Source organism: Lactuca virosa, chromosome 9 (genome assembly GCF_052849685.1).
Source record: "Lactuca virosa cultivar CGN04683 chromosome 9, Lactuca_virosa_CGN04683_v6, whole genome shotgun sequence".
Taxonomy (NCBI): domain Eukaryota; kingdom Viridiplantae; phylum Streptophyta; class Magnoliopsida; order Asterales; family Asteraceae; genus Lactuca; species Lactuca virosa.
The window spans coordinates 192,905,582-193,027,477 of record NC_136434.1 but is presented as its reverse complement, the minus strand read 5'-3'; the positions used below and the strand labels follow the sequence as shown (position 1 = coordinate 193,027,477).

Below are 121,896 nucleotides of genomic sequence, written 5' to 3'. Positions count from 1 at the left end.
AATTTAACTTTGTCATTTCTAAGTCTATTTCTTGCACACTCTTGGGTTTTGATAATTTATATCTTACTTTTGAAGTAGTTAATTCCACATAAGTAAATCAAAATCACTATGACAGTAGTATATATACTATTCGATTTTAAATATAACAACATAAACATAACAAATATCACAACATTGATAAGAAAATCAACATTTTAGAAGCATGTAAAAGCTAGAATTTCGATTGAATTTGATAGACGACGTTGATGTCAACTTGAAAGGCCTTCGCAAGAATATCTCCAGCGATATTGGGATTTGACCCAAAAACAGCGTTTGCAATGGTAATAACACCTGGATTTTGACTACTCAAAGCTGCAATAGCAACAGCATAGCCATTTCCCACGTTTTTCTGGAAGTGAATCAGGCCTTCTGGGAACACGAAAACATCGCCTTTCTGAAGTTCTTTTGTGATGAGTCGGTTTTGAGGGTTGGACGTGACAAATCCGACTAGAATACGGCCTTCCATAACAGTCAAAATTTCAGTGGCCCGAGGGTGTGTATGTGGGGGGTTAATACCCTGTGGTGCGAAGTCAATACGTGCCATTGAGATACCAAGAGTGTTAAGTCCTGGCAACTCTTCTACGGTCACCGGAGTCACAGCAGACCCAACCGCATTCGAGGTATTTCCCATTAGCTGCAGTCCTCTATAAAAGAAATCATCAGGTTGTACAAGCCTCGCCTCTTTACAAACCAAGCCATTCACGAATACTACCAAGAAAAATAAATAAATAAATAAACTATTAATCACAATTAAATATAATATATTTTCAAATCATGCATGAATGCAGGAGAGTTTCTCGACTTTCAGCAATAAATTCTTACCTCTGCTATTTTGGTCTGCCACACAGAAGTCCTGAAGAGGACTAGGGTCCGAAGCAAACGCAAGGGAGCAACCCGCCACCAAGAGACCAAATAAAAGCAAATGAGACGTCATTGTTGAGAAGCTGAAAACTTGTTTTTGATGACTTAATTATGGTAGCTGGGAAATCTATGAAATAAAGAGTGGAACTCGCCATGCTTTTATAGTGAAAATATAGGAACATTAAGACTAATACCATCATAGCGTCATCATTATCATCTTGAGATGCATTCAAATTTTGCTGTTCAATTTCTAGAAGCAAGATACATTCAACTTACGTTGTCTGGTTCTTAATTTCATAAAGGTTGCAACTACTAACCTTATATGTCTATGATCCTTCCATTTCGTATATTTACTTATGTACTTTTTCATAACTTCCATACTTAGGATTAATTTTAATAGAACCTTGAATGTTTATTATGCATAGGAATTTTCTACTTATATCAATTTTTTAAGAAAATGAAAAAGTCTTGAAGAACAATATTGACCGTTTCCAAATGAGATCAATATTATAGTTAAAGAATGCTTTATGTATATTTTATTTTTCAATTGATGCATTCCAGGCTTTTCTTGAAACAAAATATTACCTACGTGCACTACAAAAATGTGCACAATTATCAAAAACCATTTATGTGTATAGTCCGTTTGATAATGGGTTTTACTGGTTTGTTAGACACATATCAAAATTGGTTAGAAGAAGGTGTACGTGGGCAATATCTTGTACACATACATAACAAACATTACAAACTTACTACTTTCACTGACAAATGCACAATACGTACTACAGATTATCATCATAAACTTTATAGCGATGTATTGCACACAAATTTAAGATCCATTTACCAACACAGCGTCTTTACTAGCTGTCTGTAAATTACTTGTATTAATTTGACGTCTAAAATTACAAAAAAAAAGAAAAAAAAAAATCTTAATTTTCCTGAATAAATAAAAGAAAGATAAATTATAACAAAAAATATATTTGGATTTTATAGTATGAATGGAAACAGTAAATATAAGTCCAAAATTTTGCAAAAAAAAGAACCCATAAAACTAAACTACTAGGAAAAAGCAAGGTAGGTTGCTAAATAGCAATGCCTAATTAACGCCGTGTGATCAACCAATGGCTGAGATTTAAAACCATGTTTCATGTGCCTAATCTCTATGTGTGCTTTCTAGTGAAGAATTTGGAAGGAACATCCTACAATAATCTACATCTAATCATATGTCTCTTCCACTAACCTTTTTCTAAAACACACCCCAACCACCAATTTTGATTTATGTGTGGATGTTGGATCAACGATCTCCCTAGATTTCAGCGATGATAGAACACCGAGCAAAGAGGCGAAGATTGAGGAATGGTTAAATTATTAAACAACTCTAAAAAAATCTGGAAAAAATAAATTATTTCATAGTGATTCTCATCTTCCTTGCTTGATCAGGCGATATGTGCACCCCCTTGTTCGACTCCATTCCCTACGAGTTTTAATGATAGGGGAACTTGTGTCATCTTAATCCATTTGCCATTAGTAACACAAGGTTTTGTTCTTTAATCCATGAAACCTAGATTCGTAATTTTGTATGTTATTGGCTGTTGATATGGATGTAGCTACATGTGTTTAATTTAATTAAGTAGTAGGCAACGTCCACACTTCCACTTTTTGTTTCTAGTGACATTGTATTTCTGGCTTATTTGTTCATATGTTTTAGGTTCACACTTGCTAGTTACTAATAAATTTCAAGAGAATCCTTGTATGTGTTTTGCTCTCATTTGCCAGTTACCATAGGGCTTCATAATTTCTATTTATTTGCCATGGGTATGGGGAGGTTGTTGCTTTATTTATTCATGTTCAGTTTGAAGACAAATAACGGAAATAAGGGTGGATTAAACCCTAAAAACCTTCTGCATTGAAATGGTGATTGAGGATGGTAATGGTAGGGACGGTGGCGGTTGACGGAGACCGATGAAGGTAGACGAATGGAATGGGGGTAGGTATGGTGACATAAAGTAGGTTGGGGGGGGGGGGGGGGGCGTAGGGTTTGGGTTTATTAGTTATCTTTCTTAACTATAAAAAGTAAAACAAAAAGACAAAAAAAAAACATATTTAAAAATATACGAAAGTCAGTTTACATAGTTATGTATCGGTCACACAAGTAAGTGAAACCATAACAACCATACTCGTCAAGATAAAAACAATAAGCACTGAACTTCTCACTTTTTTAAAGCACATTGTATGATTTAATCTAATACAAATAGGCACATAAGACAAGTAAATGAAGACATGGTTTTTGAAAAAATCGAGTTCTCTTTTGCAAAATTTGGGTTTAACGAAGGGAAAGGTCATATGACCTTTTATTGTCCTGCTGCCTTCAACTTGATTACCCTCTTCCTCATATTTCTCTACTTTCTCGTTACACTCTTATCTTGAAACACAACAAACCGATTTCGGGGACATTTAGGTTACGATATGGTCTGATAAGGATTCAAAAGGTCGAGTTTTACATGGGATGAAAGAGAGATAAGTCTTACCATCGGCCTCGATGAAGGATCTCCTCCCCCATGTGATTTCATGCAAGTAAAAAGAATTTGTCAACTTTGGTCCCTCCTTCCAAGATCTTAGCATTTTAAGTTTTAATATTATAGATTTTAGTTCTTTGCCAAAAATATACATCTTTTTATGTTAGATAATTAATAATAATTATTTTTTAATATTATTTATATATTTATTATAACTCTTAAGGGAAATTCAATAAAATTAAATAAAGGCACGAATGTTATAATATATTGCATTTTCTTATAAACATGGTTGTCCTCCTAAGGTTACTCAAGAACTCATAAATGAGACAATCAGTAGGAATATATGTAGGTGGAAACTATAATCGTGCATGTTGTCTTGTTTGATTTATCCGTCTTTGTTTTAAAGTGTGGAAGTTGTTTGTCCTTTGGAAACCGTGGATGAGAGATGTACACTCGATGATGAGTTGCATCACTATGAGGAAGATGATGGAAGGTATATGAAAGATAAATCAATGATTTAATTTTATTAAGGTTATTTTATTTTATAATTTTTTCGGTTAAGATTTATCTTTATTAGAAATTTTTATGCCCTATATTCATAAAATATTTAGATTTATGTAATCTCCTAATTTAGATGATTTCAATCATAATTATGAGTCATATTAGGGTTTTAGTTTAATTATAAATAGGTTAGCCGCCTTTGACTTTTAGGATTTGATTTTGATTAATAAAGAATGGTATTTGAAACTCTATTTTCTTTACTTTGTGTTCATGTGGTTGTAATCGGCTATTCAAACCGATCGTCTTATGTCATGAGTAACATATGGTTTTGTTCTTTAATCCATGAAACTTAGATTTTTCATTTTGTATGTTATTGGGTATTGATATGGATGTAGCTACATGTGTTTAATTTGTTTGAAGTAGTAGACAACATCCATACATTTTCTTTTTCTGTCCGTGACATTGTATTTTTGACATATTTGTTTCTATGTTTGATGCTCTCACTTTCTAGTTACCAATGAATGCCAATAGAAGCTCTTCTGTGGCTTTTTCAAACATAGATTTTTATGTTTTGCTATGTATACTTCATTTTCTTTTAGTTAACAAAATCTTGAAAGGTTGGTTGGAGACCAAAGCACTTCGTGATTTCTATTTTTAGGCTTGGATCTTGGGAGGTCTTTTCTTTGATTATAGATGGATATGTTGAAGATAGATGATGCAAATAGGTTTGGGTAAAACCCTAACCACCTTCTGGTTGACAACGGTGGTGGTGGTGGAAGGTGACAGAAGAAGGGAATGGAATGGGAGGTGGGTGGCGTAAAGTGAGGTGGATGGGGTTGGTGATTATTTAGTTTCATTTTTATTATGACAACTAAAATAAAAGAGTTAAAAGGATAAAAAATTAAATTTGTATAGGTCAAGGTGGTTGACTGACCTAGTAACTGATCGAAACACCAAGGACCATATTAATCTTTTTGAAAAATTTGATGGTTGAACTTCTAGTCTTTCTAAAGCAAGTGGGTTATTTACGTAAATTTGTCTTTGTGATTTCTAAGTCTATTTCTTGCACACTCTTAGGTTTGTCTTTGTGATTTCTAAGTCTATTTCTTGCACAAACTTAGGTTTGTCTTTCTGATTTCTAAGTCTATTTCTTGCACACACTTACGTAAATTTAACTTTGTCATTTCTAAGTCTATTTCTTGCACACTCTTGGGTTTTGATAGTTTATATCTTACTTTTGAAGTAGTTAATTCCACATAAGTAAATCAAAATCACTATGACAGTAGTATATATACTATTCGATTTTAAATATAACAACATAAACATAACAAATATCACAACATTGATAAGAAAATCAACATTTTAGAAGCATGTAAAAGCTAGAATTTCGATTGAATTTGATAGACGACGTTGATGTCAACTTGAAAGGCCTTCGCAAGAATATCTCCAGCGATATCGGGATTTGACCCAAAAACAGCGTTTGCAATGGTAATAACACCTGGATTTTGACTACTCAAAGCTGCAATAGCAACAGCATAGCCATTTCCCACGTTTTTCTGGAAGTGAATCAGGCCTTCTGGGAACACGAAAACATCGCCTTTCTGAAGTTCTTTTGTGATGAGTCGGTTTTGAGGGTTGGACGTGACAAATCCGACTAGAATACGGCCTTCCATAACAGTCAAAATTTCAGTGGCCCGAGGGTGTGTATGTGGGGGGTTAATACCCTGTGGTGCGAAGTCAATACGTGCCATTGAGATACCAAGAGTGTTAAGTCCTGGCAACTCTTCTACGGTCACCGGAGTCACAGCAGACCCAACCGCATTCGAGGTATTTCCCATTAGCTGCAGTCCTCTATAAAAGAAATCATCAGGTTGTACAAGCCTCGCCTCTTTACAAACCAAGCCATTCACCAATACTACCAAGAAAAATAAATAAATAAATAAACTATTAATCACAATTAAATATAATATATTTTCAAATCATGCATGAATGCAGGAGAGTTTCTCGACTTTCAGCAATAAATTCTTACCTCTGCTATTTTGGTCTGCCACACAGAAGTCCTGAAGAGGACTAGGGTCCGAAGCAAACGCAAGGGAGCAACCCGCCACCAAGAGACCAAATAAAAGCAAATGAGACGTCATTGTTGAGAAGCCGAAAACTTGTTTTTCATGACTTAATTATGGTAGCTGGGAAATCTATGAAATAAAGAATGGAACTCGCCATGCTTTTATAGTGAAAATATAGGAACATTAAGACTAATACCATCATAGCGTCATCATTATCATCTTGAGATGCATTCAAATTTTGCTGTTCAATTTCTAGAAGCAAGATACATTCAACTTACGTTGTCTGGTTCTTAATTTCATAAAGGTTGCAACTACTAACCTTATATGTCTATGATCCTTCCATTTCGTATATTTACTTATGTACTTTTTCATAACTTCCATACTTAGGATTAATTTTAATAGAACCTTGAATGTTTATTATGCATAGGAATTTTCTACTTATATCAATTTTTTAAGAAAATGAAAAAGTCTTGAAGAACAATATTGACCGTTTCCAAATGAGATCAATATTATAGTTAAAGAATGCTTTATGTATATTTTATTTTTCAATTGATGCATTCCAGGCTTTTCTTGAAACAAAATATTACCTACGTGCACTACAAAAATGTGCACAATTATCAAAAACCATTTATGTGTATAGTCCGTTTGATAATGGGTTTTACTGGTTTGTTAGACACATATCAAAATTGGTTAGAAGAAGGTGTACGTGGGCAATATCTTGTACACATACATAACAAACATTACAAACTTACTACTTTCACTGACAAATGCACAATACGTACTACAGATTATCATCATAAACTTTATAGCGATGTATTGCACACAAATTTAAGATCCATTTACCAACACAGCGTCTTTACTAGCTGTCTGTAAATTACTTGTATTAATTTGACGTCTAAAATTACAAAAAAAAGAAAAAAAAAATCTTAATTTTCCTGAATAAATAAAAGAAAGATAAATTATAACAAAAAATATATTTGGATTTTATAGTATGAATGGAAACAGTAAATATAAGTCCAAAATTTTGCAAAAAAAAGAACCCATAAAACTAAACTACTAGGAAAAAGCAAGGTAGGTTGCTAAATAGCAATGCCTAATTAACGCCGTTTGATCAACCAATGGCTGAGATTTAAAACCATGTTTCATGTGCCTAATCTCTATGTGTGCTTTCTAGTGAAGAATTTGGAAGGAACATCCTACAATAATCTACATCTAATCATATGTCTCTTCCACTAACCTTTTTCTAAAACACACCCCAACCACCAATTTTGATTTATGTGTGGATGTTGGATCAACGATCTCCCTAGATTTCAGCGATGATAGAACACCGAGCAAAGAGGCGAAGATTGAGGAATGGTTAAATTATTAAACAACTCTAAAAAAATCTGGAAAAAATAAATTATTTCATAGTGATTCTCGTCTTCCTTGCTTGATCAGGCGATATGTGCACCCCCTTGTTCGACTCCATTCCCTACGAGTTTTAATGATAGGGGAACTTGTGTCATCTTAATCCATTTGCCGTTAGTAACACAAGGTTTTGTTCTTTAATCCATGAAACCTAGATTCGTAATTTTGTATGTTATTGGCTGTTGATATGGATGTAGCTACATGTGTTTAATTTAATTAAGTAGTAGGCAACGTCCACACTTCCACTTTTTGTTTCTAGTGACATTGTATTTCTGGCTTATTTGTTCATATGTTTTAGGTTCACACTTGCTAGTTACTAATAAATTTCAAGAGAATCCTTGTATGTGTTTTGCTCTCATTTGCCAGTTACCATAGGGCTTCATAATTTCTATTTATTTGCCATGGGTATGGGGAGGTTGTTGCTTTATTTATTCATGTTCAGTTTGAAGACAAATAACGGAAATAAGGGTGGATTAAACCCTAAAAACCTTCTGCATTGAAATGGTGATTGAGGATGGTAATGGTAGGGACGGTGGCGGTTGACGGAGACCGATGAAGGTAGACGAATGGAATGGGGGTAGGTATGGTGACATAAAGTAGGTTGGGGGGGGGGGGGCGTAGGGTTTGGGTTTATTAGTTATCTTTCTTAACTATAAAAAGTAAAACAAAAAGACAAAAAAAAAAACATATTTAAAAATATACGAAAGTCAGTTTACATAGTTATGTATCGGTCACACAAGTAAGTGAAACCATAACAACCATACTCGTCAAGATAAAAACAATAAGCACTGAACTTCTCACTTTTTTAAAGCACATTGTATGATTTAATCTAATACAAATAGGCACATAAGACAAGTAAATGAAGACATGGTTTTTGAAAAAATCGAGTTCTCTTTTGCAAAATTTGGGTTTAACGAAGGGAAAGGTCATATGACCTTTTATTGTCCTTCTGCCTTCAACTTGATTACCCTCTTCCTCATATTTCTCTACTTTCTCGTTACACTCTTATCTTGAAACACAACAAACCGATTTCGGGGACATTTAGGTTACGATATGGTCTGATAAGGATTCAAAAGGTCGAGTTTTACATGGGATGAAAGAGAGATAAGTCTTACCATCAGCCTCGATGAAGGATCTCCTCCCCCATGTGATTTCATGCAAGTAAAAAGAATTTGTCAACTTTGGTCCCTCCTTCCAAGATCTTAGCATTTTAAGTTTTAATATTATAGATTTTAGTTCTTTGCCAAAAATATACATCTTTTTATGTTAGATAATTAATAATAATTATTTTTTAATATTATTTATATATTTATTATAACTCTTAAGGGAAATTCAATAAAATTAAATAAAGGCACGAATGTTATAATATATTGCATTTTCTTATAAACATGGTTGTCCTCTTAAGGTTACTCAAGAACTCATAAATGAGACAATCAGTAGGAATATATGTAGGTGGAAACTATAATCGTGCATGTTGTCTTGTTTGATTTATCCGTCTTTGTTTTAAAGTGTGGAAGTTGTTTGTCCTTTGGAAACCGTGGATGAGAGATGTACACTCGATGATGAGTTGCATCACTATGAGGAAGATGATGGAAGGTATATGAAAGATAAATCAATGATTTAATTTTATTAAGGTTATTTTATTTTATAATTTTTTCGGTTAAGATTTATCTTTATTAGGAATTTTTATGCCCTATATTCATAAAATATTTAGATTTATGTAATCTCCTAATTTAGATGATTTCAATCATAATTATGAGTCATATTAGGGTTTTAGTTTAATTATAAATAGGTTAGCCGCCTTTGACTTTTAGGATTTGATTTTGATTAATAAAGAATGGTATTTGAAACTCTATTTTCTTTACTTTGTGTTCATGTGGTTGTAATCGGCTATTCAAACTGATCGTCTTATGTCATGAGTAACATATGGTTTTGTTCTTTAATCCATGAAACTTAGATTTTTCATTTTGTATGTTATTGGGTATTGATATGGATGTAGCTACATGTGTTTAATTTGTTTGAAGTAGTAGACAACATCCATACATTTTCTTTTTCTGTCCGTGACATTGTATTTTTGACATATTTGTTTCTATGTTTGATGCTCTCACTTTCTAGTTACCAATGAATGCCAATAGAAGCTCTTCTGTGGCTTTTTCAAACATAGATTTTTATGTTTTGCTATGTATACTTCATTTTCTTTTAGTTAACAAAATCTTGAAAGGTTGGTTGGAGACCAAAGCACTTCGTGATTTCTATTTTTAGGCTTGGATCTTGGGAGGTCTTTTCTTTGATTATAGATGGATATGTTGAAGATAGATGATGCAAATAGGTTTGGGTAAAACCCTAACCACATTCTGGTTGACAACGGTGGTGGTGGTGGAAGGTGACAGAAGAAGGGAATGGAATGGGAGGTGGGTGGCGTAAAGTGAGGTGGATGGGGTTGGTGATTATTTAGTTTCATTTTTATTATGACAACTAAAATAAAAGAGTTAAAAGGATAAAAAATTAAATTTGTATAGGTCAAGGTGGTTGACTGACCTAGTAACTGATCGAAACACCAAGGACCATATTAATCTTTTTGAAAAATTTGATGGTTGAACTTCTAGTCTTTCTAAAGCAAGTGGGTTATTTACGTAAATTTGTCTTTGTGATTTCTAAGTCTATTTCTTGCACACTCTTAGGTTTTTCTTTGTGATTTCTAAGTCTATTTCTTGCACAAACTTAGGTTTGTCTTTCTGATTTCTATGTCTATTTCTTGCACACACTTACGTAAATTTAACTTTGTCATTTCTAAGTCTATTTCTTGCACACTCTTTGGTTTTGATAGTTTATATCTTACTTTTGAAGTAGTTAATTCCACATAAGTAAATCAAAATCACTATGACAGTAGTATATATACTATTCGATTTTAAATATAACAACATAAACATAACAAATATCACAACATTGATAAGAAAATCAACATTTTAGAAGCATGTAAAAGCTAGAATTTCGATTGAATTTGATAGACGACGTTGATGTCAACTTGAAAGGCCTTCGCAAGAATATCTCCAGCGATATCGGGATTTGACCCAAAAACAGCGTTTGCAATGGTAATAACACCTGGATTTTGACTACTCAAAGCTGCAATAGCAACAGCATAGCCATTTCCCACGTTTTTCTGGAAGTGAATCAGGCCTTCTGGGAACACGAAAACATCGCCTTTCTGAAGTTCTTTTGTGATGAGTCGGTTTTGAGGGTTGGACGTGACAAATCCGACTAGAATACGGCCTTCCATAACAGTCAAAATTTCAGTGGCCCGAGGGTGTGTATGTGGGGGGTTAATACCCTGTGGTGCGAAGTCAATACGTGCCATTGAGATACCAAGAGTGTTAAGTCCTGGCAACTCTTCTACGGTCACCGGAGTCACAGCAGACCCAACCGCATTCGAGGTATTTCCCATTAGCTGCAGTCCTCTATAAAAGAAATCATCAGGTTGTACAAGCCTCGCCTCTTTACAAACCAAGCCATTCACGAATACTACCAAGAAAAATAAATAAATAAATAAACTATTAATCACAATTAAATATAATATATTTTCAAATCATGCATGAATGCAGGAGAGTTTCTCGACTTTCAGCAATAAATTCTTACCTCTGCTATTTTGGTCTGCCACACAGAAGTCCTGAAGAGGACTAGGGTCCGAAGCAAACGCAAGGGAGCAACCCGCCACCAAGAGACCAAATAAAAGCAAATGAGACGTCATTGTTGAGAAGCTGAAAACTTGTTTTTGATGACTTAATTATGGTAGCTGGGAAATCTATGAAATAAAGAGTGGAACTCGCCATGCTTTTATAGTGAAAATATAGGAACATTAAGACTAATACCATCATAGCGTCATCATTATCATCTTGAGATGCATTCAAATTTTGCTGTTCAATTTCTAGAAGCAAGATACATTCAACTTACGTTGTCTGGTTCTTAATTTCATAAAGGTTGCAACTACTAACCTTATATGTCTATGATCCTTCCATTTCGTATATTTACTTATGTACTTTTTCATAACTTCCATACTTAGGATTCATTTTAATAGAACCTTGAATGTTTATTATGCATAGGAATTTTCTACTTATATCAATTTTTTAAGAAAATGAAAAAGTCTTGAAGAACAATATTGACCGTTTCCAAATGAGATCAATATTATAGTTAAAGAATGCTTTATGTATATTTTATTTTTCAATTGATGCATTCCAGGCTTTTCTTGAAACAAAATATTATCTACGTGCACTACAAAAATGTGCACAATTATCAAAAACCATTTATGTGTATAGTCCGTTTGATAATGGGTTTTACTGGTTTGTTAGACACATATCAAAATTGGTTAGAAGAAGGTGTACGTGGGCAATATCTTGTACACATACATAACAAACATTACAAACTTACTACTTTCACCGACAAATGCACAATACGTACTACAGATTATCATCATAAACTTTATAGCGATGTATTGCACACAAATTTAAGATCCATTTACCAACACAGCGTCTTTACTAGCTGTCTGTAAATTACTTGTATTAATTTGACGTCTAAAATTACAAAAAAAAGAAAAAAAAAATCTTAATTTTCCTGAATAAATAAAAGAAAGATAAATTATAACAAAAAATATATTTGGATTTTATAGTATGAATGGAAACAGTAAATATAAGTCCAAAATTTTGCAAAAAAAAGAACCCATAAAACTAAACTACTAGGAAAAAGCAAGGTAGGTTGCTAAATAGCAATGCCTAATTAACGCCGTTTGATCAACCAATGGCTGAGATTTAAAACCATGTTTCATGTGCCTAATCTCTATGTGTGCTTTCTAGTGAAGAATTTGGAAGGAACATCCTACAATAATCTACATCTAATCATATGTCTCTTCCACTAACCTTTTTCTAAAACACACCCCAACCACCAATTTTGATTTATGTGTGGATGTTGGATCAACGATCTCCCTAGATTTCAGCGATGATAGAACACCGAGCAAAGAGGCGAAGATTGAGGAATGGTTAAATTATTAAACAACTCTAAAAAAATCTGGAAAAAATAAATTATTTCATAGTGATTCTCGTCTTCCTTGCTTGATCAGGCGATATGTGCACCCCCTTGTTCGACTCCATTCCCTACGAGTTTTAATGATAGGGGAACTTGTGTCATCTTAATCCATTTGCCATTAGTAACACAGGGTTTTGTTCTTTAATCCATGAAACCTAGATTCGTAATTTTGTATGTTATTGGCTGTTGATATGGATGTAGCTACATTTGTTTAATTTAATTAAGTAGTACGCAACTTCCACACTTCCACTTTTTGTTTCTAGTGACATTGTATTTCTGGCTTATTTGTTCATATGTTTTAGGTTCACACTTGCTAGTTACTAATAAATTTCAAGAGAATCCTTGTATGTGTTTTGCTCTCATTTGCCAGTTACCATAGGGCTTCATAATTTCTATTTATTTGCCATGGGTATGGGGAGGTTGTTGCTTTATTTATTCATGTTCAGTTTGAAGACAAATAACGGAAATAAGGGTGGATTAAACCCTAAAAACCTTCTGCATTGAAATGGTGATTGAGGATGGTAATGGTAGGGACGGTGGCGGTTGACGGAGACCGATGAAGGTAGATGAATGGAATGGGGGTAGGTATGGTGACATAAAGTAGGTTGGGGGGGGGGGGCGTAGGGTTTGGGTTTATTAGTTATCTTTCTTAACTATAAAAAGTAAAACAAAAAGACAAAAAAAAAACATATTTAAAAATATACGAAAGTCAGTTTACATAGTTATGTATCGGTCACACAAGTAAGTGAAACCATAACAACCATACTCGTCAAGATAAAAACAATAAGCACTGAACTTCTCACTTTTTTAAAGCACATTGTATGATTTAATCTAATACAAATAGGCACATAAGACAAGTAAATGAAGACATGGTTTTTGAAAAAATCGAGTTCTCTTTTGCAAAATTTGGGTTTAACGAAGGGAAATGTCATATGACCTTTTATTGTCCTGCTGCCTTCAACTTGATTACCCTCTTCCTCATATTTCTCTACTTTCTCGTTACACTCTTATCTTGAAACACAACAAACCGATTTCGGGGACATTTAGGTTACGATATGGTCTGATAAGGATTCAAAAGGTCGAGTTTTACATGGGATGAAAGAGAGATAAGTCTTACCATCGGCCTCGATGAAGGATCTCCTCCCCCATGTGATTTCATGCAAGTAAAAAGAATTTGTCAACTTTGGTCCCTCCTTCCAAGATCTTAGCATTTTAAGTTTTAATATTATAGATTTTAGTTCTTTGCCAAAAATATACATCTTTTTATGTTAGATAATTAATAATAATTATTTTTTAATATTATTTATATATTTATTATAACTCATAAGGGAAATTCAATAAAATTAAATAAAGGCACGAATGTTATAATATATTGCATTTTCTTATAAACATGGTTGTCCTCCTAAGGTTACTCAAGAACTCATAAATGAGACAATCAGTAGGAATATATGTAGGTGGAAACTATAATCGTGCATGTTGTCTTGTTTGATTTATCCGTCTTTGTTTTAAAGTGTGGAAGTTGTTTGTCCTTTGGAAACCGTGGATGAGAGATGTACACTCGATGATGAGTTGCATCACTATGAGGAAGATGATGGAAGGTATATGAAAGATAAATCAATGATTTAATTTTATTAAGGTTATTTTATTTTATAATTTTTTCGGTTAAGATTTATCTTTATTAGAAATTTTTATGCCCTATATTCATAAAATATTTAGATTTATGTAATCTCCTAATTTAGATGATTTCAATCATAATTATGAGTCATATTAGGGTTTTAGTTTAATTATAAATAGGTTAGCCGCCTTTGACTTTTAGGATTTGATTTTGATTAATAAAGAATGGTATTTGAAACTCTATTTTCTTTACTTTGTGTTCATGTGGTTGTAATCGGCTATTCAAACCGATCGTCTTATGTCATGAGTAACATATGGTTTTGTTCTTTAATCCATGAAACTTAGATTTTTCATTTTGTATGTTATTGGGTATTGATATGGATGTAGCTACATGTGTTTAATTTGTTTGAAGTAGTAGACAACATCCATACATTTTCTTTTTCTGTCCGTGACATTGTATTTTTGACATATTTGTTTCTATGTTTGATGCTCTCACTTTCTAGTTACCAATGAATGCCAATAGAAGCTCTTCTGTGGCTTTTTCAAACATAGATTTTTATGTTTTGCTATGTATACTTCATTTTCTTTTAGTTAACAAAATCTTGAAAGGTTGGTTGGAGACCAAAGCACTTCGTGATTTCTATTTTTAGGCTTGGATCTTGGGAGGTCTTTTCTTTGATTATAGATGGATATGTTGAAGATAGATGATGCAAATAGGTTTGGGTAAAACCCTAACCACCTTCTGGTTGACAACGGTGGTGGTGGTGGAAGGTGACAGAAGAAGGGAATGGAATGGGAGGTGGGTGGCGTAAAGTGAGGTGGATGGGGTTGGTGATTATTTAGTTTCATTTTTATTATGACAACTAAAATAAAAGAGTTAAAAGGATAAAAAATTAAATTTGTATAGGTCATGGTGGTTGACTGACCTAGTAACTGATCGAAACACCAAGGACCATATTAATCTTTTTGAAAAATTTGATGGTTGAACTTCTAGTCTTTCTAAAGCAAGTGGGTTATTTACGTAAATTTGTCTTTGTGATTTCTAAGTCTATTTCTTGCACACTCTTAGGTTTGTCTTTGTGATTTCTAAGTCTATTTCTTGCACAAACTTAGGTTTGTCTTTCTGATTTCTAAGTCTATTTCTTGCACACACTTACGTAAATTTAACTTTGTCATTTCTAAGTCTATTTCTTGCACACTCTTGGGTTTTGATAATTTATATCTTACTTTTGAAGTAGTTAATTCCACATAAGTAAATCAAAATCACTATGACAGTAGTATATATACTATTCGATTTTAAATATAACAACATAAACATAACAAATATCACAACATTGATAAGAAAATCAACATTTTAGAAGCATGTAAAAGCTAGAATTTCGATTGAATTTGATAGACGACGTTGATGTCAACTTGAAAGGCCTTCGCAAGAATATCTCCAGCGATATCGGGATTTGACCCAAAAACAGCGTTTGCAATGGTAATAACACCTGGATTTTGACTACTCAAAGCTGCAATAGCAACAGCATAGCCATTTCCCACGTTTTTCTGGAAGTGAATCAGGCCTTCTGGGAACACGAAAACATCGCCTTTCTGAAGTTCTTTTGTGATGAGTCGGTTTTGAGGGTTGGACGTGACAAATCCGACTAGAATACGGCCTTCCATAACAGTCAAAATTTCAGTGGCCCGAGGGTGTGTATGTGGGGGGTTAATACCCTGTGGTGCGAAGTCAATACGTGCCATTGAGATACCAAGAGTGTTAAGTCCTGGCAACTCTTCTACGGTCACCGGAGTCACGGCAGACCCAACCGCATTCGAGGTATTTCCCATTAGCTGCAGTCCTCTATAAAAGAAATCATCAGGTTGTACAAGCCTCGCCTCTTTACAAACCAAGCCATTCACGAATACTACCAAGAAAAATAAATAAATAAATAAACTATTAATCACAATTAAATATAATATATTTTCAAATCATGCATGAATGCAGGAGAGTTTCTCGACTTTCAGCAATAAATTCTTACCTCTGCTATTTTGGTCTGCCACACAGAAGTCCTGAAGAGGACTAGGGTCCGAAGCAAACGCAAGGGAGCAACCCGCCACCAAGAGACCAAATAAAAGCAAATGAGACGTCATTGTTGAGAAGCTGAAAACTTGTTTTTGATGACTTAATTATGGTAGCTGGGAAATCTATGAAATAAAGAGTGGAACTCGCCATGCTTTTATAGTGAAAATATAGGAACATTAAGACTAATACCATCATAGCGTCATCATTATCATCTTGAGATGCATTCAAATTTTGCTGTTCAATTTCTAGAAGCAAGATACATTCAACTTACGTTGTCTGGTTCTTAATTTCATAAAGGTTGCAACTACTAACCTTATATGTCTATGATCCTTCCATTTCGTATATTTACTTATGTACTTTTTCATAACTTCCATACTTAGGATTAATTTTAATAGAACCTTGAATGTTTATTATGCATAGGAATTTTCTACTTATATCAATTTTTTTAGAAAATGAAAAAGTCTTGAAGAACAATATTGACCGTTTCCAAATGAGATCAATATTATAGTTAAAGAATGCTTTATGTATATTTTATTTTTCAATTGATGCATTCCAGGCTTTTCTTGAAACAAAATATTACCTACGTGCACTACAAAAATGTGCACAATTATCAAAAACCATTTATGTGTATAGTCCGTTTGATAATGGGTTTTACTGGTTTGTTAGACACATATCAAAATTGGTTAGAAGAAGGTGTACGTGGGCAATATCTTGTACACATACATAACAAACATTACAAACTTACTACTTTCACTGACAAATGCACAATACGTACTACAGATTATCATCATAAACTTTATAGCGATGTATTGCACACAAATTTAAGATCCATTTACCAATACAGCGTCTTTACTAGCTGTCTGTAAATTACTTGTATTAATTTGACGTCTAAAATTACAAAAAAAAGAAAAAAAAAATCTTAATTTTCCTGAATAAATAAAAGAAAGATAAATTATAACAAAAAATATATTTGGATTTTATAGTATGAATGGAAACAGTAAATATAAGTCCAAAATTTTGCAAAAAAAAGAACCCATAAAACTAAACTACTAGGAAAAAGCAAGGTAGGTTGCTAAATAGCAATGCCTAATTAACGCCGTTTGATCAACCAATGGCTGAGATTTAAAACCATGTTTCATGTGCCTAATCTCTATGTGTGCTTTCTAGTGAAGAATTTGGAAGGAACATCCTACAATAATCTACATCTAATCATATGTCTCTTCCACTAACCTTTTTCTAAAACACACCCCAACCACCAATTTTGATTTATGTGTGGATGTTGGATCAACGATCTCCCTAGATTTCAGCGATGATAGAACACTGAGCAAAGAGGCGAAGATTGAGGAATGGTTAAATTATTAAACAACTCTAAAAAAATCTGGAAAAAATAAATTATTTCATAGTGATTCTCGTCTTCCTTGCTTGATCAGGCGATATGTGCACCCCCTTGTTCGACTCCATTCCCTACGAGTTTTAATGATAGGGGAACTTGTGTCATCTTAATCCATTTGCCATTAGTAACACAAGGTTTTGTTCTTTAATCCATGAAACCTAGATTCGTAATTTTGTATGTTATTGGCTGTTGATATGGATGTAGCTACATGTGTTTAATTTAATTAAGTAGTAGGCAACGTCCACACTTCCACTTTTTGTTTCTAGTGACATTGTATTTCTGGCTTATTTGTTCATATGTTTTAGGTTCACACTTGCTATTTACTAATAAATTTCAAGAGAATCCTTGTATGTGTTTTGCTCTCATTTGCCAGTTACCATAGGGCTTCATAATTTCTATTTATTTGCCATGGGTATGGGGAGGTTGTTGCTTTATTTATTCATGTTCAGTTTGAAGACAAATAACGGAAATAAGGGTGGATTAAACCCTAAAAACCTTCTGCATTGAAATGGTGATTGAGGATGGTAATGGTAGGGACGGTGGCGGTTGACGGAGACCGATGAAGGTAGACGAATGGAATGGGGGTAGGTATGGTGACATAAAGTAGGTTGGGGGGGGGGGGGGGGGGCGTAGGCGAAAGTCAGTTTACATAGTTATGTATCGGTCACACAAGTAAGTGAAACCATAACAACCATACTCGTCAAGATAAAAACAATAAGCACTGAACTTCTCACTTTTTTAAAGCACATTGTATGATTTAATCTAATACAAATAGGCACATAAGACAAGTAAATGAAGACATGGTTTTTGAAAAAATCGAGTTCTCTTTTGCAAAATTTGGGTTTAACGAAGGGAAAGGTCATATGACCTTTTATTGTCCTGCTGCCTTCAACTTGATTACCCTCTTCCTCATATTTCTCTACTTTCTCGGTACACTCTTATCTTGAAACACAACAAACCGATTTCGGGGACATTTAGGTTACGATATGGTCTGATAAGGATTCAAAAGGTCGAGTTTTACATGGGATGAAAGCGAGATAAGTCTTACCATCGGCCTCGATGAAGGATCTCCTCCCCCATGTGATTTCATGCAAGTAAAAAGAATTTGTCAACTTTGGTCCCTCCTTCCAAGATCTTAGCATTTTAAGTTTTAATATTATAGATTTTAGTTCTTTGCCAAAAAAAATACATCTTTTTATGTTAGATAATTAATAATAATTATTTTTTAATATTATTTATATATTTATTATAACTCTTAAGGGAAATTCAATAAAATTAAATAAAGGCACGAATGTTATAATATATTGCATTTTCTTATAAGCATGGTTGTCCTCCTAAGGTTACTCAAGAACTCATAAATGAGACAATCAGTAGGAATATATGTAGGTGGAAACTATAATCGTGCATGTTGTCTTGTTTGATTTATCCGTCTTTGTTTTAAAGTGTGGAAGTTGTTTGTCCTTTGGAAACCGTGGATGAGAGATGTACACTCGATGATGAGTTGCATCACTATGAGGAAGATGATGGAAGGTATATGAAAGATAAATCAATGATTTAATTTTATTAAGGTAATTTTATTTTATAATTTTTTCGGTTAAGATTTATCTTTATTAGGAATTTTTATGCCCTATATTCATAAAATATTTAGATTTATGTAATCTCCTAATTTAGATGATTTCAATCATAATTATGAGTCATATTAGGGTTTTAGTTTAATTATAAATAGGTTAGCCGCCTTTGACTTTTAGGAGTTGATTTTGATTAATAAAGAATGGTATTTGAAACTCTATTTTCTTTACTTTGTGTTCATGTGGTTGTAATCGGCTATTCAAACCGATCGTCTTATGTCATGAGTAACATATGGTTTTGTTCTTTAATCCATGAAACTTAGATTTTTCATTTTGTATGTTATTGGGTATTGATATGGATGTAGCTACATGTGTTTAATTTGTTTGAAGTAGTAGACAACATCCATACATTTTCTTTTTCTGTCTGTGACATTGTATTTTTGACATATTTGTTTCTATGTTTGATGCTCTCACTTTCTAGTTACCAATGAATGCCAATAGAAGCTCTTCTGTGGCTTTTTCAAACATAGATTTTTATGTTTTGCTATGTATACTTCATTTTCTTTTAGTTAACAAAATCTTGAATGGTTGGTTGGAGACCAAAGCACTTCGTGATTTCTATTTTTAGGCTTGGATCTTGGGAAGTCTTTTCTTTGATTATAGATGGATATGTTGAAGATAGATGATGCAAATAGGTTTGGGTAAAACCCTAACCACCTTCTGGTTGACAACGGTGGTGGCGGTGGAAGGTGACAGAAGAAGGGAATGGAATGGGAGGTGGGTGGCGTAAAGTGAGGTGGATAGGGTTGGTGATTATTTAGTTTCATTTTTATTATGACAACTAAAATAAATCAGTTAAAAGGATAAAAAATTAAATTTGTATAGGTCAAGGTGGTTGACTGACCTAGTAACTGATCGAAACACCAAGGACCATATTAATCTTTTTGAAAAATTTGATGGTTGAACTTCTAGTCTTTCTAAAGCAAGTGGGTTATTTACGTAAATTTGTCTTTGTGATTTCTAAGTCTATTTCTTGCACACTCTTAGGTTTTTCTTTGTGATTTCTACGTCTATTTCTTGCACAAACTTAGGTTTGTCTTTCTGATTTCTATGTCTATTTCTTGCACACACTTACGTAAATTTAACTTTGTCATTTCTAAGTCTATTTCTTGCACACTCTTGGGTTTTGATAGTTTATATCTTACTTTTGAAGTAGTTAATTCCACATAAGTAAATCAAAATCACTATGACAGTAGTATATATACTATTCGATTTTAAATATAACAACATAAACATAACAAATATCACAACATTGATAAGAAAATCAACATTTTAGAAGCATGTAAAAGCTAGAATTTCGATTGAATTTGATAGACGACGTTGATGTCAACTTGAAAGGCCTTCGCAAGAATATCTCCAGCGATATCGGGATTTGACCCAAAAACAGCGTTTGCAATGGTAATAACACCTGGATTTTGACTACTCAAAGCTGCAATAGCAACAGCATAGCCATTTCCCACGTTTTTCTGGAAGTGAATCAGGCCTTCTGGGAACACGAAAACATCGCCTTTCTGAAGTTCTTTTGTGATGAGTCGGTTTTGAGGGTTGGACGTGACAAATCCGACTAGAATACGGCCTTCCATAACAGTCAAAATTTCAGTGGCCCGAGGGTGTGTATGTGGGGGGTTAATACCCTGTGGTGCGAAGTCAATACGTGCCATTGAGATACCAAGAGTGTTAAGTCCTGGCAACTCTTCTACGGTCACCGGAGTCACAGCAGACCCAACCGCATTCGAGGTATTTCCCATTAGCTGCAGTCCTCTATAAAAGAAATCATCAGGTTGTACAAGCCTCGCCTCTTTACAAACCAAGCCATTCACCAATACTACCAAGAAAAATAAATAAATAAATAAACTATTAATCACAATTAAATATAATATATTTTCAAATCATGCATGAATGCAGGAGAGTTTCTCGACTTTCAGCAATAAATTCTTACCTCTGCTATTTTGGTCTGCCACACAGAAGTCCTGAAGAGGACTAGGGTCCGAAGCAAACGCAAGGGAGCAACCCGCCACCAAGAGACCAAATAAAAGCAAATGAGACGTCATTGTTGAGAAGCCGAAAACTTGTTTTTGATGACTTAATTATGGTAGCTGGGAAATCTATGAAATAAAGAATGGAACTCGCCATGCTTTTATAGTGAAAATATAGGAACATTAAGACTAATACCATCATAGCGTCATCATTATCATCTTGAGATGCATTCAAATTTTGCTGTTCAATTTCTAGAAGCAAGATACATTCAACTTACGTTGTCTGGTTCTTAATTTCATAAAGGTTGCAACTACTAACCTTATATGTCTATGATCCTTCCATTTCGTATATTTACTTATGTACTTTTTCATAACTTCCATACTTAGGATTAATTTTAATAGAACCTTGAATGTTTATTATGCATAGGAATTTTCTACTTATATCAATTTTTTAAGAAAATGAAAAAGTCTTGAAGAACAATATTGACCGTTTCCAAATGAGATCAATATATTACCTACGTGCACTACAAAAATGTGCACAATTATCAAAAACCATTTATGTGTATAGTCCGTTTGATAATGGGTTTTACTGGTTTGTTAGACACATATCAAAATTGGTTAGAAGAAGGTGTACGTGGGCAATATCTTGTACACATACATAACAAACATTACAAACTTACTACTTTCACTGACAAATGCACAATACGTACTACAGATTATCATCATAAACTTTATAGTGATGTATTGCACACAAAGTTAAGATCCATTTACCAACACAGCGTCTTTACTAGCTGTTTGTAAATTACTTGTATTAATTTGACGTCTTAAATTACAAAAAAAAGAAAAAAAAATCTTATTTTCTTGAATAAATAAAAGAAAGATAAATTATAACAAAAAATATATTTGGATTTTATAGTATGAATGGAAACAGTAAATATAAGTCCAAAATTTTGCAAAAAAAAGAACCCATAAAACTAAACTACTAGGAAAAAGCAAGGTAGGTTGCTAAATAGCAATGCCTAATCAACGCCGTTTGATCAACCAATGGCTGAGATTTAAAACCATGTTTCATGTGCCTAATCTCTATGTGTGCTTTCTAGTGAAGAATTTGGAAGGAACATCCTACAATAATCTACATCTAATCATATGTCTCTTCCACTAACATTTTTCTAAAACACACCCCAACCACCAATTTTGATTTATGTGTGGATGTTGGATCAACGATCTCCCTAGATTTCAGGGATGATAGAACACCGATCAAAGAGGCGAAGATTGAGGAATGGTTAAATTATTAAACAACTCTAAAAAAATCTGAAAAAAATAAATTATTTCATAGTGATTCTCGTCTTCCTTGCTTGATCAGGCGATATGTGCACCCCCTTGTTCGACTCCATTCCCTACGAGTTTTAATGATAGGGGAACTTGTGTCATCTTAATCCATTTGCCATTAGTAACACAAGGTTTTGTTCTTTAATCCATGAAACCTAGATTCGTAATTTTGTATGTTATTGGCTGTTGATATGGATGTAGCTACATGTGTTTAATTTAATTAAGTAGTAGGCAACGTCCACACTTCCACTTTTTGTTTCTAGTGACATTGTATTTCTGGCTTATTTGTTCATATGTTTTAGGTTCACACTTGCTAGTTACTAATAAATTTCAAGAGAATCCTTGTATGTGTTTTGCTCTCATTTGCCAGTTACCATAGGGCTTCATAATTTCTATTTATTTGCCATGGGTATGGGGAGGTTGTTGCTTTATTTATTCATGTTCAGTTTGAAGACAAATAACGGAAATAAGGGTGGATTAAACCCTAAAAACCTTCTGCATTGAAATGGTGATTGAGGATGGTAATGGTAGGGACGGTGGCGGTTGACGGAGACCGATGAAGGTAGATGAATGGAATGGGGGTAGGTATGGTGACATAAAGTAGGTTGGGGGGGGGGGGGGGCGTAGGGTTTGGGTTTATTAGTTATCTTTCTTAACTATAAAAAGTAAAACAAAAAGACAAAAAAAAAACATATTTAAAAATATACGAAAGTCAGTTTACATAGTTATGTATCGGTCACACAAGTAAGTGAAACCATAACAACCATACTCGTCAAGATAAAAACAATAAGCACTAAACTTCTCACTTTTTTAAAGCACATTGTATGATTTAATCTAATACAAATAGGCACATAAGACAAGTAAATGAAGACATGGTTTTTGAAAAAATCGAGTTCTCTTTTGCAAAATTTGGGTTTAACGAAGGGAAAGGTCATATGACCTTTTATTGTCCTGCTGCCTTCAACTTGATTACCCTCTTCCTCATATTTCTCTACTTTCTCGTTACACTCTTATCTTGAAACACAACAAACCGATTTCGGGGACATTTAGGTTACGATATGGTCTGATAAGGATTCAAAAGGTCGAGTTTTACATGGGATGAAAGCGAGATAAGTCTTACCATCGGCCTCGATGAAGGATCTCCTCCCCCATGTGATTTCATGCAAGTAAAAAGAATTTGTCAACTTTGGTCCCTCCTTCCAAGATCTTAGCATTTTAAGTTTTAATATTATAGATTTTAGTTCTTTGCCAAAAATATACATCTTTTTATGTTAGATAATTAATAATAATTATTTTTTAATATTATTTATATATTTATTATAACTCTTAAGGGAAATTCAATAAAATTAAAAAAAGGCACGAATGTTATAATATATTGCATTTTCTTATAAACATGGTTGTCCTCCTAAGGTTACTCAAGAACTCATAAATGAGACAATCAGTAGGAATATATGTAGGTGGAAACTATAATCGTGCATGTTGTCTTGTTTGATTTATCCGTCTTTGTTTTAAAGTGTGGAAGTTGTTTGTCCTTTGGAAACCGTGGATGAGAGATGTACACTCGATGATGAGTTGCATCACTATGAGGAAGATGATGGAAGGTATATGAAAGATAAATCAATGATTTAATTTTATTAAGGTTATTTTATTTTATAATTTTTTCGGTTAAGATTTATCTTTATTAGGAATTTTTATGCCCTATATTCATAAAATATTTAGATTTATGTAATCTCCTAATTTAGATGATTTCAATCATAATTATGAGTCATATTAGGGTTTTAGTTTAATTATAAATAGGTTAGCCGCCTTTGACTTTTAGGATTTGATTTTGATTAATAAAGAATGGTATTTGAAACTCTATTTTCTTTACTTTGTGTTTATGTGGTTGTAATCGGCTATTCAAACCGATCGTCTTATGTCATGAGTAACATATGGTTTTGTTCTTTAATCCATGAAACTTAGATTTTTCATTTTGTATGTTATTGGGTATTGATATGGATGTAGCTACATGTGTTTAATTTGTTTGAAGTAGTAGACAACATCCATACATTTTCTTTTTCTGTCCGTGACATTGTATTTTTGACATATTTGTTTCTATGTTTGATGCTCTCACTTTCTAGTTACCAATGAATGCCAATAGAAGCTCTTCTGTGGCTTTTTCAAACATAGATTTTTATGTTTTGCTATGTATACTTCATTTTCTTTTAGTTAACAAAATCTTGAAAGGTTGGTTGGAGACCAAAGCACTTCGTGATTTCTATTTTTAGGCTTGGATCTTGGGAGGTCTTTTCTTTGATTATAGATGGATATGTTGAAGATAGATGATGCAAATAGGTTTGGGTAAAACCCTAACCACCTTCTGGTTGACAACGGTGGTGGTGGTGGAAGGTGACAGAAGAAGGGAATGGAATGGGAGGTGGGTGGCGTAAAGTGAGGTGGATGGGGTTGGTGATTATTTAGTTTCATTTTTATTATGACAACTAAAATAAAAGAGTTAAAAGGATAAAAAATTAAATTTGTATAGGTCAAGGTGGTTGACTGACCTAGTAACTGATCGAAACACCAAGGACCATATTAATCTTTTTGAAAAATTTGATGGTTGAACTTCTAGTCTTTCTAAAGCAAGTGGGTTATTTACGTAAATTTGTCTTTGTGATTTCTAAGTCTATTTCTTGCACACTCTTAGGTTTGTCTTTGTGATTTCTAAGTCTATTTCTTGCACAAACTTAGGTTTGTCTTTCTGATTTCTAAGTCTATTTCTTGCACACACTTACGTAAATTTAACTTTGTCATTTCTAAGTCTATTTCTTGCACACTCTTGGGTTTTGATAGTTTATATCTTACTTTTGAAGTAGTTAATTCCACATAAGTAAATCAAAATCACTATGACAGTAGTATATATACTATTCGATTTTAAATATAACAACATAAACATAACAAATATCACAACATTGATAAGAAAATCAACATTTTAGAAGCATGTAAAAGCTAGAATTTCGATTGAATTTGATAGACGACGTTGATGTCAACTTGAAAGGCCTTCGCAAGAATATCTCCAGCGATATCGGGATTTGACCCAAAAACAGCGTTTGCAATGGTAATAACACCTGGATTTTGACTACTCAAAGCTGCAATAGCAACAGCATAGCCATTTCCCACGTTTTTCTGGAAGTGAATCAGGCCTTCTGGGAACACGAAAACATCGCCTTTCTGAAGTTCTTTTGTGATGAGTCGGTTTTGAGGGTTGGACGTGACAAATCCGACTAGAATACGGCCTTCCATAACAGTCAAAATTTCAGTGGCCCGAGGGTGTGTATGTGGGGGGTTAATACCCTGTGGTGCGAAGTCAATACGTGCCATTGAGATACCAAGAGTGTTAAGTCCTGGCAACTCTTCTACGGTCACCGGAGTCACAGCAGACCCAACCGCATTCGAGGTATTTCCCATTAGCTGCAGTCCTCTATAAAAGAAATCATCAGGTTGTACAAGCCTCGCCTCTTTACAAACCAAGCCATTCACCAATACTACCAAGAAAAATAAATAAATAAATAAACTATTAATCACAATTAAATATAATATATTTTCAAATCATGCATGAATGCAGGAGAGTTTCTCGACTTTCAGCAATAAATTCTTACCTCTGCTATTTTGGTCTGCCACACAGAAGTCCTGAAGAGGACTAGGGTCCGAAGCAAACGCAAGGGAGCAACCCGCCACCAAGAGACCAAATAAAAGCAAATGAGACGTCATTGTTGAGAAGCTGAAAACTTGTTTTTGATGACTTAATTATGGTAGCTGGGAAATCTATGAAATAAAGAGTGGAACTCGCCATGCTTTTATAGTGAAAATATAGGAACATTAAGACTAATACCATCATAGCGTCATCATTATCATCTTGAGATGCATTCAAATTTTGCTGTTCAATTTCTAGAAGCAAGATACATTCAACTTACGTTGTCTGGTTCTTAATTTCATAAAGGTTGCAACTACTAACCTTATATGTCTATGATCCTTCCATTTCGTATATTTACTTATGTACTTTTTCATAACTTCCATACTTAGGATTAATTTTAATAGAACCTTGAATGTTTATTATGCATAGGAATTTTCTACTTATATCAATTTTTTAAGAAAATGAAAAAGTCTTGAAGAACAATATTGACCGTTTCCAAATGAGATCAATATTATAGTTAAAGAATGCTTTATGTATATTTTATTTTTTAATTGATGCATTCCAGGCTTTTCTTGAAACAAAATATTACCTACGTGCACTACAAAAATGTGCACAATTATCAAAAACCATTTATGTGTATAGTCCGTTTGATAATGGGTTTTACTGGTTTGTTAGACACATATCAAAATTGGTTAGAAGAAGGTGTACGTGGGCAATATCTTGTACACATACATAACAAACATTACAAACTTACTACTTTCACTGACAAATGCACAATACGTACTACAGATTATCATCATAAACTTTATAGCGATGTATTGCACACAAATTTAAGATCCATTTACCAATACAGCGTCTTTACTAGCTGTCTGTAAATTACTTGTATTAATTTGACGTCTAAAATTACAAAAAAAAGAAAAAAAAAATCTTAATTTTCCTGAATAAATAAAAGAAAGATAAATTATAACAAAAAATATATTTGGATTTTATAGTATGAATGGAAACAGTAAATATAAGTCCAAAATTTTGCAAAAAAAAGAACCCATAAAACTAAACTACTAGGAAAAAGCAAGGTAGGTTGCTAAATAGCAATGCCTAATTAACGCCGTTTGATCAACCAATGGCTGAGATTTAAAACCATGTTTCATGTGCCTAATCTCTATGTGTGCTTTCTAGTGAAGAATTTGGAAGGAACATCCTACAATAATCTACATCTAATCATATGTCTCTTCTACTAACCTTTTTCTAAAACACACCCCAACCACCAATTTTGATTTATGTGTGGATGTTGGATCAACGATCTCCCTAGATTTCAGCGATGATAGAACACCGAGCAAAGAGGCGAAGATTGAGGAATGGTTAAATTATTAAACAACTCTAAAAAAATCTGGAAAAAATAAATTATTTCATAGTGATTCTCGTCTTCCTTGCTTGATCAGGCGATATGTGCACCCCCTTGTTCGACTCCATTCCCTACGAGTTTTAATGATAGGGGAACTTGTGTCATCTTAATCCATTTGCCATTAGTAACACAAGGTTTTGTTCTTTAATCCATGAAACCTAGATTCGTAATTTTGTATGTTATTGGCTGTTGATATGGATGTAGCTACATGTGTTTAATTTAATTAAGTAGTAGGCAACGTCCACACTTCCACGTTTTGTTTCTAGTGACATTGTATTTCTGGCTTATTTGTTCATATGTTTTAGGTTCACACTTGCTAGTTACTAATAAATTTCAAGAGAATCCTTGTATGTGTTTTGCTCTCATTTGCCAGTTACCATAGGGCTTCATAATTTCTATTTATTTTCCATGGGTATGGGGAGGTTGTTGCTTTATTTATTCATGTTCAGTTTGAAGACAAATAACGGAAATAAGGGTGGATTAAACCCTAAAAACCTTCTGCATTGAAATGGTGATTGAGGATGGTAATGGTAGGGACGGTGGCGGTTGACGGAGACCGATGAAGATAGATGAATGGAATGGGGGTAGGTATGGTGACATAAAGTAGGTTGGGGGGGGGGGGGGGGGGGGCGTAGGGTTTGGGTTTATTAGTTATCTTTCTTAACTATAAAAAGTAAAACAAAAAGACAAAAAAAACATATTTAAAAATATACGAAAGTCAGTTTACATAGTTATGTATCGGTCACACAAGTAAGTGAAACCATAACAACCATACTCGTCAAGATAAAAACAATAAGCACTGAACTTCTCACTTTTTTAAAGCACATTGTATGATTTAATCTAATACAAATAGGCACATAAGACAAGTAAATGAAGACATGGTTTTTGAAAAAATCGAGTTCTCTTTTGCAAAATTTGGGTTTAACGAAGGGAAAGGTCATATGACCTTTTATTGTCCTGCTGCCTTCAACTTGATTACCCTCTTCCTCATATTTCTCTACTTTCTCGGTACACTCTTATCTTGAAACACAACAAACCGATTTCGGGGACATTTAGGTTACGATATGGTCTGATAAGGATTCAAAAGGTCGAGTTTTACATGGGATGAAAGCGAGATAAGTCTTACCATCGGCCTCGATGAAGGATCTCCTCCCCCATGTGATTTCATGCAAGTAAAAAGAATTTGTCAACTTTGGTCCCTCCTTCCAAGATCTTAGCATTTTAAGTTTTAATATTATAGATTTTAGTTCTTTGCCAAAAAAAATACATCTTTTTATGTTAGATAATTAATAATAATTATTTTTTAATATTATTTATATATTTATTATAACTCTTAAGGGAAATTCAATAAAATTAAATAAAGGCACGAATGTTATAATATATTGCATTTTCTTATAAACATGGTTGTCCTCCTAAGGTTACTCAAGAACTCATAAATGAGACAATCAGTAGGAATATATGTAGGTGGAAACTATAATCGTGCATGTTGTCTTGTTTGATTTATCCGTCTTTGTTTTAAAGTGTGGAAGTTGTTTGTCCTTTGGAAACCGTGGATGAGAGATGTACACTCGATGATGAGTTGCATCACTATGAGGAAGATGATGGAAGGTATATGAAAGATAAATCAATGATTTAATTTTATTAAGGTAATTTTATTTTATAATTTTTTCGGTTAAGATTTATCTTTATTAGGAATTTTTATGCCCTATATTCATAAAATATTTAGATTTATGTAATCTCCTAATTTAGATGATTTCAATCATAATTATGAGTCATATTAGGGTTTTAGTTTAATTATAAATAGGTTAGCCGCCTTTGACTTTTAGGAGTTGATTTTGATTAATAAAGAATGGTATTTGAAACTCTATTTTCTTTACTTTGTGTTCATGTGGTTGTAATCGGCTATTCAAACCGATCGTCTTATGTCATGAGTAACATATGGTTTTGTTCTTTAATCCATGAAACTTAGATTTTTCATTTTGTATGTTATTGGGTATTGATATGGATGTAGCTACATGTGTTTAATTTGTTTGAAGTAGTAGACAACATCCATACATTTTCTTTTTCTGTCTGTGACATTGTATTTTTGACATATTTATTTCTATGTTTGATGCTCTCACTTTCTAGTTACCAATGAATGCCAATAGAAGCTCTTATGTGGCTTTTTCAAACATAGATTTTTATGTTTTGCTATGTATACTTCATTTTCTTTTAGTTAACAAAATCTTGAAAGGTTGGTTGGAGACCAAAGCACTTCGTGATTTCTATTTTTAGGCTTGGATCTTGGGAGGTTTTTTCTTTGATTATAGATGGATATGTTGAAGATAGATGATGCAAATAGGTTTGGGTAAAACCCTAACCACCTTCTGGTTGACAACGGTGGTGGCGGTGGAAGGTGACAGAAGAAGGGAATGGAATGGGAGGTGGGTGGCGTAAAGTGAGGTGGATAGGGTTGGTGATTATTTAGTTTCATTTTTATTATGACAACTAAAATAAATCAGTTAAAAGGATAAAAAATTAAATTTGTATAGGTCAAGGTGGTTGACTGACCTAGTAACTGATCGAAACACCAAGGACCATATTAATCTTTTTGAAAAATTTGATGGTTGAACTTCTAGTCTTTCTAAAGCAAGTGGGTTATTTACGTAAATTTGTCTTTGTGATTTCTAAGTCTATTTCTTGCACACTCTTAGGTTTTTCTTTGTGATTTCTACGTCTATTTCTTGCACAAACTTAGGTTTGTCTTTCTGATTTCTATGTCTATTTCTTGCACACACTTACGTAAATTTAACTTTGTCATTTCTAAGTCTATTTCTTGCACACTCTTGGGTTTTGATAGTTTATATCTTACTTTTGAAGTAGTTAATTCCACATAAGTAAATCAAAATCACTATGACAGTAGTATATATATACTATTCGATTTTAAATATAACAACATAAACATAACAAATATCACAACATTGATAAGAAAATCAACATTTTAGAAGCATGTAAAAGCTAGAATTTCGATTGAATTTGATAGACGACGTTGATGTCAACTTGAAAGGCCTTCGCAAGAATATCTCCAGCGATATCGGGATTTGACCCAAAAACAGCGTTTGCAATGGTAATAACACCTGGATTTTGACTACTCAAAGCTGCAATAGCAACAGCATAGCCATTTCCCACGTTTTTCTGGAAGTGAATCAGGCCTTCTGGGAACACGAAAACATCGCCTTTCTGAAGTTCTTTTGTGATGAGTCGGTTTTGAGGGTTGGACGTGACAAATCCGACTAGAATACGGCCTTCCATAACAGTCAAAATTTCAGTGGCCCGAGGGTGTGTATGTGGGGGGTTAATACCCTGTGGTGCGAAGTCAATACGTGCCATTGAGATACCAAGAGTGTTAAGTCCTGGCAACTCTTCTACGGTCACCGGAGTCACAGCAGACCCAACCGCATTCGAGGTATTTCCCATTAGCTGCAGTCCTCTATAAAAGAAATCATCAGGTTGTACAAGCCTCGCCTCTTTACAAACCAAGCCATTCACCAATACTACCAAGAAAAATAAATAAATAAATAAACTATTAATCACAATTAAATATAATATATTTTCAAATCATGCATGAATGCAGGAGAGTTTCTCGACTTTCAGCAATAAATTCTTACCTCTGCTATTTTGGTCTGCCACACAGAAGTCCTGAAGAGGACTAGGGTCCGAAGCAAACGCAAGGGAGCAACCCGCCACCAAGAGACCAAATAAAAGCAAATGAGACGTCATTGTTGAGAAGCCGAAAACTTGTTTTTGATGACTTAATTATGGTAGCTGGGAAAGCTATGAAATAAAGAATGGAACTCGCCATGCTTTTATAGTGAAAATATAGGAACATTAAGACTAATACCATCATAGCGTCATCATTATCATCTTGAGATGCATTCAAATTTTGCTGTTCAATTTCTAGAAGCAAGATACATTCAACTTACGTTGTCTGGTTCTTAATTTCATAAAGGTTGCAACTACTAACCTTATATGTCTATGATCCTTCCATTTCGTATATTTACTTATGTACTTTTTCATAACTTCCATACTTAGGATTAATTTTAATAGAACCTTGAATGTTTATTATGCATAGGAATTTTCTACTTATATCAATTTTTTAAGAAAATGAAAAAGTCTTGAAGAACAATATTGACCGTTTCCAAATGAGATCAATATATTACCTACGTGCACTACAAAAATGTGCACAATTATCAAAAACCATTTATGTGTATAGTCCGTTTGATAATGGGTTTTACTGGTTTGTTAGACACATATCAAAATTGGTTAGAAGAAGGTGTACGTGGGCAATATCTTGTACACATACATAACAAACATTACAAACTTACTACTTTCACTGACAAATGCACAATACGTACTACAGATTATCATCATAAACTTTATAGCGATGTATTGCACACAAATTTAAGATCCATTTACCAATACAGCGTCTTTACTAGCTGTCTGTAAATTACTTGTATTAATTTGACGTCTAAAATTACAAAAAAAAGAAAAAAAAAATCTTAATTTTCCTGAATAAATAAAAGAAAGATAAATTATAACAAAAAATATATTTGGATTTTATAGTATGAATGGAAACAGTAAATATAAGTCCAAAATTTTGCAAAAAAAAGAACCCATAAAACTAAACTACTAGGAAAAAGCAAGGTAGGTTGCTAAATAGCAATGCCTAATTAACGCCGTTTGATCAACCAATGGCTGAGATTTAAAACCATGTTTCATGTGCCTAATCTCTATGTGTGCTTTCTAGTGAAGAATTTGGAAGGAACATCCTACAATAATCTACATCTAATCATATGTCTCTTCTACTAACCTTTTTCTAAAACACACCCCAACCACCAATTTTGATTTATGTGTGGATGTTGGATCAACGATCTCCCTAGATTTCAGCGATGATAGAACACCGAGCAAAGAGGCGAAGATTGAGGAATGGTTAAATTATTAAACAACTCTAAAAAAATCTGGAAAAAATAAATTATTTCATAGTGATTCTCGTCTTCCTTGCTTGATCAGGCGATATGTGCACCCCCTTGTTCGACTCCATTCCCTACGAGTTTTAATGATAGGGGAACTTGTGTCATCTTAATCCATTTGCCATTAGTAACACAAGGTTTTGTTCTTTAATCCATGAAACCTAGATTCGTAATTTTGTATGTTATTGGCTGTTGATATGGATGTAGCTACATGTGTTTAATTTAATTAAGTAGTAGGCAACGTCCACACTTCCACGTTTTGTTTCTAGTGACATTGTATTTCTGGCTTATTTGTTCATATGTTTTAGGTTCACACTTGCTAGTTACTAATAAATTTCAAGAGAATCCTTGTATGTGTTTTGCTCTCATTTGCCAGTTACCATAGGGCTTCATAATTTCTATTTATTTGCCATGGGTATGGGGAGGTTGTTGCTTTATTTATTCATGTTCAGTTTGAAGACAAATAACGGAAATAAGGGTGGATTAAACCCTAAAAACCTTCTGCATTGAAATGGTGATTGAGGATGGTAATGGTAGGGACGGTGGCGGTTGACGGAGACCGATGAAGGTAGATGAATGGAATGGGGGTAGGTATGGTGACATAAAGTAGGTTGGGGGGGGGGGCGTAGGGTTTGGGTTTATTAGTTATCTTTCTTAACTATAAAAAGTAAAACAAAAAGACAAAAAAAAACATATTTAAAAATATACGAAAGTCAGTTTACATAGTTATGTATAGGTCACACAAGTAAGTGAAACCATAACAACCATACTCGTCAAGATAAAAACAATAAGCACTGAACTTCTCACTTTTTTAAAGCACATTGTATGATTTAATCTAATACAAATAGGCACATAAGACAAGTAAATGAAGACATGGTTTTTGAAAAAATCGAGTTCTCTTTTGCAAAATTTGGGTTTAACGAAGGGAAAGGTCATATGACCTTTTATTGTCCTGCTGCCTTCAACTTGATTACCCTCTTCCTCATATTTCTCTACTTTCTCGGTACACTCTTATCTTGAAACACAACAAACCGATTTCGGGGACATTTAGGTTACGATATGGTCTGATAAGGATTCAAAAGGTCGAGTTTTACATGGGATGAAAGCGAGATAAGTCTTACCATCGGCCTCGATGAAGGATCTCCTCCCCCATGTGATTTCATGCAAGTAAAAAGAATTTGTCAACTTTGGTCCCTCCTTCCAAGATCTTAGCATTTTAAGTTTTAATATTATAGATTTTAGTTCTTTGCCAAAAAAAATACATCTTTTTATGTTAGATAATTAATAATAATTATTTTTTAATATTATTTATATATTTATTATAACTCTTAAGGGAAATTCAATAAAATTAAATAAAGGCACGAATGTTATAATATATTGCATTTTCTTATAAACATGGTTGTCCTCCTAAGGTTACTCAAGAACTCATAAATGAGACAATCAGTAGGAATATATGTAGGTGGAAACTATAATCGTGCATGTTGTCTTGTTTGATTTATCCGTCTTTGTTTTAAAGTGTGGAAGTTGTTTGTCCTTTGGAAACCGTGGATGAGAGATGTACACTCGATGATGAGTTGCATCACTATGAGGAAGATGATGGAAGGTATATGAAAGATAAATCAATGATTTAATTTTATTAAGGTAATTTTATTTTATAATTTTTTCGGTTAAGATTTATCTTTATTAGGAATTTTTATGCCCTATATTCATAAAATATTTAGATTTATGTAATCTCCTAATTTAGATGATTTCAATCATAATTATGAGTCATATTAGGGTTTTAGTTTAATTATAAATAGGTTAGCCGCCTTTGACTTTTAGGAGTTGATTTTGATTAATAAAGAATGGTATTTGAAACTCTATTTTCTTTACTTTGTGTTCATGTGGTTGTAATCGGCTATTCAAACCGATCGTCTTATGTCATGAGTAACATATGGTTTTGTTCTTTAATCCATGAAACTTAGATTTTTCATTTTGTATGTTATTGGGTATTGATATGGATGTAGCTACATGTGTTTAATTTGTTTGAAGTAGTAGACAACATCCATACATTTTCTTTTTCTGTCTGTGACATTGTATTTTTGACATATTTATTTCTATGTTTGATGCTCTCACTTTCTAGTTACCAATGAATGCCAATAGAAGCTCTTCTGTGGCTTTTTCAAACATAGATTTTTATGTTTTGCTATGTATACTTCATTTTCTTTTAGTTAACAAAATCTTGAAAGGTTGGTTGGAGACCAAAGCACTTCGTGATTTCTATTTTTAGGCTTGGATCTTGGGAGGTTTTTTCTTTGATTATAGATGGATATGTTGAAGATAGATGATGCAAATAGGTTTGGGTAAAACCCTAACCACCTTCTGGTTGACAACGGTGGTGGCGGTGGAAGGTGACAGAAGAAGGGAATGGAATGGGAGGTGGGTGGCGTAAAGTGAGGTGGATAGGGTTGGTGATTATTTAGTTTCATTTTTATTATGACAACTAAAATAAATCAGTTAAAAGGATAAAAAATTAAATTTGTATAGGTCAAGGTGGTTGACTGACCTAGTAACTGATCGAAACACCAAGGACCATATTAATCTTTTTGAAAAATTTGATGGTTGAACTTCTAGTCTTTCTAAAGCAAGTGGGTTATTTACGTAAATTTGTCTTTGTGATTTCTAAGTCTATTTCTTGCACACTCTTAGGTTTTTCTTTGTGATTTCTACGTCTATTTCTTGCACAAACTTAGGTTTGTCTTTCTGATTTCTATGTCTATTTCTTGCACACACTTACGTAAATTTAACTTTGTCATTTCTAAGTCTATTTCTTGCACACTCTTGGGTTTTGATAGTTTATATCTTACTTTTGAAGTAGTTAATTCCACATAAGTAAATCAAAATCACTATGACAGTAGTATATATACTATTCGATTTTAAATATAACAACATAAACATAACAAATATCACAACATTGATAAGAAAATCAACATTTTAGAAGCATGTAAAAGCTAGAATTTCGATTGAATTTGATAGACGACGTTGATGTCAACTTGAAAGGCCTTCGCAAGAATATCTCCAGCGATATCGGGATTTGACCCAAAAACAGCGTTTGCAATGGTAATAACACCTGGATTTTGACTACTCAAAGCTGCAATAGCAACAGCATAGCCATTTCCCACGTTTTTCTGGAAGTGAATCAGGCCTTCTGGGAACACGAAAACATCGCCTTTCTGAAGTTCTTTTGTGATGAGTCGGCTTTGAGGGTTGGACGTGACAAATCCGACTAGAATACGGCCTTCCATAACAGTCAAAATTTCAGTGGCCCGAGGGTGTGTATGTGGGGGGTTAATACCCTGTGGTGCGAAGTCAATACGTGCCATTGAGATACCAAGAGTGTTAAGTCCTGGCAACTCTTCTACGGTCACCGGAGTCACAGCAGACCCAACCGCATTCGAGGTATTTCCCATTAGCTGCAGTCCTCTATAAAAGAAATCATCAGGTTGTACAAGCCTCGCCTCTTTACAAACCAAGCCATTCACCAATACTACCAAGAAAAATAAATAAATAAATAAACTATTAATCACAATTAAATATAATATATTTTCAAATCATGCATGAATGCAGGAGAGTTTCTCGACTTTCAGCAATAAATTCTTACCTCTGCTATTTTGGTCTGCCACACAGAAGTCCTGAAGAGGACTAGGGTCCGAAGCAAACGCAAGGGAGCAACCCGCCACCAAGAGACCAAATAAAAGCAAATGAGACGTCATTGTTGAGAAGCCGAAAACTTGTTTTTGATGACTTAATTATGGTAGCTGGGAAAGCTATGAAATAAAGAATGGAACTCGCCATGCTTTTATAGTGAAAATATAGGAACATTAAGACTAATACCATCATAGCGTCATCATTATCATCTTGAGATGCATTCAAATTTTGCTGTTCAATTTCTAGAAGCAAGATACATTCAACTTACGTTGTCTGGTTCTTAATTTCATAAAGGTTGCAACTACTAACCTTATATGTCTATGATCCTTCCATTTCGTATATTTACTTATGTACTTTTTCATAACTTCCATACTTAGGATTAATTTTAATAGAACCTTGAATGTTTATTATGCATAGGAATTTTCTACTTATATCAATTTTTTAAGAAAATGAAAAAGTCTTGAAGAACAATATTGACCGTTTCCAAATGAGATCAATATATTACCTACGTGCACTACAAAAATGTGCACAATTATCAAAAACCATTTATGTGTATAGTCCGTTTGATAATGGGTTTTACTGGTTTGTTAGACACATATCAAAATTGGTTAGAAGAAGGTGTACGTGGGCAATATCTTGTACACATACATAACAAACATTACAAACTTACTACTTTCACTGACAAATGCACAATACGTACTACAGATTATCATCATAAACTTTATAGCGATGTATTGCACACAAATTTAAGATCCATTTACCAATACAGCGTCTTTACTAGCTGTCTGTAAATTACTTGTATTAATTTGACGTCTAAAATTACAAAAAAAAGAAAAAAAAAATCTTAATTTTCCTGAATAAATAAAAGAAAGATAAATTATAACAAAAAATATATTTGGATTTTATAGTATGAATGGAAATAGTAAATATAAGTCCAAAATTTTGCAAAAAAAAGAACCCATAAAACTAAACTACTAGGAAAAAGCAAGGTAGGTTGCTAAATAGCAATGCCTAATTAACGCCGTTTGATCAACCAATGGCTGAGATTTAAAACCATGTTTCATGTGCCTAATCTCTATGTGTGCTTTCTAGTGAAGAATTTGGAAGGAACATCCTACAATAATCTACATCTAATCATATGTCTCTTCTACTAACCTTTTTCTAAAACACACCCCAACCACCAATTTTGATTTATGTGTGGATGTTGGATCAACGATCTCCCTAGATTTCAGCGATGATAGAACACCGAGCAAAGAGGCGAAGATTGAGGAATGGTTAAATTATTAAACAACTCTAAAAAAATCTGGAAAAAATAAATTATTTCATAGTGATTCTCGTCTTCCTTGCTTGATCAGGCGATATGTGCACCCCCTTGTTCGACTCCATTCCCTACGAGTTTTAATGATAGGGGAACTTGTGTCATCTTAATCCATTTGCCATTAGTAACACAAGGTTTTGTTCTTTAATCCATGAAACCTAGATTCATAATTTTGTATGTTATTGGCTGTTGATATGGATGTAGCTACATGTGTTTAATTTAATTAAGTAGTAGGCAACGTCCACACTTCCACGTTTTGTTTCTAGTGACATTGTATTTCTGGCTTATTTGTTCATATGTTTTAGGTTCACACTTGCTAGTTACTAATAAATTTCAAGAGAATCCTTGTATGTGTTTTGCTCTCATTTGCCAGTTACCATAGGGCTTCATAATTTCTATTTATTTGCCATGGGTATGGGGAGGTTGTTGCTTTATTTATTCATGTTCAGTTTGAAGACAAATAACGGAAATAAGGGTGGATTAAACCCTAAAAACCTTCTGCATTGAAATGGTGATTGAGGATGGTAATGGTAGGGACGGTGGCGGTTGACGGAGACCGATGAAGGTAGATGAATGGAATGGGGGTAGGTATGGTGACATAAAGTAGGTTGGGGGGGGGGCGTAGGGTTTGGGTTTATTAGTTATCTTTCTTAACTATAAAAAGTAAAACAAAAAGACAAAAAAAAAACATATTTAAAAATATACGAAAGTCAGTTTACATAGTTATGTATCGGTCACACAAGTAAGTGAAACCATAACAACCATACTCGTCAAGATAAAAACAATAAGCACTGAACTTCTCACTTTTTTAAAGCACATTGTATGATTTAATCTAATACAAATAGGCACATAAGACAAGTAAATGAAGACATGGTTTTTGAAAAAATCGAGTTCTCTTTTGCAAAATTTGGGTTTAACGAAGGGAAAGGTCATATGACCTTTTATTGTCCTGCTGCCTTCAACTTGATTACCCTCTTCCTCATATTTCTCTACTTTCTCGGTACACTCTTATCTTGAAACACAACAAACCGATTTCGGGGACATTTAGGTTACGATATGGTCTGATAAGGATTCAAAAGGTCGAGTTTTACATGGGATGAAAGCGAGATAAGTCTTACCATCGGCCTCGATGAAGGATCTCTTCCCCCATGTGATTTCATGCAAGTAAAAAGAATTTGTCAACTTTGGTCCCTCCTTCCAAGATCTTAGCATTTTAAGTTTTAATATTATAGATTTTAGTTCTTTGCCAAAAAAATACATCTTTTTATGTTAGATAATTAATAATAATTATTTTTTAATATTATTTATATATTTATTATAACTCATAAGGGAAATTCAATAAAATTAAATAAAGGCACGAATGTTATAATATATTGCATTTTCTTATAAACATGGTTGTCCTCCTAAGGTTACTCAAGAACTCATAAATGAGACAATCAGTAGGAATATATGTAGGTGGAAACTATAATCGTGCATGTTGTCTTGTTTGATTTATCCGTCTTTGTTTTAAAGTGTGGAAGTTGTTTGTCCTTTGGAAACCGTGGATGAGAGATGTACACTCGATGATGAGTTGCATCACTATGAGGAAGATGATGGAAGGTATATGAAAGATAAATCAATGATTTAATTTTATTAAGGTTATTTTATTTTATAATTTTTTCGGTTAAGATTTATCTTTATTAGGAATTTTTATGCCCTATATTCATAAAATATTTAGATTTATGTAATCTCCTAATTTAGATGATTTCAATCATAATTATGAGTCATATTAGGGTTTTAGTTTAATTATAAATAGGTTAGCCGCCTTTGACTTTTAGGAGTTGATTTTGATTAATAAAGAATGGTATTTGAAACTCTATTTTCTTTACTTTGTGTTCATGTGGTTGTAATCGGCTATTCAAACCGATCGTCTTATGTCATGAGTAACATATGGTTTTGTTCTTTAATCCATGAAACTTAGATTTTTCATTTTGTATGTTATTGGGTATTGATATGGATGTAGCTACATGTGTTTAATTTGTTTGAAGTAGTAGACAACATCCATACATTTTCTTTTTCTGTCTGTGACATTGTATTTTTGACATATTTGTTTCTATGTTTGATGCTCTCACTTTCTAGTTACCAATGAATGCCAATAGAAGCTCTTCTGTGGCTTTTTCAAACATAGATTTTTATGTTTTGCTATGTATACTTCATTTTCTTTTAGTTAACAAAATCTTGAAAGGTTGGTTGGAGACCAAAGCACTTCGTGATTTCTATTTTTAGGCTTGGATCTTGGGAGGTTTTTTCTTTGATTATAGATGGATATGTTGAAGATAGATGATGCAAATAGGTTTGGGTAAAACCCTAACCACCTTCTGGTTGACAACGGTGGTGGCGGTGGAAGGTGACAGAAGAAGGGAATGGAATGGGAGGTGGGTGGCGTAAAGTGAGGTGGATAGGGTTGGTGATTATTTAGTTTCATTTTTATTATGACAACTAAAATAAATCAGTTAAAAGGATAAAAAATTAAATTTGTATAGGTCAAGGTGGTTGACTGACCTAGTAACTGATCGAAACACCAAGGACCATATTAATCTTTTTGAAAAATTTGATGGTTGAACTTCTAGTCTTTCTAAAGCAAGTGGGTTATTTACGTAAATTTGTCTTTGTGATTTCTAAGTCTATTTCTTGCACACTCTTAGGTTTTTCTTTGTGATTTCTAAGTCTATTTCTTGCACAAACTTAGGTTTGTCTTTCTGATTTCTATGTCTATTTCTTGCACACACTTACGTAAATTTAACTTTGTCATTTCTAAGTCTATTTCTTGCACACTCTTGGGTTTTGATAGTTTATATCTTACTTTTGAAGTAGTTAATTCCACATAAGTAAATCAAAATCACTATGACAGTAGTATATATACTATTCGATTTTAAATATAACAACATAAACATAACAAATATCACAACATTGATAAGAAAATCAACATTTTAGAAGCATGTAAAAGCTAGAATTTCGATTGAATTTGATAGACGACGTTGATGTCAACTTGAAAGGCCTTCGCAAGAATATCTCCAGCGATATCGGGATTTGACCTAAAAACAGCGTTTGCAATGGTAATAACACCTGGATTTTGACTACTCAAAGCTGCAATAGCAACAGCATAGCCATTTCCCACGTTTTTCTGGAAGTGAATCAGGCCTTCTGGGAACACGAAAACATCGCCTTTCTGAAGTTCTTTTGTGATGAGTCGGTTTTGAGGGTTGGACGTGACAAATCCGACTAGAATACGGCCTTCCATAACAGTCAAAATTTCAGTGGCCCGAGGGTGTGTATGTGGGGGGTTAATACCCTGTGGTGCGAAGTCAATACGTGCCATTGAGATACCAAGAGTGTTAAGTCCTGGCAACTCTTCTACGGTCACCGGAGTCACAGCAGACCCAACCGCATTCGACGTATTTCCCATTAGCTGCAGTCCTCTATAAAAGAAATCATCAGGTTGTACAAGCCTCGCCTCTTTACAAACCAAGCCATTCACCAATACTACCAAGAAAAATAAATAAATAAATAAACTATTAATCACAATTAAATATAATATATTTTCAAATCATGCATGAATGCAGGAGAGTTTCTCGACTTTCAGCAATAAATTCTTACCTCCGCTATTTTGGTCTGCCACACAGAAGTCCTGAAGAGGACTAGGGTCCGAAGCAAACGCAAGGGAGCAACCCGCCACCAAGAGACCAAATAAAAGCAAATGAGACGTCATTGTTGAGAAGCCGAAAACTTGTTTTTGATGACTTAATTATGGTAGCTGAGAAAGCTATGAAATAAAGAATGGAACTCGCCATGCTTTTATAGTGAAAATATAGGAACATTAAGACTAATACCATCATAGCGTCATCATTATCATCTTGAGATGCATTCAAATTTTGCTGTTCAATTTCTAGAAGCAAGATACATTCAACTTACGTTGTCTGGTTCTTAATTTCATAAAGGTTGCAACTACTAACCTTATATGTCTATGATCCTTCCATTTCGTATATTTACTTATGTACTTTTTCATAACTTCCATACTTAGGATTAATTTTAATAGAACCTTGAATGTTTATTATGCATAGGAATTTTCTACTTATATCAATTTTTTAAGAAAATGAAAAAGTCTTGAAGAACAATATTGACCGTTTCCAAATGAGATCAATATATTACCTACGTGCACTACAAAAATGTGCACAATTATCAAAAACCATTTATGTGTATAGTCCGTTTGATAATGGGTTTTACTGGTTTGTTAGACACATATCAAAATTGGTTAGAAGAAGGTGTACGTGGGCAATATCTTGTACACATACATAACAAACATTACAAACTTACTACTTTCACTGACAAATGCACAATACGTACTACAGATTATCATCATAAACTTTATAGCGATGTATTGCACACAAAGTTAAGATCCATTTACCAACACAGCGCCTTACTAGCTGTTTGTAAATTACATGTATTAATTTGACGTCTTAAATTACAAAAAAAAGAAAAAAAAAATCTTATTTTCTTGAATAAATAAAAGAAAGATAAATTATAACAAAAAATATATTTGGATTTTATAGTATGAATGCAAACAGTAAATATAAGTCCAAAATTTTGCAAAAAAAAGAACCCATAAAACTAAACTACTAGGAAAAAGCAAGGTAGGTTGCTAAATAGCAATGCCTAATCAACGCCGTTTGATCAACCAATGGCTGAGATTTAAAACCATGTTTCATGTGCCTAATCTCTATGTGTGCTTTCTAGTGAAGAATTTGGAAGGAACATCCTACAATAATCTACATCTAATCATATGTCTCTTCCACTAACCTTTTTCTAAAACACACCCCAACCACCAATTTTGATTTATGTGTGGATGTTGGATCAACGATCTCCCTAGATTTCAGCGATGATAGAACACCGATCAAAGAGGCGAAGATTGAGGAATGGTTAAATTATTAAACAACTCTAAAAAAATCTGAAAAAAATAAATTTTTTCATAGTGATTCTCGTCTTCCTTGCTTGATCAGGCGATATGTGCACCCCCTTGTTCGACTCCATTCCCTACGAGTTTTAATGATAGGGGAACTTGTGTCATCTTAATCCATTTGCCATTAGTAACACAAGGTTTTATTCTTTAATCCATGAAACCTAGATTCGTAATTTTGTATGTTATTGGCTGTTGATATGGATGTAGCTACATGTGTTTAATTTAATTAAGTAGTAGGCAACGTCCACACTTCCACTTTTTGTTTCTAGTGACATTGTATTTCTGGCTTATTTGTTCATATGTTTTAGGTTCACACTTGCTAGTTACTAATAAATTTCAAGAGAATCCTTGTATGTGTTTTGCTCTCATTTGCCAGTTACCATAGGGCTTCATAATTTCTATTTATTTGCCATGGGTATGGGGAGGTTGTTGCTTTATTTATTCATGTTCAGTTTGAAGACAAATAACGGAAATAAGGGTGGATTAAACCCTAAAAACCTTCTGCATTGAAATGGTGATTGAGGATGGTAATGGTAGGGACGGTGGCGGTTGACGGAGACCGATGAAGGTAGATGAATGGAATGGGGGTAGGTATGGTGACATAAAGTAGGTTGGGGGGGGGCGTAGGGTTTGGGTTTATTAGTTATCTTTCTTAACTATAAAAAGTAAAAGAAAAAGACAAAAAAAAACATATTTAAAAATATACGAAAGTCAGTTTACATAGTTATGTATCGGTCACACAAGTAAGTGAAACCATAACAACCATACTCGTCAAGATAAAAACAATAAGCACTGAACTTCTCACTTTTTTAAAGCACATTGTATGATTTAATCTAATACAAATAGGCACATAAGACAAGTAAATGAAGACATGGTTTTTGAAAAAATCGAGTTCTCTTTTGCAAAATTTGGGTTTAACGAAGGGAAAGGTCATATGACCTTTTATTGTCCTGCTGCCTTCAACTTGATTACCCTCTTCCTCATATTTCTCTACTTTCTCGGTACACTCTTATCTTGAAACACAACAAACCGATTTCGGGGACATTTAGGTTACGATATGGTCTGATAAGGATTCAAAAGGTCGAGTTTTACATGGGATGAAAGCGAGATAAGTCTTACCATCGGCCTCGATGAAGGATCTCCTCCCCCATGTGATTTCATGCAAGTAAAAAGAATTTGTCAACTTTGGTCCCTCCTTCCAAGATCTTAGCATTTTAAGTTTTAATATTATAGATTTTAGTTCTTTGCCAAAAAAAATACATCTTTTTATGTTAGATAATTAATAATAATTATTTTTTAATATTATTTATATATTTATTATAACTCTTAAGGGAAATTCAATAAAATTAAATAAAGGCACGAATGTTATAATATATTGCATTTTCTTATAAACATGGTTGTCCTCCTAAGGTTACTCAAGAACTCATAAATGAGACAATCAGTAGGAATATATGTAGGTGGAAACTATAATCGTGCATGTTGTCTTGTTTGATTTATCCGTCTTTGTTTTAAAGTGTGGAAGTTGTTTGTCCTTTGGAAACCGTGGATGAGAGATGTACACTCGATGATGAGTTGCATCACTATGAGGAAGATGATGGAAGGTATATGAAAGATAAATCAATGATTTAATTTTATTAAGGTTATTTTATTTTATAATTTTTTCGGTTAAGATTTATCTTTATTAGGAATTTTTATGCCCTAGATTCATAAAATATTTAGATTTATGTAATCTCCTAATTTAGATGATTTCAATCATAATTATGAGTCATATTAGGGTTTTAGTTTAATTATAAATAGGTTAGCGGCCTTTGACTTTTAGGAGTTGATTTTGATTAATAAAGAATGGTATTTGAAACTCTGTTTTCTTTACTTTGTGTTCATGTGGTTGTAATCGGCTATTCAAACCGATCGTCTTATGTCATGAGTAACATATGGTTTTGTTCTTTAATTCATGAAACTTAGATTTTTCATTTTGTATGTTATTGGGTATTGATATGGATGTAGCTACATGTGTTTAATTTGTTTGAAGTAGTAGACAACATCCATACATTTTCTTTTTCTGTCCGTGACATTGTATTTTTGACATATTTGTTTCTATGTTTGATGCTCTCACTTTCTAGTTACCAATGAATGCCAATAGAAGCTCTTCTGTGGCTTTTTCAAACATAGATTTTTATGTTTTGCTATGTATACTTCATTTTCTTTTAGTTAACAAAATCTTGAAAGGTTGGTTGGAGACCAAAGCACTTCGTGATTTCTATTTTTAGGCTTGGATCTTGGGAGGTCTTTTCTTTGATTATAGATGGATATGTTGAAGATAGATGATGCAAATAGGTTTGGGTAAAACCCTAACCACCTTCTGGTTGACAACGGTGGTGGCGGTGGAAGGTGATAGAAGAAGGGAATGGAATGGGAGGTGGGTGGCGTAAAGTGAGGTGGATAGGGTTGGTGATTATTTAGTTTCATTTTTATTATGACAACTAAAATAAAAGAGTTAAAAGGATAAAAAATTAAATTTGTATAGGTCAAGGTGGTTGACTGACCTAGTAACTGATCGAAACACCAAGGACCATATTAATCTTTTTGAAAAATTTGATGGTTGAACTTCTAGTCTTTCTAAAGCAAGTGGGTTATTTACGTAAATTTGTCTTTGTGATTTCTAAGTCTATTTCTTGCACACTCTTAGGTTTGTCTTTGTGATTTCTAAGTCTATTTCTTGCACAAACTTAGGTTTGTCTTTCTGATTTCTATGTCTATTTCTTGCACACACTTACGTAAATTTAACTTTGTCATTTCTAAGTCTATTTCTTGCACACTCTTGGGTTTTGATAGTTTATATCTTACTTTTGAAGTAGTTAATTCCACATAAGTAAATCAAAATCACTATGACAGTAGTATATATACTATTCGATTTTAAATATAACAACATAAACATAACAAATATCACAACATTGATAAGAAAATCAACATTTTAGAAGCATGTAAAAGCTAGAATTTCGATTGAATTTGATAGACGACGTTGATGTCAACTTGAAAGGCCTTCGCAAGAATATCTCCAGCGATATCGGGATTTGACCCAAAAACAGCGTTTGCAATGGTAATAACACCTGGATTTTGACTACTCAAAGCTGCAATAGCAACAGCATAGCCATTTCCCACGTTTTTCTGGAAGTGAATCAGGCCTTCTGGGAACACGAAAACATCGCCTTTCTGAAGTTCTTTTGTGATGAGTCGGTTTTGAGGGTTGGACGTGACAAATCCGACTAGAATACGGCCTTCCATAACAGTCAAAATTTCAGTGGCCCGAGGGTGTGTATGTGGGGGGTTAATACCCTGTGGTGCGAAGTCAATACGTGCCATTGAGATACCAAGAGTGTTAAGTCCTGGCAACTCTTCTACGGTCACCGGAGTCACAGCAGACCCAACCGCATTCGAGGTATTTCCCATTAGCTGCAGTCCTCTATAAAAGAAATCGTCAGGTTGTACAAGCCTCGCCTCTTTACAAACCAAGCCATTCACGAATACTACCAAGAAAAATAAATAAATAAATAAACTATTAATCACAATTAAATATAATATATTTTCAAATCATGCATGAATGCAGGAGAGTTTCTCGACTTTCAGCAATAAATTCTTACCTCTGCTATTTTGGTCTGCCACACAGAAGTCCTGAAGAGGACTAGGGTCCGAAGCAAACGCAAGGGAGCAACCCGCCACCAAGAGACCAAATAAAAGCAAATGAGACGTCATTGTTGAGAAGCGGAAAACTTGTTTTTGATGACTTAATTATGGTAGCTGGGAAATCTATGAAATAAAGAATGGAACTCGCCATGCTTTTATAGTGAAAATATAGGAACATTAAGACTAATACCATCATAGCGTCATCATTATCATCTTGAGATGCATTCAAATTTTGCTGTTCAATTTCTAGAAGCAAGATACATTCAACTTACGTTGTCTGGTTCTTAATTTCATAAAGGTTGCAACTACTAACCTTATATGTCTATGATCCTTCCATTTCGTATATTTACTTATGTACTTTTTCATAACTTCCATACTTAGGATTAATTTTAATAGAACCTTGAATGTTTATTATGCATAGGAATTTTCTACTTATATCAATTTTTTAAGAAAATGAAAAAGTCTTGAAGAACAATATTGACCGTTTCCAAATGAGATCAATATTATAGTTAAAGAATGCTTTATGTATATTTTATTTTTCAATTGATGCATTCCAGGCTTTTCTTGAAACAAAATATTACCTACGTGCACTACAAAAATGTGCACAATTATCAAAAACCATTTATGTGTATAGTCCGTTTGATAATGGGTTTTACTGGTTTGTTAGACACATATCAAAATTGGTTAGAAGAAGGTGTACGTGGGCAATATCTTGTACACATACATAACAAACATTACAAACTTACTACTTTCACTGACAAATGCACAATACGTACTACAGATTATCATCACAAACTTTATAGCGATGTATTGCACACAAATTTAAGATCCATTTAGCAACTCAGCGTCTTTACTAGCTGTTTGTAAATTACTTGTATTAATTTGACGTCTAAAATTACAAAAAAAAAAAAATCTTAATTTTCCTGAATAAATAAAAGAAAGATAAATTATAACAAAAAATATATTTGGATTTTATAGTATGAATGCAAACAGTAAATATAAGTCCAAAATTTTGCAAAAAAAAAAACCCATAACACTAAACTACTAGGAAAAAGCAAGGTAGGTTGCTAAATAGCAATGCCTAATCAACGCCGTTTGATCAACCAATGGCTGAGATTTAAAATCATGTTTCATGTGCCTAATCTCTATGTGTGCTTTCTAGTGAAGAATTTGGAAGGAACATCCTACAATAATCTACATCTAATCATATGTCTCTTCCACTAACCTTTTTCTAAAACACACCCCAACCACCAATTTTGATTTATGTGTGGATGTTGGATCAACGATCGCCCTAGATTTCAGCGATGATAGAACTCCGAGCAAAGAGGCGAAGATTGAGGAATGGTTAAATTATTAAAGAACTCTAAAAAAATCAGGAAACAATAAATTATTTCATAGTGATTCTCGTCTTCCTTGCTTGATCAGGCGATATGTGCACCCCCTTGATCGACTCCATTCCCTACGAGTTTTAATGATCGGGGAACTTGTGTCATCTTAATCCATTTGCCATTAGTAACACAAGGTTTTGTTCTTTAATCCATAAAACCTAGATTCTTAATTTTGTATGTTATTGGCTATTGATATGGATGTAGCTACATGTGTTTAATTTAATTAAGTAGTAGGAAACGTTCACACTTCCACTTTTTGTTTCTAGTGACATTGTATTTTTGGCTTACTTGTTCATATGTTTTAGGTTCACACTTGCTAGTTACTAACAAATTTAAAGAGAATCCTTGTATGTGTTTTGCTCTCATTTGCTAGTTACCATAGGGCTTCATAATTTCTATTTACTTGCCATGGGTATGGGGAGGTTATTGCTTTATTTATTGATGTTCGGGTTGAAGACAAATAACAAAAATAGGGGTGGGTTAAACCCTAAAAACCTTCTGCTTTGAAATGTTGATTGAGGATGGTGATGGTAATGGCGGTGGCAGTTGAGGGCGATCGAAGACGGGAGATGAATGGAATGGGGGTAGGTATGGTGACATAAGGTAGGTTGGGGGGGGGGGGTAGGGTTTGGGTGTATTTGATATCTTTCTTAACTATAAAAAGTAAAACAAAAAGACAAAAAAAACATATTTAAAAATATACGAAAGTCAGTTAACATAGTTATGTATCGGTCCCGCAAGTAAATGAAACCATAACAACCATACTCATCAAGATAAAACAATAAGCACTAAACTTCTCACTTTTTTAAAGCACATGGTATGATTTAATCTAATACAAATAGGCATATAAGACAAGTAAATGAAGACATTGGTTTTGAAAAAATCGAGTTCTCTTTTGAAAAATTTGGGTTTAATGAAGGGAAATGTCATACGACCTTTATTGTCCCGCTACCTTGCACTTGATTACCCTCTTCCTCATGTTTCTCTACTTTCTCGGTACAATCTTATCCACAAACCCAACAAACCGATTTGGGGGACATTATGATTACGATATGGTCTGATAAGGATTCAAAAGGTCGAGTTTTACATGGGATGAAAGCGAGATAAGTCTTACCATCGGCCTCGATGAAGGATCTCCTCCCCCATGTGATTTCATGCAAGTAATAAGAATTTGTCAACTTTGGTCCCTCCTTCCAAGATCTTAGCATTTTAAGTTTTAAAATTATAGTTTTTAGTTCTTTGCCAAAAATATACATCTTTTTATGTTTGATAATTATTTATAATTATTTTTTAATAATATTTATATATTTATTATAACTCTTAAGGGAAATTCAAAAAAATTAAATAACCGCACGAGTGTTATAATATATTGCATTTTTTTATAAACATGGTCGTCCTCCTAAGGTTACTCAAGAACTCATAAATGAGAGAAACAGTAGGAATATATGTAGGTGGAAACTATAATCCTGCATATTGTCTTGTTTGATTTATCCGTATTCGTTTTAAAGTGTGGAAGTTGTTTGTCCTTTGGAAACCGTGGATGAGAGATGTACACTCGATGATAAGTTGTTTTCACTGTGAGGAAGATGATGCAGTGTATTTGAAAGATAAATCAATGATTTAATTTTATTAAGGTTATGTTATGTTATAATATTTTCGGTTAAGATTTATCTTTATTAGGAATTTTTATGCCCTATATTAATAAAATATTTAGATTCATATAATCTCCTAATTTAGATGATTTCAATCATAATTATGAGTCATATTAGGGTTTTAGTTTAATTGTAAATAGGTTAGCCGCCTTTGAGTTTTAGGAGTTGATTTTGATTAATAAAGAATGGTATTTGAAACTCTATTTTCTTTACTTTGTGTTCATGTGGTTGTAATCGGCTATTCAAACTGATCGTGTTATGTCATGAGTAACATATGGTTTTGTTCTTTAATCCATGAAGCGTAGATTTTTCATTTTTTATGTTATTGGGTATTGATATGGATGTAGCTACATGTGTTTAATTTGTTTGAAGTAGTAGACAACATGAATACATTTTCTTTTTTTGTTCGTGACATTGTATTTTTGACATATTTGTTTGTATGTTTGATGCTCTCACTTTCTAGTTACCAATAAATGTCAATAGAAGCCCTTTTGTGGCTTTTTCAAACATAGATTTTTATGTTTTACTATGTATACTTCATTTTCTTTTAGTTAACAAAATCTTGAAAGGCTGGTCGGAGACCAAACCACTTCGTGATTTCTATTTTTAGGCTTGGATCTTGGGAGGTTTTTTCTTTGATTATAGATGGATATGTTGAAGATAGATGATGCAAATAGGTTTGGGTAAAACCCTAACCACCTTCTGGTTGACAACGGTGGTGGCGGTGGAAGGTGACAGAAGAAGGGAATGGAATGGGAGGTGGGTGGCGTAAAGTGAGGTGGATAGGGTTGGTGATTATTTAGTTTCATTTTTATTATGACAACTAAAATGAAGGAGTTAAAAGGATAAAAAATTAAATTTGTATAGGTCAAGGTGGTTGACTGACCTAGTAACTGATCGAAACACCAAGGACCATATTAATCTTTTTGAAAAATTTGATGGTTGAACTTCTAGTCTTTCTAAAGCAAGTGGGTTATTTACGTAAATTTGTCTTTGTGATTTCTAAGTCTATTTCTTGCACACTCTTAGGTTTGTCTTTGTGATTTCTAAGTCTATTTCTTGCACAAACTTAGGTTTGTCTTTCTGATTTCTAAGTCTATTTCTTGCACACACTTACGTAAATTTAACTTTGTCATTTCTAAGTCTATTTCTTGCACACTCTTGGGTTTTGATAGTTTATATCTTACTTTTGAAGTAGTTAATTCCACATAAGTAAATCAAAATCACTATGACAGTAGTATATATACTATTCGATTTTAAATATAACAACATAAACATAACAAATATCACAACATTGATAAGAAAATCAACATTTTAGAAGCATGTAAAAGCTAGAATTTCGATTGAATTTGATAGACGACGTTGATGTCAACTTGAAAGGCCTTCGCAAGAATATCTCCAGCGATATCGGGATTTGACCCAAAAACAGCGTTTGCAATGGTAATAACACCTGGATTTTGACTACTCAAAGCTGCAATAGCAACAGCATAGCCATTTCCCACGTTTTTCTGGAAGTGAATCAGGCCTTCTGGGAACACGAAAACATCGCCTTTCTGAAGTTCTTTTGTGATGAGTCGGTTTTGAGGGTTGGACGTGACAAATCCGACTAGAATACGGCCTTCCATAACAGTCAAAATTTCAGTGGCCCGAGGGTGTGTATGTGGGGGGTTAATACCCTGTGGTGCGAAGTCAATACGTGCCATTGAGATACCAAGAGTGTTAAGTCCTGGCAACTCTTCTACGGTCACCGGAGTCACAGCAGACCCAACCGCATTCGAGGTATTTCCCATTAGCTGCAGTCCTCTATAAAAGAAATCGTCAGGTTGTACAAGCCTCGCCTCTTTACAAACCAAGCCATTCACGAATACTACCAAGAAAAATAAATAAATAAATAAACTATTAATCACAATTAAATATAATATATTTTCAAATCATGCATGAATGCAGGAGAGTTTCTCGACTTTCAGCAATAAATTCTTACCTCTGCTATTTTGGTCTGCCACACAGAAGTCCTGAAGAGGACTAGGGTCCGAAGCAAACGCAAGGGAGCAACCCGCCACCAAGAGACCAAATAAAAGCAAATGAGACGTCATTGTTGAGAAGCGGAAAACTTGTTTTTGATGACTTAATTATGGTAGCTGGGAAATCTATGAAATAAAGAATGGAACTCGCCATGCTTTTATAGTGAAAATATAGGAACATTAAGACTAATACCATCATAGCGTCATCATTATCATCTTGAGATGCATTCAAATTTTGCTGTTCAATTTCTAGAAGCAAGATACATTCAACTTACGTTGTCTGGTTCTTAATTTCATAAAGGTTGCAACTACTAACCTTATATGTCTATGATCCTTCCATTTCGTATATTTACTTATGTACTTTTTCATAACTTCCATACTTAGGATTAATTTTAATAGAACCTTGAATGTTTATTATGCATAGGAATTTTCTACTTATATCAATTTTTTAAGAAAATGAAAAAGTCTTGAAGAACAATATTGACCGTTTCCAAATGAGATCAATATTATAGTTAAAGAATGCTTTATGTATATTTTATTTTTCAATTGATGCATTCCAGGCTTTTCTTGAAACAAAATATTACCTACGTGCACTACAAAAATGTGCACAATTATCAAAAACCATTTATGTGTATAGTCCGTTTGATAATGGGTTTTACTGGTTTGTTAGACACATATCAAAATTGGTTAGAAGAAGGTGTACGTGGGCAATATCTTGTACACATACATAACAAACATTACAAACTTACTACTTTCACTGACAAATGCACAATACGTACTACAGATTATCATCACAAACTTTATAGCGATGTATTGCACACAAATTTAAGATCCATTTAGCAACTCAGCGTCTTTACTAGCTGTTTGTAAATTACTTGTATTAATTTGACGTCTAAAATTACAAAAAAAAAAAAAAAATCTTAATTTTCCTGAATAAATAAAAGAAAGATAAATTATAACAAAAAATATATTTGGATTTTATAGTATGAATGCAAACAGTAAATATAAGTCCAAAATTTTGCAAAAAAAAAAACCCATAACACTAAACTACTAGGAAAAAGCAAGGTAGGTTGCTAAATAGCAATGCCTAATCAACGCCGTTTGATCAACCAATGGCTGAGATTTAAAACCATGTTTCATGTGCCTAATCTCTATGTGTGCTTTCTAGTGAAGAATTTGGAAGGAACATCCTACAATAATCTACATCTAATCATATGTCTCTTCCACTAACCTTTTTCTAAAACACACCCCAACCACCAATTTTGATTTATGTGTGGATGTTGGATCAACGATCGCCCTAGATTTCAGCGATGATAGAACTCCGAGCAAAGAGGCGAAGATTGAGGAATGGTTAAATTATTAAAGAACTCTAAAAAAATCAGGAAACAATAAATTATTTCATAGTGATTCTCGTCTTCCTTGCTTGATCAGGCGATATGTGCACCCCCTTGATCGACTCCATTCCCTACGAGTTTTAATGATCGGGGAACTTGTGTCATCTTAATCCATTTGCCATTAGTAACACAAGGTTTTGTTCTTTAATCCATAAAACCTAGATTCTTAATTTTGTATGTTATTGGCTGTTGATATGGATGTAGCTACATGTGTTTAATTTAATTAAGTAGTAGGAAACGTTCACACTTCCACTTTTTGTTTCTAGTGACATTGTATTTTTGGCTTACTTGTTCATATGTTTTAGGTTCACACTTGCTAGTTACTAACAAATTTAAAGAGAATCCTTGTATGTGTTTTGCTCTCATTTGCTAGTTACCATAGGGCTTCATAATTTCTATTTACTTGCCATGGGTATGGGGAGGTTATTGCTTTATTTATTGATGTTCGTGTTGAAGACAAATAACAAAAATAGGGGTGGGTTAAACCCTAAAAACCTTCTGCTTTGAAATGTTGATTGAGGATGGTGATGGTAATGGCGGTGGCAGTTGAGGGCGATCGAAGACGGGAGATGAATGGAATGGGGGTAGGTATGGTGACATAAGGTAGGTTGGGGGGGGGGGGGGTAGGGTTTGGGTGTATTTGATATCTTTCTTAACTATAAAAAGTAAAACAAAAAGACAAAAAAAACATATTTAAAAATATACGAAAGTCAGTTAACATAGTTATGTATCGGTCCCGCAAGTAAATGAAACCATAACAACCATACTCATCAAGATAAAACAATAAGCACTAAACTTCTCACTTTTTTAAAGCACATGGTATGATTTAATCTAATACAAATAGGCATATAAGACAAGTAAATGAAGACATTGGTTTTGAAAAAATCGAGTTCTCTTTTGAAAAATTTGGGTTTAATGAAGGGAAATGTCATACGACCTTTATTGTCCCGCTACCTTGCACTTGATTACCCTCTTCCTCATGTTTCTCTACTTTCTCGGTACAATCTTATCCACAAACCCAACAAACCGATTTGGGGGACATTATGATTACGATATGGTCTGATAAGGATTCAAAAGGTCGAGTTTTACATGGGATGAAAGCGAGATAAGTCTTACCATCGGCCTCGATGAAGGATCTCCTCCCCCATGTGATTTCATGCAAGTAATAAGAATTTGTCAACTTTGGTCCCTCCTTCCAAGATCTTAGCATTTTAAGTTTTAAAATTATAGTTTTTAGTTCTTTGCCAAAAATATACATCTTTTTATGTTTGATAATTATTTATAATTATTTTTTAATAATATTTATATATTTATTATAACTCTTAAGGGAAATTCAAAAAAATTAAATAACTGCACGAGTGTTATAATATATTGCATTTTTTTATAAACATGGTCGTCCTCCTAAGGTTACTCAAGAACTCATAAATGAGAGAAACAGTAGGAATATATGTAGGTGGAAACTATAATCCTGCATATTGTCTTGTTTGATTTATCCGTATTCGTTTTAAAGTGTGGAAGTTGTTTGTCCTTTGGAAACCGTGGATGAGAGATGTACACTCGATGATAAGTTGTTTTCACTGTGAGGAAGATGATGCAGTGTATTTGAAAGATAAATCAATGATTTAATTTTATTAAGGTTATGTTATGTTATAATATTTTCGGTTAAGATTTATCTTTATTAGGAATTTTTATGCCCTATATTAATAAAATATTTAGATTTATATAATCTCCTAATTTAGATGATTTCAATCATAATTATGAGTCATATTAGGGTTTTAGTTTAATTGTAAATAGGTTAGCCGCCTTTGAGTTTTAGGAGTTGATTTTGATTAATAAAGAATGGTATTTGAAACTCTATTTTCTTTACTTTGTGTTCATGTGGTTGTAATCGGCTATTCAAACTGATCGTGTTATGTCATGAGTAACATATGGTTTTGTTCTTTAATCCATGAAGCGTAGATTTTTCATTTTTTATGTTATTGGGTATTGATATGGATGTAGCTACATGTGTTTAATTTGTTTGAAGTAGTAGACAACATGAATACATTTTCTTTTTTTGTTCGTGACATTGTATTTTTGACATATTTGTTTGTATGTTTGATGCTCTCACTTTCTAGTTACCAATAAATGTCAATAGAAGCCCTTTTGTGGCTTTTTCAAACATAGATTTTTATGTTTTACTATGTATACTTCATTTTCTTTTAGTTAACAAAATCTTGAAAGGCTGGTCGGAGACCAAACCACTTCGTGATTTCTATTTTTAGGCTTGGATCTTGGGAGGTTTTTTCTTTGATTATAGATGGATATGTTGAAGATAGACGATTCAAATAGGTTTGGGTAAAACCCTAACCACCTTCTGGTTGACAAAGGTGGTGGTGGTGGTGGAAGGCGACAGAAGAAGGGAATGGAATGGGAGGTGGGTGGCGTAAAGTGAGGTGGATGGGGTTGGGGATTATTTAATTTCAATTTTAATTATGACAACTAAAATAAAAGAGTTAAAAGGATAGAAAATTAAATTTGTATAGGTCAAGGTGGTTGGCTGACCTAGTAACTGATTGAAACACCAAGGACCATATTAATCTTTTTGAAAAATTTGATGGTTGAACTTCTAATCTTTCTAAAGCAAGTGGGTTATTTACGTAAATTTGTCTTTGTGATTTCTAAGTCTATTTCTTGCACACTCTTAGGTTTGTCTTTGTGATTTCTAAGTCTATTTCTTGCACAAACTTAGGTTTGTCTTTCTGATTTCTAAGTCTATTTCTTGCACACACTTACGTAAATTTAACTTTGTCATTTCTAAGTCTATTTCTTGCACACTCTTGGGTTTTGATAGTTTATATCTTACTTTTGAAGTAGTTAATTCCACATAAGTAAATCAAAATCACTATGACAGTAGTATATATACTATTCGATTTTAAATATAACAACATAAACATAACAAATATCACAACATTGATAAGAAAATCAACATTTTAGAAGCATGTAAAAGCTAGAATTTCGATTGAATTTGATAGACGACGTTGATGTCAACTTGAAAGGCCTTCGCAAGAATATCTCTAGCGATATCGGGATTTGACCCAAAAACAGCGTTTGCAATGGTAATAACACCTGGATTTTGACTACTCAAAGCTGCAATAGCAACAGCATAGCCATTTCCCACGTTTTTCTGGAAGTGAATCAGGCCTTCTGGGAACACGAAAACATCGCCTTTCTGAAGTTCTTTTGTGATGAGTCGGTTTTGAGGGTTGGACGTGACAAATCCGACTAGAATACGGCCTTCCATAACAGTCAAAATTTCAGTGGCCCGAGGGTGTGTATGTGGGGGGTTAATACCCTGTGGTGCGAAGTCAATACGTGCCATTGAGATACCAAGAGTGTTAAGTCCTGGCAACTCTTCTACGGTCACCGGAATCACAGCAGACCCAACCGCATTCGAGGTATTTCCCATTAGCTGCAGTCCTCTATAAAAGAAATCATCAGGTTGTACAAGCCTCGCCTCTTTACAAACCAAGCCATTCACGAATACTACCAAGAAAAATAAATAAATAAATAAACTATTAATCACAATTAAATATAATATATTTTCAAATCATGCATGAATGCAGGAGAGTTTCTCGACTTTCAGCAATAAATTCTTACCTCTGCTATTTTGGTCTGCCACACAGAAGTCCTGAAGAGGACTAGGGTCCGAAGCAAACGCAAGGGAGCAACCCGCCACCAAGAGACCAAATAAAAGCAAATGAGACGTCATTGTTGAGAAGCTGAAAACTTGTTTTTGATGACTTAATTATGGTAGCTGGGAAATCTATGAAATAAAGAGTGGAACTCGCCATGCTTTTATAGTGAAAATATAGGAACATTAAGACTAATACCATCATAGCGTCATCATTATCATCTTGAGATGCATTCAAATTTTGCTGTTCAATTTCTAGAAGCAAGATACATTCAACTTACGTTGTCTGGTTCTTAATTTCATAAAGGTTGCAACTACTAACCTTATATGTCTATGATCCTTCCATTTCGTATATTTACTTATGTACTTTTTCATAACTTCCATACTTAGGATTAATTTTAATAGAACCTTGAATGTTTATTATGCATAGGAATTTTCTACTTATATCAATTTTTTAAGAAAATGAAAAAGTCTTGAAGAACAATATTGACCGTTTCCAAATGAGATCAATATTATAGTTAAAAAATGCTTTATGTATATTTTATTTTTCAATTGATGCATTCCAGGCTTTTCTTGAAACAAAATATTACCTACGTGCACTACAAAAATGTGCACAATTATCAAAAACCATTTATGTGTATAGTCCGTTTGATAATGGGTTTTACTGGTTTGTTAGACACATATCAAAATTGGTTAGAAGAAGGTGTACGTGGGCAATATCTTGTACACATACATAACAAACATTACAAACTTACTACTTTCACTGACAAATGCACAATACGTACTACAGATTATCATCACAAACTTTATAGCGATGTATTGCACACAAATTTAAGATCCATTTACCAACACAGCGTCTTTACTAGCTGTCTGTAAATTACTTGTATTAATTTGACGTCCAAAATTACAAAAAAAAGAAAAAAAAAATCTTAATTTTCCTGAATAAATAAAAGAAAGATAAATTATAACAAAAAATATATTTAGATTTTATAGTATGAATGGAAACAGTAAATATAAGTCCAAAATTTTGCAAAAAAAAGAACCCATAAAACTAAACTACTAGGAAAAAGCAAGGTAGGTTGCTAAATAGCAATGCCTAATTAACGCCGTTTGATCAACCAATTGCTGAGATTTAAAACCATGTTTCATGTGCCTAATCTCTATGTGTGCTTTCTAGTGAAGAATTTGGAAGGAACATCCTACAATAATCTACATCTAATCATATGTCTCTTCCACTAACCTTTTTCTAAAACACACCCCAACCACCAATTTTGATTTATGTGTGGATGTTGGATCAACGATCTCCCTAGATTTCAGCGATGATAGAACACCGAGCAAAGAGGCGAAGATTGAGGAATGGTTAAATTATTAAACAACTCTAAACAAATCTGGAAAAAATAAATTATTTCATAGTGATTCTCGTCTTCCTTGCTTGATCAGGCGATATGTGCACCCCCTTGTTCGACTCCATTCCCTACGAGTTTTAATGATAGGGGAACTTGTGTCATCTTAATCCATTTGCCATTAGTAACACAAGGTTTTGTTCTTTAATCCATGAAACCTAGATTCGTAATTTTGTATGTTATTGGCTGTTGATATGGATGTAGCTACATGTGTTTAATTTAATTAAGTAGTAGGCAACGTCCACACTTCCACTTTTTGTTTCTAGTGACATTGTATTTCTGGCTTATTTGTTCATATGTTTTAGGTTCACACTTGCTAGTTACTAATAAATTTCAAGAGAATCCTTGTATGTGTTTTGCTCTCATTTGCCAGTTACCATAGGGCTTCATAATTTCTATTTATTTGCCATGGGTATGGGGAGGTTGTTGCTTTATTTATTCATGTTCAGTTTGAAGACAAATAACGGAAATAAGGGTGGATTAAACCCTAAAAACCTTCTGCATTGAAATGGTGATTGAGGATGGTAATGGTAGGGACGGTGGCGGTTGACGGAGACCGATGAAGGTAGATGAATGGAATGGGGGTAGGTATGGTGACATAAAGTAGGTTGGGGGGGGGGGGCGTAGGGTTTGGGTTTATTAGTTATCTTTCTTAACTATAAAAATTAAAACAAAAAGACAAAAAAAAAAAACATATTTCAAAATATACGAAAGTCAGTTTACATAGTTATGTATCGGTCACACAAGTAAGTGAAACCATAACAACCATACTCGTCAAGATAAAAACAATAAGCACTGAACTTCTCACTTTTTTAAAGCACATTGTATGATTTAATCTAATACAAATAGGCACATAAGACAAGTAAATGAAGACATGGTTTTTGAAAAAATCGAGTTCTCTTTTGCAAAATTTGGGTTTAACGAAGGGAAAGGTCATATGACCTTTTATTGTCCTGCTGCCTTCAACTTGATTACCCTCTTCCTCATATTTCTCTACTTTCTCGGTACACTCTTATCTTGAAACACAACAAACCGATTTCGGGGACATTTAGGTTACGATATGGTCTGATAAGGATTCAAAAGGTCGAGTTTTACATGGGATGAAAGCGAGATAAGTCTTACCATCGGCCTCGATGAAGGATCTCCTCCCCCATGTGATTTCATGCAAGTAAAAAGAATTTGTCAACTTTGGTCCCTCCTTCCAAGATCTTAGCATTTTAAGTTTTAATATTATAGATTTTAGTTCTTTGCCAAAAATATACATCTTTTTATGTTAGATAATTAATAATAATTATTTTTTAATATTATTTATATATTTATTATAACTCTTAAGGGAAATTCAATAAAATTAAATAAAGGCACGAATGTTATAATATATTGCATTTTCTTATAAACATGGTTGTCCTCCTAAGGTTACTCAAGAACTCATAAATGAGACAATCAGTAGGAATATATGTAGGTGGAAACTATAATCGTGCATGTTGTCTTGTTTGATTTATCCGTCTTTGTTTTAAAGTGTGGAAGTTGTTTGTCCTTTGGAAACCGTGGATGAGAGATGTACACTCGATGATGGGTTGCATCACTATGAGGAAGATGATGGAAGGTATATGAAAGATAAATCAATGATTTAATTTTATTAAGGTTATGTTATTTTATAATATTTTCGGTTAAGATTTATCTTTATTAGGAATTTTTATGCCCTATATTAATAAAATATTTAGATTTATATAATCTCCTAATTTAGATGATTTCAATCATAATTATGAGTCATATTAGGGTTTTAGTTTAATTGTAAATAGGTTAGCCGCCTTTGAGTTTTAGGAGTTGATTTTGATTAATAAAGAATGGTATTTGAAACTCTATTTTCTTTACTTTGTGTTCATGTGGTTGTAATCGGCTATTCAAACTGATCGTGTTATGTCATGAGTAACATATGGTTTTGTTCTTTAATCCATGAAGCGTAGATTTTTCATTTTTTATGTTATTGGGTATTGATATGGATGTAGCTACATGTGTTTAATTTGTTTGAAGTAGTAGACAACATGAATACATTTTCTTTTTTTGTTCGTGACATTGTATTTTTGACATATTTGTTTGTATGTTTGATGCTCTCACTTTCTAGTTACCAATAAATGTCAATAGAAGCCCTTTTGTGGCTTTTTCAAACATAGATTTTTATGTTTTACTATGTATACTTCATTTTCTTTTAGTTAACAAAATCTTGAAAGGCTGGTCGGAGACCAAACCACTTCGTGATTTCTATTTTTAGGCTTGGATCTTGGGAGGTCTTTTCTTTGATTATAGATGGATATGTTGAAGATAGACGATTCAAATAGGTTTGGGTAAAACCCTAACCACCTTCTGGTTGACAAAGGTGGTGGTGGTGGTGGAAGGCAACAGAAGAAGGGAATGGAATGGGAGGTGGGTGGCGTAAAGTGAGGTGGATGGGGTTGGGGATTATTTAATTTCAATTTTAATTATGACAACTAAAATAAAAGAGTTAAAAGGATAGAAAATTAAATTTGTATAGGTCAAGGTGGTTGGCTGACCTAGTAACTGATTGGAACACCAAGGACCATATTAATCTTTTTGAAAAATTTGATGGTTGAACTTCTAATCTTTCTAAAGCAAGTGGGTTATTTACGTAAATTTGTCTTTGTGATTTCTAAGTCTATTTCTTACACTCTTAGGTTTGTCTTTGTGATTTCTAAGTCTATTTCTTGCACAAACTTAGGTTTGTCTTTCTGATTTCTAAGTCTATTTCTTGCACACTCATACGTAAATTTAACTTTGTCATTTCTAAGTCTATTTCTTGCACACTCTTGGGTTTTGAGTTTATATCTTACTTTTGAAGTAGTTAATTCCACATAAGTAAACAAAATCACCGTGACAGTAGTATATATATTATTCGATTTTAAATATAACAACATAAACATAACAAATATCACAACATTGATAAGAAAATCAACATTTTACAAGCATGTAAAAGCTAGAATTTCGATTGAATTTGATAGACGACGTTGATGTCAACTTGAAAGGCCTTCGCAAGAATTTCTCCAGCGATATCGGGATTTGACCCAAAAACAGAGTTTGCAATGGTAATAACACCTGGATTTTGACTACTCAAAGCTGCAATAGCAACAGCATAGCCATTTCCCACGTTTTTCTGGAAGTGAATCAGGCCTTCTGGGAACACGAAAACATCGCCTTTCTGAAGTTCTTTTGTGATGAGTCGGTTTTGAGGGTTGGACGTGACAAATCCGACTAGAATACGGCCTTCCATAACAGTCAAAATTTCAGTGGCCCGAGGGTGTGTATGTGGGGGGTTAATACCCTGTGGTGCGAAGTCAATACGTGCCATTGAGATACCAAGAGTGTTAAGTCCTGGCAACTCTTCTACGGTCACCGGAGTCACAGCAGACCCAACCGCATTCGAGGTATTTCCCATTAGCTGCAGTCCTCTATAAAAGAAATCATCAGGTTGTACAAGCCTCGCCTCTTTACAAACCAAGCCATTCACGAATACTACCAAGAAAAATAAATAAATAAATAAACTATTAATCACAATTAAATATAACATATTTTCAAATCATGCATGAATGCAGGAGAGTTTCTCGACTTTCAGCAATAAATTCTTACCTCTGCTATTTTGGTCTGCCACACAGAAGTCCTGAAGAGGACTAGGGTCCGAAGCAAACGCAAGGGAGCAACCCGCCACCAAGAGACCAAATAAAAGCAAATGAGACGTCATTGTTGAGAAGCCGAAAACTTGTTTTTGATGACTTAATTATGGTAGCTTGGGAAATCTATGAAATAAAGAATGGAACTCGCCATGCTTTTATAGTGAAAATATATGAACATTAAGACTAATATCATCGTAGCGTCATCATTATCATCTTGAGATGCATTCAAATTTTGCTGTTCAATTTCTAGAAGCAAGATACGTTCAACTTACGTTGTCTGGTTCTTAATTTCATAAAGGTTGCAACTACTAACCTTATATGTCTATGATCCTTCCATTTCGTATATTTACTTGTATACTTTTTCAGAACTTCCATACTTAGGATTCATTTTAATGGAACCTTGAATGTTTATTATGCATGGGAATTTTCTACTTATATCACTTTTTTAAGAAAATGAAAAAGTCTTGAAGAACAATATTGACCGTTTCCATACGAGATAAATATTATAGTTAATGAATGGTTTATGTATATTTTATTTTTCAAGTGATGCACTCCAGGCTTTTCTTGAAACAAAATTATCGAAAACTATTTATGTGTATAATCCGATTGATAATGGGTTTTACTGGTTTGTTAGACACATATCAAAATTGGTTAGAAGAAGGTGTACCTGGACAATATCTTGTACCCATACATAACAAACATTACCAATTTACTACTTTCACCGACAAATGCACAATACTATGGATCATCAGCATAAACTTTATCGTGATGTATTGCACACAAATTTAAGTTCCTTTTACCAACACAGTGTCTTTACTAGTTGTTTGTAAATTACTTGTATTAATTAGACGTCCAAAAAAAAAACAAAAAATCTTAATTTTTCTGAATAAATAAAGAAAGATAAATTATAACAAAAAATATATTATGATTTTATAGTATGAATGGAAACAGAAAATATAAGTCCAAAATTTTGCAAAAAAAAAATTAAAATAATAAAAAATAATAAATAAAACTACTTGGAAAAATTAAAGCAAGGTAGGTTGCGAAATAGCAATGCCTAATCAACGCCGTTTGATCAACCAATGGTTGAGATTTATAACCATGTTTGATGTGCCTAATCTCTATGTGTGCTTTCTAATGAAGAATTTGGAAAGAACTTCCTACAATAATCTACATCTAATCATATGTCTCTTCCACTAACCTTTTTCTATAACACACCCCAACCACCAATTTTGATTTATGTGTGGATGTTGGATCAACGATCGCCATAGATTTCAGCGATGATAGAACACTAAGCAAAGAGGTGAAGATTGAGGAAAGGTTAAATTATTAAACAACTCTAAAAAAAATCAGGAAACAATAAATTATTTCATAGTGATTCTCGTCTTCCTTCCTTGATCAGGTGATATGTGCACCCCCTTGTTGTACTCTATTCCCTACGAGTTTTAATGATCGGTGAACTTGTGTCATCTTAATCCATTTGCCATTAGTAACACAAGGTTTTGTTCTTTAATCCATGAAACCTAGATTCCTAATTTTGTATGTTATTGGTTACTGATATGGATGTAGCTACATGTGTTTAATTTAATTAACTAGTAGGCAACGTTCACACTGCCCCTTTTTGTTTCTAGTGACATTGTATTTTTGGCTTATTTGTTCATATGTTTTAGGTTCACACTTGCTGGTTACTAATAAATTTCAAGAGAATCTATGTATGTGTTTTGCTCTCATTTGCTAGTTACCATAGGGCTTCATAATTTTATTTTATTTGCCATGGGTATGGGGAGGTTGTTGCTTTATTTATTGATGTTCACGTTGAAGACAAATAACGAAAATAGGGGTGGGTTAAACCCTAAAAACCTTCTGTTTTGAAATGGTGATTGAGGATGGTGATGGTAATGGCGGTGGCGTTTGAGGGCGACTGAAGAACGGAGATGAATGGAATGGGGGTAGGTATGGTGACATAAGGTAGGTTGGGGGTGGGGTAGGATTTGGGTTTATTTGTTATCTTTCTTAACTATAAAAAGTAAAACAAAAAGATAAAAAAAAAACATATTTAAAAATATACGAAAGTGAGTTTACATAGTTATGTACCGGTCACGCTAGTAAATGAAACCATAACGACCATGCTCGTCAAGATAAAAACAATAAGCATTGAACTTCTCACTTTTTTAAAGCACATGGTATGATTTAATCTAATACAAATAGGCACATAACACAAGTAAATGAAGACATGGTTTTTGAAAAAATCTAGTTCTCTTTTGCAATATTTGGGTTTAATGAATGGAAATGTCATATGACCATTTATTGTCTTGTTGCCTTACACTTGATTACCCTCTTCCTCATGTTTCTCTACTTTCTCGGTACACTCTTATTTACAAACACAACAAACCGAGATTTGGGGGACATTTAGGTTACGATATGGTCTGATAAGGATTCAAAAGGTCGAGTTTTACATGGGATGAAAGCAAGATAAGTCTTACCATCGGCCTCGATGAAGGATCTCCTCCCCCATGTGATTTCATGCAAGTAATAAGTATTTGTCAACTTTGGTCCCTCCTTCCAAGATCTTAGCATTTTAAGTTTTAAAATTATAGTTTTTAGTTCTTTGCGAAAAATATACATCTTTTTATGTTAGATAATTAATAATAATTATTTTTAATATTATTTATATATTTATTATAACTCTTAAGGGAAATTCAATAAAATTAAATAACGACACGAGTGTTATAATATATTTCATTTTTTTATAAACATCGTTGTCCTCCTAAGGTTACTCAAAAACTCATAAATGAGACAATAAGTAGGAATATATGTAGGTGGAAACTATAATTGTGCTTGTTGTTTTGTTTGATTTATCTGTATTCGTTTTAAAGTGTGGAACTTGTTTGTCCTTTGGAAACCGTGGATGAGAGATGTACACTTGATGATAAGTTGTTTTCACTATGAGGAAGATGATGCAGGGTATTTGAAAGATAAATCAATGATTTAATTTTATTAAGGTTATTTGATTTTATAATTTTTTCGTTTAAGATTTATCTTTATTAGGAATTTTTATTCCCTATGTTAATAAAATATTTAGATTTATATAATCTCCTAATTTAGATGATTTCCATCATAACTATGAGTCATATTAGGGTTTTAGTTTAATTATAAATAGGTTAGCCACCTTTGAGTTTTAGGAGTTGATTTTGATTAATAAGGAATGGTATTTGAAACTCTATTTTCTTTACTTTGTGTTCATGTGGTTGTAATCGGCTATTCAAACCGATCGTCTTATGTCATGAGTAATATATGCTTTTGTTTTTTAATCCATGAAACTATGATTTTTCAATTTGTATGTAATTGGGTATTGATATATGTGTAGCTACATGTGTTTAATTTGTTTGAAGTAGTAGACAACATGCATACATTTTCTTTTTCTGTTCGTGACATTGTATTTTCGACATATTTCCTGTATGTTTGATGCTCTCACTTTCTAGTTACCAATGAATGTCAATAGAAGCTCTTATGTGTGTTTTTCAAACATAGATTTTTATGTTTTACTATGTATACTTCATTTTCTTTTAGTTAAAAATATCATCAAAGGCTGGTCGGACACCAAACCACTTCGTGATTTCTATTTTTAGGTTTGGATCTTGGTAGGTTTTTTCTTTGATTATAGATGGATATGTTGAAGATAGATGATGCAAATAGGTTTGGGTAAAATCCTAACCACCTTCTGGTTGACAACGGTGGTGGTGGAAGGCGACAGAAGAAGGGAATGAAATGGGAGGTGGGTGGCGTAAAGTGTGGTGGATGGGGTTGGGGATTATTTAATTTCTTTTTTAATTATAACAACTAAAATAAAATAGTTAAAAGGATAGAAATTAAATTTGTATAGGTTGTTGACCGACCTAGTAACTAATCGAAACACCAACGACCATATTAATCTTTTTGAAAAATTTGATGGTTGAACTTCTAGTCTTTCTAAAGCAAGTGGGTTATTTACGTAAATTTGTCTTTGTGATTTTGAAGTCTATTTCTTGCACACTCTTAGGTTTGTCTTTCTGATTTTTAAGTCTATTTCTTGCACAAAATTAGGTTTGTCTTTGTGATTTCTAAGTCTATTTCTTGCACACTCTTACATAAATTTAACTTTGAGATTTCTAAGTCTATTTCTTGCACACTCTTTGGTTTTGAGTTTATATCTTACTTTTGAAGTAGTTAATTCCACATAAGTAAACAAAATCACTGTGACAGTAGTATATATATTATTCGATTTTAAATATAACAACATAAACATAACAAATATCACAACATTGATAAGAAAATCAACATTTTAGAAGCATGTAAAAGCTAGAATTTCGATTGAATTTGATAGACGACGTTGATGTCAACTTGAAAGGCCTTCGCAAGAATATCTCCAGCGATATCGGGATTTGACCCAAAAACAGAGTTTGCAATGGTAATAACACCTGGATTTTGACTACTCAAAGCTGCAATAGCAACAGCATAGCCATTTCCCACGTTTTTCTGGAAGTGAATCAGGCCTTCTGGGAACACGAAAACATCGCCTTTCTGAAGTTCTTTTGTGATGAGTCGGTTTTGAGGGTTGGACGTGACAAATCCGACTAGAATACGGCCTTCCATAACAGTCAAAATTTCAGTGGCCCGAGGGTGTGTATGTGGGGGGTTAATACCCTGTGGTGCGAAGTCAATACGTGCCATTGAGATACCAAGAGTGTTAAGTCCTGGCAACTCTTCTACGGTCACCGGAGTCACAGCAGACCCAACCGCATTCGAGGTATTTCCCATTAGTTGCAGTCCTCTATAAAAGAAATCATCAGGTTGTACAAGCCTCGCCTCTTTACAAACCAAGCCATTCACGAATACTACCAAGAAAAATAAATAAATAAATAAACTATTAATCACAATTAAATATAATATATTTTCAAATCGTGCATGAATGCAGGAGAGTTTCTCGACTTTCAGCAATAAATTCTTACCTCTGCTATTTTGGTCTGCCACACAGAAGTCCTGAAGAGGACTAGGGTCCGAAGCAAACGCAAGGGAGCAACCCGCCACCAAGAGACCAAATAAAAGCAAATGAGACGTCATTGTTGAGAAGCCGAAAACTTGTTTTTGATGACTTAATTATGGTAGCTGGGAAATCTATGAAATAAAGAATGGAACTCGCAATGCTTTTATAGTGAAAATATAGGAACATTAAGACTAATACCATCATAGCGTCATCATTATCATCTTGAGATGCATTCAAATTTTGCTGTTCAATTTTTAGAAGCAAGATACATTCAACTTACGTTGTTCTTAATTTCATAAAGGTTGCAACTACTAACCTTATATGTCTATGATCCTTCCATTTCGTATATTTACTTACATACTTTTTCATAACTTCCATATTTAGGATTAATTTTAATGGAACCTTGAATGTTTATTATGCAAGGGAATTTTCTACTTATATCAATTTTTTAAGAAAACGAAAAAGTCTTGAAGAACAATATTGACCGTTTCCTTATGAGATAAATATTATAGTTGAAGAATATGCTTTATGTATATTTTATTTTTCAATTGATGCATTCCAGGCTTTTCTTGAAACAAAAGATTAGCCTACGTGCACTACAAAAAAGTGCACAATTATCGAAAACCATTTATTTGTATAATGCGTTAACATTTGATAATGGGTTTTACTGGTTTGTTAGACACATATCAAAATTGGTTAGAAGAAGGTGTACGTGGACAATATCTTGTACCCATACATAACAAACATTACCAATTTACTACTTTCACCGACAAATGCACAATACTATGGATCATCAGCATAAACTTTATAGTGATGTATTGCACACAAATTTAAGATCCTTTTACCAACACAGTGTCTTTACTAGTTGTTTGTAAATTACTTGTATTAATTAGACGTCTAAAATTAAAAAAATTCTTAATTTTCCTTAATAAATAAAGAAATATAAATTAAAACAAAAAATATATGTGGATTTTATAGTATGAATGGAAACAGTAAATATAAGTCCAAAATTTTGCAAAAAAAAAAAAAAAAAAAAAAAAAACCCATAAAAATAAACAACTTGGAAAAAGCAAGGTAGGTTGCTAAATAGCAATGCCTAATCAACGCCTGCTTGATCAACCAATGGCTGAGATTTATAACCATGTTTGATGTGCCTAATCTCTATGTGTGCTTTCTAATGAAGAATTTGGAAGGAACTTCCTAGAATAATCTACATCTAATCATATGTCTCTTCCACTAACCTTTTTCTAAAACACACCCCAACCACCAATTTTGATTTATGTGTGGATGTTGGATCAACCATCACCCTAGATTTCAGCGATGATAGAACACCGAGCAAAGAGGAAAAGATTGAGGAAAGGTTAAATTATTAAACAAATCTAAAAAAAACCACGAAACAATAAATTATTTCACAGTGATTCTCGTCTTCCTTGCTTGATCAGGCAATATGTGCACCCCCTAGTTCGACTCCATTCCCTACGAGTTTTAATGACCGGGGAACTTGTGTCATCTTAATCCATTTGCCATTAGTAACATAAGGTTTTGTTCTTTAATCCATGAAACCTAGATTTGTAATTTTGTATGTTATTGGCTATTAATATGGATGTAGCTACATGTGTTTAATTTAATTAAGTAGTAGGCAACGTTCACATTTCCACTTTTTGTTTTTAGTGACATTGTAGTCAGAAAGAGTATTTTGGCTTAAATTACCCCTCAGGGTTATGATATTATTTATAGTATATGATTACAACTGTAAGATCCTATTCTTATGGATCTGATAATACAACAATTATTACTAAATCTATATTTGAAATATTGAAGCTAATCGTTCTTATCCTTCTTATCTTTACATTCCCCCTCAATCTTAACCGTCACTAGGTTCAGATTGTGTCTTAGTTTCTCAAGCATTGTACGAGTCGTAGGATTCGTGAGACCGTCTGCAAGTTGATCATTAGATGATATAAACCGAACATCTAAAGCACCCATTGCTACCTTCTCTCTAACAAAGTGAAAATCAACTTCTATATGTTTTGTACGAGCATGAAACACTGGATTTTCGGTGAGATAGGTGGCTCCCAAATTGTCACACCACAACACTGGAGCACGAGGCTGTGCCACTCCTAATTCTTTAAGAATTGATTGAATCCATGTTACTTTTGTAGTGCCATTAGCAAGAGCTTTGTACTCTGCTTCAGTACTCGATCGGGACACAGTTGGCTGTTTATGAGAGCTCCATGAAACCAAATTAGGACCTAGGAAAACCGCAAAACCACCCATTGATCGTCTGTAATCTAGGCATCCTGCCCAATCCGCATCAGTAAAAACGCTCAACAGTGTAGAGGGTGATTTTCGAATATGAAGTCCTGTAGTAATAGTCCCTTTGACATATCGCAGTATTCGCTTCACGGCTTCCATATGAACATCTGTGGGCTTCGCCAAAAACTGACACACTTTGTTTACTGCAAAGGAAAGATCAGGTCGTGTTAAAGTAAGATATTGCAATCCTCCAACCATGCTTCTATACTTGAAAATATCATCTTCAGTAAGCGGTGTCCCTGATTCTTTTGATAGTTTTTCAGTAACTAACATGGGAGTTGAGACTGCTTTGCAATCTCCATGTTAACTCGCTTTAATAAATCAGAAGCATACTTCTGTTGTAGCAAATGAATTCCCCCTGAATTGTGAAGCACCTCAATTCCCAAGAAAAAATTGAGGCGGCCGAGATCTTTAATTGGAAACGTAGAACTCAGCGCACGAATAAGTTTGTCAACAGCCAGCTTCGAAGATCCCACAATAACAATATCGTCCACATAAACAAGCATGTAAATAGAGACCTGTGAAGTTCGAAGGATGAATAATGAAGTATCAGCTTTAGAGGAATGAAAACCAAGATAATATAGCTTGTCACGAAGGCGAGAGAACCAAGCTCTTGGTGATTGTTTAAGTCCATATAATGCTTTTCGAAGCTTGCACACATAATTGGGATGTGTGGAGTCTTTAAAACCCGGGGGTTGGTGCATGTAAACGTCTTCTTCTAAAAGACCATGAAGGAAAGAATTGTTGACATCTATTTGGCGTAGATCCCAACCACACGAAACAGAAAGTGAGAGCACCAATCGTATTGTTGCTGGCTTGACAATGGGACTGAAAGTGTCTTGATAATCAATTCCATATTGTTGTGTGAATCCCCTTGCAACAAGACGAGCCTTGTACTTGTCTATGGTACCATCGGGATGTTGCTTCAATTTAAATATCCACTTGCACCCAACAATATTGACACCAGAAGGTCTAGGAACAAGGGTCCATGTGTGGTTAGATTTGAGGGCATCAAATTATGACTCCATTGCAGCCTTCCATGATGAGTGAATCATTGCATCATGATGAGAGGTTGGGGTAACAACAGCAAAAGCCTGTTTGGATAGATCATACGGAACTGTACCATCAGTGAATTGTTTGGGAAAGAATTTTCCTGCACGTGCGCGAGTAGTCATACCAGGAGGAGATGCATGTGGAGTAACTTGTATTGGTGGGGACGAACCAGATGAAATGGTTGCTGGCAAGGCAGGCTCCGCAATTTGGACTATGGGAAAGGGTGATGTTGGCTCAAAGTGCACAGAATCTGCAGGTGGGGAGGGCATGGGAGACGAATCATGTGAAGGCTGTGTGCATGGTTGTTTGATGGTGTCATTAGATACTGGTGCTGCAGTGGGGACAGGAATTGTGACAGGATGTGAAGCTGATGCGAGTGGAGCTGTATCTGCAACAAAGTCATTAGCTAAAAGTAGAGATAAGTCATAGTTTCGCATGTGATCATTAATAATTGCCAGTTCATGTTGAGGAAACGAAACTGGTCAGACCTAGGAGAGTTATTTGTAGGATTTTGAGTGGAAGCATATGGAAAACAAGTTTCATCAAAAACAACGTCGTGTGAAATGTATAGACGACCAGTGGTTCTGTCTAGACATTTGTACCCCTTATGAATGGAGCTATAACCTAGGAAGACACACATAGTTGACCTAAAACTTAGTTTACGAGTGTTGTATTTTTGTAAACTCGGCCAACAAGCACAGCTAAAGACTCGAAGAAACGAATAGTCAGGATTAATTTTCAACAATCGTGTAATGGGTGTGACATTGCCTATAGTTCGAGAAGGCATCCTGTTGATTAAATAACAGGCCGTGAGGAAAGCCTCATCATAGAAATGAAGAGGAAGGGATGAGTGTGCTAGAAGAGCAAGTCCAGTTTCGACTATGTGACGATGTTTCCTTTCGGCGACTCCATTTTGTTGAGAAGTATATGGACATGACACACGATGAGAGATTCCGAATTTTTGGATAAAATCGGTGTAGTTTTTGATACTCTCCACCCCAGTCTGACTGAATACTACGAATTTTAGTATTCAAAAGTCTTTCAACATGATTCTGAAAGTTATAAAAAACTTGTTCAACATCAGATTTAATTTTGATAAGATAGACCCAAGTGTATCTACTATAATCATCCAAAAAACTGACATAATATTTGAAACCACTTCTAGATGTCTTAGCTGGTCCCCAAACATCAGTATGAATCAATTCAAGAGGAAAAGTAGAGACACGAATAGATTTATTATAAGACAATTGATGACTCTTTACACGTTGACACGCATCACAGACTAAAGACTCATTACTAGACGAATACCCTAACTTATTTGAATGCAAAATCGTCTTGACAACCGTTGACGTGGGGTGACCAAACCGTTGGTGCCATTGAGACGATGAGACCTTAACACTTGCTAAACCTTGACGCTGCGGAAGACTTCTAGAATGATTGATAGGAATTGGGTAGAGGCCTCCTTTGCTCCTACCTAGTAGAAGGATTTTCTTCGTGGCTATGTCCTTGACAAAGAAAACATTAGGGTAAAGCTCAATAAATACATGATTATCAGCAGCAAGTCTTTGGGCAGACAACAAATTTTTATTAATATGTGGAACGTATAGAACATTTTTGAAATGGAGAGGTCGAGTTAAACCGGGAATTATTGAATGACCAACATGGAAAATAGACAAACCTGCACCATTTGCTACTTGCACTTGATCCTTCCCATGGTAACGGTCTTGGACAGTAAGACGACCTAGATCGCTAGTCAAATGATCAGTGGCTCCACAATCAAGCCACCAATTTGGTTCCTGATTATGACCTGCTTGTGTCACACTATTTGCTCCATGGTAGTCTTTTGCCTAGTATGAATGATTGAATCGGTTTCTGCAGGTAAGAGCTGTGTGTCCTGGTATACCACATACTTGGCAGCGAGGTCATCCATTGTTGCGACCACGACCTCTGCCTCGTCCCCGGTAGCCTCCTCGGTAGTTGCCTCTGTGACCTGTGTTGGTGTACCCATTACGATTGTTGTAGTTGCGACGAGGTGGATTATTATTATTGCTTGCTTCTTGACGCGTGACGTTGTTAGCTAAGGACGAGAACTCCACCGTGCTTCCCATGGCGGTGGCTTGAGCTTCATGTGCAATCAGGTATAAGTAAAATTCTGGCAGTGTGACTTTCCGTTCGTTGCTAAGCACAGTAATGGCAGTGAATAAATCACCGTGACCTGGGCCCAATCCTGCCAACATGTAACCAATCACTTCTTCATCATTCATTGGTTGACCAATGTTTGCCATTATATCAGCAAAACCCGTCATTTTCTGGTAATACTCAGCGGCGCTTAGATCTCCTTTCCTTGTGGTTGATAATTGTGTGCGGATTTGGATTGAGTTCCCGCGATGTTGAGCAGAGAACATAGTATGCAGCGCTGACCATAATTGATGAGCAGTGTTTGTGCATCGAATTAATTGGGGAAGCACCTCTTCGGTCATGGAGGAAAGTAGACCTCCGATTACTGCTTGGTCTTGAATAACCCATGTGTCATATTCAGGATTTGGAGATTGCTTTGGGATTTCAGTCGATTCCTTGCCTGCGGAGCTAGTGCTCGTGGCAATGGTGACTGGCGGCGCCGGTGTAGTGCCATCGAGATGACTAAAGAGTTGGATTTTTGGAAACTCTATTTTCTATTCTTTGTGTTCATGTGATTGTAATCGGCTATTCAACCCGATCGTGAGGAAATCATCTTAATCCATATGTCATGAGTAACACATGATTTTGTTCTTTAATCCATGAAACTTAGATTTTAATTTTGTACGTTATTGGGTACTGATGTGGATGTAGCTACATGTGTTTAATTTTTTTGAGGTGGTAGACAACATGCATACATTTTTTTTTTCTGTTCGTGACATTGTATTTTTGACATATTTGTTTGTATGTTTGATGCTCTCATTTTCTAGTTACCAATTAGTGTCAAGAGACACTACAAGAAAAACAGCCTTTTACGACGCGCAATGTGTGTCGTAAAACGCTCAGACGACGCGCAAATGCGCGTCAAGGAAGGCCCTGTCATAACGAGAGACGACGCGCTTTTGCTCGTCGTCTATAGATGACGCGCATTTACGACGCGCATTTATGACACGCAATGCGTATCATTAAAACCCCTGTCAAGAAAGGTGTAACACCCGATTCCTGGTACGAAGTTAATTCAAGCATTTCTTGTGTTTTTCTCTGGGACTCGACGAGTTGGAGGCCCAACTCGTCGAGTAGAGTCGAGATCCGCGGACAGTTTAAGTGACCTACTCGGCGAGTCGGAAGACTGACTCGGTGAGTAGGTGCTACTTGGGTAAAACCCTAAATTTAGGGTTTGCACCCTATTTAAACACATTATCTCAGCCTCCATCTTCCCTTATACTCCCAGAGGACATCATATCGAAACCCTAGCCGTTTTTGTCTGTTCTAAGGCCATTTTGGTGCTTTTTGGTGGGTTGTGAAGCTTGAGAAGAGGGAAGGAACTTGTGAGACCAAGGGGAAGCAAGAAGATCCAGAGTTTGAAGCTCATTTTCAGCTTATTGGAGGTATGAAGCTGAACCTTTGTCTATAGATCTTGATTTTTGGGCCTTTTCCTTCATCTTTCTAAGCCCTAGAGAGGTTGTATTCGGGATTAAGTGTTGGAAGTCGGTGTATGGTTTAGATCCAGGTCTATTGGGGGTTTTTATGGCACAAAGGTGCCCATTTTGCTGCCATGAACACCCCATGCACCTAGGAGGCCATCTTTTATGGATTTTTGGGCCAAAGACCCCTTGCATGTGCACCAAGTTGGAAACTTTACGTATGAAATGGACATTAGGAGGCCAGATCTATGATTTTGTGGTGTTAAGATCCATTTAAATCGACTGTATAGTGTTGGTCATGGATGGGCTCGACGAGTCGTTCTTGGGACTCGGCGAGTCGGTGTGTATTGACCACCAAATCCTTTCTGTGGATGGACCATTTGTTAGGGAAGGAAGTCCTTTAGTTGTTTAGACGCAAAAAGGGGCCTGGGAATCATGAGACCCGACGAGTGGATGAACAGACTCGGCGAGTCCAAGGCAATCTCCCAATCTTTGAAGATGGACTCGGCGAGTTGTTCATACAACTCGACGAGTCATAGACTGGACACATTCTTATGAGGGAGATGAACTCGACGAGTTCAAGGATGAACTCGGTGAGTTGGATGAAGATGGTCCCGATGGTTTGAATGAAGGAGAACCCGTCAAGTTCTTGTTAGACTCGACGAGTAGAGTCGGGGTTGGATCGGGTTAGTAAAGTATGGACTCGACGAGTTGGTAGACCAACTCAGCGAGTCAGGTCAACTGGGTGTTGACTTTGACCAATGTTGACTTTGCCTGGTTTTGGTATTGACCCTGGTTAGGGTTGTATGTTCGGTTTGATGACTTGAAGGTTGTCGTGTAGGGATTGAGGAGTCGAGGAGAGCCGACCTTCACGCGGAGGATAGTTTAGACACTACACGACATCGAGGTGAGTTACCTTCCAGTAGAAGTGGGTCTAGGGCACCAAGGCCGGCCCACTAGTAGTTGTTTAGCTGAGATGATTGTCTTTGTGATAATTGTCTAGTCTGATATTGCTTGATATGCGAGTATGCTAGTTTGCTTGATATGTGACTAAGCTAGTTTGCTATGTTATGTGAGATAGTATCAGTAGGAGGGGACTAGTCCCCGAATCGGTCGTTAGGACCAACAGGTAGGTCGGACACCCCAGATATGTCTGACAGCATGATTGAGATATGATATTATGTGTTAGCAGTAGGGGGTGAAATAGTCCCCGTGTTCGGTTGAAAGACCGGAGGGAAGGTCGGCACCCCAGAATAGCCTGACATGGGTAGGTCAGCACCCCAGAATGGCTCGACATGGGTTGGTCAGCACCCCAGAATGGCTTGACATGGGTAGGTCAGCACCCCATAATGGCTTGACATGGGTAGGACGGGCGCCCCAGAATTGTCCGGCAGTATGTATGTTATGTGAGTGTATGGTATGTGGTATGATGGGGGAACTCACTAAGCTTTGTGCTTACAGTTTTAGTTTTGGTTTCAGGTACCTTTTCGTCCAAGGGGAAGGAGTCGGCGGTGTAGCAGCACATCACACACACACACATGGTTTCCGCATGGAGTTTTCTGGGAATATACTCTGATTTATTTTACTTTTGACGATATGATTTTCAGACACATTGTTAAGTTTCTTTTTACAAATGACATGGCATGGGAAATGTTTTGGTAAACTATGTTGTGAATTACTTAATTAAAAATGGAATTTTTGGGCTTGAAATTTGGGATGTTACAAAAGGCCATGTCATAAATAAAGACAACACACATTTTTTAGTATCGTAAATTTAAATGTTTAAAAAATATATATTTATATATTTATTAATTTTTAAATTAAATTTGCATTTAATGTCTCATAATAGAAATAAAATACCATATACAAAAAATACAATCCATTGCATAAAATTTAATGTCATACAATTCTATTTCTTACAATATATAAATTTGCATTCATCTAATCTACTTTGTGTTTCATACAAAAAATCTATTTCATGCGGCTTCTTCCATTTCCTTTATTAGCAGCTTCCATTATTAGTAGTACAACTAACAATTGAAATGAAGAATGCAAAACTTGGATTTGCAGTATCTTATCTCTTTCAGCTTGAGCTTTCTTTTCCTCTTCTAACAATTGAAATGAAGAATGCAACACTTGTTGAACATTGTGAAACTTGTATTTCTGCCAACCCAAGAATCAAATTAGTTTGTCTGCATGTTTTCAGCCAAATATAGGAAATTTGCTATTATCCAATGATTCCCAATCTAACATAAAAGGGAATCATTTCCACACAAAAAAACAACTAATATATTTTTTTTCATATATTTATAATAACAGCCAAAATCTTGTAAAAATCACCTAAAACAACAAACTCATACACATCATAAATGTATAAAACAACAAACTCAACAATGGCAGTAGCAGTAGCATCAAAGCAGCAGCAAAATCACACATCTATTTTGAAAAAGGTTTTGTACTTTATGGGCTAACACATAAAGGCAATGCACTTTGCATCATAATTCCAACAGCAGCAGTACAGATACAACTAAAGTGATAACTACAACAATTTAAATTGAATAAAAAAATAGCAACATTGAGTTTCAAGAAACAAACCAATGACGTACGTATGTGTGTGTGTGTGTAAGCTTTATCTGCATTTGCAAGTCGATCTTGGAACAATGCCCACTCACTTCTGCATCTATCTCTTACCCCCTTCCATGAAGCTTCACCATTCTCAGACTTACCCTGAATCAACAAAATTCTACTTTCAATTATACCATTCTATTTTCATTTCAATATAACATGGGGTGGGGTTGGTCTCACCTGGCTCTCGTGTACAGGCTGTCACATCAAAACATTTTTTTTTTGAGATTTTAATTTAAAGTTAATTTTAGAAGTCAGAAGAAAATAGAATTGATTGACTGACCTTTACACATCGTCGAAGTGCAAAATCCAAACCCCATCCGTGCACCAAATCATTCTATAACAACATTATAAAACCAATATTACCATTATTGTTAATGTCTTGTTAAAATATAAGTTGACTATATATTTTTTTATATATCTTTACCTGAATCAAATGCCACACACACCTCCAATGCATGAAAAGACATGAGAGGAAGATAAAAGTAGCAAAAATGAAGATATGGTGATCGACATGTGGTAAAAAAATATTGTAACTTCCATACAAACCATGAAAGGAAACAATGTGTACATTTAAAAGACACTTCTTTTACGTGCTCTTATTTCATTCACAATGTCAGTTTATAATAATTGTCAAATAAACAGTTAACTATTATTCAGAGTCATTTTCAGACAGAAGGGTAAAACAATAAGTTTTTTTCTTCATATTTTCATTTAAACCAAAAAAGAAAAGTCCTTTTATCAATTACTTTACCCATACATTACTAGCGGAGAAAAAAAAACATCCCCTAAAAATTCATAACAACAATTTCAATTTCAACACACAAGAATCTTGGAATTTTGCTTTTTAATCTCATAAATAAGTAAAGAACTATATTTTTTTCTTGACAAAACACCGTTGCTTTTTTCTTCAAATAACTGAAACTTTGTGTTTACAAAATACCATTATTTTAATAGTTTTCAACGATGTTTTGTGAATAAAAAAATAAATAGTTGGTTACCAGTTTATGACATCTAAACCTGTTAAAAATACGATCAGCCAACGACACTAGTCTTGGCTGCAAGATAGGTGAGAGACTGTTTATGGTAATTAATCCGAAGTTGTTTATACTTTTTAGTAAAAGTCACAACATCAATCTCCTTTCCAAGAAGCTGTTCATGTAGCATTTCTGATTCCTCATCCGTTTTATTCATACACTCTTATTCATACACTCTAAAGTAAAATCAGCAACAATATATCATTAGATTAATTCCCAAAAATGACAAATAATCAATTTTAAAGAAAATATATATTTATTATACCTTGTAGCTTGTTTAGCAAGGAACCCGGGGAGTAACATTGAAGGAGTTGGGTTTTTTTCTTGAGCTCATTTAACTTTTCTTGAGCAGATGCTAATTCCATTGTTCGTATGATCATACACTGTTTCACCACATGAAGTTAACAAAAAGGAATCGGAATGGAATCTATTGAAGGAATTGGAATTTGAGGGAATAAAGCAAATGTGTTTGGTTGGTTGGTTGGATGGATGGAATAAAATTCAATAATAAAATTAAATGATTCGTAAGTTTTATTTTTTCTATATTTATTATTTCAATACACGTAATGAGGGTATTTTGGTCTATTATTAAAAAAAAGAAAGAATGGAACTGATTTCCATTGATTTAGCAAAACAAACATGCAATGATGGAATGGAATCTGGAATTCCAGTTATATGAGTTTTAAGTGCCCTGAAAAACTCACCTGGTTCCTTAATTCAGTTATCTGGGGTTCTTTTTCCAAGTTTTCTCCTGCATAACAAACATATCATAAAATCACTCGTATATTATTCAAGGGTATTTTAGACATTTGGTAAATAAATCCACGGTCAAATATTCAATGGAGTAGATTATCCACTTCATATTTTTTTTGTTATTTTTACTTTATTTCAACTTTATTTAGGTTACTAATTTGATAAAAAGGCTAACACATCAAGTAAGAAACTTACTAGCAAGTTGCAGGGTTTCTTTCTTAAGCTCATCTCGTACCTGGTTAAAAAAACAAATATATATGAGAGAAAGTTACGGGAATTAGCAATGTACTTGATCTTTTTACTAATATAGGCATTGTTATTCCTCATTATTTGTCCAATATATAAAGATAAAAATAACTGGAAGACTAAAACAAAACATCAAGAATTTAAGAACTTGTGATTAAAAAGATAAAAGTTTGTTGCTTACATTATTCTGAGTTTAGTCCTGTAAATGTGTATTTCCTTTTTTACCCTTGTATCTGATGGGTTTTGAGCATTCTAACACTCCTATGGTGTACATGCAACCCTAGAAACCTTGGATCTATGTTTGACTAAGATACATGCAAATAATTATTTTTCCAAGGTTCTTATCCTAACTAGCATGGCATGGGGTAATTGAATCAAATAAAACTAGTATAATTACTTACCTTGTAGTAGTAGTTGATTGCTTGGAGTTTGAGAGCCTAGCACCAATAATGTGGATGCCTCAAATGGAAGTCACAAATCACCACAAACTTGGAAACTTGAGAGAATAGTCACAAACTTCTTGAAATCGGCCCTCTTAGTTTACACACATCAACTAGTGTTATTTCAAGAACCAAAGCCTCCTTTATATAGTGTGGTGGATTAGGGTTACATCCATGTAAACCCTAATACCCATGTATTTTCATTTCCATGAGATCCATGGGTTAAAGCTCCATGGAGTATCCATGGACTTTCCATGCAACTCTAGCCCATTCCAAATAAGCATTAGCCCACACTATATAAATACAAGAGCCCATATTTAATTAGTCATACTTTTGATCTCTAAATTAATTCAAAATTAATTATAGATCAACACTAATTAAATAATATGATTTTATATTAATATATTAGAACTTATAATATATTAATAAATCATAACTTATACTATTCTCAAAAGATTATTCGTAAATTGTTCGGGTGAAGTGCAACCCAAATGGACCATGCCGGGTCGGGTCAAGTACATACCAAATATAGTTATGGACTTAGACACTATATCCAACAGTCTCCCACTTGGATAAGTCTAATAACTATAGTTGCAAGTATGACTTCAGGAACCGATCAGCAATCGTAGCTCTTTAAACTATGTTGAACAATGAAGCTCCATTTTAGATAAGTGATCATATAATCCTCTGTTCTAGATATCAGCCGGACAAATACATGGAACATGGTCTTGCTTATTGTCCAGCATTTGTTTCCCGATTTCCGATTTGTTTGACATAGAACTTAACTGAACACATCAATTTAGTTCTGACCAGGCCCGGTACATAGGTCAAAACAAAATCATCGAGGGGCCCAGATATCGCTTCTAATTCTAGAAGGAACAGATAAACTTCGACTCATATGTTTGCTCTACTACTTGTTGAATTACACACAAAAGCACGGTTTATAACATCGAGTTACCAATGTGTTTTCGTGCAATCAATGCATAACCAACTCATAGGCAACAAATCATATCTCTAGGTTTGAAGACTTATATGATATTACCGTCTCACGATCACTCGAGATAAATTCCATGAAGTGATACAAGTGAGCGTGGGTTGAATCCAATACTCAGAACTTATGAGCACTCATGAGTGTTGTATCCCTGCTTTGTCTAACATCTTAGACCTCTACAAGCCAACCCATGACACTCTTGATTCATATCTACTTCCAACATATGACCGACTGTGGAGAGTTTGAATAATATGATATAAACCATAACATAATTATTTTGGAAGTCAAAACATGCAAAAAGAAATAATAGTAAACGATTGACAAGAGATAGCAACACTTTACTCATAAATAACAGCTTTTATTTATCATCAAATGTCAATTACATTTTACAAATTTCAATATTATCTAACTACTAAAACTAATATCATCCTTCAGCCCTATGCTCCGAGCATGCTGGAGATGCTTAGCCCGAGTCAGTCCCTTCGTGAGGGGATCTGCTGGGCTCTCATCCGATGATACCCTCTTTGCCACGAGGATTCCTTCTTCTATTCGATGTCTGATGAAGTGATATTTTCTGTCAATGTGTCTGGATCTCCCATGATCTCTTGGTTCCTTGGCTAAGGCAACCGCACTATTGCTGTCACAGAAAATCTCCATTGGCTCCTTTATAGCTAGTACAACTCCAAGGTCTCCGATGAAGTTCTTTAGTCATATAGCCTCCTTTGCTGCCTCGCTTGCTGCTATATACTCTGATTCACAAGTGGAATCAGCTACTGTCTCCTGCTTGGAACTTTTCCAAGTAATTGCCCCTCCGTTTAGAGTAAAGACCCAGCCCGACTGAGAGCGGAAATTATCCCTGTCAGTCTGAAAGCTAGCATCACTGTACCCTACAACTCCCAAGTCCTCACTGCCACCGAGGGTAAGGACCCAGTCCTTAGTCCTCCGTAGGTACTTGAGGATATTCTTTACCGCAGTCCAGTGTGCCTTGCCAGGGTTCCCCTGATGCTTACTAACCATGCTCAAAGCAAAGGCTACATCAGGTCGAGTACACGTCATAGCATACATGATCGATCCTACAGCTGTCTGAGCCTGCTCTGGTTTCCACTTGGTGTGGAACTCCAACTCCATCTCCCGCTCACAGGCCTTCTCCACCATCTCATTCAGGGTTTTACACCCTGTAAAGCTCACGAACTCACGGATATCATCCCTCGGTGTGGAATGATACCTCTTCCTCCTCATGTCCTCATCTGTAGCATACTGTGGGATCAACAGTGTTCGTTCCCGAAACTTGGTGGTGATCTCCGCCACAATCTTAGTGGTCTGTTGAAGCTCCTGTAACTCCATCACTAACCGTTTCACCTCAATAGGTGGTGCAAACTCTAGACCAAAGCGTTTGAAAAACTCTACCCATGTCATCTCAGCCACACCGGCTGCTCCCACCTGGTTAGTCACCTCCTCCCACCAATCCCTGGCTCGATCCCTCATCATGCACAAAGAAAACCCCACCTTTTCCGCATCGGGGCAAAAGCTCGTGCGTTGGGCGTTCTCCATGTCTGCCACCCAGTGTCGGCTAACTATGGGGTCCCTGACCCCGAAGCACCCTGGTGCCCCACACGCCTTAAACTCCCGGAATAAGGGAGTTCGGGCCCTGACATGGCCCGCAGAAATCTCGGCTCTGAACGACCTGAGCCGCTCCTCCATGATCTCCATCATCCCTTCCTTGACTATCCCAAAAATCTATGGGGTAGCATCAAGGATGCCCCTCGTAAGCTCGGTTACAATGATCTCGCGCAGCCTCTCATCAATGGGCGATGTACCGTCCCCCGACCAGATCTGGATCCTGATCCTGATCCTGATCCCCCTGCTCCAAATCGTGTCACCACCATCCTGATAAGACAGAATGATCAAGATAATCAAAAGGGGGATCCTTCCACACTGGTTCTCCTTAGAGCTCTCATATCTAACATCAGTTTGGGTACAGGTCCTGTGCTTTCAGTAATATGGGCCCAATACTACCTTCCACACCTACCTGTACCTTCCCCAAAGCTCTACCTGATAACTCTAATTCGTCCCAGAACAAAACATATCTCACGGACTACTGCATAACTCAAATCCTAGGCTATCCTAAGATTTGCTCAATCCTGTCAAATCAGATCTCAAATCAATCATAACAGGTTGCCCTATGCATGCAAATTATATACAGAACAGGATCAAATAGACTTTCGAATAATAGACTCTACCCTAGGACCACAACCAGACAAGGAACAGGAAATAAGGCCAAATCAATCATTCTAAGGCTATAAGATCCTAACCGTATACAATTTTTAAAGCATACACATAGCAAAATCCATCCGACTATCATAATCCAAATAACAGTAAAACATGGCTAACATATTGTGGAACTACTTCTTGGGTTTTATTTACTCTAACATTCCTATGGTGCAGATACAACCCTAATAAGTTTTCTCTAATTATACATGCAATAAACATTTTTCAAAGCATGAAGCCTAAACTAGCATGCAAGGTGATATTTGAATCATAAAAACTAGTTAGAAAATTACCTTGTGTAGTAGCTTAAATAACTTCGCCTCAAGAAAGCTTAGCACTCCAAGTGTGACGCCTCAAATCACAAAACACCAAGAACAATTAGGATGAATATGAGAGAGATTTAGGAGACTAGAAATCGGATTCTACTTCTTGGAATGCAAGGGTGTAACCGATTTTAGCTTATGAATACATATATATATATATATATATATATATATATATATATATATATATATATATATATATATATATATATATATATATATATATATATATATATATATATATATATATCAAGAGTCATGTGTAACCCTAATCCATACCCATAAGCTCATGATCCACTCATTTGATTTGGATAAATACTTCATGGATTAACCCATAAGCCCATCACAAATCAAACCATGGATCATTAGCCCAACTCATATGTATCAATTTAATTAGTCTCTTTTGATCACTAAATTAATCCTTAAATTAATTCTTGATCAATACTAATTAAATAATATGATTCCTCAATTAATATATTATACTTATAATATATTAATAAATCATAACTAACCTCTTACTCAAATATCATTCCTAACATATTGCTTTGATGAATGCAACCCAAATGGACCATGCTACTATCGGGTCAAGTACATACCAATTATAGTTATGGGCTTAGACACCTTTTCCAACAATCTCCCACTTCGATAAGTCTAATAACTGTAATTGCCAATGTAACTTAAAATCCGATTAGCAATTGTAGCTCTCAAAAAGCAGTTGACAAACTATGACGCGTCCATTAGATAAGTGATCATATAATCCTCCTATCTACAAAGACATGGAATTAATGTCATACTCATTGTCCAACATTTTGTTTCCCGATTTCTGATTTGTTTAACATAGAACTTAATTGAACACATCAATAGAGTTCTGACCGGGCCCGACACATAAGCCAAAACAAAATCATCGAGGGGCCCAAGATATCGCTTTTTAATCCTCTTAGGATAAAAGGAACAGATAAACTTCGACTTATATGCTTGTGTTAACTATTCATTGAATCATACATAATAGCACGTTTTATAACATCGAGTTACTGATGCGTTTTCCCACTATTAATGTACAATCAACAAATAATCGCCAACTCATATATCTTGGTTTGAAGATTATACGATATTATCGTCTCACAATCACCCGTGATAAATTCCATGAAGTGATATGTGAGCGTGGGTTTAGTCCAATACTCAAATCTTATTTCAAGAGCACTCATGAATGTTTGTAGCAATCTTTTGCTATGTCTAACACCTTAGACAATCATACAAAAACCCATTCATGGCAGTCTTCTTTCATAACCTACTTCCAAAGTATGATCGACTGTGGATAGTTTGAATAATCTTATTATTCTGGAAGTCAAAAAATGCAAAGTGAAATACAAGAATAATCGAATCCAATATGGTCTCAGAACTTATGAATATAAATAAAACACCTTTTATTTAATCACCATACTGATTACACGTTATTCATTGTATAATGTTTCGGTTAATCAACTTAATATTTGAATTAAAAAAATAGTTATCCCATGCTCCAAGCATGCACACTATGTTTATCTATGGTCCTTACTTTGTGAAATAGATCAATAGAAGACATTTCCAATGAAACTCATTTCACAATTCCAAATTCTTATTGCAAATGTAAGAATACCAAACTCTTGCCATTTGCTCAAATCTGTTAGATTCTAAACTTATATGCATTGATCCTCTTGTAATTACTATGCACAAAAGTCATAGAGACTTGGCAACAGACATTACAAAGTATTCCAATGGAGAGCAATTCCATGGAAACGAAGTCTCATATTCAAAGTACATTCCTTTAAACATCCTTCTTGCATTAAGTTTTCTAATCTTACATAGATTTTATTATTAACTTCCACTTATGGTAACATTTCCATATTCCCATTTTGACTATCACTTTTGAACAAGATTTACCTCTTCTCAGAGTATGTCAATATGGTCCTTCCAAAATTTACACTTTACTTTCAACTATCCATGAGCAACCAATCTTTAGTATACCTCAGATTGTCCTCGACAATTGCTTAACCATTTTAGTCATATCTGATTCTGATCCTTTTTCCTTCTTAATGCCCTAGGCATTTGGAAAATTCAGAACACTTAAATATTATAGCATATGCAATCGATCCTATATCCAAAGTATATGGGATACGATTCATAATGCCTTGCATAAAGACATGATACTTTACCAGTCTCTTGCTATAATAATTCCATATATAGAACTTCCTTATGTTGAACTATTCCAACATAACATTCATATATATCCTTGACTAAATTTGATAAAAAAAAAACTCATAATCTAAGCTTTTAGATTTGAAATGAAGTATGAGTTCCTCTCCCTTAATTATAGCAAAACAACTTTTCAACCTCTGTAACTTTGCGAATTGAAACTTTTGTTTTCTATAATTAACATTGCTAACCCGCAACACTTACCATAATAGTTATGCTCCCACTAGCATAATAATTATTATCTTACTAGCATAACACTTATGCTCCCACTAGCTTTGACATGTACCCAGAAATCAGCTGGACTTCTCGAAATCAATACTTATTGACTTTCTTACCAAATTTTAGATTTCTGGTACAAAATGCTTCGATAAGACTTTATCTAGGCTTCTCAAACTCACACACCTTTCCTTAGATAGCTTACATGTGTGTCTAAACAATTTTAGAACTTACAACAATAAGTCTAAACTGTTTAGACCTTTTTCCATTTCACAATTCGAACTATGAAGAGGGATGTCGTAATCATAATCGAATTTGAGAATGCAAATATCACAAATGCTATCTCCTTAAAATCTACTTGGTGAAGATGTTTCCTCACAATCATTTTCATGAAGTGGAGAGAAACCTTTGTCACTTAGATTTTATGGTGTATGTGTTCCTATCCATGTGATTCTGTCATTGTCATAAGACAAGGTCTATGAAAAATTCAAACTCATATGGACTAAACTTGTTCAATCTAAATTTCTTGCCACTTGGCAGCACAAGGGCCTACCAAGTCTTCCAAGTTGTTGAGCAGATCACCCTTACTGATCAATGAACTTTCACTGATCTAGGTGCTTTGTCTTATGCAAATAGTTGAGAACTCATAGAACTCACATGCATTGTCAACTTTAACTGGAATGGGCACAGAAACAAGAATATGTCAACACGATAGGTTACAAACCTCAAGTCGTGTGCTAGTGATAAACAATAGGTTTTATTCTTGATTAGATATTGAAACTTTTCAAGGTCTTTAAGACTCACTAACTTCTTGACATATAAGATTATATTGCCAAGAAACATTCCATGACAAACAAATATTCATGAGTTGGTGTGGATTCTTATCAAGAACGACACTTCATATAATCGGTCTTAGTTGGTCTCTGTCTTATCCAAGACATCACAACTACCAATTACAAATGTGTTATAAACCTACTTAAGATATGTCACTCAAGTTACAATCTTGGAGAATGACTCCACGACTCGATTTTGGAACGAAGTATGATTCAGCTTTTGATTTAACCATTTCAACAATTCACGATTCCTCTTCTTAGCCATACAAATGCACCAAGGTGTCCTTAGAGGATCAATTGTAATATGGTTTCATAATCACTAAGATGATCATAAAACACAATACTAAAGTACTCTCCTTTCCTTTCAGATTGGAGAAACTTTTATCTTTCTACCTACTTTGATTATTCTTATTCGGCCTGCCATACATTGAAACTTTTTCAATGATTCAGAATTACACTTAATCTTGTGATCATAACCATATTTACTAAGCTTTTAGTAAATCATGACGAATAGTTTTATTGTTCTTTGTGGTGGACCTGACCAGTGCACAACAAATTATACCCAATCCCCTAGTCCTTCACTTGACTCACATATATATATGTGAACAAGGAATTAGTCTTAATTTCCCAAAGTCGAAGGTTCTCATTCATCATGCAATACAAGTTGCATGATTCCAAGTTTCTATCCAACTGAGATTTGGTGATGAGAATCTTTCCTTATTTGGTAAATTTAGACACTGCCACAAACGAAAGAATCAAATCCATATTGCTAAAAATAGAAACATACAAACATCAATTTTCACATATGCCATTGCAAGGAAATATAAATAAGATAAAATCAAAATTCTTTCTTTATTTATAAAACGCGGAAAATCTTGTCCTTACAATGAAAGTACATATGAAAACTATGTCGCTACATATTTCTAAGCAATCTATCATAACTCCTAAGCAGCAGCTCAAAATTCTGAACATCGAACTATGCGATCGAAATCCATCTTTTCGCGATCAAAATCAGCTTATTCTTCTTTCAAGTTTCCTTTCTCTTCTTTGATCCTACAAAACATCAAAATGCAATCTTATCACATCATGTATTAAGAATCTATAAGTAGGAACTTAATAGAGCTAGATAGTGAACTTACCTGAAGTAGACTCATACATTTTGACTTTACCATCTCTTAGATCTCTCAGGTAGTCAGGGCTGCTTCGCAACCAATGCCCCTTCTCTTGGCAATAGAAACAAACAGACTCTTTTGGAATGGTACACGGGACAATCTCAGACTTAGCCTTTCCCTTTCCCTTGGAAAGAGAAGTCTTTTCTGGACTTCCAATGTTACCATTGCCAATGTCCATGGAAGTTTGGGAAGTAGATCTTCCAATCAAATTTGCATTACCAGTGCGCCAAATCATTGCTGATTCAGCAGCAATTAGCAAATAGGTAAGATCGATAAGGGACATGTCGCGGTCTGTCATATAGTAATCTCTAATGAAATCGCCATATGACTTAGGAAGTGACTGAAGAACCCAGTCAACAGCCAACTTCCTCGACACAACGACTCCTAACATTCCCAGCCTGTCAATATGTGACTTCATCTCCAAGACATGTGCATACACAGACCTTCCATCTTGGTGTTTGCTAGCCAATAGGGCTTGAGTGACCTTGAACTTTTCAAGTCTTTGAACTTGTGGGTTAGGGAGAATTATTGGAGGAGGTGGAGGAAGTGAAGGTCCACTACAGCACGAAGAAGGGATTAATCTTTCACCTTGATCGTCTTGTGGAATATCATCTTTATATGGAAAGCTTTTTTCATAAGATGCGGGAAGACCATAGTTGTCAGAACTAGACATCTACAAGGGAGAAATTCAAGTTAGTTGATTTAAGTCCTTAATATAACACCCAACATGATATATTAAGGCTAGGACCCAACACAATAATTTACAATTCGGAAGAGGGATGCCGTAATCCAATTGCAATTTATTTTAAGGTAGGTAAATAACGATTTACCAATTTCCACCATAAAAAACGAAAATGAATTTTAGGTTTTAAATGAATTGAAATTTCTAGATCTTTTGAGATTTGTCACACCCCCGAACCAGACGGCGGAAACGGCCGGGGGCTCGTGTGACTATAAATTGAAATATCATCACAATAAATATACATGAAACATAACACAATCGTCACCAACATTACATATTACAACTGGCATTGTTCACATCAAGTACATTGTTTTACATTACATAATTCAGGAATATAAATTGTACGATAATTGACATGTGCATAAAGAAATCCCAAAATACTCTTGATGGTTCTTCAGCTTAACGATTACCTGAGAATACAAGTTATTTTGAAAACGGTCAATATATATAATGTTTGTGAGTTCATAAGCATGTTTGATTGAAAACTTTGTATTGGGAGTATAACCCAGAAAATCCGATATTTTCTGTAAAATTATTTGAAAAAGATGTATTGACTAAGTATAAATGTATGTGTTATTTTCATGTTAAAATCATGTTTAAATGAAAAATCCAAATTCCTTGTACTATATCTGTTATGAGAAAAAGGTAATGATTAATAGTGTTTCCCCCAGAAAAATCCGATATTTTCTGATTTATAAAAATGTTATAGTTCTTGCATCATCGTATAAGTTGTTTTGTATCGACATGATCGAAGGGTTTAATCTCTGAAATGTTAAGATGGTATTGGATCTCTATGTGAGCCGTTATAACCATGCATGATAATGACTAAATTGCCTGTCTTGGCATTTTTCCAAACGCCGGTATTTGATCAAGGTTTTGTCGCCCTAGATTGGCCTAGTCTAACTGTAGCAAACAGCTAAGGCGTGGGGAGTCACCCGGTATAGATCTATACACAAACTCTCGCTCTCCCTCCAGGAGACTCTGATTATAACTACAGGCTACGGCCATACACTCGGTGATGTCAACCGACAAGTCCCACTAGATCCCAAGTATTTCTACATGAATATGTATAACGTTATATCTATCTAGTTTACAAACACTAGTTGATGTATGGATGTAAGTTGATAAAGCCCAACAAAACATGAAAAAGGACACTTGTGGCCTATTAGACGTGCAAATTGTTTCAAGGCTTGTTAGGTATGCAGAAGGTCACTTAAAGCCCGTTAAGCATACAACGAATAGTTCAGGCCCAATTATCATGTAAACGGACCACTAAGGCCCAATAAACATGTAAAGGATAATTTAGGCCCATTAAGCATGTAATTGGGTCACTAAGGCCCAATACACATGAAATGAATATATTGGGCCCATTAATCTTGCAACCGGATCACGAAGGCCCAATAAGCATGTATAGGAAATTAGGCCCAATATTCGTACCCTTATTGTATTTCGTTTGTTTATTATAGTATGGTTCATTTAGTCGGAAAAATTTATTCATACAATTATAAAAATCTAGTGTATTGTTATAATGTTATTTCTAGCATGATACTTCAAAATTCTGTAATTTGAACTTGCGTTTAATAAAATTACACTTTAGGTCCCTTAAGAACTGAATTAACACTTAGAGGCTTATTTTTACATAAAATGTCATTTATGGTCCATTTTAATTAAAAATAACATTTTAGCCCATCAATTTATAAAAATTTGTATTTTCGTCCCAAATGTTTAGTAATTTACGGATTTGGCCCAAAAATACATATTTTGACATTTTCGACCCATTTTTGCAGAAAATTACATTTTCAGCCCCTTATTTGCGTAAGATGACATTTCCGGCGCATTTTTGCAAAATTTAACATTTTTGGCCCAAATTTTGAGATACGTGTCATTTTCAGCCCTTAATCTCGTTTATTCTCATGTTTGGCTCAAGTTTTTGTTTAAATACATTTCAATCCCCAAAGTTTTATATTTTGCAATTTTTAGGCTTAATAAACCGTGAGGCCCACAATAAGGCCCAAAATGTCAAATTTTACACTTTTGACCCTTAGGAAAAATATGGTTGTTATAAAAACTCATTTTAAGCTAATAATACCCTTTTAGTCCCTATAAAACCGTGGGTGTCACTCTTGACCCCAAACTTTGTTTTATTTACCAAAAATGATTCTTACACAAGATCTTGTTTTGTTTTTCACAACTTAAGCATTTATTATACTTTTAACTTTGTAGTATGATGTCTAGGGTGCTTTTGTTTAAGAATCTCACTTGTTTTTGTTACAGTTTTATATATCCATCGAGTTTAGCACACAAACACAACAAAAGTCAAGAAAAATCACACATAGCATGCATAAATGTATAGATCTACACATAAACACTTGTATTCTCCCCCAAAAAACATGTAAAAACCGAAAACAAGGGGGTATGAACTCACCTTTGCTTGTTGTTCTCGGTTTTGAAGAAGAAGTGGAAGAAGTTGATGTGATTTTTTGCTCTAGCAAGCTCCTTGAGTGGTTTTCGAACTTAGGAGGTTCTAGGAAGCAAAATCACGAGAATAGGTGTTTATAATGAGTGAGTTAGCTAAACATGGATTAAATCAACTCAAGTTTTCAAGATCTTACCACAAGAGTGTAGCTTGAAGTGATTTTGGATGAAAAGTCTCCTTGGAAAGCTCTAATTCTCGAAAATCTTTGATGGAAGGGGAGGGATGTTCTTAAGAGTGTTTGAGAGAGTGTTTGAAAATTTTTTGAGAGAATGAGGGTGGTGTGAGGTGTTTCGGCCGAGAAGAAGAAGAGAGAGGAGAGAGGGAGTGAGGTGATGTGCATGGAGATCCACCATGCAATAAGGAGGTGGATAACTCTCATTAATCCTCCTAATTTCCTTTTATTTTTCTTTTCTTTTACTCATTGGGCCGAGAATGGGCCTAGTGAGATGAAGAAAATGGTGTTGGGCCCAAACTCTTGGCTAGATCGAATTTTTATAGGCCCAATATTATTTTTCGGCCCATTGGGCTCATTCAATTGTTCACGGCCCATTTGAATGAAAGAAAGGAAGTTTATGGCTCTTTAGGGTGATTGGAGTTGTTATGGCCTAATAAGGCCCATTAGGGTTAGAATGAATCATTCTAGGCCCAAATGGTCCAAAATGTTATGGATTTATGAATCGGGTCCATTTAGAATCCAAATAGGGCTTCCAAGTCCAATATAGTTGAATTGAATGCTTATTGGTCCATTAGGCCCAATAAGGAAATCCTAGTCCATAATGAACTTGAACCTGGATCTCTAGGGTTTTCAACCCTTAATTGAACATAAAAGATGTATTTAAATGGGCATTGATTGATATTCACTTAGAGTACATGCTTTACAAGAGTTGAATGATTACATGAGAATAAAATTTCCCTAGCTAAAATGCTAGTTGTGACATCATCCCCCCATTAGAGGGAATTTCGTCCCGAAATTTTTTTGAAAACTAGGATTATGAAGGAGAGAATAAGTGAGGGTACTTTTGCTTCGTTTGATCTTCGTGTTCCCATGTGAATTCCGGTCCACGGCTGGCGTTCCATCGAACCATCAAAATCAGAATGTGGCTTTGTTTTGTACGTCTTACTTCTCTGTCCAATATCTTGACTGATTCTTCGACGAACAGGAGATTCTCGTTGATCTCGATCTCTTCTAGAGGAATGACAAGAGTTTCATCTGATAGACACTTTTTCAGATTCGAGATGTGAAACACGGGGTGTACGTTACTGAGCTCGGCAGGTAGCTGCAGCTTGTAAGCCACTGGACCAATCCGGGCAAGAATCTCGAACGGTCCAATGTATCGCAGGTTCAGTTTTCCCCGTTTCCCAAAGCAGATCATTCATTTCCAAGGAGAGACCTTTAATAACACGCGATCCCCGACTTGAAATTCTAATGGCTTTCGCCGCTTGTCAGCATAGCTCTTCTGTCGGTCCCGCGATGCTTGAAGTCGAGCTTTGATTTGGATTATCTTTTCGGTCGTTTCACAGATGATTTCGGGTCTTGTAAAAGCACTGGCTGGCGATTTCCCTTTTTCTAGTTGGGTGTCACCCACCTCGGCCCAGCATAGAGGCGATCTGCATTTACGACGATAGAGAGCCTCGAAAGGAGAACCCTTGATGCTCGTGTGATAATTGTTGTTATAGGAGAATTCGATCAGAGGCAAGTGGGCATCCCATGATTTGCCAAAGTCAATCACGTAAGCTCGGAGCATATCCTCGAGCGTCTGGAGGGTACGCTCGCTCTAACCATCCGTATGTGGGTGGTAGGCAGTGCTCATATCTAGCTGTGTTCCCATTGCCTTTTGAAGAGATTGCCAGAATCTCGAAGTGAATCTGCTATCTCGATCCGAGATAATAAACACTAGCACTCCATGGAGTCTCACGATCTCCTTGATGTAGACCCGGGTCAGCTTTTCCATCTTGTAGGATTCTTTTATTGGTAGGAAATGAGCGGATTTTGTTAATCTATCGACGATTACCCAGATAGCATCCAATCCGTCTGCTTTCTTTGGCAATTTGGTCACGAAGTCCATAGTAATCCTTTCCCATTTCCACTCGGGTATCACTGGTTGTTGCAATAATCCTGAGGGCTTTTGGTATTCCACTTTCACTTTGGCACAAGTAAGACACTTGCCCACGAAAGTGGCTATCTCTGCCTTCATATTAGGCCACCAATAATGTTGCTTGATATCCAGATACATCTTGCCTGACCCCGGATGAATAGAATATCGCGTCTTGTGGGCTTCATGCATGACTACTTCTCTGAATCCCCCAATCTTAGGAACCCAGATTCTGCTCATGAAGTAGTGAGTTTCGTCCTCTTTAACTTCAAGTCCCTTATCCATTCCCCGCAGTGATTCATCAGCGATATTCTCCATTTTCAATGCGTCCAATTGGGCTTCCTTGATATGTGAGGTTAGGTGAGTTTGAATGGTGATTGATAGAGTCTTCACGTGACAACTTGAATACTCCTTTCGGCTTAGGGCATCGGCTACCACGTTAGCATTTCCTGGATGGTACTTGATCTCACACTCGTAATTGTTTAGCAGCTCAACCCATCTCCGTTGCCTCATGTTTAGTTCCTTTTGATTTAAAATGTGCTGGAGGCTTTTATGATCGGTGAAAATGGTGCACTTGGTACCATAAAGGTAGTGCCTCCAAATCTTCAAGGCGAAGACCGCCGCTCCCAGCTCGAGATCATGGGCGGTGTAATTCACTTCATGGGTTTTTAGTTGCCTAGACGCATATGTACTTACCTTCCCGCGTTGCATCAGAACACAACCTAAACCTTGATTCGAAGCATCACAGTAGACTACGAAGTCTTTAGTTCCCTCCGGTAAGGATAGCACTGGCGCACTACAAAGGGCTTGCTTCAAGGTTTGGAAGGCATTCTCTTGCTTCTCAGTCCAGTTGAAAGGTACGCCTTTTTGTGTTAATAAGGTGAGAGATTTGGTTATCTTGGAGAAGTTCTAAATGAACCTTCGGTAGTAGCCTACAAGACCCAAGAATTGGCGAATTTCTGTTGGTGTTGTCGGAATTGCCCAGCCTTCGATGGCCTTGACCTTGGAGGGATCTACATGGATTCCTTCCTTGCTGACAACATGTCCCAAGAAATTTACACTGCGGAGCCAAAACTCACACTTGGAGAGTTTCGCATACAACTTTTCAGCCCAGAAGGGTCTCTAAGATCTGTCGGAGGTGTTGGCTATGCTCTTCCTTGCTTCGAGAGTATACGAGAATATCATCGATGAAAATGATCACGAAATTGTCAAGGAATGGGCGGCAGACTCGATTCATGAGGTCCATAAATGCAGCGGGGGCATTTGTTAGTGATGGGTTTTTGAGCATTCTAACACTCCTATGGTGTACATGCAACCCTAGAAACCTTGGATCTATGTTTGACTAAGATACATGCAAATAATTATTTTTCCAAGGTTCTTATCCTATCTAGCATGGCATGGGGAACTTGAATCAAATAAAGCTAGTAGAATTACTTACCTTGTAGTTGTAGTTGATTGCTTGGAGTTTTAGAGCCTAGCACCAATAGTGTGGATGCCTCAAATGGAAATCACAAATCACCACAAACTTGGAATTTTGAGAGAATAGTAATCACCTTTCTTGAAATCGGCCCTCTTACTTTACTCACCACAACTAGTGTGATTTCAAGAAACAAAGCCTCCTTTATATAGTGTGGTGGATTAGGGTTACATTCATGTAAACCCTAATACCCATGTCTTTTCATTTCCATGAGATCCATGGGTTAAAGCTCCATGGAGTATCCATGGACTTTCCATGCAACCCTAGCCCATTCCAAATAAGCATTAGCCCACACTATATAAATACAAGAGCCCATATTTAATTAGTCATACTTTTGATCTCTAAATTAATTCTAGATTAATTATAGATCAATACTAATTAAATAATATGATTTTATATTAATATATTAGGACTTATAATATATTAATAAATCATAACTTATGCTATTCTCAAACGATTATCCATAAATTGTTCGGGTGAAGTGCAACCCAAATGGACCATGCCGGGTCGGGTCAAGTACATACCAAATATAGTTATGGACTTAGACACTATATCCAACAGTCTCCCACTTGGATAAGTCTAATAACTATAGTTGCAAGTATGACTTCAGGAACCGATCAGCAATCGTAGCTCTTTAAACTCTGTTGAACTATGAAGCGCCATTTTAGATAAGTGATCATATATTCCTCTGTTCTAGATATCAGCCGGACAAATACATGGAACATGGTCTTGCTTATTGTCCAGCATTTGTTTCCCGATTTCCGATTTGTTTGACATAGAACTTAACTGAACACATCAATTTAGTTCTGACTGGGCCCGGTACATAGGTCAAAACAAAATCATCAAGGGGCCCAGATATCGCTTCTAATCCTAGAAGGAACAGATAAACTTCGACTCATATGTTTGCTCTACTACTTGTTGAATTACACACAAAAGCACGGTTTATAACATCGAGTTACCAATGCATTTTCGTGCAATCAATGCATAACCAACTCATAGGCAACAAATCATATCTCTAGGTTTGAAGAGTTATATGATATTACCATCTCACGATCACTCGAGATAAATTCCATGAAGTGATACAAGTGAGCGTGGGTTGAATCCAATACTCAGAACTTATGAGCACTCATGAGTGCTGTAGCCCCGCTTTGTCTAACATCTTAGACCTCTACAAGCCAACCCATGACAGTCTTGATTCATATCTACTTCCAACATATGGCCGACTGTGGAGAGTTTGAATAATATGATATAAACCATAACATAATTATTCTGGAAGTCAAAACATGCAAAAAGAAATAATAGTAAACGATTGACAAGAGATAGCAACACTTTACTCATAAATAACAGCTTTTATTTATCATCAAATGTCAATTACATTTTACAAATTTCAAGATTATCTAACTACTAAATCTAATATCATCCTTCAGCCCTATGCTCCGAGCATGCTGGAGATGCTTAGCCCGAGTCAGTCGCTTCGTGAGGGGATCTGCTGGGTTCTCATCCGATGATACCCTCTTTGCCACGAGGATTCCTTCTTCTATTCGATGTCTGATGAAGTGATATTTTTTGTCAATGTGTCTGGATCTCCCATGATCTCTTGGTTCCTTGGCTAAGGCAACCGCACTATTGCTGTCACAGAAAATCTCCATTGGCTCCTTTATAGTTGGTACAACTCCAAGGTCTCCGATGAAGTTCTTTAGCCATTTAGCCTCCTTTGCTGCCTCGCTTACTGCTATATACTCTGATTCACAAGTGGAATCAGCCATTGTCTCCTGCTTGGAACTTTTCCAAGTAATTGCCCCTCCGTTTAGAGTAAAGACCCAGCCCGACTGAGAGCGGAAATTATCCATGTCAGTCTGAAAGCTAGCATCATTGTACCCTACAACTCTCAAGTCCTCACTGCCACCGAGGGTAAGGACCCAGTCCTTAGTCCTCCGTAGGTACTTGAGGATATTCTTTACCGCAGTCCAGTGTGCCTTGCCAGGGTTCCCCTGATACCTGCTAACCATGCTCAAAGCAAAGGCTACATCAGGTCGAGTACACGTCATAGCATACATGATCGATCCTACAGCTGAAGCATAAGGAATTCGACTCATTTCTGCTATCTCAGCCTCAGTACTAGGGCTTTGTGTCTTACTCAATCTGGCGTTACTCTGGATGAGTAACTCTCCTTTCTTGGAGTTATGCATGTTGAACCTTTTCAACACTTTGTCCACATAGGTGCTTTGACTAAGTCCAATTAGTCTTTTACTCATGTTTCTCAAAATCCTTATCCCTAGGATATAGGCAGCTTCTCCAAGGTCCTTCATAGCGAAACACTTCCCAAGCCAGGACTTTACTTCCTGCAGGGTTGGGATGTCATTTCCTATGAGTAGTATGTCATCCACATACAGTACCAAAAAGCTGACTATACTCCCACTAGCCTTGATATAGACACAAGATTCATCTTCACTCCTTGAAAAGCCAAATTCTTTGACTTTCTCATCAAAGCAAAAATTCCATCTACGAGGTGCCTGTTTTAATCCATAAATGGATTTCTCGAGCTTACACACTCTACTGGGGTACTCTGTACTGACAAAACCCTCTGGCTGAACCATGTAAACATCTTCAGCCAACTTTCCATTAAGGAAAGCGGTTTTGACATCCATTTGCCATATTTCATAATCATGAAATGCAGCAATGGCTAACAGAACCCTAATAGACTTAATCTTGGCCACTGGTGAAAAGGTCTCATCATAATCAACTCCCGGAGTTTGAGAATAACCCTTTGCAACCAGTCGTGCCTTATAAGTGTGTACATTACCATCCATGTCTGTCTTCTTCTTGAAGATCCATTTTCACCCAACTATCTTACGATCAGGTACATTGTCAACCAAGTTCCAAACTTGATTGTCATACATGGACTGTATCTCGCTATCCATAGCCTCTTTCCATTTAGCAGCCTCAGGGCCTGCCATGGCTTCCGTGTAGCTGTTAGGCTCATCCAGATTTACCAGTGTGTTATCACTGATAAGTGTCTCACCTTCTGCAGTAATATGAAAACCATAATAATGCTCAGGTGCATTCCTAACTCTGGTGGAACGCCTCAGAGGTATAGATTCTTCAGTCGGCTCAACATGAGTTTTCTCCTCAGGTTGAGGGCTAGGGTTTCAGGTTCCTTCACCACTTGACTCTTGAATTTCCTCAAGGTCAATTTGCCTCCCACTGTCTCCTTGGCTCATGAATTCTGTCTCTCGAAAGAATCCTCTTCTTGCTACAAAGACCACATTATCACTGGGTCTGTAGAAGATGTAACCAAAGGATTTATGTGGGTAGCCGATGAAAATACACCTTTTGCTTCAGGGTTCGAGCTTATCGTGAGTCTCGCGTCTCACGAAAGCCTCGCAACCCCAAATCTTGATGTGGTCTAGATTGGGAAATTTTCCAGTCCACACCTCGTGAGGTGTTTTGGCAACCTTCTTTGTAGGGACTAGATTAAGGATATGGGCGGCAGTCTCTAAGGCATGCCCCCAAAATGAGATTGGTAGCGAAGCTCGACTCATCATGGAACGAACCATTGTCCAACAAGGTCCGATTGCGCCTCTCAGCTACACCATTCAACTGTGGTGTCCTAGGAGGTGTCAATTGTGAGACAATCCCGCACTCCTTAAGATAGTCAAGGAACTCAGTACTAAGATACTCACCACCACGATCGGATCGAAGCATCTTAATGTTCCTGCCCAACTGATTCTCCACTTCTTGCTTAAACTCTTTGAATTTCTCAAAGGTTTCTGACTTATGCTTCATTAGGTAGACATATCCATATCTACTAAAATCATCAGTAAAAGTCACATAGAACCGATTAGCTTCTCTTGTGGCGGTTCTGAAGGGTCCACACACATCCGTGTGTATGAGGTCCAACAAACCTTCACCCCTAGCACAAGTGCCAGTAAAAGGTGACTTTGTCATTTTACCAAGAAAACAAGATTCACAACATCTGACTTTAGGTCAAATGACTCCAAGACTCCATCCTTTTGGAGTTGGCCTATGCGTTTCTTGCTTACATGTCCAAGACGACAATGCCATAAGGATGCTTTATCTAAGCTATTGGAAGAGTTAATACACAATACATTATTTCCTAGATTATCTACAACAGATACAGTTTCATACACGCCATCACAAGGTAATGCTTTAAAATAAAGAAAATTATTAAAGAAAGCATCAATACTACCATTATTATTATCAAAATAAAAGGTAAAACCTTGTTTATACAATGCATGAAAGGAAATAACATTTCTTGCCATTTCTGGCGAATAATAACATTTATTCAAATCTAATGTAAACCCACTATTTAGCACTAAGGAATAAACTCCTATCTTGGTGACAGGTGAAGCTTTCCTGTTTCCCATGATCAAGTTTATCTTTCCCTGCTCCACATTCTCACTTCTTTTTAGTCCTTGCAAATCACAACATATGTGAATACCACAACCTGTATCAAGGACCCAAGACTTAGAATGAGGTGAGTTATTAGACAATATAGTGTATATACCTGCATGGTTGGGTTTTACTTTCCCATCCTTCAAATCTTGCTGGTACTTTGGGCAGTTTCGCTTCCAGTGCGACTTTTCATGGCAATAGAAGCATTTCAGCCTCATTAGGGTTAGCAGAAGGAGTGACAAAACCTTTCTTGGTTTTGCTTGAAGAGGAGCCTTCAAGGGTCTTACCCTTGGTACCCTTAGAAGGGTTCTTTCTCTTCTTCACTTTGCCATGCCCGATTGCCAAGACATTGGCCACAGTTGGAGTAGGAGTAGGAGTAGTAACAACCAACTTACCCTTTAGACCACTTTCGGCGGTCTTCAAGAGTCCTTGAAGTTTGCTGAGGGTGACTTCTTCCTTGTTCATGTGATATGTCATGCGGAATTGATCATAACACGATGGCAAGGAGTGCAAAATGATGTCTATTGCTAACTCCTCAGGGAAGTTCACATTCAGCTTCAGTAAACGGTCCACATACCTTTGCATTTTCTGCATGTGGCCCGTGATGGGTTCACCATCCTTCATTCGGGTTGTTATCATGGAGGAGATTATTTCATATCGCTCTTGACGAGCACTTTGATGGTAGCGGTCCATCAAGTCCTGGTGCATCTCAAAAGGATAATAGTCCTCATAGGACTTTTGGAGCTCGGCTGTCATGGTGGTCATCATGATGCATGCCACTTTTGTAGTATCTCTTTCATGTACCTCATATTCAGCAAGCTCTTCAGGAGTAGCAGTTGGCTCGGGTACCTTCAGCTCCTTGTCGAGAACATATTCTTTGTTCTCATACCGAGTGACCATCCTGATGTTTCTGATCCAATATGTAAAGTTGGACCCATCAAAGATGACTCTCCCACAAAGATTCATGAGAGAGAAGGAGCTAGTAGGGTTTGAGCCAGAAGCATTGTTATTGGAAGACATCTGAAAAGAAGAGGGAATATATTAGATTAGATATAGAGATAGTCCTTAACAAAACACCCAAATGTAATATTAAGGCTAGGACCCAACACAATATTTTATAACTTAGAAGAGGGATGCCGTAATCTAAGCCATAAGATATTTGAAGGTAGGTGAATGACGATTCACCAATTTCCACCATGAAAAACGAAATATTTAATTAGGTTTTAATTGGTTTAGAAACTCCTAGATTCTTTGAGATTCATTGAACTTTCTTCAATGGCATGTTTCAATCTCGAGTGTGCCCTTCAAGTTTTGTGACTGGGATGCCGAGGATCACAAAACAAGGTGTGAAGTAACCATGCAAATTACTTGGTACCCTTAATGTATTACCCCTCAATCGATGTGCCGGTTAACCACACACGCTCCATCGATACTATGATAAACATTAAGTCACCCTTTACCTACCTTGTTAAGTTCAAGTTAGTGTGCCGGTTAACCACACACGCTCCACTAACGACTTAAACAAAGTGTAAAGTGTAATTTCATGGATTAGCACCTTATTCACATTTTCCTAAAATAACTAAGATTGGGAATTCAATAAAGTTTAGTTACTTTAGTATTATCATTATACTTTTAATGAGAATTTATAAGTCCTTGTCCTACCCGTTCGGCTAACGACCCTCCACCGATCAAGGAAGCGGTGGCTGAGAGTGGACACCCATTAAGTTGCCATTTTATAGGCAACAACCTTATACCCCCCTTATAGACCGGCTTCGTGAATGTGGCGTACTAGCGGTAAGACGACTTGATCTTATACATATATAAATATTATTGAACTTATAATATTATAAAGTATAAGGGTTGAATTTTAACTTTTAAAATTCTAGGGGTTGGAACTAAAGTTTTTAATATGACTTTACATGTTCCAAAACTTAAGGGCAAGTTTTGTAAACTTTCAAAACTTTTCATTTCTCATAACTTATGAGTTAATGGTTATTAAAAATGAAGACTCTTCATTTTTTGTAACCTATGTGTTCTTTTAATGGTTATTTATAAATGTGACTTTTGGTTATCCATAACTTAAGAACTAGTTATGGACTCCATTAAAACACATAAAGATCAAGAATTAATCTAATCAATTATTAGCACATAATTTCTATGATCTTCTAAACTCATATGTTTATGAATGTTCATATCAAAAATTTCAAGAATCGTAAGTACATATACAAAACTTGAAATTTTGATACGAGCTTTTGAACAAAACTTCGATTTTCAAGTTTTTTTTTTTTTTTTTTTTTGCATCAAGTATCAAATAAAACAAACCAGGCTCTGATACCACTGATGGGTTTTTGAGCATTCTAACACTCCTATGGTGTACATGCAACCCTAGAAACCTTGGATCTATGTTTGACTAAGATACATGCAAATAATTATTTTTCCAAGGTTCTTATCCTATCTAGCATGGCATGGGGAACTTGAATCAAATAAAGCTAGTAGAATTACTTACCTTGTAGTTGTAGTTGATTGCTTGGAGTTTTAGAGCCTAGCACCAATAGTATGGATGCCTCAAATGGAAATCACAAATCACCACAAACTTGGAATTTTGAGAGAATAGTAATCACCTTTCTTGAAATCGGCCCTCTTACTTTACTCACCACAACTAGTGTGATTTCAAGAACCAAAGCCTTCTTTATATAGTGTGGTGGATTAGGGTTACATTTATGTAAACCCTAATACCCATGTCTTTTCATTTCCATGAGATCCATGGGTTAAAGCTCCATGGACTTTCCATGCAAGCCTAGCCCATTCCAAATAAGCATTAGCCCACACTATATAAATACAAGAGCCCATATTTAATTAGTCATACTTTTGATCTCTAAATTAATTCTAGATTAATTATAGATCAATACTAATTAGATAATATGATTTTATATTAATATATTAGGACTTATAATATATTAATAAATCATAACTTATACTATTCTCAAACGATTATCCATAAATTGTTCGGGTGAAGTGCAACCCAAATGGACCATGCCGGGTCGGGTCAAGTACATACCAAATATAGTTATGGACTTAGACACTATATCCAACAGTTAGACCAAAAGGCATCACGACGAATTTGTAATGACCATAACGAGTTCGAAAAGCAGTCTTAGGAATGTCCTCATCTCGAACTTTGAGTTGATGATAACCGGATCTCAGATCTATCTTTGAAAAGTAACTAGCCCCTTGAAGCTGTTCAAATAGATCATCGATTCGGGGAAGTGGATACCAGTTTTTGATGGTGAGCTTATTCAGTTCCCTATTGTCATTGCACATCCTGAAGGATCTGTCTTTCTTTTTAACGAAAAGAACCGGAGCTTCCCATGGAGAGAATCTTGTGTTGAGTTTTGAGCATTCTAACACTCCTATGGTGTACATGCAACCCTATAAACCTTGGATCTATGTTTTCTCTATTATACATGCAAATATTAACTATTCCAAGGTTTCATCCTAACTAGCATATTATGAAGCACCTATACTACAAAGTTCTAGTTAGATGACATACATTTTGATGTAGCTTGATGTCTTCAAGCTTTAAGAGCTTAGCCCCAATAGTGTGGAAGCCTCAAATGGAATCACAAATCACCAAAACACCTTGGAAGAACTTGAGAGAATATGTATGCACACTAAAATCGGCCCACTCTTATTTTCACACACTTGTACCAATTTTGTGAGCCAAGGACCCCTTTATATATTATGGAGGATTAGGGTTACATCCATGTAAACCCTAATACCCATGACCTTTCATTTACATAGGATCCATGGGTTAAAAGCTCCATGGACCATCCATGAAAGCTTAGCCCAACCTAAATGAACTTGGCCCATTCCATATATATAAGAGTCCATATTTAATTAGTTCTTTTTGATCATTTAATTAATTCTAAATTAATTCTTGATCAATACTAATTAAATAATATGATTCCATATTAATATATTAGAACTTATAATATATTAATATAAATCAAAAGTATACTATTCTCAAAAGACTATCCATATAAATTGTGCCGGTGAAGTGCAAACCAAATGGACCATGCCGGGTCGGGTCAAGTACATACCAAATATAGTTATGGACTTAGACATTAATCCAACAGTCTCCCACTTGGATAAGTCTATAACTATTATTGAGTATGACTTCAAAACCTAACTGGCAATCGTAGCTCTTAAAGCCGCTGTCGAACTCTGACCTTGTCAATGACTTGTCCATTAGATAAGGGATCATATATTCCTCCATTCTAGATATCATATGGATTGAGACATGGATTATAATCATTCTCTCTGTCCATTTGTTGTTTCCCGATTTTCGATTTATGATGACTGACTGATTGAACAAATCAAATCAGTCCTGGCTTGGCCAAGCACTCACATGTGTCATCGCTAAATCATCGAGGGGCCCACAGATATCGCTTTTATCCCGAAGGTAAAAGGAATGGATAAACTTCGACTCATATGGCTTGTTCTACTACTTGTTGAATCATACACAAAGGCACGTTTTATAACATCGAGTTACCAAATGCATTTTCGTGCAATCAATGTATAACCAGCTCATAGTAACAACTCATATCTCTAGGTTTGAAGAATATAAGATATTATCGTCTCATGATCACTCGTGATAAAATCCATGAAGTGATTCAAATGAGCGCGGGTTGAATCCAATACTCAGAACTTATGAGCACTCATGAGTGTTGTAGAACCACTTTGTCCACCAACTTGGACCTCTACAAACCAACCCATGACAGTCTTGATTCTTATCTACTTCCAACATATGACTGACTGTGGATGGTTTGAATAACTTAATCATTCAGGAAGAGCGACTTAGTTATTCTGGAAGTCAAAACATGCAAAGTGAAACACAAGAATAAATTAATCAAATATAGTATCAAACCCTATGAATATAAATAAACACTTTTATTTATCACCATACTGATTACTCATTATTCATTGTTTCGGTTTCATCAACTTTATACTTGAATTAAAAACACTAGTTGTCCCATGCTCCAAGCATGTACACTATGTTTTTCTTAAACAATAGCTTTGCCATACACCAAGTATGCACTCTATGTTTGTCTATGATCCTTACTTTGTGAAATAAACCAATTGAACATAATTTCAATGATTCTAATTTCACACTCCCAAATCCTTATCGAAAAATGTGAGAATTTCAAATTCCTATCATTTATCGAAATCTGTTTAGATTTTAAACTTATATGCACTGACCCTCCTGTAATGAATATGTACAAAGTCACAAAGACTTGTCAACAGTCATTATAAGGTATTCCAATGGAGATCAACTCCATGGAAACTAAGTCTCATATTCAAAGTACATTGCTTTGGACATGCTTCTTGCATTAAGTTTTCTAATCTTACACAGATAACTTCCACCTATGGAGACAACTCCATATTCTCATTTTGACTATCACTTCTGAATAAGAGATGCCTCTTTTCAGAATATGTCAATATGGTCCTTCCAAAATTAGCACTATACTTCCAACTGTCCCTGAGCAACCAATCTTTGGTAAACCTCAGATTGTCCTCGACAATTGCTTAATCATTTTAGTCATATCCAATTCTAGACCTTTTCCCTTTTTAATGCCTCTGGGCATTTGGAAAATTTTAGAAATGACAAATATTATAGCACATGCAATCGATCCTGTACCCAAAGCAAATGGTACACAATTCATGATGTCTCACATAAAGACATGATTCTAGACCAGTCTTTTGCCACAATATTTTTATTTGCCATGTTTTCAAAATTTGACTATGAAGAGGGATGTCGTAATCATAATCGAATTTTGAGAACGCAATATATAGAATTTCCTTAACTTGAACCAATCCAACATGAAATTCATATATATATTCTTGACTAAAGATGATTAAGGTCTCAATCTAAGCCTTTAGAACTGAAATGAAGTATATCCTCTCCCTTAATTATAGCAAAACAACTTTTTCAATCCCTGCAGCCTCACGAATTGAAACTTGTGTTTTCTATAATTAACATTGCTAACTTGCAACACTAACAATAATTATCATGCTCCCACTTACATGATGATTATTAGCATAACACTTATGTTCCCACTAGCTTTGACATGTACTCAGAAATCAGCTGGACTTCTAGAAATCAATACTTTATTGACTTTCTTACCAAAGTTCAGATTTCTGATACGAGATGCTTTGATAAAACTTTATCAAAATCATACACCTTTCCTTAGATAGCATGCATGTGTGTCTAAACAGTTTCAGAACTATGAAAAGGGATGTCGTAATCATAGTCTCAATTGTTTAGACCTTTTGCCATCTGCTTCAAATCTACTTGGTGGAAGTGTTTCCTCACCATCATTTTCATGAATCGGAGAGAAACCTTATGACCCTTAGATTTTATGGTGTATGTGTTCTTATCCATGTGAATCGTCAAAACCATAGTCATAAGACAAGGATAATGACAAATCCAAACTCATATGGACTGAACTTATGCAATCTTAACTTCTTGCCACCTGGCAGTACAGGGCCTGCCATTGCTTCCAAGTTGTTATGCAACCAATTGAGAACTTTCAGAACTCCTATGCAAAGCCAACTTTAACTGGAATGGGCACAGAATATGTCAACACGATAGGTTATAAACCTCAAGTCGTGTGCTAGTGAAGAACCTCAGGTTTTATTCTTGATTAGTTCTTGAAATTCTTTTTAGGATCTTTAAGACTCCCACTATCCTCTTGACATATAAGACTATCTTGCCAAATATTCAAGAGATAGTGCGGATTCTTTATCAAGACAAACACTTCACACAATTGGCCTTAGTTGGTCTTTGTTTTATCCAAAACATTACAACTTACCGATTTCAAATGTACAAGAGTTATTTGACAAGTGTTTTAAACCTTTCTTTAAGATATGTCACTCAAGTTACAATCTTGGAGTATGACTCTAAGAATTATTTTGGAACGAAGTATGACTCATCTTCCTGATCTAACCATTTCAATAATTCATGACTCCTCTTCTTAGTCATAAGAATGCACTAAGATGACCTTTAGAGGACTAATTGTGATATGATTTCTAAATCATTAAGATGATCACAAACATGATACTAAAGTACTCTCCCATCTTTTCAGATTTGAGAAACGTTTATCTTTCTGCCTAATTTGATTCTTCCCATTCGTTCTGCCATACATTGAGACTTTTCCAATGTTTCAGAATTATACTTAAACTTTTAAGTATAACCATATTTACTAAACTTTAGTAAATCATATAGTCTTAACGAGCTTTGTGGTGGACATGACCAGTGCACAAGAATGTGTACTCGGTCCCTTTAGTCCTTCACTTGACTCACACATCCATGTGAACAAGTAATTAGTCTTGATTTTCCAATGCTTGAAAGTTCTCATTCATCATACTATTCAACTTGCATGATTCCAAGTTTCGGTCCAATTGAAACTTGGGTGATGAGGAACTTTACTGATTTGGTAAATTTAGACACTACCACAAATGAAAGAATCAAATCCATTTTCCAATATTGTTGTCAGTGGAATCATATAAGCAACAATTTTCCATAAATGTCATTGTAAGGATACTTCAAATAAATAAAATTAAACAATTTTCTTTTATTTTAAAACTTTGCGGAAAAACTTATCCTTACAATCCACATGGAAAATTGTTGTTATCTATTCCTTAGCAATATATCATAACTTCTTAAGCAACTGCTCAAAATTCTGATGCGATCGAAATCCACCTTCGCGATCAGAATCAGCATATACTTCCTTTAAGATTTCTCTCTATTCTTTGATTCTTAAAACATCAACATGTGACCCGGTCACATCATGTAATGATGTTCTCAGAATAGAACTTAACAGAGTTAGATAATGGGCTCTACCTGATGTAGAGTCAAACTTATTGACTTTAACATCCCTAGGTAAATTTGGCAGCATTGCAATCAACGCCCCTTCCTTTGGCAAAATAAACATATGGACCCTTTGGTAATGGGACTATCTAAGACTTAGCCTTTCTCTTTACCATTTGGTCAACCGGGTTGACTATGGCCAATCCCTTTCCATTGGGAAGAGAATGCTTTTCTAGATTTCCAATGTCACCATTGTCACTGTCCATAAAGTTTTTGGGAAGTTGATCTTCTAATCAAATTTGCTTTACTATCGTTCCAAATCATTTCTGATTCAGCAGCACCAAGCAAATAGATATGATCATTAAGGTTCATGTCATAGTCTGTTTCATAGTAGTCCCAAAGGAACTCACTATATGACTTAGAAAGTGATTGAACATCCAACTTTCTCAAGACTTTGACACCCAACTCTCCCGGCTTGTCAATATGTGACTTCATCTCTATGATGTGATCACACATAGACCTTGCTTTCCATTAGGGCTTGAGTGAACTTGAACTTGTGGGTTAGGGAGATAATTGGAGGAGGTGGAGGAAGAGAAGTATGACTTTCATGAGCCAAACTCGAGAAGTCATATTTATTAGGAAAGCTTGGTTTGGGAAGATCATTGTTGTCTAAACCAGACATCAACAATGAGAGAAATTCACGTAAAGTTGATTTAAGTCCTTAATATAACACCCAATATGATATATTAAGGCTAGGACCCAACAAACTATTTTATAACTTGGAAGAGGGATGCCGTAATCCAAGCTATAAAATATTTGAAGGTAGGTGAATGACGATTCACCAATTTCCACCAAGATAAACGAAATGTATTATTAGGTTTTAATTGGTTTTGAAACTCCTAGATTCTTTTGAGATTCATTGAACTTTTCAATGGCATGTTTCAATCTCGAGTGTGCCCTTCAGGTTTTGTGACTGGGATGCCGAGGATCACAAAACAAGGTGTGAAGTAACCATGCAAATATACTTGGTACCCTTAATATTTACCCCTCAATCGATGTGCCGGTTAACCACACACGCTCCAACGATACTATGATAAACATTAAGTTACCCTTTGCCTACCTTGTTAAGTCCAGGTTAGTGTGCCGGTTAACCACACACACTCCACTAACAGCTTAAACAAAGTGCAAAGTGTAATTTCATGGATTAGCACCTTATTCACATTTTCCTAAGTAACTAAGATTGGGAATTTATAAGTGTTTTGTTACTTAGTATTTATCATTATACTTATAATGAAGGGAGAATTATAGTCCTTGTCCTACCTGTTCGGCTAACGACCCTCCACCGGTCAAGGAAGCGGTGAGTGAGAGTGGACACCCATTAAACTGTCATTTTATAGGCAGTAACCTTATACCCCCCTTATAGACCGGCTTCGTGAATGAGACCTACTAACGGTAAGACGACTTGCTCTTATACATATAATATATTAAACTTTTAATATTATAATAGTATAAGGGTGTATTTTAGACATTTAAAATACTTGGTGGTTTAATCTATTAATTAAACTAGACTTTTAATTTAATTAAACTCAAACCATATATTTATGGATTAATAATACTCTTTTAATTAAACGTTTTAATTAACTATTAATAAAGTCCATAAGAGTTAATTTGAACTATTCAACAAAACATCATAATTCCAATTATTAAACTCAAAATTAAAACCATTTAATTAATTGTTTAAGTTATGAACCCAAGAGTTTTAGAATTCAATTCTTTTTTTCATAAAAAACTTTTTCTCAAATTCCAAAACTTGAGGGCAAGTTTTGTAATTCTTGAAAACCTTTGGATTCCATAACTTATGGAATTAATGGTGTTTTATGATGAAATTTTCCATGTTCCATAACTTAAGAACAAGTTATGGAATTCTTTAAAACATTAACACCAAATTTTGTAACTCCATAAAAACTTTGAATCAAATTTTTTTTTTTAAATAAAAAAAAAACTTTCATATCCATAACTTATGGAAGTTTCAAAAACCCTTAAGATCACAACTTTAAAAAAAAAAACTTTTGAGCTCCAAAATTTTATGACAAAATATGTAACTCCTTAAAACATTTAGATCAAACTTTTAAAACTAATAAAATAATCATATCATTTTATATTTTACTAAATTTGACCTAATTCAACTCATATAACAAATGATTCAAATTTTACAAATAATTTGTTTTTCACAAAACAAGTAATTATCTTAAAATTTGACAAACGTCATGTTTTTTTTTCCTTTTTTTTCCCAACTTGAAAATAAAACATTTGCATTAATATAACAGAAAACAACCCATGTCTCTGATACCACTGTTGAGTTTTGAGCATTCTAACACTCCTATGGTGTACATGCAACCCTATAAACCTTGGATCTATGTTTTCTCTATTATACATGCAAATATTAACTATTCCAAGGTTTCATCCTAACTAGCATATTATGAAGCACCTATACTACAAAGTTCTAGTTAGATGACATACCTTTTGATGTAGCTTGATGTCTTCAAGCTTTAAGAGCTTAGCCCCAATAGTGTGGAAGCCTCAAATGGAATCACAAATCACCAAAACACCTTGGAAGAACTTGAGAGAATATGTATGCACACTAAAATCGGCCCACTCTTATTTTCACACACTTGTACCAATTTTGTGAGCCAAGGACCCCTTTATATATTATAGAGGATTAGGGTTACATCCATGTAAACCCTAATACCCATGACCTTTCATTTACATAGGATCCATGGGTTAAAAGCTCCATGGACCATCCATGAAAGCTTAGCCCAACCTAAATGAACTTGGCCCATTCCATATATATAAGAGTCCATATTTAATTAGTTCTTTTTGATCACTTAATTAATTCTAAATTAATTCTTGATCAATACTAATTAAATAATATGATTCCATATTAATATATTAGAACTTATAATATATTAATATAAATCATAAATATACTATTCTCAAAAGACTATCCATATAAATTGTGCCGGTGAAGTGCAACCCAAATGGACCATGTCGGGTCGGGTCAAGTACATACCAAATATAGTTATGGACTTAGACATTAATCCAACATCTTGGTCTTATGAATCCTTTATCCAAGAGTTCACTTAGTTGGCTTGACAATTCTTGCATTTCGGCAGGAGCCAACCTATAGGGTGATTTGGCGATCGGAGTGGCTCCAGGCACTAGGTCGATTCGGAATTCGACTTGTCTTTCTGGGGGTATTCCCGGAAGATCTTCTGGAAAGACATCCGGGAAGTCACATGCCACTGGAATGTTTTGAATGTTCACTTCCTCTTTGGTTTTATCCACCACATGAGCAAGGAATGCGTAGTTCTTTTTATGTAGATACTTTTGTGCCTTGATACACGAGATAAGGTGAAGGTTTGTGCCAGGTTTATCTCCGTAGATTATTAGGGTTTCGTGATTAGGAAGATGAAGGTGAACGGCCTTCTTGTGACACATAATATCGTCATGATGGGGGCTTAACCAATCCATGCCAATTATCACATCAAAACTCCTAATATTTATAGGCATCAAATTTATTTGGAATGAGTGGTTGTTTAGTGTTAACGTGCATCCTATATAGATATCTTTAGTTGTTTCAGTTTTCCCATTAGCCATTTCCACCGTGAAGGCTTCGTTGAGCTTCTGGGGTTGTTGATTTAGCAAGTATTTGAATTTATTACTAACGAAAATTCGCTCCGCCCCACTATCAAATAAGATGCATGCGTACGAGTTGTTAAGTAGGAACGTACCGGTGACAACGGCTGAGTCCTGTACTGCTTCACCCTGACCCATTGTCAGCACTCTCCCTGCTGCTCCTGCCCCTTGATTGTTTGCGTTGAGGCAATTTCGCCTAAAATGCCCGGTTCTCCCACATCCGTAATAGGTATGACTGGCCCCAACATTGCAGTTGTTGTTATTGTTGTTGTTGTTGTTGTTGTTGTTGTTGTTGTTGTTGTTGTTTGGCATCTGGTTTTGTTGAAGCTGAGCCCTACAATACTTTGTTGTATGGCCTTTCCGGTTGCACCTTGTGCAAATCATCTCTCGACATTCCCCATGATGGTGGAAGTTGCATTTGTTACATTTGGGGAAATTTCCTGAGTACTGCTTTGGGGCATTCGGCGTGGATGAGGCTGGACCATGTGGTGTGGTGGTAGCTTGAGTTGCAGCATGGACAGTCATAGTTTGTTGTTTCTTTGATGATTCTGAGTTTTTTTTTCCTTTTCTCTTGTTGTTTTTCCCTTTCTTGTTCTCACCTTCCTTTTTAACCTCCACTTCTACTGTTTTGGCACCCTTTTTGTTGCCATGATCATACAATTTCTTATCCAGCCTCGTGGCACTATCGAACGTCTCAGGGTTTGCCGCAATGACATTTCCTTGGATAGGTGCAGTCAATCCCCAGATAAATCTCTCAATATTTTTCCCTTCTGAGGTAATCATTCCGGGACACAGAAGAGATAGCTCACTAAACCTGGATATGTATGCGTCGATATCGGAGTTTTGAACCATGAGGTTCCACAGTTCTTATTCCATCTTCTGGATTTCACCTCTTGCACAGTATTCAGCCAGCATCATTTCTTTGAGCTCTTCCCATGGCAACGCGTTCGCCACCGGGAGTGTCATGGCCTCTATGTGGCCATTCCACCAGGAGAGAGCTTGATCAGTGAATGTGTAGGCCGTAAACTTGACCTTGCATCCATCTGGACACCCGCAGATTTCAAAAACAGATTCCACTATCTTAATCCATCGCTTCAGGGCTATTACGCCTCCTGTTCTATTAAAGGTTCGAGGTTTGGCGTTGGTGAAATCCTTGTAGGTGCAGGTTCGCGTGGTTCCGTGGTTTGTTCCTTGATTCATGCTCCCGGCTCCCTGTACGTTGCCTCCTCCGTTGTTCCCGTTGCGAATCTACGCAAGTGTTGCAGTGACCGCAGCGGACACTGCTGCCTCGAATGCAATCGAGTTTATTTCCGGCGTGGTTGGTGTTGTGTTGTTTCCACGGTTGGGTCTTTGAGGCATCTTTCTGTCACAGAACGGAAAGACGTTGAGTGCATATTGTATTGCGAGTTTAGAATTCCATAGACTCGGCGTATCGAGTGTGTATTTAACTAATTCCATGCATTAACATAAAACAAGGAAATAAAACGCATAGCAGATAACAACATCATGATAAAAACATAAAGCATTTTCATTAATACTAATTGTTTTGATACATGAAAATTTTCCAGAAGGCATACAGTACATGGGGAAATATAAAATCTGGCAGCATGACGACCCTATGAGTAGTGTGATCACTTAAACATAAGGTCGATAATACATAAAGTAGCCTACATTCAAAGGAAACATGACAATACTAGTAAGCAAGGGGCGAATCCTAATCTTGACAGGATGCGTCTAATAGTGATATCATATTCCAAAATGTTGTGCTACTAAAGTAGCCATCTCGGTCATTTCTCTAATGACCTCATCTCTTTCCTGTTCCGCTTGCACAGCTCACGTCTCCATTGCCAGTAGCTGCTGTCGAAGTGCGGCGATTTCTTCTTCCGAAGAGCGGGTTCTATTAATGGAGCCCCTTGGCGGTATAGGGTGGTCCTGATGCACTTCTGTGGTAGGAGGCTCGTCGGAAACTTCGTCAGTGTTCTTTTCGTCCTCTTCGTCATCATCGGTCTCATCAAACTCGTAGTCCATGTCTGTATACTCATCCTCCTCAAGGTCAGAGGCTGCTTCGGGTCCTACCACGGGGTCTTCTTTAATTTCTCCGTGAGCCACTAGGTTTTGGTGGAAAAGAATGCCCTGATGCGCTCCATCCATGGTGGCTGCACGAGAAGTTGGGAGTGATAAGGGTGAAAAAGGGTGTAAGACGTTGTAAACATTTTAATCACGTATGCATATACTATTTCCGAAAATACTCCTATAGTATTTTAATTATTATTGTTTGAATTCCTGATAGGTTTTGAATATGTGGTGAGTTTCTAGGTTAACTTCCCGCCATAATTACCCCCAAACACATGTCGGTCATATTTTGGATAAATATAGTTGATCAGACTATATTTACCCCCAATATGACTACATAACTGCCCGGGTTTAATCACAGCGTTCCATTTCCCTTAGAGACTTTTAATGTTAAAGTTTTAATGTATGCACTTTATTCAGAGTGTTTTAGTCCCATTGTATTTATAGTTGCATATCATGTATGGTTAGATATGCTAGTTCACTATAAACAATGCTCTGATACCAATCTGTCACACCCCCGAACCAGACGGCGGAAACGTTCGGGGGCTCGTGTGACTATAAATTGAAATATCATCACAATAAATATACATGAAACATAACACAATCGTCACCAACATTACATATTACAACTGGCATTGTTCACATCAAGTACATTGTTTTACATTACATAATTCAGGAATATAAATTGTACGATAATTGACATGTGCATAAAGAAATTCCAAAATACTCTTGATGGTTCTTCAGCTTAACGATTACCTGAGAATACAAGTTATTTTGAAAACGGTCAACATATATAATGTTGGTGAGTTCATAAGCATGTTTGATTGAAAAACTTTGTATTGGGAGTATAACCCAGAAAATCCGATATTTTCTGTAAAATTCTTTGAAAAAGATGTATTGACTAAGTATAAATGTATGTGTGCTTATCATTGTAAAATCAAGTGTAAATGAAAAATCCAAATTCCTTGTACTATATCTGTTATGAGAAAAAGGTAATGATTAATAGTGTTTCCCCCAGAAAAATCCGATATTTTCTGATTTATAAAAATGTTATAGTTTTTGCATCATCGTATAAGTTGTTTTGTATTGACACGATCGAAGGGTTTAATATACGAAATGTTAATATGGTATTAGATCTCTATGTGAGCCATTATAACCTCGCATGGTAATGACTAAATTGTCTGTCTTGGCATTTTTCCAAACGCCGGTATTTGATCAAGGTTTTGTCGCCCTAGACATACCTAGTCTAGCTGTAGCGAACAGCTAAGGCGTGGGGAGTCACCCTGTATAGATCTATACACAAACTCTCGCTCTCCCTCGAGGAGACTATGATTATAACTACAGGCTTCGACCATACACTCGGTGATATCAACCGACAAGTCCCACTAGATCCCAAGTATTTCCACATGAATATGTATAACGTTATATGTATGTAGTTTACAAACACTAGTTGATGTATGGATGTAAGTTGATAAAGCCCAACAAAACATGAAAAATGACACTTGTGGCCCATTAGACGTGCAAATTGTTTCAATGCTTGTTAGGTATGCAGATGGTCACTTAAGGCCCGTTAAGCATACAACGAATAGTTCAGGCCCAATTATCATGTAAACGGACCACTAAGGCCCAATAAACATGTAAAGGATAAATTAGGCCCATTAAGCATGTAATGGGGTCACTAAGGCCCAATACACTTGAAATGAATATATTGGGCCCATTAATCATGCAACCGGATCACGAAGTGTCACACCCCCAAACCAAGGATGGCGGAAACGTCCGGGGGTGGTGGACTTCATGTATAGTACCATAACAACGAGTATAATAGTGACCAAAGCAAATACAACCATCATAATATAATTGAAAATTTTACACCATAGTATGAGTTTACATATTTCAAAATCAATTACACTATGATGACAAAATAAACTGTTGACGCCTTAGCGTCCCATCCTCAAAAGCTGCGGTTTACCTGTTTTACTGATTTCCTGAGAATACAAGTAGTTTTGAAAAAGTGTCAACAATTAAGTTGGTGAGTTCATAAGCTTTTGGATGTAGAGTTTGAAAACCCTGGTTACTACCAGTATGTATAGTAGTTTCTGTTTGAAATGAAACCGGGTATTGTATTCCGAGTTTGAAAACCTTTGTTTGCAAATGTAATGTATACTTCAAGAAAATCCAATATTTTCCTTATAAAATGTTATGTAGTCTTAAATCCCAAGACTGAGCGTAAGAGTGTGTTTTGTACTTGTAACGTGTTTGTAATTTTAATAAATACCCAAGAAAATCCAATATTTTCCTTATAAAATGTTATGTAGTCTTAAATCCCAAGACTGAGTGTAAGAGTGTGTTTTGTACTTGTAACGTGTTTGTAATTTTAATGAATACCCAAGAAAATCCAATATTTTCCTTATAAAATGTTATGTAGTCTTAAATCCCAAGACTGAGTGTAAGAGTGTGTTTTGTACTTGTAATCGTATTTGTATGCAGTTTCAGATAGATAAAACCCCTTTTTAAAGTAGAATTTTCCTGTAAACTTGAAATGTTGTTAACTCCCTATGTGAGTCGTTATAACCATACTATAACTAGAATGAACCTGCTACAACGTTTTTCAGACGTCAAGATCCTATGACTTTTGTCACCCGTAGACCTACAGGTCCTGTTGTAGCTAGCAGCGAGGTGTGGGGTGTCAATCCCAATATAGATCTATACACAATTATCACGCTCTCCCTACAAGATACTCTGGTTATAACTTGCAGGAAATTTTTAACCCGTACTCTAAGAGTACAATTGAAGAATTGTCTCACAACTTACGTTAACGAGTTTACGTATAGTTTGAATGTAAAACCTTTTCCGTGGTGGAAGTGAAATCTCCCTTTGTGTAATAAATTCGTGATGTGAAATCCATAAACTATTCCTATTATAGTTTATCATGTAGTATATGAAAAACCCGTTTGTATTGAGTGTAAAACCTTTTTCTGTGTAAGTAGTATGTTTAGCAAAGCATAACTATAATTCTTATGTTTCACCTTGTATATTTGTAATGATAAAGGACTCTTATAATTCAGTAAGTAATTTCTGTTATTTAAATGTAACTTAACAGAAAACACATGTAAAATATGAAATCATCAAAGATAAACACTTTGCTCAACATGTTACGAAGTGTTATGAAAGTTGTAAGTTGTTAACTAGTTTTTAACATTTCTGCATTGTTTTAGAAAAAATCATAGAAAAATCATACGAAGTTGAAAACTGATTTCGTAAACTCTGAGTGTTTAGAAAATGTGTCTAGTTTATTCATAATTTTTATCATGATTTTTAGAAGTCTCTAACTTGAGTGAAAATGTTCATATTCACAGACTGGCCCGAATTCTTTTCCGAAATGGTAGGCAGTTTTGTAAAAATCACCATAAATTGTATAAAAATCGTATGAAGATGTGCAAGTAGTCATTAGAAAGGTATAAACTTGAACTAATTTCATATTAAACAGTTTTGAAAGGTATTAAGTTTAAGATGGTCAAAATAGTCTGTGAATAGGACTCAACTTTTCTGTGAAAAGTTGAAGTATGAGTTTGAGTTATATTAAGGTGTGTTAACTTGTATCCCCCCCCCCTAAAACTTGAAGAAAAACATGAAAATGTAGGGGTATGAACTCACCTTGAGTGATTTCCTTAGGTGAATGCTGAAGAAATGGGGTTTCCAAGTCAAGAACACTTGGTAAAAGCTTGGAGACTTGAAGATCTAAGAACAAATATGGCGATATTTGTTATGAGAGATCCATAATTTTGAGTGAAGGTATGAAGAATGTTCAAATGTAGGATGAGAATACTTACTAAATGTGAGTGAAAAGCTCAATATCAGCCTTGGAGTCTCGAGTTGTTAGAGAGAGAATGTGAGAGAGAGGTGTTTGCTTTTTGGTGAGAAAGTGAGTAAAGTGGGAGGAGAGGTGAGGGTGTTCCAGCTTTTGATCAAAATCTCTTGTTGGAGGGGAGTGTAAGAGGACAAATAGTTGACTAGGTAGGGAGGAATAGTGACTGGAGGTTGTCATAAGTGGGTGTGGGGGATAGCTTGTGTCATACTTTATGAAAAGTCAACACTCCACATCCATATCTTACACAATAGATATTGTTCTTAAGTTAAGATTTCCCCCAAAATGTGATTAAAATATGAATATATAGATACATATATATATATATATATATATATATATATATATATATATATATATATATCTATATATATATATATATATATAGGGTCTTAAAAGCCAAAATATGAGTTTGGAGAGTTTAACGCATGAAAATTGCAAGTCTGAGGAAATTTCCGGAGTCAAAATCACTTAAAATCACTAAAAAGTTCGTAATTGACAAAAATCCGAAATGGGGTTCGGATCTGCGAGGGTTCCGGAGTCAATTTGCCAAATTCCGAAGTCAAGTATGGAAATTCCGAAGCTCTTTCATGGTTCCGGAGTGGGGAGTGCGGAGTCAGCAGCTTCCGGAGTGGATCCGTGGCTTCCGAGGTGCGAGGCTTGTCCGGGGCGAAGTCCTCCTGCCGTATGCGAGATGGTCCGAAGCAAGGCATTCCGGAGCCACTTTCCGGAGTGAAGGAGTTCCGAAGCTGAGGGAGATACGAAATTGTCCGGTTCTTAAGAGGGTTCCGGACCAAGAGGGTTCCGGACCAAGAGGATTCCGGACCAAGAGGGTTCTTTTGGGTTTTCTCCTTCGGTTTTGGGCTGTTTTCGACTGAGGAAGGTACATAGAAATATTTGTGAGAGATTTCATATTCTTGGAGAGATTTGGGAGAGATTTCACATACTTGGAGAGATTTGGGAGAGATTTCATATTCTTGGAGAGATTTGGGAGAGATTTCATATTCTTGGAGAGATTTGGGAGAGATTTCATATTCTTGGAGAGATTTAGATACAATGGGAGAGATTGAGAGAGACTTTGTCGGGAGCCTTTATTAATGTTTTTCTTCGTAGTTCAAAGACCGTAGACTTAGTTACATCCCATTTTGAGTGTTATACACCCCCGAAGGGCACGTAATAGTGTTTTATAGAGTTGTTACTTCCCTCAATCTGATTAGGGTTTAGAATTTTGAATATTTGAAACTTTCAAGTGTTACTTTGCATTTAAGATTTAGAGTCATACATTAGTAAACATAATGTAAACCCTAATATACCAGGGTTAATTGAGTCGGTCGGTTTGACTTGTTGACTTTCTTTGACTTTGACTTGACCAGAAAGTGACGGTTGTCACACGAAGGCCCAATAAGCATGTATAGGAAATTAGGCCCAATATTTGTACCCTTATTGTATTTCGTTTGTTTATTATAGTATGGTTCATTTAGTCGAAAAAATTTATTCATACAGTTAGAAAAATCTAGTGTATTGTTATAATGTTATTTCTAGCGTGATACTTCAAAATTCTGTAATTTGAACTTGTGTTTAATAAAATTACACTTTAGGTCCCTTAAGAACTAAATTAACACTTAGAGGCTTATTTTTACAAAAAATGTCATTTATGGTCCATTTTAATTAAAAATAACATTTTAGCCCATCAATTTATAAAAACTTGTATTTTCTCCCCAAATGTTTAGTAATTTACGGATTTTGCCAAACAATACATATTTTGACATTTTCGACCCATTTTTGTGGAAAATTACATTTTCAGCCCCTTATTTGCGTAAGATGACATTTCCGGCCCATTTTTGCAAAATTTAACATTTTCGGCCCAAATTTTGAGATAAGTGTCATTTTCAGCCCCTAATCTCGTTTATTCTCATTTTTGGCTCAAGTTTTTGTTTAAATACATTCAATCCCCAAAGTTTTATATTTTGCAATTTTTGGGCTTAATAAACCGTGAGCCCCACAATAAGGCCCAAAATGTCAAATTTTACACTTTTGACCCTTAGGAAAAATATGGTTGTTATAAAAACTCATTTTAAGCTAATAATACCCTTTTAGTCCCTATAAAACCGTGGGTGTCACTCTTGACCCCAAACTTTAGTTTATTTGCCAAAAATGATTCTTACACAAGATCTTGTTTTGTTTTTCACAACTTAGGCATTTATGATACTTTTAACTTTGTAGTATGATGTCTAGGGTGCTTTTGTTTAAAAATCTCACTTGTTTTTGTTAGAGTTTTATAGATCCATGAGTTTAGCACACAAACACAACAAAAGTCAAGAAAAATCACACATAGCATGCATAAATGTATAGATCTACACATAAACACATGTATTATCCCCCAAAAAACATGTAAAAACCGAAAACAAGGGGGTATGAACTCACCTTTGCTTGTTGTTCTCGGTTTTGAAGAAGAAGTGAAAGAAGTTGATGTGATTTTTGGCTCTAGCAAGCTCCTTGAGTGGTTTTCGAACTTAAGAGGTTCTAGGAAGCAAAATCACGAGAATAGGTGTTTATAATGAGTGAGTTAGCTAAACATGGATTAAATCCACTCAAGTTTTTAAGATCTTACCACAAGAGTGTATCTTGAAGTGATTTTGGATGAAAAGTCTCCTTGGAAAGCTCTAATTCTCGAAAATCTTTGATGGAAGGGGAGGGATGTTCTTGAGAGTGTTTGAGAGAGTGTTTCAAAGATTTTTGAGAGAATGAGGGTGGGGTGAGGTGTTTCGGCCGAGAATAAGAAGAGAGAGGAGAGAGGGAGTGAGGTGATGTGCATGGAGATCCACCATGCAATAAGGAGGTAGCTAACTCTCATTAATCCTCCTAATTTCCTTTTATTTTTCTTTTCTTTTACTCATTGGGCCGAGAATGGGCCTAGTAAGATGAAGAAAATGGTGTTGGGCCCAAACTCTTGGCTTGATCGAATTTTTATAGGCCCAATATTATTTTTCGGACCATTGGGCTCATTAAATGGTTCATAGCCCATTTGAATGAAAGAAAGGAAGTTTATGGCTCTTTAGGGTGATTGGAGTTGTTAGTGCCCAATAAGCACCATTAGGGTTAGAATGAATCATTCTAGGCCCAAATGGTCCAAAATGTTATGGATTTATGAATTGGGTCCATTTAGAATCCAAATAGGGCTTCCAAGTCCAATATAGTTGAATTGAATGCTTATTGGTCCATTAGGCCCAATAAGGAAATCCTAGTCCATAATGAACTTGAACCTGGATCTCTAGGGTTTTCAACCCTTAATTGAACATAAAAGATGTATTTAAATGGGCATTGATTGATATTCACATGATTTACAATAGTTGAATGATTACATGAGAATAGAATTTCCCTAGCTAAAATGCTAGTTGTGACAAGATTCATTGAACTTTTCAATGGCATGTTTAAATCTCGAGTATGCCCTCTCAAGTTTGTGACTGGGATACCGAGGATCACAAACAATGTGTGAATAACCATGCAAATTAGCTTGGTACTCTCGATGTTACATATCACCTAATCAATGTGTCGGTTAACCACACACGCTCCATTGATCCATGATTAACATGAAGCTACCATTTTCCACACATTGTTAGTCCCAAATTAGTGTGCCGGATAACCACACATGCTCCACTAATGACTTAACAAGGTGCAAAGTGCAATTTCATGGAATAGCACCATTTTCACATTTTTCCTAAGTAACTAAGATTGGTAATTTATAAGTGTTTAGTTACTTAGTATTTTCATTATACTTTTAATGGAAGTTTATGTCATGTCCTACTCGTTCGCCTAATGACCCTCCACCAGTCAAGGAAGCGGTGGGTGAGAGTGGACACCCATTAAACCATCATTTTATAGGCATTAACCTTATCCCCCCCCCCCTTATAGACCGGCTTCGTGAATGAGGCCTACTAACGGTAAGACTGACCTTTAACTTATACATATAATATATTAGACTTTTAATTTTATATAGTATAAGTGTGTATTTTAAACATTTAAAATACTAGGTGGTTTAATCTTTTAATTAAACTAGACTTTTAATTTAATTAAATTCAAACCATATAGTTATGTATTTATTAATACTCTTTTAATTAAAACACTTTAATCAAATTAATAAAGTCCATAAGGAGTAATTGATCTATTCAAAGCATCTAGGTTATTAAAAAAAATTCAAAATTAAAACTATTTAATTAATTGTTAAGTTATGAACCCAAGAGTTGCATCTTTTGAAACCTTTCAATTACTAGATGTTTTAGAATTTAATATTCAAATTAAAACTTTTTAATTAAACTTTTCAAATTCCAAAACATGAGGGCAAGTTTTGTAACTTGTCAAAACTTTTGAAATTCATAACTTATAGACTTTTATGTTCCATGAATGACACCTTTCCAATTCCAAACTTGTGTACAAGTTATGAAACCTTTCAAGACTCTTTGATTTCTATAACTTACATTAGTCATCGGTTTCTTAAATAAAGAATTTTCATATTCCATAACTTGAGGACAAGTTATGGAACTTTTTCTAGAACACACATAGATCAAATTAATTAATCCAATTATGATATGATGATCATTTACCAATTTGACCTAATTTGATTCATAGTACATGATAACTTCAAATTTTACAAATAACTAGTATATCAAAAAAACAAGTAGTTATCTTAGAATTTGATAAACATCATGTTATTGGATGGGGATAGACATTACCATATCATTAAAATCGAATTTTATGAACCAAAACAGTTTGTGGTAATGTTCCTAATCCAAAACAGGGCACAAACTCGAAAATTCTGCCATCAGATGCATCAACTCGTCAAGTCCCATTAAGGACTCGTCGAGTTAAAGGCAAAACTCATCCAAATCGTCGAGTTCAATGATGGACTCGGCGATTTGGCCCTGGCAGAATCCCGAAATGCAGTTTTTTTCAGCTTTGAAAATCACACAATTGCATCAATACAATAGAAAACACCCATGGCTCTGATACCACTGTTGGGTTTTATGTACTCTAACATTCCTATGGTGCACATACAACCCTAATGCTTTGGATCTAAGTTTTCTCTAATTATACATGCAATAAACATTTTCCAAAGCATGAAGCCTAAACTAGCATGCAAGGTGATACTTGAATCATAAAAACTAGTTAGAATATTACCTTGTGTAGTAGCTTGAATAACTTGGCCTCAAGAAATCTTAGCACCCCAAGTGTGATGCCTCAAATGAAATCACAAAACACCAAGAACAATTAGGATGAATATGAGAAAGATTTATGAGACTAGAAATCGGATTCTACTTCTTGGAATGCAAGGGTGTAACCGATTTTAGCTTATGAATACATATATATGTGTAGAATATCAAGGGTCATGTGTAACCCTAATCCATACCCATAAGCTCATGATCCACCCATTTGATTTGGATAAATACTTCATGGATTAACCCATAATCCCATCACAAATCAAACCATGGATCATTAGCCCAACTCATATGTATCAATTTAATTAGTCTCTTTTGATCACTAAATTAATCCTTAAATTAATTCTTGATCAATACTAATTAAATAATATGATTCCTAAATTAATAAATTATACTTATAATATATTAATAAATCATAATTAACCGTTTACTCAAATATCCTTCATAACATATTGCTTTGATGAATTCAACCCAAATGGACCATGCTACTATCGGGTAAAGTACATACCAATTATAGTTATGGGCTTCGACACCTTTTCCAACACTACTTACTTGAGCTCGGTCGATCACGTGCATTGGACTCTCCCTTTTTTCCATTTTAAGAAGTTTTTAACTTTTGATCTTTGAAAACAATTTTACCATTTCCTTAGTTTGAGTCCTGACACACCCGAGACAGTGTCGGAATCCCTCAAAACAAGGCTCTAATACCAACTTGTAACAACCCAATTTTTTTTCAAATAAATTTTTTCTTTTTTAAATAATCAAAACATTCCCATAAACCATAAAATCTCAAAGACAATCGTTTTCAAATTCAATGACAATTGTTTTCAAATTCATAGCATCAACATTTTATTTCAAATATCAGAGTGTCCCCATAAAAATGCCTGAGAGAGTGCATGTCGCGCCATCAAACCTTGCCCTTGCCCTTGCCCTTGCCCTTAGGCTCTGAAGTACCTGAAACAATCAACAAATTGTAAGCTAATGCTTAGTGAGTTCCCCAGAGCATACCCCACACAATCCACACAATCCACATAATCACATAATCCATATTATCTATAAAAGCTACATAAACCACATAAGCCATGCATACAACATATAGGGATGCCTTAGAAACCCTCCAGGGTCTTACTACGGGTGCCTCGGGAAGCCCCCGAGGTCTTAGCCCAAGGATGCTCTGGAAACCCTCCAGGGTCTTACTCCGGGTGCCTCGGGAACCCTCCGAGGTCTTAGCCCAAGGATGCCGTAGAAACCCTCCAAGGTCTTACACCCAAGTTCCTCGGGACCCCCCCCCCCCCATTGAGGTCTTTACTAAGGATGCCTTGGAAACCCTCCAAGGTCTTACACATAAGTGCCTCGGGTACCCCCCGAGGTCTTTCATGCAAGTATCACAAGTAAATAGCAAA

At 35.2% G+C, this 121,896-nt stretch overlaps 15 protein-coding genes across 19 annotated transcripts; all 15 read right to left on the bottom strand.

The window, feature by feature from the left end:
* Positions 1–211: 211 nt before the first annotated feature.
* On the bottom strand, positions 212–973 carry LOC145140702 (putative germin-like protein 2-1). Its single transcript, XM_079074104.1, has 2 exons — positions 862–973; positions 212–747 (listed from the first exon to the last, which is right to left on the bottom strand). Exons 1-2 carry the CDS (start codon positions 971–973, stop codon positions 212–214), a joined length of 648 nt encoding a protein of 215 aa, XP_078930230.1.
* A 4,320-nt stretch (positions 974–5,293) lies between these two features.
* Positions 5,294–5,986, bottom strand: LOC145138370 (putative germin-like protein 2-3). Its single transcript, XM_079072465.1, has 2 exons — positions 5,944–5,986; positions 5,294–5,763 (listed from the first exon to the last, which is right to left on the bottom strand). Exon 2 carries the CDS (start codon positions 5,750–5,752, stop codon positions 5,294–5,296), a length of 459 nt encoding a protein of 152 aa, XP_078928591.1. The 5' UTR covers positions 5,753–5,763; positions 5,944–5,986.
* A 4,384-nt stretch (positions 5,987–10,370) lies between these two features.
* LOC145137569 (putative germin-like protein 2-3) lies at positions 10,371–11,132 on the bottom strand. 2 transcript variants are annotated; one of them, XM_079071699.1, is made up of 2 exons: positions 11,021–11,132; positions 10,371–10,906 (listed from the first exon to the last, which is right to left on the bottom strand). In XM_079071699.1, exons 1-2 carry the CDS (start codon positions 11,130–11,132, stop codon positions 10,371–10,373), a joined length of 648 nt encoding a protein of 215 aa, XP_078927825.1. The 2 variants fall into 2 exon arrangements, with proteins under 2 accessions (XP_078927825.1, XP_078927826.1); XM_079071700.1 differs by having other exon boundaries at positions 10,371–10,840; positions 11,021–11,063.
* A 4,313-nt stretch (positions 11,133–15,445) lies between these two features.
* LOC145137604 (putative germin-like protein 2-3) lies at positions 15,446–16,207 on the bottom strand. Of its 2 annotated transcripts, none has more exons than XM_079071731.1 (2): positions 16,096–16,207; positions 15,446–15,981 (listed from the first exon to the last, which is right to left on the bottom strand). In XM_079071731.1, the coding sequence occupies exons 1-2, from the start codon at positions 16,205–16,207 to the stop codon at positions 15,446–15,448; spliced, it is 648 nt and encodes a 215-aa protein (XP_078927857.1). The 2 variants fall into 2 exon arrangements, with proteins under 2 accessions (XP_078927857.1, XP_078927858.1); XM_079071732.1 differs by having other exon boundaries at positions 15,446–15,915; positions 16,096–16,138.
* Positions 16,208–20,449: 4,242 nt separating this feature from the next.
* Positions 20,450–21,142, bottom strand: LOC145138373 (putative germin-like protein 2-3). The gene is made up of 2 exons (XM_079072468.1): positions 21,100–21,142; positions 20,450–20,919 (listed from the first exon to the last, which is right to left on the bottom strand). Exon 2 carries the CDS (start codon positions 20,906–20,908, stop codon positions 20,450–20,452), a length of 459 nt encoding a protein of 152 aa, XP_078928594.1. The 5' UTR covers positions 20,909–20,919; positions 21,100–21,142.
* A 4,311-nt stretch (positions 21,143–25,453) lies between these two features.
* Positions 25,454–26,146, bottom strand: LOC145138372 (putative germin-like protein 2-3). Its single transcript, XM_079072467.1, has 2 exons — positions 26,104–26,146; positions 25,454–25,923 (listed from the first exon to the last, which is right to left on the bottom strand). The coding sequence occupies exon 2, from the start codon at positions 25,910–25,912 to the stop codon at positions 25,454–25,456; it is 459 nt and encodes a 152-aa protein (XP_078928593.1). The 5' UTR covers positions 25,913–25,923; positions 26,104–26,146.
* A 4,391-nt stretch (positions 26,147–30,537) lies between these two features.
* LOC145138342 (putative germin-like protein 2-3) lies at positions 30,538–31,230 on the bottom strand. The gene is made up of 2 exons (XM_079072439.1): positions 31,188–31,230; positions 30,538–31,007 (listed from the first exon to the last, which is right to left on the bottom strand). The coding sequence occupies exon 2, from the start codon at positions 30,994–30,996 to the stop codon at positions 30,538–30,540; it is 459 nt and encodes a 152-aa protein (XP_078928565.1). The 5' UTR covers positions 30,997–31,007; positions 31,188–31,230.
* Positions 31,231–35,539: 4,309 nt separating this feature from the next.
* Positions 35,540–36,301, bottom strand: LOC145140146 (putative germin-like protein 2-1). The gene is made up of 2 exons (XM_079073737.1): positions 36,190–36,301; positions 35,540–36,075 (listed from the first exon to the last, which is right to left on the bottom strand). The coding sequence occupies exons 1-2, from the start codon at positions 36,299–36,301 to the stop codon at positions 35,540–35,542; spliced, it is 648 nt and encodes a 215-aa protein (XP_078929863.1).
* Positions 36,302–40,540: 4,239 nt separating this feature from the next.
* Positions 40,541–41,302, bottom strand: LOC145140144 (putative germin-like protein 2-1). The gene is made up of 2 exons (XM_079073736.1): positions 41,191–41,302; positions 40,541–41,076 (listed from the first exon to the last, which is right to left on the bottom strand). The coding sequence occupies exons 1-2, from the start codon at positions 41,300–41,302 to the stop codon at positions 40,541–40,543; spliced, it is 648 nt and encodes a 215-aa protein (XP_078929862.1).
* Positions 41,303–45,538: 4,236 nt separating this feature from the next.
* LOC145137565 (putative germin-like protein 2-3) lies at positions 45,539–46,300 on the bottom strand. Of its 2 annotated transcripts, none has more exons than XM_079071693.1 (2): positions 46,189–46,300; positions 45,539–46,074 (listed from the first exon to the last, which is right to left on the bottom strand). In XM_079071693.1, exons 1-2 carry the CDS (start codon positions 46,298–46,300, stop codon positions 45,539–45,541), a joined length of 648 nt encoding a protein of 215 aa, XP_078927819.1. The 2 variants fall into 2 exon arrangements, with proteins under 2 accessions (XP_078927819.1, XP_078927820.1); XM_079071694.1 differs by having other exon boundaries at positions 45,539–46,008; positions 46,189–46,231.
* A 4,302-nt stretch (positions 46,301–50,602) lies between these two features.
* LOC145137547 (putative germin-like protein 2-3) lies at positions 50,603–51,364 on the bottom strand. 2 transcript variants are annotated; one of them, XM_079071676.1, is made up of 2 exons: positions 51,253–51,364; positions 50,603–51,138 (listed from the first exon to the last, which is right to left on the bottom strand). In XM_079071676.1, the coding sequence occupies exons 1-2, from the start codon at positions 51,362–51,364 to the stop codon at positions 50,603–50,605; spliced, it is 648 nt and encodes a 215-aa protein (XP_078927802.1). The 2 variants fall into 2 exon arrangements, with proteins under 2 accessions (XP_078927802.1, XP_078927803.1); XM_079071677.1 differs by having other exon boundaries at positions 50,603–51,072; positions 51,253–51,295.
* Positions 51,365–55,675: 4,311 nt separating this feature from the next.
* Positions 55,676–56,437, bottom strand: LOC145140143 (putative germin-like protein 2-1). The gene is made up of 2 exons (XM_079073735.1): positions 56,326–56,437; positions 55,676–56,211 (listed from the first exon to the last, which is right to left on the bottom strand). Exons 1-2 carry the CDS (start codon positions 56,435–56,437, stop codon positions 55,676–55,678), a joined length of 648 nt encoding a protein of 215 aa, XP_078929861.1.
* Positions 56,438–60,751: 4,314 nt separating this feature from the next.
* LOC145140142 (putative germin-like protein 2-1) lies at positions 60,752–61,513 on the bottom strand. Its single transcript, XM_079073734.1, has 2 exons — positions 61,402–61,513; positions 60,752–61,287 (listed from the first exon to the last, which is right to left on the bottom strand). The coding sequence occupies exons 1-2, from the start codon at positions 61,511–61,513 to the stop codon at positions 60,752–60,754; spliced, it is 648 nt and encodes a 215-aa protein (XP_078929860.1).
* Positions 61,514–65,783: 4,270 nt separating this feature from the next.
* On the bottom strand, positions 65,784–66,545 carry LOC145138717 (putative germin-like protein 2-1). The gene is made up of 2 exons (XM_079072751.1): positions 66,434–66,545; positions 65,784–66,319 (listed from the first exon to the last, which is right to left on the bottom strand). The coding sequence occupies exons 1-2, from the start codon at positions 66,543–66,545 to the stop codon at positions 65,784–65,786; spliced, it is 648 nt and encodes a 215-aa protein (XP_078928877.1).
* Positions 66,546–77,085: 10,540 nt separating this feature from the next.
* Positions 77,086–78,290, bottom strand: LOC145140141 (vacuolar protein-sorting-associated protein 37 homolog 1-like; the record flags this gene model as incomplete). The annotated part of the gene is made up of 5 exons (XM_079073733.1): positions 77,086–77,260; positions 77,364–77,481; positions 77,803–77,849; positions 78,047–78,086; positions 78,279–78,290. Coding segments are annotated over 5 exons (381 nt in total), but the record flags the coding sequence as incomplete, so codon positions are not given.
* Positions 78,291–121,896: the final 43,606 nt, after the last annotated feature.

Bases quoted from the DNA above. Each gene is read 5' to 3' on its own strand.
- LOC145140142 (XM_079073734.1), bottom strand. From the start codon at position 61,513: ATGACGTCTCATTTGCTTTTATTTGGTCTCTTGGTGGCGGGTTGCTCC. The intron at 61,288-61,401 runs GTAAGAATTTAT...TTTTCTTGGTAG, and splicing joins GGCAGACCAAAATAGCAGAG to TATTCGTGAATGGCTTGGTT.
- LOC145137604 (XM_079071731.1), bottom strand. From the start codon at position 16,207: ATGACGTCTCATTTGCTTTTATTTGGTCTCTTGGTGGCGGGTTGCTCC. The intron at 15,982-16,095 runs GTAAGAATTTAT...TTTTCTTGGTAG, and splicing joins GGCAGACCAAAATAGCAGAG to TATTCGTGAATGGCTTGGTT.
- LOC145138370 (XM_079072465.1), bottom strand. From the start codon at position 5,752: ATGGGAAATACCTCGAATGCGGTTGGGTCTGCTGTGACTCCGGTGACC.
- LOC145138342 (XM_079072439.1), bottom strand. From the start codon at position 30,996: ATGGGAAATACCTCGAATGCGGTTGGGTCTGCTGTGACTCCGGTGACC.
- LOC145140143 (XM_079073735.1), bottom strand. From the start codon at position 56,437: ATGACGTCTCATTTGCTTTTATTTGGTCTCTTGGTGGCGGGTTGCTCC. The intron at 56,212-56,325 runs GTAAGAATTTAT...TTTTCTTGGTAG, and splicing joins GGCAGACCAAAATAGCAGAG to TATTCGTGAATGGCTTGGTT.
- LOC145137565 (XM_079071693.1), bottom strand. From the start codon at position 46,300: ATGACGTCTCATTTGCTTTTATTTGGTCTCTTGGTGGCGGGTTGCTCC. The intron at 46,075-46,188 runs GTAAGAATTTAT...TTTTCTTGGTAG, and splicing joins GGCAGACCAAAATAGCAGAG to TATTCGTGAATGGCTTGGTT.
- LOC145137547 (XM_079071676.1), bottom strand. From the start codon at position 51,364: ATGACGTCTCATTTGCTTTTATTTGGTCTCTTGGTGGCGGGTTGCTCC. The intron at 51,139-51,252 runs GTAAGAATTTAT...TTTTCTTGGTAG, and splicing joins GGCAGACCAAAATAGCAGAG to TATTCGTGAATGGCTTGGTT.
- LOC145137569 (XM_079071699.1), bottom strand. From the start codon at position 11,132: ATGACGTCTCATTTGCTTTTATTTGGTCTCTTGGTGGCGGGTTGCTCC. The intron at 10,907-11,020 runs GTAAGAATTTAT...TTTTCTTGGTAG, and splicing joins GGCAGACCAAAATAGCAGAG to TATTCGTGAATGGCTTGGTT.
- LOC145140146 (XM_079073737.1), bottom strand. From the start codon at position 36,301: ATGACGTCTCATTTGCTTTTATTTGGTCTCTTGGTGGCGGGTTGCTCC. The intron at 36,076-36,189 runs GTAAGAATTTAT...TTTTCTTGGTAG, and splicing joins GGCAGACCAAAATAGCAGAG to TATTGGTGAATGGCTTGGTT.
- LOC145138717 (XM_079072751.1), bottom strand. From the start codon at position 66,545: ATGACGTCTCATTTGCTTTTATTTGGTCTCTTGGTGGCGGGTTGCTCC. The intron at 66,320-66,433 runs GTAAGAATTTAT...TTTTCTTGGTAG, and splicing joins GGCAGACCAAAATAGCAGAG to TATTCGTGAATGGCTTGGTT.
- LOC145138372 (XM_079072467.1), bottom strand. From the start codon at position 25,912: ATGGGAAATACCTCGAATGCGGTTGGGTCTGCTGTGACTCCGGTGACC.
- LOC145138373 (XM_079072468.1), bottom strand. From the start codon at position 20,908: ATGGGAAATACCTCGAATGCGGTTGGGTCTGCTGTGACTCCGGTGACC.
- LOC145140144 (XM_079073736.1), bottom strand. From the start codon at position 41,302: ATGACGTCTCATTTGCTTTTATTTGGTCTCTTGGTGGCGGGTTGCTCC. The intron at 41,077-41,190 runs GTAAGAATTTAT...TTTTCTTGGTAG, and splicing joins GGCAGACCAAAATAGCGGAG to TATTGGTGAATGGCTTGGTT.
- LOC145140702 (XM_079074104.1), bottom strand. From the start codon at position 973: ATGACGTCTCATTTGCTTTTATTTGGTCTCTTGGTGGCGGGTTGCTCC. The intron at 748-861 runs GTAAGAATTTAT...TTTTCTTGGTAG, and splicing joins GGCAGACCAAAATAGCAGAG to TATTCGTGAATGGCTTGGTT.